We start from the raw sequence: 144,179 nt of genomic DNA on the forward strand, positions 1-144,179 counted from the left end.
AAAACAGCGTAGCGTCATCATCACCTTTTCTGCAGATGGAACAGTTTGACACTTTGTTCGTGTTGGGGAACTGCAATGTTTCCACTCGAGCGAGCTACGTTTCGTTTTAGGTGAGAAGTGGTGAATTCAAGTTTCATCCCCAGTCACAAAACACATCTCAGTCTTTGTCCAAAAACTCATTTCCTTCCGTTTGGTAACGTTGCAGAAATGCAAATGCAATTTCAAAACGCTTTCCTTTATGCTCCTCCATCAATAGACGTGGCACCCATGGAGCACAAACTTTACGAAATTTAAGGTGATCGGCAATAATTTTATGCACATTTCCATGAGAAATATCCAGTTCATTTGAGATTTCGTTTATTGTTATGCATCTGTTTACAAGAATGCACTCATTCATGCGAGCAACGATTTCCGTTGTACGTCCATTCTCAAACATGTTGCACTATTTCGAGATAGCTTGACGTGACATTGCATTTTCACCATACACTTCATGCAACTGCCCATAAATTTCAGTGCTGTTGCACCTTTTTGCCCACAAAATACAAATTACTGCATGCATTTCCAATTTGGACGCTATTTGCAGCTGCTGAGACATGTTTGCGACTGATTATCAGAGAAACTAAACTTGCCTCAGGGAAGCCGCTCTGTCATGTGATAAAGGTACATGTCTGAAGTGTTGCCACACAGTGTCATCCAAATAGTCTTAGACAGAACATATTTACACAGTAGTTCAACTAACTTTCTGACTGACCTATGTATAATCTTTTTTTTTTTTATATATATATATATATTTACTTTGATAGTGATTTCATTTTTTGTTATTTTATACAAATTAAATTAAATACTTAACCTTATTCTATTTTTTTTTGACAAAAATTCAAAAACTGGTTAAAACCGGTTTTTTTGGAAATATTGAATTTGAAAACCTGTTTTTCAAAAAAGTCGGTTTTTGTATAAACCCTAGTAAAATAAGTAGAAAAAGGGAGGAAAATATGCAATTAGTAAGAATAATTAAAATTGTTAAAATTATAAAAAAATTAAAAATTAGCGTTAAATCATACAAGAGGAAAATGAAATCTGGTAATGATATCTATTTTAATAACAAGAAAACTTTACAAATGACATGATCATTTACAAATATATTTCTTTAAAGGAAACTGTAAAAATACAGCTTAAATTTGCTAATTTGTTTTATAAAATATTCATATGATTTCAAATTCATTACTTTGAAACTTCAGACCTGAAAATTACAAGATCATATGATAGGAACATCATTCTGAAGTCAGTAAGTAATTTTAAATGGTCAGATTTTAATAAAGTACAGAATGATCATAATGATAAAAATGCTTTGATATTAAAAAAGTATAACATTATGTGCTCCAAATGTAAAAGCCCACACAACTTTGGTTCATATATACCTATTCCTTAGTCAAATTTTTTATTCTGCTGTATATATCTCTCCTCCATTCCATTAACTAATGCAAAAACTTGAGTTTTTACAAAATGCTGATCAGCTAAGTTAAACTTTTTCACGGTAGAAGCCATTAACAAAAAGAAAGTGTCAATAGGATGAAAATTGGTGTTTTCCTGACTAGTATCATTTTCAAAATTGGACAATGAATTCTCATTTAAAGTTTTACGATTTGGAAATGCATTTGTTTGTATTTCAAGTCTTCTATGTTCATGTCCAGAAAATTTAATTTCTGAACCCACAGCATTTTGACTGCACTCAGTTTTCCTTTCATCTTCACTAATGCTCTCATGCAGTTTCTCAAATAAAATATTCTCTTCAATTAGTGAAGCAAGTTGTGTTTTATCCACTACAGACTGATTATGAAAGGTTATTTTATCATCCTGCCTCAAGCTTAGGAGTCTGGATTCAGAGTCATTATTTTTCATTATTTGCTCACACAATGTTCTGGTATCAGCTAAAATTTTATTTTGCTGCATCTCTATACCAATCTCAGTTTCCCTTTTAGTATTACCAAGACACTCATGAGAACTGTATTGCTCAGTAACACCTTGAGTCAACAGTGATGTAATTGATGCAATTTTAGGTCCATCCGACTCATTTTCATTAATAAAGAGATCTTGGTGAGCACAATTCTGTCTTGAAAACTTGGATATAAGCTCTTCTTTTGACTGAGTAATAACATTTTCCTCTGTTTTTACCTTTTGATACCATTCTTTAAATCGTGGACCTAAAAAGAAATCAAAAGACATTTAATGCAAAAGAAATATAAATTTATTTTTCTCTTTTAAGTTACAACAATAAAAGAACTACATTTTGTTCTTATCTAATTCATTTAATTATTGTAAAAGTTTTACTTTTAGAAATACATTCATATACTGAAGTACATTTTAAATCTTTTTACAGGATTTATTCCTAGACTATTAATCAAAGTTTAATCCTCTATCAGTTCATAACATATCTTGATGTCTACTGGTGACCTTACAATCATCCTACCTATAATGTTATTATTACAATAAGAAATCAAATGTCAAAGAAGCAACTTTTTAGGAGATGACTAAACATGATTATAGGAATTATAGCCTGCGGGAAATACCTACACTTGATCATTCTAACTCTCATATTTTCTAGCCACATGCTATATTTTACAGGTTACTAGCCATTGCTATTTGTTATTGAATGGTATTAAAGCCTTTGAGAGAAATTATCACATTTATTCAGTCATGTTACTTGTCACTTGATATATAAATAAATATACACTACACGACAGTGAAAATGTAACACCATGAATGTATGCTCCAAAGAATATGCAAATTGCAGAATAGAAACAGTGCCCCAAGTTATGCAAAAAACATTCTGCAGAACTGACAATTGTTGTGCTGCTCTGTCACACAATCATTTTTTTGCAATTTTTTTTCTATATTGCAGAAAAAGCATTAGTATGGAGAATTCCAGGATGCTGACAACTGAGGCACTTCCAGCACCTACACACATCTACAGCGCAGTGGCTATGGTGGTACTGTTGAAGTGATTTCAGCAAGCTTTGACTGATGCATTTGCAGGCTTTTTCCATTAACATTTTGTGGCAGGTGCACAACATTCTTGATGCTTCTGTATCGACCAGAGCTATTATTCACCAACTGGCAACTTATGGCTACACGCAAAGCATCCATTAAGAAGGCTGCCACTGAGCCAACTACACAGGTGCTTCTGTTTACAATGGTGGGCCACATAGACTTTGGCATAATGTGTTTTCCAATGAGTCACACTTGTGTGTAAGAAATGAAAGTTACTGTATATGAGTCTGGTAGCAATGTCATGACAGATCCAAAATGGACACAACTGTACAATGCCACTGCATGACAACATGTTGTCATGATTTGGGCTGTTACTGCCTATGATAACAGATCACCACTAATTCATATTATTGGCAGCATGATGAGGCTCAACAATACATGGATAATGTGTCAGGGTTCATAGCCACATTTTAGTTTAAAAAATAAGTACATGTCTAATTGCATTATACACAACTGCAGAACCTTAAAAGAAAAATTAGACTTGTAATTTAAAATATGAGAAATTCAGTATTTATTAAGAGAGAATGAGCATTACTCAACCATGGAAAACAATTACATTCTTTTTTTTTAAATTTTAAATAACAGTTCAATTTACAGAACTAGTTTACAATGAGAGAAAAAAAAAAAAAAAACCTAAGCAGAACTAAATTATACTACAAGATTTAATGATGAAATTTCAGTTCAAAATAGAGAAAATAAATAATAATAATAAGCCATATTTATTATATTCGCTTGGCACCTAAAAATAAATATGATTTATTTTCCACTCATATTAATATTTAAATAATTTAACTTAAATCAAAATTCTGAACATTTTCTAAATATTCATTGTATAACAGTTTTCCCTTAACAGATATTGCAAGCAAAGTAATTTAAGTAAAAAAAAAGGAATTTTTCTGAAAACAGAAGACGGGAAATTGTTTCATGCAGTCATCCTTTAAAAGTAAGAGCTTAACTAACCGGCATACTCGGAAATTGCCGAATACCTGAAAATTCCGGATAGTCGAGCATAACTTGTAAAAGAGGAAGGGGGTAGATTGTAGCCGTTCTTTAGATTTTTCAGCTAAATAATGCTTTTGACATTTCGATATGTACATCATATAAAAAATAGCCCAATGGAACTGAAAAATAATCTGCTTAGCAAGCACAAAAAAACTCTTTTATCTCTGCAAAATATTGCAAACGTTATTGTGCAATATGTGCACCTTAATTCTTCCGCACGTGATATTACGCAATCGGAATCAACAGCTGCTGGTATTCGGAGAATAAATAACTAAATAAAGGAAAACGCCCCTTTGCTTCATTTGGTTTTCACCGTCATGCGCCGATGTGGCATATTTATCATCGAGCAGGACACTTCGCCGTCAGCGCAATATCCCTACCGTACTCATATTGATTAATAAAGAGATTTACCAATCTAGGGTGTTTTTCATTCTAATTTTGAACAGACTGAGTTAAATTTCCGGAATAGAAACATTCTTCTCTTGAGTTGGTAGGCCGTAGAACTTTTAGTCCTATTCAATCCAGGTTGGAAAGTGACAAAAAAAAAAAAAAAAAAAAAAAAGAGTCCGCTGTTTGCTTTGCTGTAAACTGTAACAGTTTCAATATTTGAGATTTTGCAGAAAAAGGGGAGAACCCCTAACTTCCATACTGTATAATGCACTGCCCCCCAATTTTTTTTTGACTATTTGATTACTTTATTTATGGCATTCCAAATATTATTCTTTAGAAAACTAATCTGTGTTAAAACACACTTACCCATTTCTGAAGTTTATCTATACATCAGCAGTTTCTGAAAAAATATTATTATAAATATTCATACATATGCTCATAATATAAGCATACCGATCATAATAAGCGCGAATATGAATTGAACACGCAGAACAAGAATGTAAATTATTAAAATCTTGATAGAAATTAAAACATGTGTAATACTGGATGAGAATGTACTAGAATTTTCTACCGCTTTCGCAATTCTTTGACCAATAGAACGACGTGCACCTGTCTGTACTCACACACACCAAAGGTTATGTTAATGCAGAGAAAGGGGCAAAAAGCTATTTCTGGGAGCATGATTCACCATCTGACGTTCTATAAGGAAGAAAAGTTGTTTATTTAGCTTCAGCTTTGGTATAGGGAAAAAATGTCTGTTCGTATATATATATATATATATAAAAGAGCACTAAAAGCAAAAAATAAAAAAATAAGTACTTTAGAGAAAAAGTAAGCACCTATAAAGGTTTTTATATTTTATTTTCAAATATAAGGATTTATACGCACTTGTAAGGACCGCTACGAACCCTGTGTGTCCCATCCGATAACACTATCCTTCTTTCAGGGGTTTGCGAATGCCATCTACCAGTCGGATAACAACAGACCACACATAACGAGCATCAGTCAATATGCTCTGTTAAGTACCTAGCTGTTTTCCTGTCTACCTGTCTCCTCTCCAGACATCTCACCCATCGAACATGCCAGGGCCATGATTGGACATCGCTTAAGTGTGTTGCCACTGCCACATTCAGAAAATAAAATATGGCAAATGATTAACAGGGAATGGACATCTGCCTCTCAGCTGACAATCTGCATACTCTTTGTGACATGTTGTTGACTGTATCGCTGCTAACAAAGGTATTACAATTTATCCAGTATACTGTATAGTTGCTCTTTTTGTACGTATATCGTGGTGTAATAAACATCACTAATTTTTCATTGTCACATAATGTATATATTACTTTGTTTGCTACCAATACTTTGCTTTCTTACTTTCCTTAATTATCTAATCATCATCCTAATAAATGCAAGGTTATAACAACAATGAGTGAAATAAGTAATTACACAAATATTATAAATAAATACTGTTTAAACATAGTTTTTCTTCATGAGCAGATCCAAAAGCTAAATCATTGAGAGAGTTAAAATCAAAATTGGCAGATTTGGGCATACAGTTTATTGCAGTAACAATGATATGTAATAAATGGGCATAGGACATTCAAATCCTCAAATACCACAAATCTTGAAAACTTGAATTTTTTTTAAAACTTGTTTCTATCATTTAAGCATTTGAATGCTAACTTAAAAAAATAAATGAATTAAATGTTTTAACTTAAACCTATGGAAAGATAAATTTTATTGATATCCAATAGAAGCGTTCATTAAATAAGTCGCCCAGTCGATACAGTGGTTAGTGACCCTGACTGCTGTTATGATGAGCCTGGGTTCGAATCCTGGAGAAGGCATAGTTGTAACTGTTCATCTCTTCATAGGAGACAATGGTGGTCACCTATTTGGTGCTTCCATAATGAAATGACCACCAGTTCCAGCCCTTGTAGTGGTGCAAGGTTAATGGCTATTAAATAAAGTGTCTGATCATTAAATATAGAACATGACAACTGCAATTTCAGTGGTACCTGGATCACCAGTATCAACTTTTAGGGGCTTCCAAGTTCCACATGCTTAAGCATTCTTTTAAAAACTCTCAAAATAAAAAATTTTTTTGGAAAAAATTCATTACAGGTTTAGTATTTATCAATTTTAACTAATGGAAAAAACCCCCTGAACACTTGCTTTGATTAAAAAAATATTTTTATTTAATTATTTATTTTTCAAATTATACCGAAAAACTGAATCAAGATTAAGGAAATTAAAAATCAAGATTAAAAAATCAGAAATTTTAGCTACTTTTATTTACTTATTTTCAATTCATGTTGGAAAAAATAAATCAAGATTAAAGAATTTTAATTGCACACATTGCGAAGTAAATTTCATTTGCAATCTTAATAAATATAGGTATGCACATATATATAATCTACATTCTTTTTGCCTTAAAAGCAGGCTTCAAATTATGTTAAATTGAAAATTTTGTATATGAAGTTTTTATTATGATTATTATATTGAAGCATCTGAAAATTTTTTATGGTTTGGACATAGATTGAAGAGTTTAGAATTTGTCCCCCCCCAATAGAACACATAACTGCTAATTGCTAATTACATAATTCTCCCGTTATCCCCACTAATAAAAAATAAGCGCTTTGCAAGATTCCTGATGGAGTAAAGATTAAAAACCTGGACTGAGTTAATTAACCATGAAAAAGCAAAAGACAGCCACTAAGCTAAAAAAAAAAAAAACTTTATGGAAGATATTCTAAAAGAAAATGGCTTATATCTGTGTTTAGCATTGGGAGGCCAAAAAACTTGTGTTCTTTATTAAAAATAATGAAAATGCGAAGTATCTCATTAATTCAGCCACTGAAAAGAGAGACAGGGGGAAACCAGAAATAGGCTATTAAGAACCTAACAACTTGTTTTATTTTTAGAGGTACAATACTTTTTATTTAATCGCAGAAGTTTTTCATAAAACTCATGCCTCTTCATTTCATGATAAAAATCTGAATAAGAAACTATAAGCAGATAAAGAACTAATCCTTTTTTCTATCGCGGAGGGGGGGATGGGAGGAATCGGAAATACCTAGTGTTATGAGAGAGAGAAAACATCCATCAAAGTTGACTTTTAATTATCAGCCACTAATACATAAATATATATTCCTACATTTACAGTTCTCAGACAGCTCCAATATTCTAATTTCCATTTAAAAGTTATGAACTTTGCAAACAAACTTTGTGAAAAGAATAAATTTGGAGGATGCAGATGGATAAAAGCTGAATTACTGAATTAACTATTTACATATATATAACAGAAAAGAAAAAAATTGTTTATATTAAGTGCATGTTTTATACCCTTAAATCTAGAAAGCATGAGGCCGGGATGTTGTTGAACCATAAAATAAGGAAAGTGGGAAGTTGGAACAGACTATATGAATAAACATTATTCAGCAATATTCAGCCTCTAGAACTGCAAGCTTACTTTACAGTATTTTTGATATCAGAGGAATGGAAAACCTTTACACAAAAATATAATTGTTACTTGAAGGAAATTCCACAATTTACTAGCTTTCCGTTTTCAGTAAAAAAAAATTTCGGAGGCTTTAAATAATTTACAGCTGATGATCCAATACCATATTTACTCAGTGTCTCTAAAAATATTTCTTTCTAGAACGTCCATCTTTTGAAGTATTAGATAATGATTTATATTTATGCTTAGTTCCGCATCTTGTGCCTCTTTAACTTTCTTAGCTGACATTCTGAAAGGCTTATTAGCTTAATACAAAAAACCCTATAGGATGGAAAAACTTAAACACAAGTTCTGAAACAAGAGCACCATTTGTTTGTGGATCTTGTGACACATCCACAAACAAATGGTGGCAGATTCAAAGGGTGTTGGTTCACAGAAGTTGTTGGGCCATAAGGACCAAATTAGATACAACTGGTAATAAGAATGCAATCTTCTACATTATTATCCATAGGTAAAAAATATGTTTTCTTTATTTGAATTAGGTTTAAAAATTTAAAACTTATGATATTTTCAAAGCTACAAGAATTTATCATATATTTTGACTTCACACTGAATTATGAATGATAGCTTATTCTATATTATTAATTAAACAGATTATTATTCTCTACATGACCAAATACACTAAGAATGGAAAATTACCAAGAGTATCAGGAAGTGTTGTGTTTGTTCTCTGTCCAGCTAGCTCTGACAGATGGATATTAAATAATAAAAAGAAAGAAAAATCTGAAAGGTTCTAGATTTAACAGTTGCCCAAAAGTCTACTCTTACACTCACTCCTGCTTTTTTTTTTTTTCCCTCCCATTTTAGCTTTATTAATAGTTTTCTTTGCAATTATACCATAGCTCAACAACAAAATCCAAAAATTTTTAAAAGCTGCTCAGCAGCATATGTTTAGAATTCCCAATGCAGTGTTAAATGCTGGATCATTTTAAAATTTTTTTCAATCTTTTCTCAATCTGACATATCAATACTTAGTTTTCTTAACAAAAAATTTTTCTTGTCTTTTTATTATGAACTTTATTTATTAAATATGAGGTTCTTCGCACTTATGCCACAAAAAGGTTCCAGACAGTCCAGCTTTAACAGTAAATATTTATTTTACCTCCCAATAGTTAAGCAAGGAAGTCAATATGAATTAATGGGATGGATGAATGACAATCCACTAATTTTCCTTTGACAATTTTAATTGTTTTTCTTTTAGTAAATTCTTAAAAAAACCAATATGGCTTATGCAGTTTGCCAACTGTCAAATGAGGAAGAATCATAACATAAATTTCTCCAATCCTTACTAAAAACTTCATTTGGAAAACCACAAAATGAAAATTCTGTTTTGTTACTATTAAGTAACCATAAATTATTGCAATGGTTGGTCAAGTTGTATAGTGGATTGGCTCAGAGAACAGATGTTTTTCTGAAGGTCAGTATATCTTTTTTCTGGTACTTATTTGTTTTATTTACTTCTGGTGTCAAAAGCTCATATTGGTAGCACTGCATTCTATCAAAGAAATGTCAGCTGTCAATCCAATAATTATATGCAATTTTTTTTTTTTTTTTTGTGTGTGTGTGTGTATGTGTGTGAATTTCTGCATTATTCTTTTTGTATTTACTTTGTATGTAATAAAATAGTCATTCTTCACATAAAGTTGCATTAGAATTATGATGGCCATTTCTCTCTAGTTAGATTTTAGGTAAACATTTACATTTGATGCCAAGTGATGCTCTGTAAACCAAAGAAGAAAAAAATCTGCAGCCTTAGATCATGAATGTCTCACTTGACAAACAAACTACCTGAAGCTTTGGATGATGAATAATATAACAATCCACAAACACTCACACTGGCAATACATGATATTCAAAGTTGTTTATGCATAGGTAACCTATGCCCCATCCAGGATTTTTGAAAATATAATTTTAATATTTTCCATTGCTTGGTTTTCACTAACAAAACCTGGCAGCAAGCGACTTACAAGACCATGAATTCAGCTAGAAGAAAATTATGTCCACATGGTGTTGCAGGCAGAGCTGCTGACATTTATTAGATGTTTTGTTATCTATCATGGCAGAGCACAAAAAAAGGAGTGACAGTTCTATATATCCCGTTCTACTGGGCCGATTGACGAAATTCAACTTGCATTCTTCATGTCTCAGAAGCATGACTTAAGGTATTTATTAGATTCATATATAGCATTATTCTAATACAGCCAAAAGTCGTTAATCCGGACTCGTCGGGACTTCGATTCCGGATTATCGATTTTTCCGGATTATAGATCATCAGTTTAAATCTGGTAAGATGGCATGCAGAAATTATAAAATTAAAAATATGAAACCATAATTTATGAAATAAAGAACAATTATGATCTAAAGGGTATCAAAATTTACAAAAAAAAAAAGCTTAATATTTATTTGTTTACTTTATTAAATATTTCTTTCAATGTAAGTTGTTTAAGTTGCTTCGTTTTTTATGGGATAATACATTCTCTTTAATTCTTTAAACAGACATAATTTCTTGTTCAGTTACAAAGTTCCGCTGTTCAAGTCCTATAATTGCTGTGTCAAGAATACCGACTAATTTGTCAATGGAAATTTTTTCGTTTTGAATAACCTCTGTCACTTTCTTCGCTATCGGAAGCGAATTACAATGATGAGGAATTTGATTTAAATCATATCAAAGATGGAGTACATCGAGATGAAATACTACATTTAATAAGGAATTATAAGCCAAATAAAATAAAAACATCTGCCCTGAAGATAAGGATAGTGCTGACAGATCAACTTCCAATTCATAGCGTGGCGCCGCGGCGTTAAAGATAAACAAACGTTAAAATTTAGATAAACAAAGGATATGCCTTTATCCATTTTTTTGTAGCAATTCCACTTTTTGTTTAATGAACTTCGAAACATACTTTCGCTTTGTACATCATTTACATATTAATAAATATATATCAGAAATTCTGTTTGACATAATCGAAAGTTCAAGCTTACTTTTATAAAATTGCTCTAACAGTCTGCAAAAAATAATAAGCCGGATCCAATTCGAAGATTAAGGAACAACGCAATCTGCAACATTAACTGAAATAGATAATTAAATAATTTTAGCTTAGCTTATACCATTCGTTATACATTAAACGCGCATTCGTAAACGTATTTTGCGCACGCGCACAAGCATATTCTCAGCCGTAAAGGCCTTACGCGCATGCTTCAACACGACGCATGCGCAGAAAGTTTGAAGCTTTGAGGTCCGGATTATAGATCATTCTGGATTATGGGTGTCCGAATTAACGACTTTTGACTGTATAGGTATTTTGACACAAAATTGGACTTTTTCTGAAATGACATGCCAATTTTGTTCCATATTTCAATTCTATGATTCAAATTAAACCAAACTGCCAAGTTTTGTAAAAATCGCACAAGTAGTTATCAAAAAATTAGTCCTCAAACTTTTAGCTCCTCATTGTTTATTGAGTTTGGTACATATTTATAAATCTCTCTTTTTTTTTTTATTCAATTTATTTAATTCTTCCTTTTACATTTCAAAATTTAGGTTCATTCCAAATAACATTCACCCATTTTTCATGATTTATTTTTAAAATTTGTATTTTTAAATAATTGTTATAAATTTTTCGAAAAACCTTTTGCATTATAACCATAAAATTTTTACCATCATCTTAAAGTAGATGTATTTCAAAGCATACCTACAAAAAATTCGAATTTTTTACTAAAAATTTCCAAAGATACATGCGTGACTTTATATTTTGGCACATTTTGAAATTTGGCATATTTGTTGAAAGCGATAATAATAATATGAAATGTGGTTTAGGCACTTTGTTAAAATCATTTGAAAGTAAGAACGATGTGACTTTTTCTGGTCACCCACAATGTAAAAAATTAGGAATCATGTTACGTTTTTTCCATTCCTGCACAATGGAAGGGAAAGGAAAATAGGTTGCCATATATTAAGGAGTTCGTCAAGTGAATTATTCTTGACGAAAACTGAAAAAAATATGCAAAAATAAATTTTTGAATTTCTCTGTAAATTTCGCACCAAATTTTACAAAATTTAATATTTGTCCATAATTTGAATCCTAAAATTGAAATATGGAAAAAAATTGGCATTTCATTTCAGAAAAAGTCCGATTTTATGTCAAAATACCTATGTCATAATGATGCTATACATAAATCTAATATATATCCCAAGTCGCGCTTTCGAGACATGAAAAAGTGCAATTTGAATTCCGTCAATCAGCCCAGTAGAACGGGAGATATAGAACTGCCCCCTTTTTTTGTTGAGCAGTGTACATCTGGCCAAAACCATTGCCTAGGAAGTTAACAATGGAGGTATGTAAAAGTTATCAGAGAAAGGGGCTCGTTAACAAGAGACCACCTTACACGGTTAAAATGCCCCAAACTCCAGAGGCCATCTGAGAGGGTGCCACTTCCTCGGTCAAACCAGGGAGACTTCAAATACCTCAAATTCTGGGAAATATAAATCTCAATGCTTAAAAATCACAAGCCAATGCACAAAGTCAGACACTGTCCATCCCCAAGTGTTGACCAAGGGAATTCTATTCCCCTTGGACAACCTGCAATATCAGACAATGTAATGTCCCCACAACCAAGAGGCAGACAAGATAGTACCAGTACGGTCCCTGCCAAGCCTGAACCTACCACCGAATAAACAATGGTTCTAATCCTGTGAAGACTGATTACCTACTCCAGCTGCCTAGACATTGGTCTAGCTAGTACACTGAGATCAAACCCTAGGTCTCCTCCCATAAAATGGTCGGTTCAAGAAATTCAGGCTTAGTCGATCCTCAGGGATGGTTACCAGAAGATGATAAAAAAATGAGGTAAACAAAAAAGAACTGCAAAAACTTCATAGAAGCAACAACAAAAGGTGATTAAGGCTGAAATAAAAAAGCATAAGAAAGAAAAATTATCCTAGTTCTCTGATTTACAAAATTTGTGCAAAATAGGATATGATTCAGTCTTCATGTAACAGTATCACTCTGATAAAGCAGAAACAAGAGCTACAGCATAGGCATTTTCAATGACAATGCATGACAATTACTCTCAGTATAAAACTTTTTTAAATGTACGCAACAAATCACACTGGACAGATTTTGAGAGAAACAGAGGTCCAGTGAGTCTTAAGCAAAGACGAGTGGCATTTACAGACAGAAAAAAAAAAGATGTTTTCGAAAGATTGCTAATTACCTGGTGTTTTTTAATGAAGGGAACTTTGAAGCCAAACACTAACATGTTTTTCACCATTTTCTATTTATACTGCCCACTCTCCTTCATGCAAGTACTATAAAATTAAATTTTTATCTATTTTATCTGTTTAATAATGTGTTTTAACTTTTTCATTTTATATTTAACAATTTTCATGCATGTGTTTGGTTATGATTTTTTACATTAATTCCTATGAGAAAAACTGTATTTGTTTACAAACATTTTAGTTGATGAACGGCCTTCACCTTATTATATTTTACCAGATGCAAGAGCAATAAGTAATAACTTTTTATTAAATAAACAACTGCAAACTAATAATTATCAACAGACTCTTGACAACTGTCGTGTAAACTAATAATTACCAAAAGAAAAGGAAGAAAATTATGTCAAAACAATTTTTAAAGTAAGAACTGCCACATAGTGATATTATCTAGACTCATTTTCAGCCCATGATTGGTTTGTTGTTTTGTTACATAGCGAGCCAAAGACTTCTAAGAAAAGATTTAGCAGAAATAAACTGAATAGCAACTTCACATTCAAAGAGATTCATTACATCAACTATGTGTTTTACAATCACAGACATTCTCTTTATACACTAGTGCTATTCACTAACTTGAAAATTTGCTAAGATGTATAATTGCTATGCAATCAATAGTAGTCTTGGCTTTCCTTGCAATGTAATATTTTATATATTTTAAATGAGAAATATGTGCATTCAGATATAAAAAAAATTATTAGATATGGGAATTTACAAACTCCATGCTATTCATCTATTTTAAAAAGTGAAACACATTAAAAAAATATTATCTTACTTAAGAAATCGAAGGTAAGTTCAGCTGTTGCATGTAAATTCCTGGTAGATATTTTCTTCTTCACTTCACTATTTTCTGAAGACACTGGAAAGAGGAGAGGGAAAAAAAAAGCACATATATTTATAGCCTTTGCATAATGCAAGAAATATTACTTTTAGCCTATTTACAAAAATTGTATAACAAAATGCTAAAAGTAGAGTTTTTTAGAGCCATGCTTTACTTCATATTACAATAATATTTATTTTACAACAGTTTCACTGAATTGAAAATCAAAGATTAAAAGATTAAATATATTTTTCCAAAAGAAAATATTATTTCTCTCTTTCACAAAAACACACAGGATTTCCAAATAAATATTACAAGTGCTAAAGCAATAATAATAATTATAATATATACTTAAAAGCAAAAATGAAAGTCATGTAGTTTTTTATGTTTTTAAAAGGTTAAATACTTATTACATTGATCTTCATATATCATTATTTATAAAATAAGCTGTCTTTACTATGAAAAAAATCTAAAGACTACTACACTATGCAAGCAGTTTGGAAGGGAGTGAAAGAAGTGACAATTTGATGGTGCAAGATTAGACATGTATGGCTAGTGGTAGCAGTGCATCCCATCCAGGCTTCAATAATTCTTTATGAGCAATCAAACTTGTGAGTGGCCTAGCATTTTTATGATGGAACATAGGTCTTTCATGATTAAACACAATTAAATTAAACCCTGAGCATTTCTGGATGATGAAGATTAGGTGAGGTTATTTGACTACAGCAATCTGCCTAAGGAGAGGGATGCTGTTGTGGAGAACAACTAAGCGAAACCAGCTCATGCATTATACATAAGAAATACAGCTCATTTGCCTGAACTTGAACACGGGCCAAATTACTAGCCTTCAGTGGTCTTAGCCACTTGGACAAAGGTGAGGCTTTTGGATGAAGGATTCAACTGTTCAGCTTTGTACAGATTTGAAATTAATTCCTTGGTAGCAGCTCAATAAAACATGACACCTTTACATATTCCAACTTCTTTTGGTAACTGTGAATGCTTAAATGATAAATGTTCAATGCTTCTGCATCCTCTCATGTAATGTAACAATATGGCAAATATTCAAATAATGGCTAGATGTCACTCTGAAGAACACATTCATGCCTCGGTATGCATTGTGGACATTTTGAACATTTTACTATATAAACAAGAGCAGATACCAATGCTCATGTTTCCAATAAAGTTTTTTTTCCCTTGCACTGGATATACCATATTTTTCTTTCACATTTATCTCAAAAACTTATGGGTCATACTGGTACAATTCTTTGGCCATTTTTTTATATATTACAAGCAAACATTCTGGATGTGCAGAGTTTGGATGCTCTTGATGGGCAATCCTGTATAGAATGAAAGGTGTCAGGCCACTTTGGGGGGAGGAGCAAAATCAATATCCCCAAAATCTACCTGATTGCTGAATTCATGCATAAATCGAAGGATGGCCATACCTGAATGTTTTCCCTGCCATAATAAAAACCTTACATAATTTTTTTTGTAAGCAAATATTTAATTTGCTGAAGCATCATTTGCAGCTAAAAAGTATTTTTAACACTGCTTCCAAATTCAGATATGATTTAGATAAACTATATTCAGAAATTAACTTTTAAGGATATATATTTGGAGATGCTTTTGTATTTGGAATTAGTGAAAATAGCATGTTTTTAAAACCAGATATTTTTGAATTGAATTTCTGTAGCATTTATATCAGTTGAATATTCAAGTTACACACTGCTGCCTTTAAAATACCTAAATTCAATCAATTTTTCACCAGTTGGAAATTAAAAATTGAAAGATATTGTGCTTAATCAAAATCGTAAAAAAAAAACAACCTTATATTTAGCGTAGTTATAATGAAACACTCAATCGATTTCGAGGGCAGCTAAAGGTCCCTCCTCATCAGGAGAAAGAAATACATAGAAAGAAGAAAATAGGAATCACAGAAACATGTGGTGCTTATCAGCACTGCACGTGGTTATAACTAGATTTTTAATCAGAGTTGCACTGGCCGCCTACTTTTACTGAGCCAGGCTGTCTGATCAAGTATAAAGAAATATTAGCGAAGTTAAAATAGGGAGCGAGGGGCAAATGCACATTATGCTCAAAATCTGAACTTCAAATAATGGAAAGCAACCACTGAACGGATTTTTATACCCTCTGGTAGTACCAAGTGCGAGGAGGTAACGCCATCTATCGGCAAAAATAATTGAATTAAGACAGTAGAATTTTAAAGGCATTAGGAAGGACTGGATTGGACTTCAAATCATTAACTAAACTTTCTAAATCTTTGTGAATGTGAAAAGCCTCAAGAAAATCCAATTCGCCTATGGAAGAAGCCTTTTGGATGATTTTTGCAGACCCAAAATCAAAATTATGGTTAAAAGTCCAGCTATGATACGCTATTGAAGACTTGTTAATTTCCCCTTTTTTGACATAAGATTCATGTTCCTTGATACGAAACTTCAACGCTCTTTTTGTTTGGCCAATATATCTTAAACCACACTGACATGATATACTATAAATTCCCCAAGAATTCAAGACAGAAACGCAATCTTTTAGAATCGAAGGGTGAATTTTATTAATAGGGGAGAAACCGACTTGAAAATTGAATTTCTGGAGAATCCGTGCAATTTTATAGCTAACAGAAGGATAAAATGGAAGCACGACAAGGTCATTGATATTATTTCTAACAGTGGAATGTCTTCTTTGATGGGAATATGAAAATTTTTTGACGGCTTTATCAATAATCACGGGAGAAAATCCACGGTCAATCGCAACTGCTCTCAAATAATTAAGTTCATTGGTAAGCAAAGATTCAGAGGAACAAACTTTTAGCGCGCGGAAAACATAATAGTAAAAAGAAGCCATTTTTTGCTTAACAGGGTGGCATGACTTGGCATGGGGTGGTAAACAAACTGCAAAGGGTTTACGGTTTCTCCTCTACTTGATAACAATATTCACACTGTAAAAAATTCTGTTGAAGTCATTGATAAACTTAAAAATATTTCCCCACTTCGTTCCATTATGGTTTCATTTGATGTCAAATCATTGTTTACCAATGTTCCGGTCGAAGGAGCACTAAATTGTCTTGAAACTAGGCTTCGGGAATTTCACTTCACACATACTGAAATTAATGAGTTGGTTTCGCTTACTAAAGTTTCTCTAAGTCAAACCCACTTTGTTTTCCAAAATGCATATTTTCGTCAAGTTGAAGGATTGGCTATGGGTAATCCTCTCAGTCCGGTACTTGCTGACATTTATATGCACTATTTTGAGATAAAATTATTTGATAAATTATCTTTTCGTCTTTGGATTCGGTATGTTGACGACACTTTCGCACTTTTTGACGGTTATAAAGAGGATTTATCCGAGATTCTATCTATTATGAATTCAATTGATCCAGCCATCCAATTCACTCTTGAAATTGAATCCAACAATTCCCTCCCCTTCCTCGATATTCTTATAATCCGCAATGAAACCGATTTTAGCACCACTGTGTACCGTAAACCCTTTGCAGTTTGTTTACCACCCCATGCCAAGTCATGCCACCCTGTTAAGCAAAAAATGGCTTCTTTTTACTATTATGTTTTCCGCGCGCTAAAAGTTTGTTCCTCTGAATCTTTGCTTACCAATGAACTTAATTATTTGAGAGCAGTTGCGATTGACCGTGGATTTTCTCCCGTGATTATTGATAAAGCCGTCAAAAAATTTTCATATTCCCATCAAAGAAGACATTCCACTGTTAGAAATAATATCAATGACCTTGTCGTGCTTCCATTTTATCCTTCTGTTAGCTATAAAATTGCACGGATTCTCCAGAAATTCAATTTTCAAGTCGGTTTCTCCCCTATTAATAAAATTCACCCTTCGATTCTAAAAGATTGCGTTTCTGTCTTGAATTCTTGGGGAATTTATAGTATATCATGTCAGTGTGGTTTAAGATATATTGGCCAAACAAAAAGAGCGTTGAAGTTTCGTATCAAGGAACATGAATCTTATGTCAAAAAAGGGGAAATTAACAAGTCTTCAATAGCGTATCATAGCTGGACTTTTAACCATAATTTTGATTTTGGGTCTGCAAAAATCATCCAAAAGGCTTCTTCCATAGGCGAATTGGATTTTCTTGAGGCTTTTCACATTCACAAAGATTTAGAAAGTTTAGTTAATGATTTGAAGTCCAATCCAGTCCTTCCTAATGCCTTTAAAATTCTACTGTCTTAATTCAATTATTTTTGCCGATAGATGGCGTTACCTCCTCGCACTTGGTACTACCAGAGGGTATAAAAATCCGTTCAGTGTTTGCTTTCCATTATTTGAAGTTCAGATTTTGAGCGTAATGTGCATTTGCCCCTCGCTCCCTATTTTAACTTCGCTAATATTTCTTTATACTTGATCAGACAGCCTGGCTCAGTAAAAGTAGGCGGCCAGTGCAACTCTGATTAAAAATCTAGTTATAACCACGTGCAGTGCTGATAAGCACCACGTGTTTCTGTGATTCCTATTTTCTTCTTTCTATGTATTTCTTTCTCCTGATGAGGAGGGACCTTTAGCTGCCCTCGAAATCGATTGAGTGTTTCATTATAACTACGCTAAATATAAGGTTGTTTTTTTACGATTTTGATTGTCACATTAGCGTGTTTCTCTTCTAGTCTATATTGTGCTTAGTTTTTCGTAGTTCCGTTTTCAGTTGAAAGATGAAAATGTCTAACAGTTCTTTAAATTTGACGCTGAAAAAGTAGTGGTCTGAAGAATTGATTTTCTTTCCAATTGATTCCTGACAATCTGATTTATTACCCTTTCTTTATCATTTACATTCAAATTCAGATATATTTATTTCTAAAGGTAAATTTTACATTTTCCTAAAATACTTTCAGAAATATAAAAGAAAGAATATATCCCTTTCTATTAACCATGCAGCTTTATTTATTTTTTTGTCAATAGCAGTATTAAATTCCACGCAGATGATTCACATGATTTTACTTTAATTGACTTGCTTCAAAAATGCTGTAATTTTCACTCCAGTGCGATGATTCATCTGTTGGTGTTATATCTTTTAATAACTGATATTCTTCAGATCTTTGTAGATCTGATTCTTTAACAGCAGCACTTTTCATACTCATAGTATAGACCTATCACCTTCAAATATAGTTTTAAAATGTGCCAAAGTTATGGTGGACATTCAGAAAGGAAAGAAAAATATAGTGTTTCTTATTTTTCAGAAAAAATTTCAAATTGAATATGGCAACTTCATAGCAATCGCTAAATTTTTTCTACACAAAAATATTTACCTTAGTTTAGAATGAAACAAAATGGTTCCCATTGAAAAAGCTTTTTATTGAAATTATGACTCACTTTGAAATACTCATACTGACTTTGAAAACAACACTATTTAACACATTTAATTTATCAATGAATAACAGGCACATATATCCTTATGCCAAAAATTATTTAGTGTGTTGTTCTATAATAGAAAATATCCTTTACTTTAATAAAAAAAAAGCTATGTTTTCATTATAAAATTTTGCAATACTATGCCACCACAATTCATTTATTAATGCCCCAAAATGCATAGCAACTCTTAATTTACACTAATAATCATGTGTAGATCACAACACTTACAGAAACAGAACATGATTTTCATCTTTCATACATTCTTAAATTTATCCAAACATGTTTCCATCGATGCTTTAAATTCTATTAAATGCAATTAACTTAACAGCTTTTACATTTTCCTTTTCTTCACCTCTTATATTAGATCAGCAAATAATCCCTTTCAATATGATTAAGGAAAACTTGCAACATTTATTTTCAAAGTTATTCCATTAGAAAATTTTACACAATTACAAATAATCAGCACTTAAAAAAAAAAAAAAAAAAAAAAAAAAAAACCTGTTGTCCTGTACAAATTATAGACAAATGGTTTGGTTGCATAGACAAAAGTTTTGGATATTGTCCATGATTAACTTGAATATGAAACTGTTCACTTAGAACATCCTCTGTGAAAGCATCCTTCCTACAGCAGGTAACTGCATATAATTATAATAATTAATTAATAAATGAGCCAGTCCTTAATATTCATACATGTTTTATTATTCAAATTAATTTTTATTCCAAGAAAGGATTATATGAGCTCGAGCAGAACTTTATATGTCAGCTAACTCTAATTTAAATATTGTTAATAGATCATAATATTTTTAGAGGTTATTGTTCTCATCATATTCCTACAACATAAGTACAGTTTTAAGGTTAATAAAGTTTAATGGTGCTCCATACCTTATTATCCCAGTTTCATCAGTTACCTCAGGGGGCTTTAATGTGTTAAATTTAGCAACTGTCATGCTTCTGTGATTAATTTGTATTTGCAGCAATCAACTAGTTTCCCTATCTGATCTGATAGTTTTTCGTGTTTCTCTTTATGCATTTTTAAATTTTTCTGAAAATGAATTTCTTAAACAGAACATTTAAGAATAATCTTAGTGCCAATGTAACATAACTGCATTTTATAAAACATATACTTTATATCAGTTTTAGTTATATTAAAATCAGCCACAAAAATTTTCTTAAAAATTCAAAATTTTAAATTTCCAGCTTTATTTTCTTAATGCTATGTAATTAATTTATTGTTTCATTATGAACAGTAGAACAATTCAGAAAACGGAAATCATGTCATACCTTACATGCATTCATTTTCGGCCTTTATAAAGAATGAGGAAGACTAATATGGCAAATTTGCTTAATCCATTCAATAATATGTGTAATTGTTTCAGAAATAACTATGAGTAAAATCAACTGCACAATTCCGACATGGATTAAATATGGACACAAAATAAAACTTCAAGCCATGTATCTCATTCAATGCCACATTTTATATAAAAACATTAACATAAAACACTAATAACATGATATATTTCAGTGTCAATCATTATTTTTTAGACTTCTAATGTCATTCGAGTAGATCGTTATGCTTCAAGCCTGCTACAGGAAACTCTACACAGTTACATTATTATCCATTTTCCATCGAGGTACTTACATGATTTGTGATTGTGAAAGCTTGTTATGGTGGCAACAATTATACTTCAAGTTTAAAAGCATATGAAAAAGGATTACTAAGGTCAGCAACATGGTGCATTCTATAAAATTTTAGTCTGTGAAGCTCAATACATCAGTGTAAAAGCATAAATTAATGTCAATTTGTTAGTTTCAACAATAAATTTTAATGTTAGAAAGCAGTGTACACGGTACCATGAAAACTCAGCACTATTGTTGAGAATAAATTAATGTTATTAATTCTTTTACTGAATGATTTACAGCACAAAATTCTTTGATACTTCTTCACGTATTCCAAAGCTAATAATCATAATTTCTTTATAAAAATGAATTTAAAATTTCTATAGCTAATTTAGCACTCCTTCTAGTTATTCACTTGATGCAAGTGCCTCACTTACCTCACCCTTGTCCTAGCTCTAGAATCTGCTATAATTAAAGAAACAAAGTTTAATATGCAAAATTATTTTATATATCTTGGAATTATATTTGTTAACTTCTAAAACTGACTCAGAAATCATATATCATCCATAACCAAACAAAACATTATTTCTCAAAACTGACAACTTTTGGAAGAAAAGTCCACATATTAAGTAAACAGAGCCAATTATATACGCTGCTGAGCATTTTAAATAAGATATTTAAAAACAAATTTTCTTAATTTTTTAAACTCACATGCAGGCTGAGCAGATTTCTTATCAATTTCTTGTTTTGGAAGATTATCTTCAATTCCTTTTGATGACTTATCATTACCTGTAAAAAGAAGTTAAACAAATGATTCATACATACCATACATTTCTGTGTATAGCCCAGAACTTTTGGAAAACTTTTTCTGAATTTAAATTAAGAAAGTCAGCTTATACAGTACAAAATTTGATCCGGACTCTTCTGGATTTGGGTTTTCCCAGATATCAGTTCATTAGTTTAAACCTAGTATGATGTCACATAGAAATTATAAAATTAAAAATATGAAATCACAATTTATGAAATAATGAAGCACTTATGATCTAAAGGATATCAAAATTCAGGAAAAAAAAAGCTTAATATTTGTTGGTTTACTTTATTAAACATTTCTATCAATGTAAGTTGTCTATGTTACTTCGTTTTTTGTGCTAATACTTTCTCTTTAATTTACAAATTTTCTTAAATTTTTTTAAAATTTAATTTTAAAAAACAAAATTTCTTAATTTTTTAAACTTACATCCAGGCTGAGCAGATTTCTTATCAATTTCTTGTTTTGGAAGATTATCTTCAATTCCTTTTGATGACTTATCATTACCTGTAAAAAGAAGTTAAACAAATGATTCATATGTACCATACTTTTCTGTGTATAGCCCAGAATTTTTGGAAAACTTTTTCTGAAGTTAAACTAAGAAAGTCAGCTTACACAGTACAAAATTTGATCCGGACTCTTCTGGATTTGGGTTTTTCCGGATATCAGATCATTAGTTTAAATAACCGAACAGTCCACCTTTCCGTTTAAACCTAGTATAATATCACGTAGAAATTATAAAATTAAAAATATTAAATCGCAGTTTATGAAATAATGAAGCGCTTATGATCTAAAGGGTATCAAAATTCAGAAAAAAAAAAGCGTAATATTTGTTTACTTTATTAAACATTTCTTTCAATGTAAGTTGTCTATGTTGCTTCGTTTTTTGAGCTAATACTTTCTCTTTAATTCTACAGGCAGACATAATTTCTTGTTCAAGTCCTGTAATTGCTGTGTCGAGAATTCCGACTAACTTGTCAATCAAAATTTTTCTATTTTCAATAACCTCTCTGTCACTTTCTTCACTATCAGTAGCAGTATTTTCTAGATCTAGAAACATACTACAGATTTTGCTGTCCTTTAATTAATTGATAATTGCAGTATTGTCATCGCAAAGAAAAACTTTTGTTATATCATCTTCATTTAATACCACTTCTCCAAATTTCTTTACAAAATCCATTAATTGGAAAATTCCATCTTTGGTTTGCGGTATCCGAAAACCTTTATTCCCGGCTATCATCTTCATCATCCTCATCATGAAATATGGTAGCTGGCCATAAAATTATGCCAAGCATTTTTTAAAGTATCTGGAGACACATCCTTCTAAGACTTGTGATGCTCCAATCACAACTCCAATGCTTGTGATCTTATGCTAAAATATTTCAAAAATTCATGAATAGTTTTGCCATTATTCAAGAAATTTAACATTTGTTTTAAATTGCTACTTTACATTTGCATTTCAGTGTGCACACTATTCCGATATAAATAGGCTAAATGATAGATGTACAATTTGGAGGAAAAAATAATACAGATACATTACCATTCACTAAAACTTTAAGTGAAGTATCAGCCAAACAGTTGTCTACAATCAGGACAATTTTTGTGTCATCAGGTAAACCAACCGAATTCAAATATTGCCGAGGCTCGGGTATGAACTGATTTTCAAACCAATCATTTATTAACGCAAGTGTCATCCATGCTCTTTTATTTTCATGATACACAATGGGAAAATTTTTACTCCTTTAAATGTTCAAAGTCACTTTTTTTCCCATTCACGGGATTCAAACCTTGGACTGAACTACCACTGTTCAACGACTTTACCGCTCAGCTGCAGTTTCATTAGAAGGGGGGGGGGGAAAAAACGTCTTTAGGTGACATTCACATACATCACTGGATAAACTCCTGAATCTTCAAATAATTCGACTGAGGAATCATGGGATTCTCCGTTTATGATACGATATGATGTTCTATAACGTAATTTAAATTTAGACAACCATATAGTCTAAAACCAGTTACTCTTCACTTTAATCTGCAATTATATCGTTTTTGTCTTTCCTGTTAACACATGCTCAATTGATGGTATTTGCTGGTGTACACGTCCAAGTGTTTTCTCTTTGAACACTAAATTCTTTGATGTATCCTGAAAGTACATAGAAAAGCGTCCAACTTTTTTAAACATCTTGGTATCACCAGCCAAATTTCCCTGAAAATTTTTGTTTACTTTTCTCCCTAATTTTCTTCTTTCCTTCCACAGTTATTTTCAGTGTTCACACAAAAAAATTAAGATTTTTCGATTGCTAGACTTCCATAAATTTTGCATTCTTGTCAATTTTTTAAAATATCAATTACATGAATTGCGTTTTAGCTGAAAACAGCTTTTCATTTTTTGGTCATTTTAACTATAAATCAAGTTTAAAGTGAAGTGCAAAGGATAAATATTTTAATTAAAAGATTTTTTGCTAAATGATAAAGAAATAAAACAGTCCAGCAATGTTTATTCTGTACCACCGAGTGACCCGATTCTTATATCGGCTGAAACAATCTAAATCATATTAAAGATCATGTTTTTTTTTATACAATCTACAATGCGAAAGAAAAATTAGCATCTTAAAACATTCTTTCTAAGAGAATTAATATAAAAATTTATATTTATATTTATATTTTTAAAGCTGGGACTTGAACCAAACTGTCAAACTTTTAAAGTTTAATTTACATGGTGGTTATAATTAAAGTTCCACTTTGAAATGGTCATAAAAGGAAAACTACCGGACCAAATGTTATTAAACTTGGGAATCGTGTAAAGGAGGTTATTGCAATTTATTTGCCGCGGGAAAAAAAAGAGTTTAAAAACTCACCACCAGGGGAAAAATGGCGCTGTATGCAATATTGTTAAATGAAATAAGACATGAAAGCATTGGTTTTAAATGAGTTTAATCGTTTCCGAAACGTGTTACAAAGCATGTTTAATATAGCGGCCAGCATTTTTTAAAGCAAGTTAAAACCTGTTACTGCATTCTCAACAGAAGCTCTTAGCATATCAGGAGGAATATTGCGGACATGTCGGTTGTATCACATTTCTCATTTCTGTCAAATTGTTTAGATTATCATCATAAACAGTGCTTTTGAGATAACCCTATAGCCAAAAGTCACAGAGGTTGAGGTCTGGTGGGAAGAGGGGAAGTGTCGGCCTATAAGACGTTCATTCGGGAAATGTTGCCTAAGTAACTGTGCGACACATGTGAGGCGGGGCCCAGCCTTACATAAAAATCGTAGTATCTAAAATGCTCCGTTACTGCAGTTCATGTATCACGAAACATTTTAACATTGACTCTAAGCGAGCTGCAATCACAGTGGTCTAGCTGTCAACTGCTCTTTAGAGAAAAATGGTTCAGTTATGAAACTAACTCATTCCACACCGTTTGGTGTGGAAATAGCTATGCAGAAGAGAATGCAATGAAACTAGGTAGATAACATGAAGGATTGCTTTGGCCCAAATCGATTAAAAGCGTTTTGAATCAGTATCTTCATGTTTTGGGGCCAAATTCAGGCTTCAAAAATTATAAATTAGCAATCTGTAAGAAAACGATCTCCAGATTGTATGCACTTGTGCGAGTGATTTGCGATCTCACATTTTCTAATTGCTAATTCATTGTTTTCACGGACGAATTTCTCCCTTACACGGATGGCGGATTCGACTTTTATTGAATTTAACGCCTTTAAATGGTAATTTGCTTACTTCAAAGTTTCTTAAGGATATACAACATATTAAACCTGTGTAACAAAAGGTTAAGTTAGATTCCGACCCATATTTCATTTCACAATATTGCATACAGCGCCATTTCCCCCCTGGTGATGAGGTTTCGAACTTTTTTTTTCACGGAAAATAAATTCCCATGGCCTCCTTTACACGGTTACCAAGTTTGATAACATTTGATCCAGTAGTTTTCCTTTTATGACTGTTTCAAAGTGGAACTTTAATTATAACCACCCTGTATATTATTAAATTTTAATTTGAAGCTATGCATTATATGTATACCATATGTAAGATTTTTGCTTTTATGGAAAAAATAAAGAATCGAAGCAAATATACTTAGGATAATGGACTAAAACTGAAAAAATTTCCCCTCCCTCCGAAAATAAAACATTGAAACTTCGACCCTGAATTTATTGGATTATCAAAATATTCAATTTGACTTAGCTTCTAAGTCATTCCGACAACAATTCCAAATTACTGAAGCTGAAGTAAAAGGTTTAGTATATATTCACTGTATGTTAATAAAGTAATCAGAGTGTAATAAAAATCAATTATAGAATTTACGCCGATGCAACTTTTTGTCTGAATGCACAACATGTAATGGAAAAGAAGGCTTGTAGAGATTTTTTTTGACATGCTTCTAAAAGTAGATGTCATACTTCTTTTGTCTCTTCAATGTCAAAAAACTTTCCTTTGAGAGGCAACTTTAGTTTTTGGAAAAGAAAAAAAAAAAAAAAAAAAAATCACAAGAAGACAAATTTGAAGAACATGCAGGATGATTGAGTACACATACTTATTTTTGGAACACAAGCGGTTCTTCGATTGGTTATTGAATAATGAAAAGATGCATTGTCATGCAATACAAAACATTTGGAATACATTTCCTGACTGAATAACGTAAGATAAAAAGTCATCTGCTTAATTCACAGCCATTTACAAGTCAACTACTCAGGCAATTGCAGAATCGTTTTGATCCTTAGCTTGTAAGACAAACCTAATATCACTGGATTTAAACACTTCTTTAATCTTCTGAGAACATTCCTTCTTTAGCTCAAATTCCAAGAACATTAAGTGAATACAATTATTGCAAAAGAAATTAAATATTCATTTGCACTACAGCTTGGTACTTTACTAACGAGTTAACAAAACTTAAATTCTGCTTTTTGTGTCTAAGAATACAACAATATTTTAAATATTTACAAATAAATTGAAGCCTCACCAGTTGCCTAGCATTTGAAGATTGTTAAATACTAATTGCTTGTTGCGAAGTCTAACCCAGGCTGCATAGTTGGTTTTCGTAGTTTTCTAGGTTCTCTTTACAAAGGTTCTCTATGAAAGCATCTTAATCAAATAGCTCTCATGTTCTTTCTCTGTTCAAATAACAAACTAACCTAGTTTAAGCGCGATTTCCAAGTGAAGTCACTAGCAAAACCCGAATACTCATTAAAAATCATATAGTTGCCAATCGGGAGTAACATGAAAGATACGGCGCCAATAATTGAATTGCTGTTACAGTACGCTGTTTCTAAACTTAGATGGGCATTCCTTAATTAAATACAATTGATTTGTAACTTCTATTACAGCTGATGGAAAGAATTGAAGTACAAATAAATAATATCATGTGCAATCTTGATTAATATAAAATTAGAAATATTTGCATTAAGACAGAATGTTTTTGGAAATATTTGCAATTACTTTATAAGAAGGATTTATTAATAACTGTAAAAATTACTTATTATATTACTGATGATTAGAATTCAGTTCTTGACAATTACATTCTAAATTAGAATTTTAAGGATATAATGAAAATACACTACGCATAAAAATACATTTTAGGATAAAATACGAGTTGATTTTTTATGTTTAAAAACTTCTTAAATTTATTTAATTCATTTGAAATTTAAGATTAAAAATAGCTGTGGCAATTCACTGTAACAATAATCCATAAACCACATTTAGCGTTATTATCGCTTAAAAAAAAAAAAAAAAAAAAAGAGAGAGAGAGAGAGAGACCAAATTTCAAAATGCGAAAATATGTAAATTTGTGTATATCTTACAAAATTTTGAATAAAAAAGTCTAATTTTTTTGCAGGTATGCTTAGAAATACACCTACTTTAAGATGATGGTAAAAATTTTATAGGTTATTATTTAAAATGTTTTTCAAAAAATTTATAAAAATTATTTAAAAATAGAAATTTAAAAAATAAAACACAAAAAATGGGTAAATTTTATTTGGAATGAATCTAAATTTTGAAATGTGAAAGGAAAAATCAAAAAAGTTTAATAAAAAAAAGAGATATTAATAAATATTTGCCAAATTCAATTAACATTGAGGAGCTAAAATTTTAAAAACTACTCGTACGATTTTTACAAAACTTGGCATTCTGGCATAATTTGAGTTGTTGAATCGAAATATGGGAAAAAATTGGTATGTTATTTCAGAAAAAGTCCAATTTTGTGTCTATACAGAAACGTAGGTATAAAAATACCTATGTTAGAGTAGTGCTATACATAAATCTAATATATATCCTAAATCGTGCTTTCGAGACATGAAAAACATAGTTTGAATTTTGTCAATCAGCCCAGTAGAACGGGAGATACAGCACTGTCCCATTTTTTTTAGCAGTGAACATCATTTATTTCCTCAAATTTTATCACTAAATTTTTGTTATTACAGAAATTAGTTGTAGCTGCTGCATGTATAACCCAATTAAATTTATCTGCGTTACCTCCTTTATCTGTAGTTAACATGTAATTTCCTACTAACATTAAATCTTCATCTTAACTTTATCTTTAATCTGGCCATTTTTATTGTCTATTTTAAACTTCTGATTTTTAATTATGTTTCCTTTACACTGAGCAATTGAGTGTCCATTTTATAACATCTATAAGAAGGTTCAATCTTCATATTCCCCACTTTTTTCTTAGATTTATTTTTACTTTTTCCGGCATTTGTGCTAATAGTATTAAATACGCTTACCTTGCTGTCTTCTAAATCCGCCTGTACCTGGCAAAGTAGACTTTCGTCTCTTACCAGTTCTTCAGCAATTCTTTCCAACGTAAAATTCTTATCCTTCCACCTACAATCAACTGTATAATCCCGGAATATTCCTGGGGTAACCTCCCAATTGCCTGAAATCATTTAAAAAAGATTTGCTAAGTTGTGTCCAGCTTCTTCGCAATCATTTTTATGCTCGTGATGAATAGCCCGATTTCTTAATCCAGTTCTTATCTAATGCTGAGAAATTCATTCAGAAGCTGGATTATTCTTGTTCTTGTTTTTGGTTCAAATTGCTTCTGTGGAACCCCCCTCCCCATGCTTATTTACCACTTGAACATTCTTGTATCAATGTCCTGAACTTAGTTTTAATTCGATAACACAGTGAAAATTCTATTTTCTCTCAAAGTGAAATTCAGCTTGTAACATCCTATTGCACTTTTATCCAAATTCTTCTTCTTTACCTTCTATGAAGCTCCAACCATTTCTGTCAAACAACAGCATCTTGATATCGACATTCCATCAGTCCCAGTTGTCATGGTTCAACAGTTCAAACCCTTCTGGTAGTAATGACATCTTAAGTTATGTGTAAGCAAAACCATTTGAACAAACTTCTACAACAGGTCAGCTTCTTTTCATAGATAACAGCCCTCTTCCCTCACATTTCTTAAATACTAATTTGAAATAGAACCATAACCTGTTGGCAATGGGCTTGTATCAAAAACATAATTTGCCTTGTTTAAATAAAAAAAAAAATACGATATGTACACCACATAATTTCCTTGCACAGAATAAATTATATGCATTTTTTCTTGCATCTCATTTAAACTTATTGGATTGAATTAAATCTACTTCGTCGATAGCGCAAAAACCATAATAGAATAAATGCACATTTTAAAATTCACTATATTTGTTTACCATAGTGACACTCTGGACATAGGTTCACTTAACAGCGTTACTTCTCATTAATTTTATAACTCAGAATGCAAAAAAAAATTATGTCATCTAAAGAATTATCTAATCGTTGCCACAGGTCCTATTCAAATGCTATAATAAATCTAGAACGATGTATAAAAGAAATTAAGCAAACAAATCAAAAAAGAAACAGCTTTTCACAGACGATTCAGTATTTCTCACTCAATTAATTCAGTTCTCACTTCCCAACAAGGCAAAAATACATAAAAACTCGAAATACCTATATAAAAAATTACGAAGTCTGAATATGTTTAATCTGATACACTTATTTCCTCGAATAAATTCCAGAATGGATTAAGCATGGTTTAATTCGCAATAATAAAAAAAGGCGTTATCCTTGTTGTTGCGAAGCTTAGTTTCTCTAAATTGGCAACAAATCCGCTATTTTTCCAAGTCTAAAATGTAAAAAAGCATGTCCACCTTCGCAAAATTCATTAGGCTTTAGCTGCACTTAAACAACTTTTAAATTGTTGATAACTCAAAAAATATTGCATGAAGATTTACTAAAGGTATAAAAACCCTAACCGGAACATAAGAACAACATAATTCAATCATTTTTAAAGCAAAAAATGCACAATTTACAAACATATAAGAGTAAAGAAACTGAGCTCGCTGAGCCAAGTAACACAGTAGATATATATATATATATAACTATATACATATTCTTTTGGTGTGGCTGATTGCAACTAAAATACGAGATGCACATCTACATGTTATAGCAGTCCTACATACAAAATTTGAACATTCTGAAGCTACGTGTTTTTGAGTTATGTGAGGTACGTACGTATAGACACCACGAATAATTTTTTTCAGAATTCATTTTAAATCAGTTTTGTAATTTTTTGGGGAAAAAGAGTCCTTTATTCTGTCCTTATTTGTGGATGTCAAGCAAAAACATCATTAAATTGCATTGCATAGCGGTCAAAATCAATATTTTTGTTGAAATATGATACCCGAAATTTTTCGCCATTACAATACTTTCTTTTTACTTCAAAAGGGGGAAAAATTAAAAAAAAAAAACTAATATTTATTTTATAACTTAAAAATTAAAACAACTAGGCTGCAGCAGTAGCCATTTGCATTAAAACCAAAGAGAAAAGAAAAGCCAGCAAGTCCTCTTGTGTTCTACTATTCCAGCGTATAATTAAACCATAGCCAATCCGCAGATACTATGTCATCAACAACCACGTTAGTTTATTGCCAATTGGCCTCTAAGTAAAAACCAAAAATAGAACATTAAGTCAACGGGATATACCTTTAAACCATATTTTTGCAGCAATTCCACATTTTGTTTAATGGACATCAAAACATGCTTTTGCTTTGTAGATACTGTGGCAGCTTCAGAATCAGAAACTCTTTTCGACAAAATCGAAAGTTCAAACTTTAATTTTCATAAAATTAATAACATTAATAATAACAGCCTGCAAAAAATAATAAACTGGATCAAACCAGAAAGTTAAAGAACAGTGCAATATGCTATATTAACTGAAATTTTTTGGAACCAGTAAAGTATAATTTTTGCCAAGCTTAATAGCGTCCACTAAACATTACTGGCTATGTATCATGAGATTGGCGATGAAACACAAGTTGTTCTGTTACTTTTGTCTTGCTTCTATCTATGCACTGAGACAACTAAACCTGAATTGTAATAGTTATTTATTATACTTATGTTTATTTCTTGCACATGCTTAAGGCTTATCTGAATCCTGAATAAATAAAATCCCACATATATTTAAGGCTTATCGAGGGGCGGCATTAGATAACTTATCACCTGACGCAGTCTCTGCGGGTCCTAAATTCTGCTACCAAGTATCCTTCTAAGTTCTAAATTTTGGATCCCAGTGCCTTCCCTAAATTCTAAAAATTTTGTCATCCCTTAATTTTGTTGCTCAGTGCTTCTCTAAATTCCAAAAAGTTTGTTTTATCTAAATACTACCGATGGTTCTGGGTTTATGTGAATAACAAATCAATTATTTTTAAATAGCACTAAATGTAATCTTTTGGCCTATGATTATCATCAACAAAATCTAGTTCTAGCATATGAGAAGAAATTTTTGTTAAATTTTTCCTCGTCATCATTTCTTAGTGCATTTAAATCCGTAATCATTGCCAAACATAATGTCAACATAAATGTTACTGTACTCTTTGTTATTCAATTATTAGTATAAAAAAATGCTTAAGCATCACTGCATGAGTCATTACTCATGTTGTTATGTGCTGATAAACATGTGGTGCTGAAAGTAAAATACAATCTTTTGGAAAAAAAAAAAAAAAAAATTGAAGCACCAAGAACTACTTTTGCGACTGTGACGAAATTTGTATGCAAAAACACCTTGATCGAACATGCAAATGATCAAACTTTCAAGGCAAATGAACAGGAATTATGATCATAGCATGTATTTCTAGTGCGCGATTTGCAAAGTATAAAACCAGTAACAGAGGCATAAAATTTATCCTTTTTTTGTTGCTGCCATTGTAATTCCGTAAAGAAGCAACTAAAGATTCCATTATGATGATATCTTAGACCTTACAGACAACTAAACAACTTCGAACGTGGTCGCATTGTAGTGTTGCGTGAAGCTGGGTGGTCATACCGAGCAATAGGCAGCCAGACAGGCAGCAATGGTTGCTTCAAGGAAACTGCCGACAAAATGAAGTCTCTGGAAGGCCAAGGGAGCACAAATGCAAGGCAAGATAGGATGATTGTTCGCGAGGATCGAAATGCCCCAACGGTATCATTGTCGACTATTCAATGCACTACAGCCATGTCTATATGTCCTCCGGTACTGTCCACCATCTCAAGGCGCTTGTCTGAGGCACGGTTACACTCACAGAGGCCTTTAAGATGTTTGTCTTTGACCCCATAACATTGGCAGAGTGATCTGGAGTGGTGTCACAGCCGATCATCATGGCATCGTATAGTGTTCAGCGATGAATCCCACTTCACTCTTGAAGCAGACGACCACCTTGTTCATGTCTGAAAAGGACAGGGCCAGAGGTCCCAAACAGCCTTTGTTTTACAGGCATACAGCCATAACCTCTGGTGTGATGGTGTGGGGCACTATTTATTACAACAGCAAGTCATCCTCTGTACATCTTAACAGCTCAACGATATGTTGATACCATCCTACGGCCGGATTCATTATCCTTCATGGCATGTCATCCTGGGGCCATTTTCGAACAAGATAATGCCAGGCCACGTACCGCTCGCATATCTCTGGACTGTCTCCATGTGGTTCATACTCTTTCTTGGCCAGCAAGGTCACCAGATCCTTCACCATTCGAGCATGTTTGGGACATAGTAGGCTGCCAGATTCGGGCACCACAAAATATTGCAGATCTGGAGCAACAACTGATGGATGGCTGGTAGAATGTGTCGTAGGATGACATTAAGAACCTCTACCACTCCTTGCCTCAACGAATTCAAGCATGCATTGCTGCCAGGGACATTTTGACCAACTACTAATTTGAACACTCAATGGGCGATTGTGAGCCGTGAACAGGCATTATGACCTTGATTTTTAAATCATTTTATTATTTGTGTATGAGCTATACACATATTCAATTTCATCAAAAACAACTACTTCCTTCCTGCTGCTTTGATTTTTTTTTTTTTTTTTTTTGCAAAAGTGTGTATAATAAATAATGATTCGCCAGGTTGATGTTAGGGATATAAAATAGTAGTAGGTTAAAATCAATGATGTTTCTATGTTGAATGTTTCGGTTTGATGCATGGCAAGCAGATATGCAGCTATAGAGCCATATTATTGATCACACAAATTTATGCTAAAATGGTTGTTTCTTCATCAGTGAGGCATTTTATTTAGTACTGAAGTGAAATTAAGAATCAAAATTCTCCATATGTTTTATTGTGTGTGGGGAGGGGGGGGATCAAACGCACATGCATACCAAAAAGAAAAGTTCCTAAGGGGAAAAAAATGTTGTTGTTGGCTTTGAGGTTTAGATTTTAGATCATTTTGGATGTCCTGATCTCAGACTTTGTACTGTATATGGATTTGCTTATCTCATACAAATCATAAGACATTTTACTGTTAGCCGGGTGCAAGGGGTAAATTGTCAAACATAGCACTTTTTTATATCTTTGGCATATATTTCTTTTTAAATTACATGTTTTGGATGAATTCTTGTTTTGTGAAAATGAGTTGTTTTATTTTTGGAATTGTTTAATCGTCAAAATGTAAAATCTGATGTTGGTGAAATTTGGGCCTGCCTAATGGAAAGCAAAAATGTACCTACTACCTTTTTAGATTTTGGCATTTCTGCTAATTAGATATGATTTTTCCTCAACTCTCAAAATTTTTTACTTAAGTGAAATACCGTGAAACCTCACTGTTGTTAGAATTATCAGCAAATACGATCATCTGTAGTTTAAAATATGCAATATAAGAATTTCTCTTCCTGTGCAGCATTGAGACAAAAATAAAATGGTACAGAAAGTAAGACTGGCACAGATCACATACAAGAAAACAATGAATAGGGGAAATGAGCTACTTTCAGAAAGTGTTACAAGAGTTAAAAACTACTGTCATTGGCATTTAGCATTTTACTTTACAATGATTTAATTGGAAAACATTCCACCCTTTTTACACGTTCACCCTCATCACAATATGTTTGAATGCGAAAAAGATTCCTTCTTTTTTTGCAGCTGATACACAGATTTTGAATTTTGGGTGAATTTTTGAAGAAAAAATGCACACTCATTTAATACACATATTAGCTTATATTCAGAAATACACAGTAGCCATTTTAATTTTATATCCAAAATTTTAAAAACAAAGAGGATGCCATTCAATAAAATTCTGAAAATGAATAGAAATCCAAGTGTACACTTGAAAAATATATATGATATGATAAAGGTTAGAACTTACAAGATGAAATTTTAGGATAAGCTTGGGATTTCAAATATAGCATGCCTGATGCATAATCACTTTCTTCAAAATGATCGGAGCAAACTTTATACCTGGCATTTAACTCCTGGACAGATTTACTTTTAAGAAATCGCTTATTGGATTCAGTGACCCACTTCTTGCACCTACAAAAAAAAAAAAAAAAAAAAAAAAAAAAAAAAATTAAAGCTGTCTGAGAAAGCTGAAATTTGTGTTCTTAATAATTCCATAAAGTACAAAATAAATATTTTTATATTGTTAAATAGGAGGATGAACACAGTTTAAATGAATCAAATAAATAAATGGAAAGAGTGTTAAATACATTTTACCAATTATTATGCAAGAATCCAGTCTTATATAAAAATGAAGTAGTTGAATAACTGGCTTTTTATCATTTCAAAAGTTAATATTAAATCTACCCTGTGATGGATTTCATTAATTTTAAATAAAGTTCTGCTAATCTCATATGAATATATTTATAGTGAGAATAATAATAAAATCTAATGTTTGAAACTTTTGTTTGCAAAACCTAATTTTTACCTCTAAAACAGACACTATGATAATTATCTTCGAAAATTACAAATTTTAAGAAGTTAACAGAAAATATAATTTTAGCAGCAATATTTCTTATATACTAATTTATATGCATACTTACAAAACAGGATCTTTTGGAAATGCAAAGAATCTTCTAAGAGAAGCATTTGACTGCTTTTTTCCACAAATTACACAGTGACTGGAAATAAGGTATCACAAATAAGAAACATTTCATAAATTTTTTTTCATTAAATACCGACAGTAATAATAAATTGGTAAATGCTAGTAATTAAAATTACTGATGTATGTTCCTAACACAACTTAATTCTCAAGTTGAAAACGATAAAAGTATCCCCCACCTTAAAAAAGAAAAAAAAAAAGAGAGAGAGCTGATTATCCCTCTGAGCGGCACGGGTTTTTGGATTTGTCATGAAGACCTGTATTTATGCAGCATTTATTACCTGAATTTAGATAATTACTTATTTTAGTCTCTATTTGCATAAACTTACATACATTAAGATTACCTTTACATTATTAAAGAAAGTAAGAAAACAAAATATCTTAAGTTATCAGCCAATAATGTATCAAGTGATAAAAATTCTCATGACCAGAGTCATGCTGCTCAAAGGGTTAACCATTTGACGTGTGCCCTGAAACCACCAATTTTCAAATTTTTTTCTCCTCTTCCTTCCAAATTTTTCAGTGAAAATCAATTGATTACTGATCTTTTATCTCTAAATAACACAAAATGACTGCAGAATCATACATGCTTTAGGTCTTAGTACTTCAAATCAGATGCCTTTTAAAATTCATTTTCAATGAGACAAAATAACTTCCTTTTATTAGTATTAACAACTTTAAATTTCAAAAGTTGTTCATCGCACATCATGATTTCTATCATAAACAATAAAAAAATAGCAATAATTAAATTGCATAAATAAAAATGCCCTTTATATGTATGGCATTTGCTTTGTGGTTTCAGGGCGCGACCATTGCACTGCTAGAGCATTGTGCCACAATGCTCTAGAGGCTCAGTGGTTGCACCTTGAAACCACTGCTCTTCACAATGCCATTTGCTTGCTTCTCAAATAGGAATGTTTATTTTTACATGGATATAAATAAGGGGTTTTGAAACCACAGAGTTATTTTATTACTAAACAATACCTGCACCTGCCCAGTAAAAAGTCTTTCTTTTTCAGAGACTTTTCTCTGACCTCAACATGCTTGCTCCCCAAGCTATTATTGTGGTTTTATAAATTATTTCCTGTGGTTTAAATTTAATGTAAATATACTCTGCTATAATTAAAAATAGAAATAGTGTAAAGTTTTATTTAAATTAAAAATATTTTCTGAATATTTTGGGACAAAATACGAATAAAATAAGTATGAATGATCCTTACCAAAGCCAAAAAGACCAAGCATCCCACCCACCCATTAACATAAAAAAACCACAAATTTCATGTGCCAGATGAAAAGAAACTAAATAACGCTGGACATATACCAGTGAAATTTAGATGAAGGCAGTGTCATTTTGTAGCACAAGGAAGAAACCTCATAGAAGAAGATACATGTGCGAAAGGTGCAACGTGGGTCTATGCAAGTACCAAAAAAATAAAACATGCTTTGAACAGTGTCACAAAAAATATTTGTTCTTTTAAATTAAAAAAAACAACACAGAGTCTTTTTTTATCCTTATTTTACTGAGTTTTTTTAATCCATTTAGCCAAACATCCATATTATGTAGGTATTCATATTTTCACTGCTATAGAAAAATTATATAAATGTTTATTTTTTAATTTTTTCTGACGATTTACTTTGTAAAATAATGTAAAAAATTATATATTATGCAATTCCTACATACATTTTTTCAAATTCTTAAATTTCATCATTTATTGGAAATGCACCCGGAGAAAGGTAAGTTTCAAAGTCCTAGACATGCAGTGGTTTCACAGTGCGACCACCACCCACAGAACAATGGGCAAGAGTAGATTTTTTAAAAATTCATATATTATTTGTCCCTAGGATCCTAATATTCAATTTCTAGAGTTTTTAGTTTAAAAAATTATAAAAATAATATCGTGCGCATCAAAGGGTTAAAGGAAAAGATTTAAAACTTAAGGCATTTGCTTCTTGAAATGGATTTGAAACATTTACGGCAGACCACAGAAAGATAAGAAATTCCCGTGTAAATTCCACAACAGGCCGCAGTTATCCAGCTGTAACGAGGTACCAGAAGTGGTAAGTTCTCTTAAAATAAAATTTATTTTTAGGCTGAAAGGAGTGACATTGAGTACTAAACCCTGGGGTACACCTTCTTGTTGTACAAATACACGAGATAGCAATGATCCAATCTCAACTTGGAAAGTACAAGTCTCAGAAAGTTTTGAATGAAGGTAGGTAAATTAAATCGCAGTTCAGCACTATAAAGGTACAGGCCATGAAGAATTCCATGTCACCAAGTTCTATCATACGCCTTTTCCATGTCAAAGAAGATAGAAACCACGTGACTTATTTTCACAAATGCATTGCATACTTGCAAATGCATTGTGGTTTTCACAAATGCATTGTGGTTTCTAAGAACAGGGCATTGTCAAATGAATATCTTCTCTTACAGAAGCCATTTTGGTATGGCGATAGGCAATGGTTTTTCTCCAGATAGTAAGTGAGATGGTGATTTACTATTTTTTCCATGATCCTACAAAGGCAGCTAGGACAATAATTTAAAGGACTTTTTGGGTTCTTGCCGGGGTTTGCAATAGGGATTACAAAAGTACTGCACCAAAGCAGTTGGAAAAGTTTGTTCCTTCCATACCCCTATTATTAGGAGCTAGAAGGACTACTAGAGATTCATACGGCAGATGCTCTATCATCAAATAACTTACACCATCAGGACCAGGACAAGTTCTACTAGTCTGAGATATTAGACTTTTTAATTCTAACATGGTAAGATCTTTACTATAAGATTCTGCATTAGGATGGGAAAAGTCAATATGAGTCCTATCCAAGTGCATCTTTGAAGAGAGAAACACTTTTTATTAAATGCTACTGCCAGATACAGCAGCAAACGTTTCACCTAAAGCATCAGCTATTTCTTCTCTAGTGCTTCCCACCTTTCCATCTTTTTTCTAGAGAAGAAAAGGAATAATCGTTATACAGTCCAGAGGCTTTGTGTTTCCTTTCCAAACCTGTTTGCTAGACATTGAAGATGTAATAGTAAACAGGTTGGCAGCCCATGGTTTTTTCTGACGACTTCTTGAATTCACCTTAGCTTTTTTAAAGGTCAGAAGATTTGCCAGTGTTGGATATCAACGAAAGATACGTGAAGCTTTCTTTTGCTCCTTTGAAGTTCTATGACAATCATAGTTCCACCACGATTTAGGGAACCTTTTTACTGCCACATCAATCTCCACATCATTTATCATTTCTTCAGTCAACACAGCAGAAGATTGCAAAAAGATTCCAATCAGCTTTATTGTAAAGTAAGCATGGTTGTCTTAAGATCACCGACTCTCCTGCAATATTTACAATCACCAGGAAATGGTCACTATTGTAGAGATTCTCCCCTACACTGAAAGAGCAAAGAGGGTACACATTTCTGCACACGGAAATTAAGGACCTTTAAGGACCATTAATGAAAAAAATTAAGGACCTATGAGCAAATGGGAACTGAATAAATTCAATTAAAAATATTATTCTATGCCTGAATTTCACTTTTGTAATATCATCCTAAAAAATAAACAGATTCCTAAATAGAAGTATGCATTATTACTAAACATGAATTAACATAATTATTAACAAGTTTGAGAATAAAATAAACTTCAAGCAGTTTATCAAGTAACATTAAATATTTTACACTTATAACAGGTTGGAAATATTAGAAAGAAGATAAGTGACATTTACATTTTACTAATAGTTAGCTTTATGTTGATTTTTTTTTTTTTTTTGTCTCATTTTGTTACATACTTGATCAGTCTAGAGCAGAGGTTCTCAACCGGTGGTATACAAGAAAAAAATAGGTGGTACACAAAGAAGCAAAGTATTTTTAACTATTTATTTCAAAAATTAAAATCCCAACATCCTCATTGATTTTTTTCTCTAACACTCGTAAATTTATGCGATCTGAGCTTTGTTCAAGATTGGTTGTGGTAGTAGTACTTTGTAGTAGTGGTACTAAAGGTATTCAACTTTTGTTTAGATGCTACACGTATGTCAAAAGGTTTAGAACTGTTGGTCTAAAGGTTTAGTAAATAGCAGGTAGATTTTATGTCAAATGGTATAGGTTAAAATGAGAAGTAAATAAAGTAAGCATAATCAGCATGATTCATAACAAAAGACTGAATATTATTACCGCTGCTGCTTGTCTAGATGGAGACCTGCTGATTAAAGCAAACCTAAAAGGCCTGATCTAGGCACGGTTAGCAAGTGTTCAAAGTTATTCAGGCTCTACACTTTATGCAGTTAGTGTCATAGCTTTGCACAGAATTTCAGGGGTTGTAACTCAGTTAATATACTTTCAGGTTCCAATAAGCCAGTCAAGCACCAGAGGTGATAAGTTGTTTTGTAACATTTTAACTCTCACTATATGCAAAGAATAAGTATTACTTGAATTTCTACATTTTTGTGTTTTATCTTGTGAGTTTATTTTAGTTATAAATAATTAAATTAGGTAAATAGGTAACCTTAGTCATTATGGCCACTATTAAATTTTATTTTTTAACAATATTTGTTAAAAAAACCCTATTAAAATCAAAATCTAATAAAATATCACAATTTAAAATACATGTAATTTATGACATTAATTCTTTAACAATATTAGGATAATTACGCATTAAAAGCTACAAAACATTTATACCATTTATGTTTTCATAGCTACAAAACATAAATATTTTGTAACAACACTCAACAAAATAGTATTTATCCATCATTTTAATTTGAAGCCTTCTCAGACATTTTGGCTAGCTTATACCAATTTCCTTCTCTTTAAGCATTTTTTCTAACAATAATTAGAGATTTGCCTCAATATGCAAATCAATGCTCTCACTAGTTTCTGCGTCCTAACATGTCAACAATGTACCTATGAGGGTTTACTTGATCTGATAAAAGTTAAATAGTCCAAAACCCCCGACAGATGTGAAGCAAATTATCACTATTTCTGAAAGTAACTACAATATCAGACAAAAGTTTAAATAAGCCTCTTATTTAAAAAGAACTTAGAACAAACATAAAGGCATGTTCTGATGCTAACAAAGTCAATCACAGTGATGTAATTAAACAAGAACAGTCAAATTCAAACTAAAAATGTGGACTAGTGGTCAAAGAGTATACAATTTAATTTAATCTGGCTCAGTAACCCTATCATATGAGGAAACAGAAATGGAAAATTATAGTAAAGGCTGATATCATAAACAATTGAGTAATTTACATAATATTAACTGCACATATCTTTGAAGAATAATTTTCTTTATGTATTCAGTTTCTTTCTTCAGCATATTTTCTTTTCATTTTATAATTTTTGGATTGAATTACAGATTGCTGTTTTTCCAAAAAAACACTATATGCATTTAGAATGTACAGAAAAAATGACTAATTTAATTTCTTTAGTAATATGAAATATATATCGTAAAGGCCAGTTACAGAGCTGGTGTGGCAGAATTTTTAAAATTTAGTGACACACCAAACAACAAAATCTAGAAATGGCAAAACTTTTAGAATTTAGAGCAGGCATTGGAAGCAGAATTTAGAAAGGTACTATGCAGTCGAATTTAGGATCCACAGAGATTGCATCAGATGGGAAAATGCCTAGTGCAAGCTCTGCGTATGATGCATTAAGACACATTAGATGGATCTTTTAAATTGTAAGTTTTCAATTTCTTTATTAATAAAAAAATCCCTTTCTATAATGCCTGCCCAAGTGATAAGATTAGAAGCATTTTTGATATTTTCCATGCTTGTGTCTAGTGAAAAGTAGAGAAAATAAAGGGAAGATAAACATGTTAAAAAAAAGATTCTAGTATAAGGAGTAAAACATTCAAATATTATGTCTTCATTGTTCTTCCAGACGTTCTCCAAAACGTAAGAAATTCATCACAAACTTTCTGTAAAATACATCCATTACGCGTTGATACCAAGGAGACATTTTTCATTTTGTCACATATTTCTCAAATCTTCTAGAATCGTGGGTCTATAAATCTTGCCTTCAAATCCTTCTAAATTTTCCAAGCTGCAATGTCAAAAATACTAAGGAAAAATTATCCCAACCAATTCTGTAACAGCAAAAAGCCAGAAGTATTTTGGGAAAAAAAAGGGAGGGGAGAGAAAAAGTGTAAAATTAATTTTATAGAGAAAATTGATGCATATTCTGAGAATTTTGAATACTCTGAGACAATTACACGGGAAAAACGCTTACTACGAAAAAATTAAAAAGACTTTTAATTAATTACATAGCTAACTGTGCTTTTCCTAAAAGCTGTTTCGTAAATTATGCTTTACAGCATTATACCTTATTTGTTTTTCAGATTCAAAATATTGTACAAGTTGCCAAAATGAAACTTTATAATATGACAGCGAAAAATAAAAATGTTTTATTTTAATGTTATTTTTTAAATATAATTCCAATATATTACCATTATTTTAATGAAATTTATCAATGCCATGATGCTTTTAAAAAAATCGACAAAAAATTCTCAGATTTCGGAATTAAAAATTTTCTATAGAAATTGATCTTAAAATCGCCAAATTTAGAACCGTTTAATAAAAGAATTCACATTCCCAAAAGCGAAAATTGTTTAAGAGCTCTTTGTTACAAAAAAAGAATTTCGAAATGCTTGTTTCACTTCTGGCTTAGAAACTCGAGTAAAAATTAGAAACAGAAAAATATTATAACCCATGAACCCATTCAAAAGATAACCATATACGTCAGTGAATTGTCAAAAATATTCCTCCAAAATGCTAATTCACACTCAAAATGGCAGTCGTAAAAACAGACACAAAATTCAGATGATTAAAATTAAGGACCTTCTACTCATTTGGGCCAAAATTACGGACTTTAAAGGACAAAAAATCAATTCCAAAAAATTTAAGGACTTTTAAGTACCGTATGAACCCTGGCAAAATTACAGTAGAAATGGAGAACAAATAGCCAGATCAATTGCATGAAATTTTCTAGTTGATGAAAGTAGGTGCATTCTCCATTATTAAGGAGATAAATAGAATGATTTTCCATTAATTGTTTGATCAGTCGGCCCCTTGAATTAATGTCCCTACTTCCCTACAAGATACTATGTGCATTGAAGTCACCTATAAGCAGAAAAGGTTCTGCGAGCTGCTCTATTATTCTATCCAACTCTTGCTAATCAACATGCTCATTTGAGAGTAAATAAATACTGCACACTGAAATCAAAGAGAGTAAGTTAATCTAAATGGACAAAACTTGAAGTTGTCAATGAGAGTACATTGTATGGGTGATTGTGGGAGACAATAAGACCCACACCACCACAGACACGATTCCCAGATGGGTTGTCCTTTCTTACGGTGGTTATACGTCCATATCTTAGCATATCTGCTTGTTTTTTAACAAGGTTTCTTGAAGTAAAAAGCATGTAGGTTGAGAGACGTTGATTAAATCTTTGATATTATCCAGATTTTGACAGAATCAGGCAATTCCATGAAACAAGTGCACCCATTGTGGATGCTTGTTTTTACGCTTTTTTATTTTTGTGTGTGTGTGGAGGTAGAAGGTGTTTTGGAAGGGATAACCTTTGTTCAACGTCCATTTCATCCGAGTCATCTGGACATCCTGAACTCATGCTTGCAACAGAACTTTCACTAGGGTGTCCTGGATTTTTGCTTACTTTTCTCTTCGATAACATCTCTATGCTTAGCCTGTTCAGCATTATGTTTTCCTTTGGATGCAGTCAATGGCATACTACTTTCAACATCAGGCCATTTTCTCTGAATTTTGATTTCTAGGATCTTCTCTCATTGCTAGTTCTTTTTTCTAAGCAGTTATTGCAGTTTAAGTTGATATTGATTTGAATGATTTTGTTGTGGATGCATAAACTGTATTAGATCTTGGCTGATTAGACAGAACAAGTCTTTTGGTTTCAGCAAATGATATTTTTTTGTGTAACGGCTTGAATTTGTTTTTCTCTCTGCCATTTTGGACATGATCTTGAAAATGCCAGGTGCTGGCGTTAGCAATTTACACACGAGGGGGCAGCAAAGCAGCCTTCACTGTAATGGCCTATGATGGAACATCAAGCACATGTAAGGCTACCATGACAGGAGGTCTTTCCATGTCCAAAGTGCTGACACTGAAAGCAGCACAATGGATTCGGTATATACGGCCTGATCGAGCAATTTAGGTATCCAGCTTTAAATTTTAACCATTCAAAGATTTAAACTAGTTGTTTTTAGGCAGGTTAGAAGACTTGAAGGTAAGTATGAAATGTTAATTGGAATCAGTTGACCTTCTTTATGCATTTTAATCCTACGAGCACCACATACGTTTTGATCTGATTGATGCAGACTTAACTTGCCTAGACAAAATAGCAGATAAAGTTCCCAAACAACATACAGCCAACTATTTGTGTAGCATCAAATACACAGTTATCTTCAACACTAAGCTTAATGATCAAACAAATAGAAAATCTCATTAAGCAAGTTGAACACTTGTCTTGAAAACAGTACAATCAAAATCCAAGACATTAAGATAATTGCAGTTGCTCAAAAAGTAGTCAAAGTTTTGTTACCCACATTTAGATGAGATTCTAGTATTCTCAGAAAATAAAGCACACCACAAACAATACATTTCCAAAATTTTACACAAAATTAACAAATATGGACTTAAATACCTCAAAATGTGTTTTCGAGGTTCCTGATATAGAATTCTTAGGTCCTTGAATAACCAAGAACAGAAGTTAAACTTTAGCTGAAAAAGTAGATGCAATTTTGAACTTCAAAAAAGCAGAAACTATTAAAGACTTCAGAAAGTTTTATGGTTATTAAATTTTTACTGCAGATATCTGCCATGTGCAGCTCATAACCAAGGGCTACTCAGTGATAGAAGGTTCAAAAAGGAACGACAAATGGAAAATTCATTGATCTGTTCAAATATGTGAAGCTTTTGGAAATGTTGAACAGTTAGCAAATGCTACATTATTAACATATCCTTAGCCAAATGCACCTCCAATTCTTCAAGTCAATTCACCTGATTATGCTACTGGTGGATCTCTAAACCAAGCTGCTAACCACAGACACAAACCTCTAGCATTTTTTTCTTTGAAACTCACAACGACTGAGACGAAATATGGTGATTATAATAGAAAATTATTAGCAATCTAAGCAGCTATTTAGAAATTTAGATACATGCTAGAGGAACACAAATTTAGTGTTTACTGATGACAAATGCTCTTCACGCCAAAGTTATCAACTAGATTTTATTTCACAGTTTACAACTCCATACATAAAAGGAACCAGCCCACCAGTGGCCGAGCCAATAAGTTGCTTAACACTGGGAGTTTGGTCCGAGATTTGAATCCTGTGAACAGGCAGGCTGTATGGCCTTTCTTGTGGTTTTCCCCATGTGTAACGTTTATATGAGCCATTTCCCTTAGAAAGTCCTCCACAAAAGCATCCTGCTGTTTAGGCAGATAGCCCACGAATATTTTGCCATAATCAAATAAACCAAACCAAAACCAGAAAAGGAACCAATAATATTGTTCCCGACACATTATCTTGCATTCACAAAATTAAAATTATTACTCCTATTGATTATGAAGTTATTGCTATAGCACAAACAACAAATGATGAGTTAAAAGAAATATTAAATACTAACAATTCTTTACAAATTAAAAAAAAAGTTAAGCTTTCAAATTAACAAACAGGATGATACTATGATATATCTACTGGCATAGCAAGATATACACCCAAGGCATTCTGAAAATTGTGTTTTAATTGCATTTATGTGGGAATCGTCAACGCCCGATGCCGACTTAGCGAAGAACCAGCTGACGTCATCAGCATAGCTCAGCGCGAATCATTCCAGACAGCGAGAGATAGCTTCCAGACGTGGATGTGAGAGGAGATGCGAGCAGACGGCTCGCATGCCTTCGAGAGTTGAAGAAGACAGACGGTCTTCTTTTGATTTTTCACCTTTAGCTGTTATGCCTTTAGATGATCATACTATTTAAAACTAGCTGTGTACTAATGTATTCTATCAACGCCGGAGGAACTCTGTGTGAAAGGACTGTCTGTGCATCATTATACGAATCTGGTGGACTGTTAACTTACTCCTGCATACTGTTAACTTCATATTTACTTAATTTATCTTTATTATTTATATTTCTTATTATTAAATAAAAGCATGTACAATGCCATGATCGTGCTCTCATGCTCTGATTTAAAAGAGAACCCCACAACAAATGGCGACCAACCGTGCTGCCTCGAACTTGAAAGTGTGCGAGTGACGTTATGAACTGTGCATTGAACTAACTGAGTGAACTTTTCTTACAAGTTATTCGATTTATTGGATTACTCGTATAAAGTGTGGATTACCCTTATTGAAGACGATCATCTGTCGGGTGAGTACAAAACTTTCTTTCCAATATGAAGTTAGTAGAAATTCCAGAATTGGAAGCAGCTTTAAAGAACAGTAAAAGTTCTGAAATCAAAAGTTTGCATAAGCTTATTTTTAATACTGATGGAGATCGAAATAACCGGAAAAGATTACGTGAATTTTCTGGCTTTATATTTAAACCAGGTTCTGAAGAATTTAATAAGAAAATAGATACAGTGCAGAATAGTTTTACTTTGAATGAGTTAATTAAAGTTTGCAATGTATTGTGCATAAATTCAGAAGGCTTAAAATCGGAAGTCGTAACCCGAATTGTCTCTTTCCTATGTGATTTATCTGTATTATTTGAAAATATTTTGCATGAAGAAAATAGTGATATTGAAGATGAAACTATTAATAAAATTTCTGAAGTAATTCTTGATGATAATCAAAGAGAAAATCCTGGTTTTAACGAGTCTCAAGTAAATAACAGTATGCAGCTTCCAATTCAAGATCATTTTAAACCTCATCTTAGTTTTTCGGATATTGAAAGTATTGTTAATCCTTTTTCTGGTAATGCATATGAAAATGTTGATAAATGGATTGATGAATTTGAAGATGTTATAAATTCTTTGAAATTGAATCATTCGCATAAATTAGTTTTTGCTAAATGATCATTAAAAGGTAAAGCGAAACTATTTATTCAGAGTGAACCTAAAGTTAATGACTGGTGTAAGTTAAAAAAGCTTTTGAAATCTGAATATGGTAAAGCTTTTAATTCTGCTGAATTGCATGAAATGTTATGTAAATGTAAATTAATGCCTAATGAAGCTTTAGATGAGTATTTTTTGAAAATGAAAGAAATGTGTTCACGAGGTAACATTGAAGATGCTTCATTAATTAAATATGTCATAGATGGTATTCCCGATTCTGTTGTGAGGAAAACTATACTATATGGCTGCAAAACAGTATCTGAATTTAAACAAAGGCTTAAAATTTATGATAGAATGAGATTGGACAATGATAAGTTTAAAAATCCGAAACCGAAAGTAGACACTCAAGTTAAAGATAGAAGTAAGTTTGTGTCATCAAACCAAAATCAATCTAACGTTAATAAGATCAAATGTTTTAATTGCCAGGAATTTGGGCATCGAGCATCGCACTGTGTAAACAAATCGAAGGGTATAAAATGTACTAAATGTAAAAATTTCGCGCATAAATCAAATGACTGTCCAGAGCAGACCCCCGAGAAACAAGCAGCTCTATTACAACGAATTTCGGATAAGGATAGAATTATGAAGACTGTAGAAATAAATAATCATTTAGTTGATAGTTTAGTTGACACTGGTTCAGATGTGACGATATGCAGCATAGAGTTATACAAGCAGATTGGTTCTCCAAATTTAAATTGTAGCGATATTAGATTAAACGGAATTGAATCAAAGCAAACGTACCCCATCGGCTTTTTTATTTCTGATATTTCAATTGATAGTTTTTTACTTCATACAAAAATTTATGTGGTCAAGTCATTATGTAATCAAATTGTATTAGGTTTAGATGTATTAAATCAGTTTAACTTCTCTTTTACCGAGAATGGCCTTCAAATAATTTCTCATCGGAATAAAAGTAATGTAAGCTTGATAATTGCTGAGTCATCTCGAAATGCTAACGTTTGTTGCGTTATGGGAAATTTGAATATTACTGTGTCATTGAAGAATGTTTATGATCTTTCTCAGTTGTCTGGCATTTCCGTTAATGTAAAGAAAACCCCCGAAAGTGGAAGTGGCTTGGCGTTTAATTACCTTTCACATCTGGTGAATGCTATTTCTGTCAACGAGATTGATTTATCGCACATTTCAAATGTCGAACATAAAGAAAGACTGTGTAATTTAATTAATTCCTACCAGCCTCAGAAAAATAGACAATCTTTCAAGATGCAAATAAATTTATGCGATTAAATTCCTGCCTGTCAAAATAGAAGATACATGTCTTTCGCAGAACAAAAAATTGTTGACGATCAAATTAAGGAATGGCTAAAAAAATAATAAAGCCTAGCAACTCTAACTACGCAGCTCCTATTGTTTTGTGTAACAAGTGTGATAATTCTAAAAGATTATGCATCGACTATGGGAAATTAAATAAGAAGATTATTAAAGGCAAATTTCCACTGCCTTTAATTCCGGAAGTACTTGATCATTTAGAACAGTCAAAGGTCTTCACGACACTAGATTTGAAAAATGGCCTTTTCCATGTAGACATAGATGAAAATCGCACCAAATATACCGCATTTGTAACGCATAATGGTATTTACGAATTTCTTAAAGCTCCTTTTGGTTTATGTATTAGTCCAAATGTTTTTCAAAGGTATATTTATTCAGTATTTCGTGACTTGTTAAATGAAGGTGTACTAATTATTTATATGGATGATATAGTCATACCGGCTAATGATGAAGTCGAATGTTTAGACAAATTAGAAAGAGTATTCAAAACTGCTACGGAATATGGATTACAAATAAATTTCAAAAAGTGCCAATTCTTAAAACGTAAAATTGAATTTTTGGGACATGTAATTGAAAACGGAACTATTCGACCATCAACCTTCCAAAACTGTTGCTGTTCGAAACTTTCCACAACCACGTAACTGTAAGCAACTACAAAGCTTTTTAGGACTAACGGGATTTACAAATAAATTTCAAAAAGTGCCAATTCTTAAAACGTAAAGAATTTTTGGGACATGTAATTGAAAACGGAACTATTCGACCATCACCTTCCAAAACTGTTGCTGTTCGAAACTTTCCACAACCACGTAACTGTAAGCAACTACAAAGCTTTTTAGGACTAACGGGATATTTTCGTAAATTCATTCCTCAGTATGCTAAAATAGCTAAACCTCTTAGTGATTTACTTAGAAAAGGTATTGGTTTTAAGTTTGATTCCGAACAAGAGGAAGCTTTTTGCAGATTAAAAGAAATTCTCTCTCAAGCACCTGTTCTACACATATTTAGGCAAGGATATCCATTAGAACTTCATACTGATGCTAGTAGTCAAGGCTTTGGTGCGGTATTATTTCAATTATCTGATGATGATAATTATCACCTAATCCAGTATATGAGTAAGAAGACTTCACCGCAGCAAGAGAAACGCTGTAGTTACGAATTAGAAGCCCTTGCAGTTATAGAAGCTCTGAAGAAGTTTAGGAACTATTTGTTAGGGACTAAATTCAAAATTGTTACTGATTGTAGTGCTTTTCAGAAAACTTTAGATAAGAAAGATTTAACTCCTAAAATTGCAAGATGGGCAATGTTTATTGAAGAATTCGATTACGAAATTGTACATTGTTCAGGAAGCCAATGAAACATGCTGATGGTCTAAGTAGAAACGCTCTAATTTTAACATCATACACATCCGATGTAACTGAGAAGATTCGGTTAGTACAACAATAGAATGAAGATGAACACGTGAAATTGATAAAGAATTTAGTTGAGAAGGGAGAAGAAAATGGATTCTTCGTGAGAAATGATATTTTGTACAAGTTTGAAAATGGTAAAGATCTGCTAGTAGTGCCAGAATCCTTACAGACTGAAATCATACAGAAGGTACACAAAAAAGGTCACTTTGCTGTAGATAAAACTGTGAATGCTGTAGAGCAAGAATTCTATATTCCCAGACTGAAATACAAAGTTGAGAAAGTAATTGCTAACTGTATAGAATGTATACTGTACAACAAGAAGCAAGGAAAAGCTGAAGGATTTCTTCATCCTGTACCGAAAGAAAACGTTCCCTTAAGTACGTATCATATCAACTTTAATGGACCTCTTCCATCGACGAACAAGAGATACCAACACATTCTGACTGTTGTCGATGCTTTTACAAAATTTACTTGGTTCTATCCAGTGAAATCACCAACTACGCAAGAAGTTATTTCAAAATTGAAGCAACAACAGACTGTATTTGAGAATCCAACCAGAATCATTTCAGATCGAGGTATTGCCTTTACACCGAAAGAATTTTCAGCCTACTGTACTGAAGAAGGAATAGAACATGTCAAAATTACTACCGGTATTCCAAAGTGATAATGGACAGATTGAGCGAATTCACAGAATTTTGATTCCTGTTTTGTCAAAATTATCACATGAAGATTCAACGAAATGGTTTAAGTATGTTTCCGATGTCCAGAGAATAATCAATAGCACAACTATGAGAAGTACAAAATATTCACCGTTTGAGCTTCTCTTAGGCACGAAAATGAAGAATAAAGAAGATCTGAGAATTAGTGAGATATTGAATGAAGAATATTTAAAGCAGTTGATATAAGAACGTGATGAAATGAGAGAAGATGCGAAAAACAACATTTTGAAGATACAAGAAGAGAATCGTAAACAATTCAACAAAAGACGTACGAAACCGAAACTGTACAAGATTGGTGACTTGGAAGCCATTCAGAGATTATGTCTATTTCCTTTTCTTTAACTATTCTTCTAAGTTCATTTGCTTTGATAAACAAATCAATGTTCCTGCTGGTCTCAGCTTCATCTGCTAAAGCATCTACTTCTTCATTAATATCTTTAATGTCCCTTTGAAGGAATTTGTTCTTCTGCTTCATATAATCAATTTCTTCCTCAATAATATTTCTTTTCCTCTTTGAATTTTCAGATTTAGTTAAAGATTTTTGTTCTTCTAAATACTGAACTTCTAAATAACGAACTCCACTTCTTGCAGAAGCTGCTGCTGATCTCATTTCTTTACTAATTTCGATATTAAGAACACCTCCAGAAAATTTTATGTAATCAAAATACTGTGCTTTGAAAAATGTATGATGAGTGACTTAAATTTTCAATTTCAATTGCTTTATTTACAGAGAAGCCCCTTTCCACAGAGGCCTGTTCATGTGACATAAGTTTAATTAAAGTAGAATTATTTTAAAAGAGTAAATCCATACTGGTAAGTTATATTTTGAAAGATGTATATATATATATATATATATATATATATACAGTACAAAGTCCGAGATCTGCAGATGCAATATCTGGAATGATCTAAAATCCGGACCTCAAAGCCACCACCAACCAATTTTTTAGGGCTTTTTTGAAGGGAAGGGGTATGCTTTACGCACGCGCATTAGATTTTTTTTTCCTCATCATAAAAAAACATGTCAGAAATCCCGATTCTTAATCTCAGTTTGGCTCTAAATAAAATATCTCATTATTGAAGAAATAATTATTTTAGCATAAATTTGTGTGATTAGTAACTTTTGTGTGATTAGTAACTAACCATAGCTGCGTATCTGCTTGGCATAATCTCAAACCGAAACATTTGTTAATTTTACACCAACTAATATTTTATATCCTTGATGCCGAAATCGCGAATCATTATTTATTGTATTTTGCTTTCATCACCGCATGTTTATCAACGGATGACAACTTGAGTGATGAATCATGCAGCGACGCCAAATAACAGAGTATTATCCGATTACAGATTTAAGTTTAATGCGCTAATATGTTGACAAGGGGAGATTTAGCAGAAATTTCTTTCCTTATGCTAAAAATAGATTTTGTTAATGATACTCATAGGACAAACGATTATATTTAGTGCTATTTGAATTAAGAATAACTGATTTGTTATTCACATAAAGCCAGAACCAGCGCCAGAGCTCGCATGGCCGCACCAGGCGGCAGAATTTAGCGAAGTTAAACAGAAGTTTTTCATTGAGATGACAATACCCAATCATCAATCAATTAACGAAGGGCGAAATCTGTAGTATGGTTCTAAATCCAGAAAATACAGCTACCGATAGTGAAGAAAGTAACAGAGAGGTTACTGAACGAGAAAAAATTTTGATTGACAAGTTATTTGGAATTCTCGACACAGCAATTACAGGACTTGAACAATGGAACTTAATAACTCAACAAGAAATTATATGTCTATAGTATTAGTCTAAAGTATTAGCAGAGAAAACAAATCAAACAACTCACATTGAAAGAAATGTTTAATAAAGTAAACATATAAATATTAAGCTCTTTTCTTTTTAAATTTTGATACCCTTTAAATCATTAATGCTTCATTATTTCATAAATCACGATTTCATATTTTCAATTTTCTAATTTCTACGTGCCATCTTAGTAGATTTAAAATGATCTAATATCCGGAAAAATCTCAAATCTGGGATCGCCGAAGTCCCGACCTATCCAGACCCCGGACTTTGTACTGTATAAATATATATATATATAATACGGAATGTATATTTTCAGTTAAACTTCTACCCAATAACTTTAGTAATTCATGAAAGTTAATTTTGCGTCTAGTTAATTCAGGAAAATTAGTTTCAATTAGTTGTTTTCAGCTTTAAAAATATTAAAAAATTTTTAATTAGTTATTTTCAACTAATAATTGTATCGCCATTAGCAAAAATTATGCATTACTATCAACAACATAGGTTTAAACCAAATACTTAATTGTCTATTGAAGCTTCAAAACGTATTTCCGAACTTCACTTTTTCTCGGCTAGCGTACCGAATTTGCCCTTGGCGACCTAAAATCGAAATGGAGCCAACAGATTTCCCGCGAAATCGATAACAGACCCTGTGCAGAAATAAACTCATAATCCCGATATCCCATACATATTACTATATGTGCAAAAGAGAATAAACTCCGTAGAAGATGATCAAAAATTAATTTATGGCTTAATTGAAACAAACACAGAAATTAAGCTAAGTAAAACCGTGTAAAAACAAATTGAAATGATAAAATGAAACTTAATTTTCATGTGAATTTTCAGCGCTGACTCTCCCATTCTAGAAATTTCAATTTGTTTCAGACAAAGACCACATTTAAGGATTGCCATCCATCAATATCCAGTCTTTGTAGTCAGCTTGATGAAGCCACAGTTTATTGAAAATGCACTTTCCAGGCATCTCGTTCCTATTGGCGTCGGAAGGGTTGTGGCCTTCCAGGTTGGGATTGCTTTAATTTTGGCAAATATTTTCAGAATCCCCCCCCTTTTTTTTTCTCGAGCACCTTCATCATCACTTTCGCCTCTTAAACAACTTCCGGCTTCACGCTTTCGTCACAATCTGCCTAAATTTATGGATAACACCTGTTTCGAAAGATTGGGTGAACAACCAATCAGACACAGATACTTTCGTTCGGGTAGCTATTTTTTTTTTTTTTTTTTTTTATCATTTGCAACGCAAATCTGCCAACAGATTGGTAGCCGTGTAATTTTAATCCCATATTCATGAGAAATCGTAATTCACACTTAGAATGGCAATCATTAGAAATGATAAGAAATGTCAAGTGAGCAAAATTAAGGACCATTTATTCATTTTGGCCAAAATTAAGGACTTTTAAGGACCAAAAATCATTTTTGAAAAAATTAAGGACTTTTAAGGACCGTACGAACCTTTAATTAATAGAAAAGAACGAGATGGAAAGACAAAAAAAGTACTGTGCCCAAACAGCATTATTTCATACAATAAGAATATGGGATATGTCGACTGATTGATCAACTGAAAGGACTATATAAAATAGACCGCAAAAGCAAGAAATGGTGGCACATGATTTTTTTTTTTTTTTTTTTTACTTTTTAGATGCGAGTTTAGTAAACGCATTTATTCTATTTAAGTTTGTTCGCGAACCCGATCATGATGTAAAAACAATGAAAGATTTTCTTCTCTCAGTTATAGAAGGTCTAATGGCACTTGCAGGCAAGAAAGAGCTGAAAAGAAAACTGAAATCTCCAGTTCAAATAAAAACTAAAAACCCGTTCGTACAACCAGAAAAGAGACTAAAAAATGTAAGTCACACGCCAAAGAGAACGAGCAGGAGAAGATGTGCATAGTACAGCACATCGAAAGAAGAACGATGAACATTTTGAATGCGTGAAACATGTGAAGTGCCTCTATGCTGACAAAAGAATGAAATAACATGTTTTTCAAAGTTTCATGAAAAATGACTTTTTTTCATTAATCATATATAAATGTTTTTGAATCAAGTGCCAATTTTAATATTTTATTTAGTATCATATGTATGAGTATCAAATTTTAATCTTAAAATAATATTCAAGAAAATATTTTCTTTTGTTCCTAAAATTTAAAAATATTAAATATATATATGCAAAATTTTACAATTCATGCATATATGCAATAAGTACAAAATGCATTTTAGTGTGTTTATTATGAATATTTTAGAATGCACGCTTTATTTTGTTTATTCATTCCACATATGATTTTTTCCCCTGCTATACACCAATATGCTATAAGACATGTGCTAGTTGCATGGTGGGACAAACGGTATCCCACCTTCCCCCGTAAAAAATAAAAGCGCAGAATTTTTTTCAAGCCTTAAAGGTCCATCTGACTTAAGTAAGTCCATCTGACTTATTCTAAGGCATTTTTTTAAAGATTAAAATATATTTTAAATATGCGTGTCGCAAAGGATTAAACAATTTTCACTGTATACTTAAGCCTTATTCAGGACCGGCACTAGATATCTTATCGCCTGATGCAGTCTCTGTGGGTCCTAAATTCTGTGACACGGTATGAGCCCTGGCGCCGGTTCTGGGTTTATGTGAATAACAAATCAGTTATTCTTAATTCAAATAGCCCTAATTGTAATCTTTGGGTCTATGGGTATCATCAGCAAAATCTATTTTTTGTATATGGAATGACATTTTTGGTAATTTTTTCCTCATCAACATTTTTAGCGCATTTAACCTTAAATCTGTAATTATCGCCAAGCGTAATCTCAACATAAAAGGTCACCATGTTCCTTTATTATTCAATTACTAACATAAAAAAATTTGGGGATCACTACATGAGTCATTACTCAAGTTGGCATGTTCTGATAAACATGTGATGATGAAAGGAACCCATAATATACAATGATTCACCAGGTTGGCATCAGATCAACGATGTATCTATGTGGAATGTTTCGGTTTGAGATGTGTGCCAAAGCAGATATGCAGCAACGCAGCCAAATTACTGATCAAGATAAAATGATTGTTTCTTTAACAGCAAGGTACTTTATTTAGTGTTGAAGTGAAATAAAGAATCGGGACTCTCCAGATGTTTCACATATGCGCTGAGAGGGGAATCAAATGCGCATGCGTAAAGCTTACGAGAAAAACGTTATTGGTGGTTTTGAGGTTCGGATTTTGGATCATTCTATCATATAGTACAATGTCCGTAATCCGGACTCGTCGGGACTTCGGCAATTCTGGATTATAGATCACCAATTTAAATCTGGTAAGATGGCATGCAGAAATTATACAATTAAAAATATGAAACCGTTATTTATGAAATAAAGAGCAAATATGATCTAAAGGGTATCAAAATTAACAAAAAAAAATCTTAATATTTATTTGTTTACTTTATTAAATATTTCTTTGAATGTTAGTTGTTCATGTTGTTTCGTTTTTTGTGCTAATACTTTCTCTTTAATTCTATAAACAGATATAATTTCTTGTTCAGTTACAAAGTTCCTCTGTTCAATTCCTGTAATTGATATGTCGAGGATACCGACTAACTGGCAATTGAAATTTTTTTGTTTTCAATAACCTCTCTGTCACTTTCTTCACTATCGGAAGCGCGCATGGGTAAATGCTTTATGCGCATGCGTAGCGGGCGCACACATTAAACGCACATGCATAAGTTTGTGGTTTTGAGGTCCGGATCATAGATCATTCCCGATAATGGACGCCCGGATTATGGACTTTGTACTGTATACATATATATATATATATTTACTTCAAGTCTCCGTAAAACATTTTTAACAATTTACATTCAAGTTACTTTAAAACAATTTTCGGAATTAAACTTCCTACCTATGGGTTCACTCTTTTTAAATATTTCTACTAAAATTAATATTAGATAATATAATCAATATTTCTTTAGTAAATAAATTATGATATATATATACTATATAGCTATCAAATCCATTCTTCAGATGGACCCATCATCAATATTCAACCTGCAATAGTAACCTGCAATAGAGGCTTTCTACATGAAATGGATCTCTTGCTTTGGTGTTACATCTACTATTGCAACCGATCAAGAATGTCAATTCGAATCTTATTTATTTAAGGCTCTAACAAAACTCTTAGATGTACAATGAATATGCACAACTGCTTATCATCCTCAAAGCAATGGCTGAATTGAGTAATTTTACTATCCTTTAAAATCTGCATTAATGTGTCACAAAACTCAAAAATAAACAGAAATTTTACCAACTTGAGCTGGAAACAGCTCTCACTGAAAGCATCAATTGCATTCCTGCCGAAATTATGTATGAAATTAGAATTAAAAATTGGAGAGAATTTTTGACACATCAAATGCTGAAACTGATCCTGTTGAATACATTGAACAACTTTGAAGGTCCATGCAGCAGCTTAAATGAAAACTAACTGGATCAGATTCAACAAAAGCATTGTCTATTCATGAAGATTTAAAAATGTGTTCACATGTGTTTGCGTGTGTGATACAGTATGACAGACACAACCACAACCTTAGGACACCCTTTTTAAAGTGCTCAAATGTGGTGCAAGTTTTCAAATTATCCATTCACGGAAAATTAGTTTCAGTCTCGATTGAGTGTATGAAATCAATATGTCTAATATGAACATAGATATTTGCTCTCCTGTGAGCCAAACCAAATATTCATGAAGCTCGTTCTGAACGAAATTTCCTTGATTTCTGTGTATCATCATGATGAAAGGGGAGTATACAGCAGAGGACACAGTGGGAAGCTGATGACTGGCAGAGTGAGGAAATTGAAATATGGATTAACTGCAATTGAAACTTATTTAGGGTGGACAGTAATAGGAAAATTACCAAAGTTGTATACACATGAAGATACTGTTTCTGTTTTATCCTTGTTCATTAATGAAAGTGCAGTTGCTGATCTTTGGAAGCTTGAAGCTATTGGTATCACCGATCCTCCAGAAAGCCTTCTAAAACAAGACTTGCAAGCGGCTACTTTGTATAAATTTTGTGAAACCATAAAACAAGATGAAGATGGCAGATATATAGTATCGCTGCTGTGGTTGGAAACACATCCGCCAATTTCTAATTGTCGAGAACTCTCTGAAAAAAGACTTGTGACTACTGTTCGTAAACTTGTTGCTAATGGTCACTTGACTGATTATCAAGAAGTTTTTAAGGACTGGATTCTACAAGGTATAAAAGAAGTTCCATTGCAAGATCAAGTCGGACTATTTACTGCATCATCCAGTAATAAAGCATCTTTCCACTACTAAAATCAGACCAGTATTCGATGCTTCAGCACATGAAAAGAATTTTGTTTCTCTCAATTCTTGCTTAGAAAAGAATTCCAATCTGTTAGAACTGATACCTTCTATACTTTTACGATTTCGATTGAAAAGATATGGAGTAACAGCTGATATACGTCAAGCCTGCAGATTTTTTGATTATAAGCCTGCAGATTATTTTGCAGATAAATCTGAATCCACAAGATAGAAATTATTTGAGATTCTTGTGGTATGAAGATGGCGATCCAAATAATTTAGTGATCTATAAAAATTGCAGAGTACCATTTGGAGTAACTTCAAGCCCTTTTTTATTAGGTGCTACTATAGCATATCACTTGGATAATGTGGAGGAGGAAACTCAAGAAACAGCCAGGATATTGAAAGAATCATTTTACATTGATAATTGCATGACCAATTTCGACAGTTTTGAAGAAGTTGAGAAATTTATGAGTTTGGCAAAACGGACAATGTCAGATGCTAAATTTGAGCTTCAGGACTGGCAGTACAATACACCTGAAGAAAATGATGATCCTGGATTATTCTCAGAAACCGAACTTTCTTTGAAGGCCAGCGAAAATACAAAAAATTGTATTTCTGTATTGGGCTTTGTATGGGATGTAAAGGAAGATACTCTCAGCTGTGATACAAAAAGAATTTCTGCTCAAGAAGTCTCGTTAGTAGCGAAAAGGAAAATTTTATCATTAGCACAAGCGATTTTCGACCTGATTGGATTCTCTTGTCCTTTGACACTACTGCCGAAATTATTATTACAAGAATGTTGCACATTAAAACTCTCGTGGGATCAAGATGTGCCAGAGAAAATTTTGAAGAATTTATGGCATAGTCAAATTCTTGAATTGAAAGATATTAAAATTCCTTGTTGGATTACGAAACGCTCTCAAATTTATGAACCTGATAATTGGAGTCTGCACGTATTCTGTGATGCCAGCAAAATGGCCTATGCTACATGCATATTTATTAGAATAGAAAATAATGAAGGTGTACATTGTCAGTTAGTGCAAGCTAAGTCCAGAATAGCTGCAATGAGAGTGACAAGAATACCTCACTTAGAATTATTAGCTTGCCTAAGTGTAGCTCGAACCAAACTTTCAACGTTTCTTTTTTGGGTCCTGGAAAAGGTCAACGTCCACTTTTTCCACACACACACACACACACAAAAAAAAAAAAAAAAAAAAAAAAAAGTAGCTAAAATCAGAGCTATTAATTAAAAACTTGGGAAAAACAATAATTTTCACTCTCATTTTTTCGAGTGGCAACAGTCTTGCAAGCTGGAGGTGAAAATTTGCTTTATTTCAAAAGTTGTTGCCACTGTTCGCTTTCAAATCCTAGAGTTTGTTAAAAAATTTCTAAGTTTTACGATGAAGTAAAAATAGCATTGGCAAACATTAAATACATTATTCACAATTCCAAAAATTCATGGGAAGCTATTTTGACTATTCTCATCTTTGTACAACTTTAATCAGCTGAAGTATTAATTAAAAACTCTAAAAGCATTAACTTTCGCATTCACTTTTCTGAGCAGCAAAAGTCTCGGGCATTGGAGATAACATGCTTTATTTCGAAAAGTAGTGCTACTGCTCACTTTTAAATTGTAGAGCATGTTAATAGTTTGAAAGTTTTACAAAACCTACACATATAAAGAAGAATGCTCGTTTGTTTGTTCGCATTATTGATTTCTGATCAATTATGATCATTTTTTTTTGCTGCATTTAATCTACTAAAATTGAATATAGGTGAAATACTGGATAGAATTTGACCTTTTATGGCCATTTGATTAAAAAGATGAAAATCATTAAAATCTGCATGCCATTGTTGCTGATATTATCAGAGAGAATTAGATTACTTTCCTATCGAAATGTTTTATGTGGGTTCCATATCGCATCAGACTGAGAAACGTATGACTACAAAATAAAACGTATGATGATGCAAAAAATAAGATTCATATTTTTTGCATCTTTATTAAAAAAGGATTTCAATAGTATCGTTCTCTCTGTTGTTAGATACATTACTCTCAATTTAACTTACCTGGCGTTGGGTACTTCTGCTAGAATAAGAATAAAAAAAAACTGAGTTCACGGAGCCGAGTAACAGCGTGAGTGTATATATATATATTTATATACTTTTTGTGTGACCAATTGCAACCGAAAAGGAAGGTGCATAACTACATGTTATAGCAGTCCTATATACAAAATTTAAATGTTCTGAGGCTACTCGTTTTTGAGCCATGTGAAATACTTTATGTCTTTACTGATAATTTTTCAGCAGCTTAATCAGGGTTCGTAGCCACATTTTACTTAAAAAAAAATAAGCACCTGTAAGCACTTTTCAAGCACATTTTAAGAAAAAAAAAAAAAAAAAGTACCCATCTAATTAATTACATTATACACAACTGCATAACCTTAAAAGAAAAATTAGACTTGTAATTTCAAATATGAGAAATTCAGTATTTATTAAGAAAGAATGAGCATTACTCAACTGTGGAGAATAATTACATTCTTTTTTTTTTTTTTTTTCTATTTTAAATAACAGTTCAATTTACAGAACTAGTTTACACTGAGAGAGAAAAAAAACTATGCAGAACTAAATTATATTACAAGATTTAATGATGACATTTCAGTTCAAAATAGAGAAAATAAATAATAATAAGCCATATTTATTATATTTGCTTAGCACGGAAAAATAAATACGATTTATTTTCCCACTAATATTAATATTTAAATAATTTAACTTAAAATTCTGAACATTTTCTAAATTTTCATTGTATAATTTTCCCTTAACAGATATTGCAAGCAAAGCAATTTAAGTAAAAAAAGGAAATTTCTGAAATCAGAAGACAGGAAATTGCTTCATGCAGTCATCCTTTAACAATAAAAGCTTAATCAAAGAGCATCTATGCTTGAGGGACGTTTGTTGTGGAGTTCTTATGTGAGTGTCCTCAAGCATTCCTAGTCCCTCCCTTGTCCCATAAATTACTTCTCACAAGTTTCGCCACCTGAAATAATTCAAAGCCCCCGCTGCAGATAAAGAATTTCGGACACACAACCCTTCTGAGTAAGACGCCGAAGAAAACACTTTGCCCACATTCCACTGGAAAGAACGTAAGTTAATTAATGCTTTTTCTGGCCTTTTATATCGTCATGTACATTCCGTTTTCTTATTATATACATATTAATTTTCAGTTTTTATTATTTTATTTGTTTTTGCAAAAAATTGCATTATATTTCTTAATTTTCTAATGTTTATTTCAATTACTTTGAATTCTATTTCATAATTCCAGTTAAGATTACCAATGTTTAATTTTTTACAAATAGTTTTGAATTAAAATGCATAAAAACGAGGGTGTCGGGGAACAATTACTCAAGTATTTTATCAATTTTACTACATAAATTGCTTTTCACTCAAAATTGTATTAGTGAAAATGCTTAATAAGAATGAGTTCTTTGGTACTCTACTTCGGTTCTAAATACCTTCACTTCACGGAAATATTTGGCCTAACTTAATTTGCCAGTTTGGCATCACCATTATTACTTGAGTAAAAGACGAAACACATTCGTATTTATTTATTAGTTATTGTTCACTGAACGGGAGTTGGTTTGTTCCCCTTGAAAAGACAACTAATTTCCAATCAATAGCAATAATTACTTCCTTTTAATTTAATTTCTTTTTCCAACTGAAATTTTGTTATTCATGATTTACTTCAAGTCCCTGTAAAACTTTTTTAACAATTTATGTTCAAGTTACTTTAAAACAATTTTCAGAATTAAACTTCCTACCTTTGGATTCTCCTCTTTTTAGATACTTCTACTAAAATTAATATTAGGAGATAATATAATAAATATTTCTTTAGTAAATAAATTATTATTATCTTACTTTGCAGCTATTGTGCAAGTATTAGAATAACTTGTTTTCAAACTAGATGAATTTAAGATTATATATATATATAATATAAGAAAAGCTTATGAACTAGACAAAAAGGACCTGTGAGGTCAATAATTTTGTGCACTGAACTGTAAAATTTGAAAATAAAATTAAAAAGTAATTCCTCAAGCTATAGCCCACGCGTAAAGTGATACTTTGTTCCTATGCAAATAAGTATAAACACATAGTAAATATCCAGTTGCAATATAAAATGTAAAAACATAGAATGAATGAAAAAATAAGAAAGAAAAGCTAAAGATAAATGCTTAACTTGATTGGAAATTAAAAGTAGAAATGTATATAAAGTGTAAGCTATCTCATTACATATTAGAAAAAATACAACAAAATATCATATTAAAAATAATAAGAACCACAACCAGCGATAAATGGAATAATTAGCGTAATTCGAACATCATCATGGACTTTTCAAGGGAAATGCATATTAATATTCGAGCTCTGGTATATTCCGGAATGTGTTTCGTTGAACAGGCATTGAGACTCAGGTAACAAATTATTGATTATTAATTATTTATTAAAAAGTCCCAAAACAAATTAAAATCCAGTCTCAATTTCCCTGTTCCATTTCCCGACGCGTCCGCATGAACTAGAGAAATAGTTTACTAATGCAATAAAAGTAAAAAGGCTGCCTGGTAAGGCAAATTTACAGTAATAAAATAAATAGCGAAATTGCCATTAGTTAAAAAATATACAAACTTTATGGGTGAACCTTCTAGTGTGAAAAGATATAACTTTTAAAAAGGAGAAATAGTAAAAATGTCTTAGGAAGAGAAAAAGGATTAAAATTGGGCCAGTTTGTGACCAAAATTCAGAACTACGAAAAGTTGAACTAAAACATACCTGAATGAAAGACTTCTTTCTGCTATTAAGCTGTTTTATAAAAACGGCTGAATAAGAGTGTGGAAAGTAACGACCGAAAAGAGTGAAGAAGATGAGAATTAAATTAACCAATTGGGCGAGACTAAGCCAAGAGGGAAAGACACATCAGGAAGCAAAGTCCAATGAAACATAACTAACCAGAGTCCAAAATTATAGGGGTGGTGTGCTGAAGGAAGCTTTTTTTAAAAATGGCGCCTGTCCTGTGTGAGGTTCAATTTTTGAAAGGAAGGGAAGGCGAATTAAAAAAAAAAAAAAAAAAAAAGAAAGAAAGAAAGGCTAATTTTACTCTGGGTGAATTTGGCCAGCGACAGTAGTTGAAATTTGAAAAAATACAGTATTTTGTTAGTAAAAGACGTAATTCTTCAAGATCGAGCTGCTTACAATCGAAATGGGACCCATAAAATTTAATAACAGGATAGATTTGGCCAGAAAAAGATATCAATTTACATATAATACAAATTAAGAACAAAGTATTGAAGTGTGGAGAGCCAAATGTGGAGAGAAAAAAAATTTTTTAAGTAGTGAGAGTGATAAGCTATACATTTTTATATTAGATCACTTAAATCAGCTATCAACCATTTACCTTCCTATTCTGGATTTAAGCAAATAATATCATTATCTAATTCAAATAATCTAAAAAATCAGGTTACTGCCAGCTTTTTTTAGGGAATTTTTAATGACTGCATGTGGTCTTAGATTGTCAATTAAGATATTAACAAAGTAGTGAATTTTTTCTTGTAGGTTGTAAAGCACGCTTCTGAACTCTCTACTAGAAAGATCTAATTAATTACATATCGACTAGAGATTAATTAATTAAAGATCGACTAGAGATCACACTACGAGGACTATAATTCATTTTTAATTCATATTTTAAAGAACTGTGAATGGCAACGACTTAACTGAGAATTACGCATGCGTAAAGAGATGAGATTTCTGTGAGACGCCTGTCAGGGAGAGTTTGGGAAGCTCCCCCAGCAAGCTGAGGTGTGGAGACTAAATTTGTCCAGTGATGACCGGATATAACGTCGAAATCTGTTGTAAGTGCACTCTTGCAGGTATTTAGTCGGATGGGCTTTCCAAGGGAGGTTCAAACTGATCAAGGGAAATCTTTTATGAGTCGCTTAACCGTTGAATTTTTGAAGAGGTTTGGTATAAAAATTTCCAGAAGTTCGGTTTACCACCCCCAGAGCAATCCTGTGGAACGGTTCCATAGGTCAATAAAAAGGGTCTTAAAGGTATTATGTATTGAAGCTGCCCCAAATTGGGAAGTACAAGTACCTGCCGCTCTCTTTGCTCTGCGAACGGTAACACATGATAGTACAAGATTTAGTCCAGCTGAATTAGTGTACGGGACCAACCTCAGAACACCTGTTGCATTATTGTATGAGAAATGGTTAGATCCTCAGGAAAAAGAAGATACCGTAATAGAATATGTTTTCAAATTAATCAATAGGTTACAGAAAAGTAGAGAATTAGCTACAGAGAAAATGGAAGAGATGAGAGATAAAAGGAAGAAATGGTATGACAAAAATGCCGTGAAAAGGGAATTCCAGCCAGGAGATTCCGTATTAGTATTAGCAGTGAATCAACCACATAAACTCACTCCTCAATGGAAAGGGCCGGGAAAAATAGAGAAAAGATTATCAGAAACAAACTATGTGGTTAAAAGGGTATATAGATGGGCAGACTAAATTTTCCATTCAAACGGACCATAATCCCCTAGTATGGCTAAAAAATAATGCAGGTAGAAATGGTCGATTATTACGCTGGGCCTTAGCCTTGCAATCTTATAATTTTATGATACATCATAAAAAGGGAAGTGACAACTTAAATGTAGACTGCTTAAGTAGAAACTCTGTACATGCCAGTTAAATAGACTAGTTATTTCTTTTAAGTTGTCTTGTTATTTGATTATGTATATTGTATTTTTTTAAAAAAATTCATACTATATAGTAAATTGTTAGCTTTATTCTTAAAGACAAAAATTTTTGTTTTGGTTTTTCATATGTTGTATGTGTATTTTTAAATGTGTTCTTTTTATGATGGCTTGGTTATGAGAGTGGAGAGCCTTTGTAACAGTGTGGTTTAAAATTAACTGGTAAAATGTTGAACAATCTCTATTGAAACCAGAAACCAGACTGCTTAAGTAGAAACTCTGTACATGCCAGTTAAATAGACTAGTTATTTCTTTTAAGTTGTCTTGTTATTTGATTATGTATATTGTATTTTTTAAAAAAAAATCATACTATATAGTAAATTGTTAGCTTTATTCTTAAAGACAAAAATTTTTGTTTTGGTTTTTCATATGTTGTATGTGTATTTTTAAATGTGTTCTTTTTATGATGGCTTGGTTATGAGAGTGGAGAGCCTTTGTAACAGTGTGGTTTAAAATTAACTGGTAAAATGTTGAACAATCTCTATTGAAACCAGAAACTGTGAAGGTTTTCTTCTCCCGTGTCCGGAGAAACAAAAACTGGAGGAGGAAGGTGTTTGTGTGTAGCGAACGCCAGCCTGAACTTGTATTTTATCCTGTAGTAACTTAAAAAAAGTTTTGTTTCCTCTGTGTCCGAGGAAAACAAAATCTGGAGGCGGAAGGAGTTAGTCTGTAAAGAACGCTCCTGAACTCTCTACTAGAAAGATCTATGATGCTTTCGACTAGAGATCACACTACGAGGACTATAATTCATTTTTAATTCATATTTTAAAGAACTGTGAATGGCAATGACTTAATTGAGAATTACGCATGCATAAAGAGATGAGATTTCTGTGAGATGCCTGTCAGGGAGAGTTTGGGAAGCTCCGCCAGCGAGCTGAGGTGTGGAGACTAAATTTGTCCAGTGATGACGAGTGATATAACGTCTCTGATCGTGTCACCAACTCGGATATGTACTCAAGTTTTCTAAATGTATTAATTAAATGTTGTATCTGTGGTATGTGCTGTAATTAAAGTCATGCATCACCAATACCAGTGTTGATTCCGTTCCCACTGAAGCATCCACGACGTCACAAGGTGTTGTGCATTAATTGTGTTGATTATGACTCTTTTTGAAATATTAGAATTCCAATTAATTTAAGTGTAGGAAAATTGAAATCTCTGCATTTGTCGTAAATTTTGATAAGTTTGTAATCCAAAATATGCAAACCAAGGTACGCTATATCATTTTGAACAGTATTAGTGGCATTTACCTTGAGGCAAATAGGGTAAATACTTGAGTTCTCTATTTTGTTGAAGTTGTTAAATGCAATAACATCATCTATATAACGAAAGATGTGCTGGAAGTATTTGTGATCTTCAATTTTAAGTGAAGTTATAAACTTATATTTTTGGGTAAACAGGAATATTTTGCAAATTGCTGTTGAAAAATTCTCGCCCATTGGCAAACCTTGTACTTGGTTAAAGATGCTGTTATTAAATTTAATATAATTGTTAAAAAGTACACTTTTTAAGAACAGTTGCCAATTCTCAGTAGAAATAATTGTAGTGATCTGAGGAAATAAATAAGGTAGAGTAAGTAAACTATTATAAATTTCTTCAAGAGGTAGAGAAGTGTAAAGGTTTTCAAAATCATAGCATTGGATATGTTGTATTTCCAGCGAGTTTAATGTTAGAATAATTTTATCGTGGTTAGAGATCATCCAATTGTAATACTTCTCTTAAAAATCAAAACTGTTAATTACAACTCGAATGAATTTAAGTTTCTGTGCAAAGAGATAATAAATTTCTTTTAAATAACTTCTGGTACTGTTTGCTATGTACCTGAACTTTACTGGTGTCTTATGAAACTTAGGCAATGCATAGATATTGGCAAATCTATTATTAAATTTGTTGGGACAGATCTTAAGTCTTTTATGAAGTGCTTTAAATTTATTTAAAAGTATTTTAGTGCTGGTAGAGACTTGTGTATAGGTGCAAGTACTTCACAATTCTTGTTGCAGAATGTTATAATAAAGTTTTTTCAGGTGATACTAAAATTATTACTAATATATATATATATATATATATGTGTGTGTGTGTGTGATGTACCAGATTTTGTCCGGAATAAATAGATTGGTGAAGAAATATAGATGTAGTCGTAGCTTAAATTATCAGACGATAAGTTTAAAAAACAGGATCCATTTATTATTGGTCAGGAGAAATAGCAGTTACAAAAATCATATTTCCGGAGTAAATAAAAAAGAATTACTAATAACTTTTTGTATGTTTGTACTGCATTGTTGCATTAAAGAAAAGACCCCGATATTCCTTTGCAAGTCCTTTTATAGCCTCTGGAAAGGTGGAGCTTCCAAGAAATGACGTCAGCCATTTTAGTTCGCTTTAAATATCTCCAGAATATTCTATAACTGTACGTGTAGAAAAGGTGGGAAAAACAACTTGACTACGGGGTTGTGGATTTAATTCCACATACTTTCAAACAAGAGACCGTCGGCATTAAAAATGAAAAGAACATACAGTTAGAATTTTAAGTGTATTGGAATTTTATTGTTACATATATATATATGGGATGGCATCATTCTTTATAATCGGATGACGCAACAAGCTGTGAGAATAAATCTTTTACTTTTCCAATGATAGAAGTCGGATGATTCCGCTATTAAGACGAGGATGCGACTGAAAGATGTTGTTAAGGAATATTCTTTGATATTGCCAAGAGATGGCATTAGGAGTCCATCTATTGGCTTACTTAACCTTTCCCCTTCTGAACACGTGACTTGAAAAAATATTCTTCTTCTTGAAGGTAGAATTTCGATGCACTATGCAATAGAATTCGATTTAGATTTTAGCTGGAACTATTCCGTTCTTGCCTTTTGAGCATTAAATATTCGATTCAGGCATTCTAACCTACATTGTATATATGTAAATATTAAGTTTAATAAAAATTTATGGAAAACCCTCCAGGCCATGCATCTCATTTTTTGGATTATGAGTGATTCGACTTTGATCTAGAACTTTCGTTACATAATGGTGCATTGGCTCCAGAAAAGACTCTGATTAATTTGAAAATTTGTGTTTTTCGCCTTTTGGATTAGCTTTGTAAGCGAAGACTTCTCACGGTAAGTCTCCTTTGATAATTTATTAAAATGAAACAGAAGACACTAATTAAGAATCGAGCACATATTCGTGCTTCTGTAACTCAAATTATTAAAAATGTAGATGAGTATTTAAAAGAAGAAAATCAAGAAGAGTTAGAAAATTGTTTGGAATTGTTAAATAGTAAAGAAACGGAACTACATGATTTAAATGAAAAAATACAAAATTTGATTGAAGATGAATCAAAATTAGATTCAGATATTAACACTTCTATGGAATATAACGATAAAATAATAATAGCAAAGTCTAAAATCAACCGTTATTTAAGGAAATATAATACTCAAAATATCAACACGAATTTAAATAATTCATCTACAGAAGTTGAAACCAAAAGACAGATTGAAGGCAATGTGAAATTGCCCAAACTGTTAATTCACAAATTTTCCGGAGATTATAACGATTGGATGAATTTTTGGAATTCATTCAAGGTCACTATTCATGACAATGTTACACTTTCGAAGACAGAAAAATTTAATTATTTGAGAACTTATTTATGTGGAAATGCAGCATCAGCCATAGAAGGTCTCTCAATCTCAGAGGCTAATTATGACTCTGCTATAGACATTCTTAAAAATAGATTCGGTCAAAGTGACCTTATTATCAATACACACATTTCTAATCTCTTAAATTTAAATCCCGTTCAAAGTTCAAGTGAAGTGGCAAAATTGCGAAAACTTTATGATACTATTAACGTTCAAGTCAGAATCCTTTTAGCATTCGGTGTGAAACCAGAAACATATTCCAACATGTTTATTCCAATTTTGATGAAAATTGTCCCGAACGATATAACTTTAGAATTTCATCGTACAAATTCTGAAAATCCTTCAACCTATGATTTAAACAAATTTCTAGACTTTCTCCGATTAGAAATAGAATCGCGAGAAAAGATTAATTCATTATCCTTTCCATGCAAGTCAAACCCGGAAATGAAAGGTATTAACAGATATCCACCGACGCCGAAACATAAACAGTCACTACACATGAATTTATGGCAGCCGCGTCATCAAATCGAAACTGCATTTTTGGTTTTCAAAACCATGACTCAGAGTCCTGTTTATGCCTTACAGTTAATGAGAAGAGAGATATTTTGAAAAATCAAGCACGTTGTTTTCTTTGCCTGGCCCCTAAACACAAAATCTCACAGTGCCGACAACGCCAAACTAAAGTTTGTAAAATTTGCAAAGGTAAACATTCAGAAGCCATATGTTTTAAATCCAGTTCGATAGTTAAAAATACACCAAGTGATAAAAAGGATAGTATATCAATTTCGAAAAATGATACACAAACTAAGGAACAGAAAGAAGAAATTGTTTCGGCCATTTCACATAATGCAAATAATACAATTCTTTTACAGACTTGCACGATAAAAGTTAAAACAGCTAAGGAAAAGGTGTTTGCCAGACTTCTCTTGGATAGTGGAAGTATGAAAAGTTTTTGTGCTCGCGAGTTAGCGGATAGGTTAAACCTCGAAGTCATAAGAAAAGAAAAACTGACTGTCTACACTTTTGGGAATACTTCTCCCATCCAAAAAAATTATGACGTAGTTAAATTAACTTTAGAACATAGAAGTTCTCCCGATTCTAGAATAGAAGTTGAATTATTAGTAACTGATCATATATCAGGTACAGATATTCCTCCTCCTAAATCAGAAGAAATTAAGCAAAACAGACAATTAAAAAATTTGCTCCTCGCAGATTTTCCCGATTATAAAAAACCCATTGCCATTCTAATTGGTGCAGATTATTATTACAACATAGTAATGGGACACGTTAAATACTTAAGCAAAAATCTTGTTGCAGTGGAAACTATTTTCGGCTGGTGCCTACATGGACGAAAAGGTGATGATGATGTCTCTTTAGCTTTCAATGTAGTTGTAGGGAAAGATTTGATTTCCAAACAAATAACGAAATTTTGGGACTTGGAAAACTCAGGACTTATTGATAAGAGGGAAAACTTCGATTCAACTGAAAATGGAGTCGTCGAATATTTCGAATCAAATATAACATATGAAAATTCTCGCTATAAAGTTAGATTGCCTTGGAAACATGACACATCAAATCTAAATAATAATAGGGAAATCGCAGAACAAAGATTTCATCGACTTAGAAAACGATTTAAAAAAGATCCTAATCTATTTTCCGAATACAGGAACGTATTAAGAAATCAGTTAAAACAAAATATCATCGAACCAGTTTCAGAAATTTCAAATGAAGAGGATGTCGTGTTTTACTTGCCACATAGGGAAGTTATACGCGAGGATCGAGCTACAAGTAAATTACGTATTGTTTATGATGCATCATCGCATGCCCCAGGATCCATTTCTTTAAATGACTGTCTACATGTTGGGCCAAATTTATACCCTGAAATATTCGAAATATTGTTAAGATTTCGGTATAATCTAATAGCCTTCACCGCAGATATAAAACAAGCCTTTTTACAGATTCTCATACATGAAAAAGATCGAGACGCAACCAGGTTTCTGTTTTCCAATTTCCCTAATGATGAAACCATTTCTCCTGACATATATAGGTTCACTAGAGTTTTATTCGGAATAAATAGTAGTCCATTTCTATTAGCCGCTACCATTAAACATCATCTGAAAAAATATAATAAACTTTATCCTACAACGGTTAACTTTTTGAATGAGAACGTATATGTAGATGGTGTGATTGGAAGCCAACCAACGATCAATGAAGCATTAACTACGAGTCTAGAATCGGTCCAAATATTTAAGGAAGCAAGCATGCAGCTTCACAAATGGCATAGTAACTCGAGACAATTACATGAATTGTGGGTAAAAAAGGGTATCGTTCTAGATGAAAATCCTGAAGATTTTAATAAAAATTTTCCATTTAAAGTCTTAGGTATGGCATGGGATAATTCAAAGGACTTACTGTATTTTGATGTTCGGAACTTATTGTCTTTCCCATCTAAACCAATAGAAACAAAACGATTTCTTCTACAAGTGTTGGGTCGGATATTCGATCCGATTGGAATTTTAGGACCTTTCACTGTTAGAATAAAGTGCTTAATACAGAAGATTTGGTTGTCACAAATAGATTGGGATGAACCGTTACCTGAAGATTTGTCCTCTGAATGGAGAAAGTGGTGTGAAGAGCTACCTCAAATGGCTGAATTCTCCATCTCTCGTTACCTTTTCATGCACTCGAACATTAATGTTGAAAATCTCGAACTACATTGCTTTTCAGATGCAAGTGTCAAAGCCTATGGTACAGTCGCATATTTACGTTTCATTAGAAAAATAAGAAAAACTAGCGACATTCAAGGAACTCTCACAGCTGAAGAGTTACAAGAAGCAGAAAATTTCTGGATAAGATCAGAGCAAAAGAAGTTTTTTGCCGAAGAATATGAATCCCTCAAAGAAGGTAATTCGGTTGGAAAAAATTCTCCTTTGTATAATTTTCTTCCTTACATTGATGAAAAGGAAATCATGAGGTTGAGAGGAAGACTGGAATTTTCTGACTTCTCACTAGATAATAAACATCCAATAATCTTACCTAAAAATTCTTGACTAACGATTCTGATTGTATGCAAAGAACATGAGATGATAATGCATGGAGGAATTGCTGCGACTTTAGCTAAAGTCAGATCACGCTTCTGGATTCCTAAAGGACGACAGTTAGTCAAAAAAGCATTAAAAGGTTGTATAATTTGCCAAAAATATTTAGCTAAACCAGCAGACCAGATGACAGCACCCTTACCAAAGGATAGAATCCAAGAATCTCCTCCATTTGCAGTCTGTGGAATTGATTTCGCCGGACCAGTTTACATAAAGAATTCTAAAGACATTCGAAAATCCTATATTGTTTTGTTTGTTTGTGCAGTAACCCGAGCTGTACACTTAGAACTTGTATCAGATATGTCAACAGAATCCTTTTTACTTGCATTTCGCAGATTTTTGAGCAGAAGAGGAAACTGCGTAATCATCTACTCTGACAATGCTAAGACCTTTAACAGGACAAAGAAAGAAGATGAGAATTTTTCAAAAGTTTTAAAAGATGACAAATTCAAGAATTTCATTGCCAAACAAAGAATCCATTGGAAATTTATAATCAAACGAGCCCCATGGTGGGGAGGGTTTTATGAGAGACTTGTTAGATCTGTTAAAGAATGTTTAAGAAAAATCGTAGGAAAAGCATTGTTGACTTTCGAAGAAATGTCTACACTACTTGTTGAAGTGGAGTCAGTTCTTAATTCACAACCTCTAAGTTACATTTACAACGGCAATGACGACCCGCAACCGTTGACTCCAATGCACTTCTTAAACATTGGACAAACTGATTTGAAGTATCCTTTGACCTTTGCTAGAATCATCGGTGGCGAAACGACAAGAGAAACGTTGTTAAAAAGAAAGCGTTATCAAGAATTGCTGTTAAAACAGTTGTGGTGGAAATGGAAGCAACAATATTAATTCGATCTTAGAACTGCCCATTTCTTGAAGAATCCACAACTTCAACCAGAACTAAAGGTAGGAGATGTTGTTTTAGTCGAAGGAGATAATAAAAACAAACTGTTATGGAAACTTGGTAGAATCATAAAAATTATTCCTGGACATGATGGTAAAGTCCGATCATTCGAATTAAAAACTGGTAATGGTATTTTAAAACGTACTGTTCAACATCTATATCCTCTTGAACTTTAGATATTTTGAACTTTTAACAATTTAGTTATGCTTTTTTCCTTTTTGTGTCTATTAATGATTAAATTGAATATTGTTAGTTAAGTTTGTTCAGTTAAGTGGAAAATATTTTAAAATTTAGTTCATTTATTAGTTATAACATTTATTATTTGTTACCTGTATTGGAATTGAAGTATTTGACTAATTAGTATATTTTAATATTTTTATAGAATAGTGATTTATGTACTTGATTGTATGTATAACTGAGTTAGATGAACTCTTGTCAGAGTTCAGGTGGAGAGTGTGTTAAGAAATATTCTTTGATATCGGCAAGAGATGGCGTTAGGAGTCCATCTATTGGCTTACTTAACCTTTCCCCTTCTGAACACGTGACTTGAAAAAATATTCTTCTTCTTGAAGGTAGAATTTCGATGCACTACGCAATAGAATTCGATTTAGATTTTAGCTGGAACTATTCCGTTCTTGCCTTTTGAGCATTAAATATTCGATTCAGGCATTCTAGCCTACATTGTATATATGTAAATATTAAGTTTAATTAAAATTTATGGAAAACCCTCCAGGCCATGCATCTCATTTTTTGGATTATGAGTGATTCGACTTTGATCTAGAACTTTCGTTACAATGTTTACATGTAAAAGACGGTCGATTCTCTTCATCTGTAAATATCATCTATGTAAATTCATCCTTCTACACGTAATCATTTTGTAATTTGTAATAACTATTCATGTTTCCATTAAATATTCAAGTTATTTGTAAATTGGACTAGTTTATTAGCCCCTAGACAGCTACAAAAGAAGTAAGTTTACAGACATCATATTCCTAGACAGTAAGAGCCGATTCTACATATATGCACACATATATAGCATAAAATATAACATACATTGCTGATAATTAAATTTAATAAAATGCATATTATAAATAGATAAAAACAGGAAAAAGAAATTTTCTCACTTCATAAAAAATGTAAAAAATCTAATAATTATACAAACATAATTAATATGAAATTGTTATGTAAATAACTAGTTGATATAAAAATTATACTATTTTATGCATAATAAAAAATAATGTAAAATTATTATATGTTACATGTAAAAATTTGATAATTTTTATATTAATAGAATTCTGTTAATTACAGAAACAAGTATCTCTTGAAGTCAACAGCGGCTGCACCAGTTTATCTACACAGGGAAACATATCACCACCACGTCAGACACAAGTCTAAAATGACTGTGCCTGGAGTTATGCTTATTGATAATGATGGGATATAATGTTGCCACAGACTTATTTGGAGACACCCAGTGAAATTGGGAATAGAAATCGTATATCTAAAAAGCTCTGAAGACTACTGAATCTACTAAATAACATATGCTGCGGATTGAAGCTTCCATTATTATTATTTTAACAAACTTAAGCATGTATTTTCAGTGAAAAAAATCAGAAAATAGGTGAGCTAGATTTAAACTTATAATCTAATGAACCACATAATACTTAACACCTTGGTAAAGATACCAAGCAGTCAAGCTAGCTAGACTTAATGTAAAAGGTGAAAAATCACCAACGACAAAAAATCAAAAATATAATCAAATGCACGCAGACAATAAATTAAGCTTTTCTTGTTTGTCACACTTCTCCAAACATAAGACTACAGATTACTACTCTAGCAGATTTAGTTAATGCTAATAAATGAGGGGGGGATATGTTAATAAATGGGGCAAGAAAATATTTCTTCCTTTATAGCTGGTAATAATAAAGCTCTTGTGTATTAAAGTGAAAAAAAAATTCTATCATTTATAAAGAAAATCCCTTGGAAATTATAATCTAAAATAAATGTATCATCATCAATTAAGTTTGTTAAAATAATTTAAAAAATCCAACAATATGTTGCGCATGTTATTTAGTAAGCACAACACCGATTCAGTAGCCCTCACAGCTTTACGGATGTATGATTTTTATTCGCAATTTCACTGGCTGTCACCAAATAAGTCTCTAGTGACATTGTATCTCATCATTATTAATACGCCTGACTTCTGGCACAGTGACTATAGACTTGTATCTATCTAGTGCTGGTGATATGTTTCCCTGTGGGGTGCAGCGATATAGACAGGCCTTTTAAGTGAGTAAATGTTGGAAACTATGACATTTAGCTAGTTGCATACAACAAACTCTTATTTCCCAATTATTACATTTATCATGTGACCCATTTTTTAAGAATGGAATACACATGACACATCCATCACTTTCACTCTACAAATTCTGCAACCTATAATACAATTATCTTAAACATGATGCCCTACATTGGAACTCCTCCATAAAAATCCATAATGTCCTCTTGTGTAAAAAAGAGATAACTGATTCAGCCTAGGCTTTTTGCCTTCTTTACATAAAAATAAAATAAGGGTACTTTTCCGTTTTGCACGTGCAAAGGATAAAGTCGCCAATAATGGTACAACTGATGCCAAACGGAATACCTTCACTGGTAACCTTTTACGCTTCATTTTCAAAACAAGTCGCAGCCATCTCTTATCAGATTGATTGTTTCTTTCAATACTGGCATACAATTACATAGAATTTTTACCTAGATAGTTAAATTTTTAAGCCCTATGACCATTCGTGGTAATTAAGTCAATTAGGATGCAATCACACCGCTCACTCGAAGACGAAAATATAGAAAAGGCAAAATCAAGGGTTAAATTCATCAATTCTAATGCGAATGCACTAGCGAAGTAAAGCAACGTGATTTTACATAATTTCTGAGAAAGCTATTCGTATGAACTGAAATAATTCTTGCATTTAAACTTGTATTCCAAATTAAGATTTAACTTGAAATTAAAGTAGATATTACTGAGATAATTAGTTTTTTGTACCGCAGTTTACGTGAGATCATTTGGGGTCACGTGATACAAACTGGCAAATCAGGATGTTGAACCATGAAAGCATAGTAAATTTTAAACTAATGTCTTTTTAGAAATTTATTGTCTTTATTTACTGGCTTTTTACAAAATTTTAAACCATATTGAAATATTTATTCCTTCAAAATAAAAAAATTCTTAGAACTAACATTTGTTAACATTTTTTATGTGTATACTGTATGCAGTCGCCAACAAAGTCTGCTTGGCAAGATTTGCACCGGTGAAGTGGAAAAGTACCAAAATAAGCTAAATGAATAAACTGAAAAAAATCTTAATATAAATTTTAAGAGAAAACATACGATAATGTTAATTATAATTCATAACAAAAATTTTCCTTTTTTAAAAGCACAAATTATTCAATTAAAAGTTTAACTTAATCATTTTGTGATGGAAAAAAAGTAGTTGGAAGTATTTCTCATGAAAAAAAAAGCCCTTAGCATAACAGAAGCTGCCATGTCTACTTGGAAAAGGACATTATATACTAACCAGTACTTGATGCTAATACAGTCAAAAGTCAATATAATCCGGACTCGTCGGGTCTTCGCCGATTCCGATTATCGATTTTTCCGGATTATAGATCATCAGTTTAAATCTGGTAAGATGGCCTGCAGAAATTATAAAATTAAAAATATGAAACCGTAATTTATGAAATAAAGAACAATTATGATCTAAAGGGTATCAAAATTCACAAACAAAAAAAAAAAAAAAAAAAAAGCTTAATATTTATTTGTTTACTTTATTAAACATTTCTTTCAATGTAAGTTGTTTAAGTTGCTTCGTTTTATGTGATAATACTTTCTCTTTAATTCTATACAGACATAATTTCTTGTTCAATTACAAAGTTACGCTGTTCAAGTCCTATAATTGCTGTGTCGAGAATACCGACTAATTTGTCAATCGAAATTTTTTCATTTTCAAAACCTCTGTGTCACTTTCTTCACTATCGGAAGCGAATTATAATGAGGAGGAATTTGATTTAAATCATATCAAAGACGGAGTACATCGAGATGAAATACTACATTTAGTAAGGAATTATAAGCCAAATAAAATAAAAACATCTGCCCTGAAGATAAGGTTAGTGCTGACAGATCAACTTCCAATTCATTGCGCGCCGTGGCGTATCCCCCCCCCCACACAGAGCAACATGAAATTGATAAACAGGTTTCGGAATGGTTAGAGAAATGAAGGATATGCCTTTATCCATTTTTTGCAGCACTTCCACTTTTTGTTTAATGGACTTCGAAACATACTTTGGCTTTGTAGATCCTTTACGTATTAGTAAATATATATCGGAAATTCTATTTGACATAATCGAAAGTTCAAGCTTACTTTTATAAAATTGCTCTAACACTCTGCAAAAAATAATAAGCTGGATCCAATTCGAAGATTAAGGAACAATGCAATCTGCAATATTAACTGAATTAGATAATTTTAGCTTAGCTTATACTGTCTGTTATACATTAAACGTGCATGCGTAAACGTATTATGCGCATGCACACACGCATATTCGCAGCCGTAAAGGTCTTACGCGCATGCGTCAATGCGATGCATGTGCAGAAAGTTTGTAGCTTTGAGGTCCGGATTATGGGTGTCCGAATTAACGACTTTTGACTGTACTACCCTATGACAATTCCTATACTGCAATATTCACAGAAGAGTAGAATTGTAAGTGAGCTTCTATGGTTGCTGCAATATTAACAAAGATAGAAAAATTACAGATGCTAGCTGCTGTTGTATGCCAGGTGCTGGCAAAGACTTAAATATCCACAGAAATACTATAATTTGATTTTCAAAACTGCAAACTTATTTAACTTTTTTTAACTTATTTACCAGAATCCATGCCTTTGATCAGTACTTTTCCTTATTTTACTAATACTTTGCTCATTATCAGTAGGTAAATTCAAACTTGGAACAGCAGTCCTTTTTAAGTGGGGTCTTTTTGTTGCAGAATCTGGGGGAGGAAAATGATAAACATTAATGATGATTTACTCCAATGAAGTAATAATTTAGGTATCATTTATTATTATTATACTATACATAATTTAGACAATTTATAAAAACAGCTACAACAGCTTATCAATTAAAACCATAAACTCGGTGTAATCTCTCAGTTCCTAAGAAATAGACTGTATTTTGTTAAATTAACTAATGCTGTTATTAGAAAAATATTTTAATATTAAAAAAAAAAAAAAACCTCCTTTAGTGTCAGTTTTTTCCCCCCTGTTCTTGATAGTTATTTCTTCATATCCTTTGTTTATTCTCATGTTATGAAATATAATTCGGTACTACTCTTATATATGCCCTCAGATGTATGGCATCGTCAAATGCGGTGATATATGCTGGTTTGTGGCACAACTGTGTTGGTTTGGTGGGCATTTTGAAATGGCTTACGTTACAATGAAAGACGTGGTGGCAAAATTTCAATTGCATATTTTGGATTGTGTGCAAGGTAAATTTAGTATTAAAAGGTACAGGTGAATTTTTATTCACAAATGTATGCTGGACTTTGTATGCTCTGTTTCGCAGAAGATGGGAGGAAAGGAGGATAAAGTGGAAATTGATAAGTTTTGCCTATGTTTGAAATTGATATTTCTGCTGTTTAAAGAAGCATTCACAATGGTAAGTGCATTTTATTTTATTGTTGTTCTTATTTTGTAGAATGTTATGTTTATTGTTTTTTGCTATGAATTTCTGTCGTTATTGTTATTTTTTGAATTGTTTGTAATTTATTTGTAGTTATTTTAGTATATTTTGTTGGTTTGTGTGCAATGCTGAGGTTGTGCAATTTGCTAATGTTTTTCTAAGTTAAACACAACACTATGTACATGGTATTGTTTAAAATTTATTGTTGTTATGTTAGTTTATTTGGTAAAAGTATATTTACGGGTATCCCTTGGCGAAATTGGCAATTTTTGGTATTACATGGATACCAAGTTTGTGCAATTCTTTGACTTTTTATTTTGGCTTTAAGTAGCAGTGATTTTAATCATAAAAAATCGCTGCTACACAAAGACAAAAATAACAAGTCAAAGAATTGCACAAACTCATTATCTATGTACACATTGACCTATTTTCACTTAAAAAACATCACATAATTGCACAAACTAAGCATTGTACATTCCCTTGACTTTGTGTATGTACACATCGATATAATTTTACTTAAAAAGTCGAAGGAGCACCCAATTCTAGGTAAAAGCATATTTATGGAACATTCAACTACTCAGGTTACCATATATGAAACAACAATTTGGCAATAAATGAAACAACAGCTTTGAGATAATACAAGGAGTACCCTTCAGTCTACTCTAACAGTTTATTTTAGCGAGGCGTGCATAATTCCCAGATTCCTACGCTGCATAGATTGTGCAATTCTCTGATGTTTTTTAAGTTAAAACAGATCGCTGTGTACATGTATTCTTGTCAAATATTTTTGGTTAGGCACTTTACGTTTTTGCTATCTTAATTCCCCACCCCTGGATTTTTGGCGTAAATTGTGCGTTCAAAACATGGTTTTTGAACGTGTGAAAACCACGCTTTTGCAGACGTTTCAAGCTTAAAGTTTGAAATGTAGACAAAAAATTTAGATAGTAATATGGTGCCATGTAGTTTCTCAATGTTTGGCGAGAAATTTATCACCAAATGAGGGCGTGTGTAAAAGTAGCTTCTATAATTCAATATGAAACAATGTATGTAAACACTAGAATGCGAATGGCCAGACTATATAACTAAACATATTAAAAGATAAAACAAAAATGTTACTGAATCATAATTTAGAATTAATAATACAATCATAATTTAAATTGCAAAAAAGCTCCAGTAACATGTTATTAACAAAAATAAAGTGAATTTTAGAAGAAAAACTGAAAGTAAGTTGTGAATATAGATGCAGGGACCTGCAAACAAAGATGAGTCAAACTGTCTCTGACCACCCAGCTATCTTAATAACAATTCACGATCACAAAGTTAAGGGTGCAAGCTTAAATTTAGGGGTTTTTTTATAACTTAAAAATATAAGGTTCCACAATGAACACTTCCAATCCATGTATTTGATTACATCTATCTGAAATGAGTGTATAAGTGAAGCATTTGAGATGCTACACTTTGCCTATGTTAGACATAGCAAGCTTGCATTTTAAAATTTAAGAAATTCCTTTAACACCCTTTACTACTCTGAACTGCAAATATAGAAGTATAGCTGTAACTCAGTCACAATAATACAAGAATAACTTCAATAACACATCATATTTACAAAACAAACAGCAAGCTGGAAACAATTCATAATTATAGTTTGAGCCCCACATAAGATTAACTCTAGTATTTTAATGAAATGTATTTTACTAATTTTCATTTATTTCTTTACAAACTATTCAATTTTAATATACATTCTTTATTACTTGATTTTTAAAATTTTTCTCAACTGTTTTCTGTAGAACTTGAGCATTTAATTAACTCTGGCAAAAATTCAGCTCTCCTTGTTGCTAATATATATTAAAAGTATTATACAATACAGAAATATCATAAAACTGTGCAATGAAATAAAAATTAAAACAAAAAGCACTGGAACTGGAACCAAATCCAAATAGGTACTCGCATATTACTTATCAACCATGAAACTGACACCAGGCAGCATGATTTAACATTAGTTATGAATAAGTATAACATAACAACACAACATCAGTGCTTTTAATTTAGAAGTCAAACAACAAAGTGAACATTGTTTTGTTCACAGTTTTCAGTGAAAATATAACACTGATTTTTGTTGTTTGAGTTCTAAATTAATATTTGTTCGGCGTGTTATTGTATTTTAATTATCAATGCTTTTGTTTGATGTAATTCTGAATGATTCTTGATAAGCCCCTTGTTTTTATGAAGAAGGATATATAAATTAACTACTATTGCAGTATTATCTCTCTCTCTCTTTTTTTTTTTTTTTTTGTAAAACATGATTAAAGTTTTAGATATGTCATTTGCAGAACAGGAAGCAGTGGATTATTTTCAAGATTATGGCATCCTGTCATAACAAAAATGTTTATTAACAGACATGATATAGTCAGCTGAATATGGCTAACAAAGCAGTTATTATGGATTAAAATAATTACCTGTGGGAAACCAGAGTGTTCTAAACAGAGATTTCAGGTAAATTGCAGATACTAACAAAATAATTAAATCTTTTTTATGAAGCGGAAAAAAAAAAAAAAAAAAAAAAAAAAAGGCAGGTTGAATACTGATTATTTATTAATTAAGAGGCATCAATTACTTTAGAATTCTACAGGAATGTTGGTGCAATTTTGGCTGAGTCTCTACTAACTTTGTGATTTCATTGTAGCCAAGTTTCACATTCAACGGGATAATATGCAAGTACCTACAAATGCTTCAGATATCAAAGAGTAGATATGAGATTTGAGATACTAATCAAGAGTGCTAAAAATGTGAGCTATAATAAGATTTCAAACTTATCAATTTGGAGTTCTTTTAAATTTGAAAATGAAATTTAACTGCTGTAGTACAACCACAGCAGCTCTAGCCATTCTAGCCACTCTTATTTTTAATAATAGTTCAAAATCATGTAAAACAGATAGGTGTTGATGATCAATATATGTTTACTTCATTATACCTACTCCAATATCATATTTGTTCAACCTTGGTTTAGTTTCAATACTTTTACACTCAATATTTTATTATTTTATATTCACATTCTTCTTCTGCACAATCTTATTATTCTATTCAGGATTTTCTCATTATTATGAAGGCTACCTGATTCTTCCTCTGAAAATGTCTGTCAGCTCTCCATGTGTTGTAGCTTTTCCCCATTTGGAAAAAAATTCAAGTTTAAAACTGAATAAATGAGCAGCGTTACTTTGGGTAACATTTTGAACAAACTATGGTTGCTTTTTTGCCTTTTATTTTTTTATTTTACATTCACGTGTTTCTTTTTTAATTCATACCTAGTTCAAAGGAAAAAATTTACATCAACTAACTGAAATTTCTTAAAATATTAAAATAAAATTTAATATAATGTATGAATATTGCTTATAATACAGTTTTAAATATGCGGTAAAGCAAAACATGATCATAGATACCATGCTATTTGATCTCAAGACAAATTTCAGATTGTATTGCATAAATATGAGATAGATTAAAAAGTGGATATTCATTCTTTTAAATGAAATGGAGATTTGGAAGATAAAAAGACATATAACTAACAAAAATATATTAAGTATATTTATATGAAACTCATTCTAAATGCTATCCAAATGGTAAGCGTCTTAAAAATCTAATTTTATGTTGTTATAACTCCTTAACATAACTATGCAATATTAAAAATATACTTTAAAACTGATCTTCATACTTTTAAACATGTTATTTTACAACATTTACGTCAGCAGATTAATACATTCAGTTAAGTTACATAAGCATCTTGTACTTCATAAATCATTTAGACTAATGTTAAAGAGACCCTCTATATACAATACATTTGAAAAACTTGACCTCAAGTTCCCTTTCTGCAGTGTATTCCTCATTAATCTCTGTAGATAATCTTAACTATTTTCTATATTTAATATTCCTTGTAGAACGAATGTGCTTAAAGATTTTAAATAATTTAGCAATAAAAAAAGATCGTCAGTTACTAAAACCATACTTTCAATGCATACAGCTCATAATGAAAACATTTTATTCTTATTATGGTGATATATTCAAAACTTATTATAACTGTTAGTAATTATAATTTCCTCTATTGCGCCTATGAACTTTCATTAATGTTAGTAATTATAATTTTCTTCATGAATTTTCATTAATGTTCATGATATAAAGAAATAACAAATACGCAGAAACATAGGATAAATTAAGGATAACATAATCAAGTTTGCACATTGTTTACTTTGTGAACGACCTGCATTCATGTTACTCTCCGTTTACGTTCAAGTTGACTTATCATTACGACTAATTAAAAATACCTCTATCCAGATAAAATTAAAGAACTTTTTACCAGGTAAAATGTAGTCTGTTTTCTGGAAATGTTTGGAACATACTTTCATGAAGTCAGTAACATTCTTTTTCCGAAGAGCACAAATCCATTTCGCTCTTCGCCTTATCGCATCGTCATCTTGTCTTAAACACCTCGAAGCAGGAAAACGATGGAAACTTAAATGAGGTTCTTTCTGAGCTCGTGAATTACACCCTGGTACACAGCAAAACGTATGATCGTTTCCCCTTTTCATTTTGTCACAATGGGTACAAAATGATGTACCAAAAAAAAGTTACAACGTACTATGATTAAGAGGGAATGTCGGAGAAGACTTCCTATGAGGTTTCACCTTTACGCCACTTGCTGGCGTTTTCTTTTTGGAACCATTAACTGGTAGCATTCTAAACTTTTCCGGAGAAAATTACTGGTACTAAAAACTCTTTCGTCCGATGGGCGAACAAGAATCAATGCGTTTTTTTATAAATTTACAACAGTATTTTCGGAGGTTTGAGTATAGAACCTTCTTTACTAGTTGCAGGAGTTTTTTATTCAAACCTCCTTTGAAATTTATGTATTTTTATTAATTTATGTATGTATTAAATTACATTAATTTAGTATCTCTAATGAACGTTATTAAGCGTGTTATTTTAATTTAGTAGGTATTTTCCAAGAAGAATCCCTCTGTCCTCTGATACAGGTACCATGAATCAAGTTCGATTAGATATGTGATTATGTACTTAAGCCAAAGAATCTCTATAAAGGGCGGTATCACACGGCGGTTTGTTTCGGACAACTTTTCTGCCTGGTTTACTACTGAGCAAAAGGCGCGCGATTTTTTGCTTCCGTTCGCAAAAAGTTGCAGGTTGTTCGTTTTCAACCAATCAGCTATCAGCTTCGAATCCCTCATCATCATCATCATCAACCAAAACAACATTCAAGATGGCGGACTGCAATGGTAGCAAGTGGTGTACAGAAATCGAAGCTGAACTTATTGAAGAAGTGAGGCAAAGGCGATGTTTATGGGATATTACAGATCCCAGTTACACCAAAAAACTTCTGAAGTGGAATGCATATATCACAATCGCCCAGCATCTCGCAGACAAATGGCCTGAATATGGACATATGTTTACGCCTGGTAAGTTTATTATTGCATTTTGTGCTGTTAATTAAATATAAACATTTACTATGTATATATAAATATATCACTTTGCCATGTTTTCTATGTTACGTAAGCATAATCATGTAAAGAAAAGTATGTATTTTACATTCGCGATATCTAAGCAAACACTTGTAAAACACAGGCGGCTTTGTCGCCAAAACGAACGCCTAATTTTCGCTGAATTATGTTTGTAAACATTATCGTGATTCATGGTATTCACCGCGTTAACTTACCAGGTGAATTTAAAAATTTACTTATTGGAATAACGTGTGACGCAATTACTTCCATACCCTGGAAGCACTTCCGCAGAGAACCCGGTAAATGTAAACATCGCCAACATTGGCGATAAAAGTTCAAACCTGGTAACCCAGCGCATTTATCCTATTCGCTTGTTCGAAGTTTGCAACCATTCCTCTTGGGTTTATTTTGTTGAATTATCACTCGTTGTTCGCATTTGCAGATTTATAGAAATATTTTCGTAGATAGATGCCGGTTCTCGGTTCGGGATGAAAGGAAGAAAATACGGCGGGAGGAGTGAATGCTAATTTGTAACACGGCTGTTCACGTTGTGTTCTTAATTATTAACAGCTCTAAGAACCAGCAATTTAAATAACTAAGTAATGCTTTTATTTTTATTATTGGTTATTGTCATCTAAAATTATGAGAATAAATCAATTTTCTGGCGTAAAATTTTAACAAGATAATATATTGTTAATGCTTTTCTAACAATAACCTTTCAAAGGATGGCAAGTGTGACATAAATTGATGATTAAGTTGAAATAAAAAAGATTATTGATTATCTAAGATGACAGAATACTTTGATGCATCACCATGGTCATCAAAATTAGCAAACCACTGCTGGTGTAAGGAATATGTTGTTTTCTGTGTTAACTGGAATTTAAGACAAATTTTTTGTTGATCTTTACATTATGGTAACTTGGTGTTTTTTTGGCGAAAATTTGGCGACCAACTCTCCTACAGCAACCCTCTTTTTTTTTTCCCCGCCGCCATTTTGTCTTCACGAAGTAAAGACATGTTTCTTTTCTTTTTATCTACTGAACACTTCTTCCAACAATCTACTAGCCGAATTACACTTATGCTAGAAATTTTATCTAACAAAACTGCTTAATTGTGACGAATATTCACTGCAAAATTAGGAAAAAGTGCACAATACCATACTTCTTACGCGTTTTTCAAAATAACACATAAACCATGTACACGCTGACTTATTTTTACTTAAAAAAACATCCCAGAATTGCACAAAAATGGCATTGCGCACACTCTTCACTATATCCATGTACACTGCTTTTTTCTCATAAATTAGAAAAATTTCACGAAAATACATGACAATTTTCTCAATCTTTAAACCCGGTAAAAAGAACATGAAATTACCTGATCGCGAAAAAGTATTTACCCTTTCCAAATATGAAGATTTCCACATATAAAATAAATAAAATATCCAAAAACTTTTACCTCTAAATCATCTATTACATTATATATGTCACCAACGAATTCATACCGCAAGCATTACAAATACTTAGTATCAAATATTTAAATTATTTCCATGCACGTTTACTTCAACTTAAACGTATAACCAAATTCCTACGAACATAAAATTCACAAAATAACTATCATTTAATTAAAATATCACTAAACCATGTACACGCCGACTTATTTTTACTTAAAAAAACATCCCAGAATTGCACAAAAATGGCATTGCGCACACTCTTCACTATATCCATGTACACTGCTTTTTTCTCATAAATTAGAAAAATTTCACGAAAATACATGACAATTTTCTCAATCTTTAAACCCGGTAAAAAGAACATGAAATTACCTGATCGCGAAAAAGTATTTACCCTTTCCAAATATGAAGATTTCCACATATAAAATAAATAAAATATCCAAAAACTTTTACCTCTAAATCATCTATTACATTATATATGTCACCAACGAATTCATACCGCAAGCATTACAAATACTTAGTATCAAATATTTAAATTATTTCCATGCACGTTTACTTCAACTTAAACGTATACCAAATTCCTACGAACATAAAATTCACAAAATAACTATCATTTAATTAAAATATCACTAAACCATGTACACGCCGACTTATTTTTACTTAAAAAAACATCCCAGAATTGCACAAAAATGGCATTGCGCACACTCTTCACTATATCTATGTACACTGCTTTTTTCTCATAAATTAGAAAAATTTCACCAAAATACATGACAATTTTCTCAATCTTTAAACCCGGTAAAAAGAACATATATGAAATTACCTGATCACGAAAAAGTATTTACCCTTTCCAAATATGAACATTTCCACATATAAAATAAATAAAATATCCAAAAACGTTTACCTCTAAATCATCTATTACATTATACACGTCACCAACGAATTCATACCGCAACCATTACAAATACTTAGTGTCAGATATTTAAATTATTTCCATGCACGTTTACTTCAACTAAAACGTATACCAAATTCCTACAAACATAAAAATCACAAAATAACTATCATTTAATTAAAATATAATTAAATTCAAAAACACTAGTTAAAATATAAATGAGCACATACATTAAATTAATACATACATAAATATCCATTTCGAATTTACTTTAGTTACGGCCATGGGATCCAAAAATTCACGAACACTGTTTCACACAACACAGAATAAAGCGAAATACAAAATTTCCAGATTTTTTCCCGATTTCCCCCCTTTTCCGATTAAAGAACCGTAATTCGTGCGTTAATATCACATGACATATCCCATGATCTCTCATTTCCCTCACACAAAATAATGCGTAATCGGAACTGAGTACGGCTCACATTATTACCAATGTCCCAGGTAGTAACCTTTATCGCCTCCAAAATGTCGCCAAACTACCAGTTACCATATTGTAAAGATCAACCAAATTTTTTTTGTTTATCACGTTTAACAGGTTAATTTCAGTACATTAATACTAATTTATATTTTTCAAATGAATTTTTATTTCCGTTATAAATGCTTATATATTGTCTTATACTTAATATATTCTTTTCTGTGCTAACTTGAATTTAATACAGTTTTCGTATACCACGCTTAACAAGTTAGTTTTACATTTACATGCTTATTATCTGTGAACTTTTACTACCATATGCTTAATATATTGTTTTGTCTGCTAACTTGAATTTTCATGCACTAAAAATGACGTTGGCTTGGCGAGTAAAAATGCAACGGCACCAACGGGTTCTCTGCGGATGAAAACCTACCTATGCGCATATTTTAGTAAATTGCAATGGATCACCCGAAAAGATGTAGCTAAGAATAAAAATCTTTAAATTTCCGAATATAATTGTACCAGTTAAAACTTAGAAATCTGATTTTTATTTCAGAAACAGATTTTCTGGTAAAATTATTATTTAAAAAGTAAATAAGGAAAGTTAAATTTAAGCAGAGCTGACTAAAAGCTTCAATTGATCAATATCTGAATAATATTTTAGACTATAAAAAGAAATGTATACTGCTTTTTGAGATTTCTAATAAAAAAAAAGATAAATAAATAAATAAATACACACCTATGTGTCCTTTGAAAAATATTCAGTTAAATTTAAAAATATGTTTAAATCTAGTAGAAGGCCCTGTCAGGGATATAAATTTTTGAAAAGAAACAATCTTATACTGCAGTGTTTACTGAAATTTAGAGTGGCTGAGAATATTAATATATAGACATTTTTAATTTATGCATTTCTTTATATAAGCATATTTAAAAATATGTATACAAATCTAATATTTACATATATTTGTACATTATGTAATATATGTACACTGGTGAAATAAATTTAGAGAATTTTCATATTTGATCTAGGATCTCCAGAACTAGTGGACAGCCTGTTTTTCTGCTGACTCGGCCTACACACGTGTGTATGCTTATGTATTTGCCCTACAACACTTGCATTTTTATCCATAAGTGGTTATTCCTTCAGTTCAGTTCTTTTCATGCAATTCGATAAAATATACAAATTCTCTTAATTTATTTCACCAGTGTACATTACATGTATTTCATTATTTGTAAATTTGGTGCATACAACTTCATTTGTGAAATAAGGTATACTCATTTATATATATATATGTATATATATATATATGTATATATATATATATATATTTCCTTTTATGAAAGTAGAATATTCCTGTGAAATGTTTTATAATTTGTTACAGCATCAGCTTTGAATTTTTTTTAAACAAAATATGGATAGTAATTCATATCTTCCATAAATCTATGGCAGTGAATCGGAAGATCAATTTATGTTCATACAAATAAGATTAAAAATATAATCAGGGGTAAAAACCCTGAAAGCTTTCAGATTTTATATTACATTCAAAGGGGTGTTTTGGATAAAAAATTTCCTTAAAGTTTGACAAAATATGAAATAAATTACAACAAAATTCGGGCTTCCAGGGGAAATGGAGGGCTACATTATTCAAAATTTGATGGCTCTAGCTATCGTTGTTTTTTCAGAATGCAAGAAATTTATACATTCATTCATACAGATTCTTCATTATTACTTTTCTTAAATATAAAATAGGGTGATAATATTTGGTGGCGACAGTTTTAAAAGTGATTTTGCATTTTTAGTGATATGATGCAAAATACCGTTTTGAGATTAATAGCCGTTCTGGGCTAATGCACCTTTGGGCAAATGATTTGTCAGAAATTACAAGAAAATGGCAGCTGTGTTAAACATCTATATGCAGGTATACAAGTGTAATATGCATATATACAATTAAATGATATCTACATATGTTACATATGTACGTATGTGATAAGGTGTCCTCATTTTTAGATGCATGTATGAATAAATGCATACTTACATAGACATATGCATTTCTATAAAACATGTATATATGTCATTTTATATTGATGCAATTATATATATGCATATTATATTTACATACCAGATGCACAGCTGCAGTTTCTGTAAAATTATTTTTTTATCATGTTTTTATTTTATTTACCACTAATTATATTTTTTAATTTATTTGTGTTAACATAGATTGATCTTCAGATCCACTCCTTATATTGCCACAGATTATAAACCCCTTTCTACAAAATCTGTTAGAATGAATAATACTACATATAATAAAATTGTTCCATTTTTATAGAGACTGTGATGACAAAATTTCAGAACCTCAGGACATATTTTAGGAAGGAAAGAAAAAAGGCGAAGCTGTTTAAAAGTGGAACAGGATCCACTGGATTTGTTCCAAAGTGGGAACATTATGTACGGCTTCAATTTTTAGACGACTCTTTTGCTGCTGTGGATAATTGTAGCAATATGGATAATTCATCTGAGTGTATTGTAATGGTAATTTTTAAATATATACATTTTTTATATTAAAAATACTATCCATTAAATTAGCAAATTTATATGTGTGCTGTAATATAAAAATCATACAATGTTTCTTTCTCTGTGTTTACGGCTCATGTGAAATTTAAAATTTTGTATCATTTGCCACTCTGGATTCGTATCTTGGCAATCGGGGTGGTTGCATGTTTGTTTTGCCCAAGTGTTCCAGTTTCTCTTTTCGGAAATCTACCTCTAAGCTACTTCTGAGATGTATAGTCCTTGCAGAATCTACCATATTCAATAAAACAAATTTAAAAAAAAACATATAAAAGTAATGAAATGAAATTTGAAAGGTTTCAGTGTTTTAATTACGCCTAAAGGCATGTTTTTTACCATTTCGTGTGTTACCTTTATTTATTAAATATCATGTTCTTCATACTTAAACCATAAATTTCAGTTCAAGAGCAATATCGCAAAATAATTTTAAAATGACCATATTTTTAGAATTTCTGATACACAGTCTCACATCCTGGAGATTAAAATGTGTTTCCTGTACAATGTTGCCATTGCTTGCTTTGGAATTCCTGAGTTTGTTAATCATAAATTTGATAAAAGTTTTACAAAATTAAATCGATAATAGGACAAATTTCAAATTTAGGCTTCCAGATGCCCATATTCATAGGAGGATTACGTTATTGAAAATTTGATGGCCTTAGGTACCATTGTTTTATCACACTGTGAGAAACATATATTTATGCAGATTCTTCATTATTTAATTTCTTTAAATATTATACAGGGCGATAATATTTGGCAACAATTTGAAAAGTGAAACAAAGCTTATATTGAATCAACGCAAAATGCGAAAATGAAATTAGTAGTCATTCTGGGCAAATTGATTTTGGATTGATAAACATGGTTTGAATTTATTTTACTCTGGTATCCTTCAGATCCTTTGCCATAAGAACCTATTAACCTATCTCGAATTTATATAGTCATCTATTTTAATTTAACTATTTTACTATTCCCATAATTTTAAGTCTAAGCACTTTATTCCTTTTATTAAATAACTTTATTCGTAATGTTAGTTGAATCAGATTTATTGTTCATTAATTAATACGTTGACTGCCAACTACGAGATAACTCGTAGATTGCGTTCTTTTGTAAGACGGCAACTACGAATTATCTTGCACTGTGTTTACTTGCCATTTTTGTGAAGCTACAATTAAACTCGGAATATATCAGTGCTAATATTGATAGGTTGCTTCTGGGAAAAGAACAAAAAAATCAATGCTAGCTTGCATAAACAAAAAATTTATTAAAAAATGAACAAAAAATATAATTATAAAAATTTATAACGATTAAATTGATTTGGCTTCTCGGACCGGAATCCGAAAAGTGCCATGGCCATCAACGTGTTAATAGAGTTGATAATATTCATTTTTTAAATATTCTTTTTCTTTCAGAATTTTGTTGAAGAAACTGAAACGTTTTCAGAAGAAAGTGTTCTTCCTCCTACAAGCACAGAAGAAACATGCAATCTATTAGAAACCCCCAAAATGTCTGGAAGTCAATTGGTTGCTCCAGGCACAAGCAAAAAAAGAAAAAAAACCTGAAGATGAACTTTTTACTACAATGACAAAATGTCTAAAAAACATAACAGAAGAGAAAGATGTGAACGACTTGCTTGGAGCGTATGTTGCTGGTCAGCTGAAGACAGTAAAGTGTCCTGCTGATCAGGAACTGTTACAGATGAAAATTCAAAATTTGATTTATGAATTCAAATATCCACAATAAAATTCTGTTAAACATGAATATACTTGTTTATTTATTTCTAATATTTTCTCTTTTTAATTATAAATTTGCAGTGATTTCATGGCACTCATTAATAGATGAACTATAATAAAGTGATTCACTGTTTTTATGTGTGTTTGTATATATTATTAAGAATATACTAGAGGCTTTGAATATACTAGAATAAATTATTAATAATTAGGAACTACTTGAGATATATATGAGTTTTTATTGGAACATGCAGAATAATTTCAAACATGCCTTAGTGCAAGTCACACATGGCTTCTTGCCAGGGAATGGATCCAATACCATTAAAATAATTGCAAAATCTATCTCTGACATCTTTTGCCTCCTGCGAACCATTGCGTGCACTTCCCTGTAATGAAATAAATTTAGAAGTACTTTCGTTCCATGTTCCTTTTCTTATACAATTATTTTCTAAATCCTCAGCATCTAAACTATGTTCAGGAGTGTATAAATTTGTTGTTTCTTTTTTGCTGCGCAACAGGTTGTGCAGACAGCAAGCTGCCAAAAAAAAGTATTGAGCCTTTTGTGGCGATGTCAATATTGTTGTTCCGAAAAGTCGAAATCTGGCAGCTAGAAAGCCAAATGCATTTTCTACAATTTTTCTTGCTCGTGACAGTCTGTAATTAAAAATTCTTTTTTCTTTCGTTAATGATAACCTTTCTCCAGCTGGTATAGATAATCTCATTTGTGTATCTTGTTTAAATATTATTGGTGAAACCAGGCTTAAAATTTCCTCAAATGTTGCAGTATCCTTCCGCAGCCATCTTCGATAGCCTTCAGTGTCCTAAAAATTTAATAATTAACATTATTAAACTTCTAAGCAATGGTTAAGTTAATTACAGTTCATACCTTTAAAAGTCTGTATTTATGACCAAAACATCAAAAGCACAAACAATGAATATGTATTTGCTTATATGTATACAATCATTTAAGTAGATGTAAATTTCCTCGACATAAAACATGCCAAAATATACTAAAATATAAGAAAGTTTGAATTTGAAGCAAATATCTTTAAAATGCAAAACTGATAAATATATTATATACATCATAAAAATCTAAAGAAATTCCAGAAATTTATCCTATGCAGTTGTATTATAACTGCAACAGATTAAAAATTGGAATAATTGTTAGGTAACTTAGTTGAATTTATAACGAAGTTATAGCTGAGATAGGATGAATGTAAAATTTCAAAGAATATGGCACTTTTTGCTAGGCTAACAGTATTATATAAAATTAATTACATGAGTGCAGCCTAGATATGGTGGAATTAATAAAGTGCCAGAGATTACTAAAGGTACTCTATATAAAAGGATTTTGTATAAACATAATATTTATATTACTTGAAGCATGGGGAAAAATATATAAGTTGAAATGTATTTTTAATAGTAAATTCTGTGTTGGAAGTAAAACAGGTACTCTTCTGTTATCGGAACTGGATTCAGGTAATGTATGTATATGTAAGATAAAAATATATGAATCAAAATTATAGATTAAACTATAAACATTAATTCTTCCTCTCTATTCTAAAATCGTAATAACTTCTTTGCATTGCGTCATTTCTAGATCACTCTATGATCAGCGCAGCTCTGATGACGTAATCATTGGGAACTGTCCTTGTAAACCAAAACTTTTCTCTTCGCGTGCTTCCATCTGTCATAAGTACGCACTTCAGCTTTTGCTCTCTGCTGTGCTAAGATGTAATTTCGCTGGCTTGCTTGCTATCTTAACAATATATAAAAATGTAAATCTTCTGTGGAAAGGCACGACTAGAGTGCCAAGTGATTGTGGCCACAAATATCAATTGGAAATAAAAATGGAATTAAAATCACTTCTACTGCCAAGTTTAATTTACGAATTCAACACATTAGCTTACGACGCAATCAGATTACTTCTTCAATATGGATCTAAAATCGCATCGACACTGCTCCGTCTTTTTCCTTTGCTCTTATTATGACAATTAAGCCGGTAAGGATAGTTTCCTGCAGCCTGAAACCTCAATGGAAAATTTAATTCAGCTCTTTAAATCATCGTTTTGTGATAACTCCAAGATAATGTGAAAGAAGTGAATCATCAAATTTGTTTTTTCAGTGTTTAAAAAATAACAGATCATTCTTCTGCTATTGTGTTTTGCAAGTGCTTCAAAAAAACAATCACGCGTAGTGTTTACAGATTGAAAGTAATCTCTCGATAAATTGAGAAGTTCGAATGCCTAGTGAAAAGGAAATCATCAGTGAATTACCGTTTAGGGATTCAGCATTACAGCAGGTTCAAGGTCGATCTGAGTTAGTGTTTGCAAGTATGTGCGACAGAAAATTATTTGCACTTCCGCTTTTTCAACAGCTCAAAAATTATTACATTCGTGTGAATCTAGCTCAGGAACTAAATTATTTAATGTGCTGCGGATTCTATAGTTTTCATTTCAACTTTGGTTAAAATTTCTGCAATTTGTTTTGAGAAAATCTGAAATTCTTGTTCATTAATTTTTCTAATTTTTCATAATTATGTGTGAGCAAATTAAGTAATTAATTTTAAGCTATTTAAATTATTCATAGGGAAGGATATTAAGATAAGTTTTTATGTTTTTGAAATTTTGTTGAGAATTTTGAATACGAATTTTATAATTATTCTAAAAATAAAGATGTTAAAAATAAGTGAAATTAGTACAGATAAGTAATATGAAATTATGGTAAATGCATGTTAAAATTTATGGGTTATTGTGTGTTAAGTATAGTATGCTGAGGGTGTACTGGTTCCTTCAACAGATTACAGGCCTCTGTACAGTTGTTCCTTTTACCCTCTTCATGCAAGATAATGTTGGAGGGCTCTCATTTTATGAGTGTGTGTAAATTTTTATATTATTATTATTATTATATTTTTTATTATGGAATGTATTAGTGCAGTTCGCAAAGGCCAGTTACTTTATGCAAGGAACGGAGGCCTTTTCAAGTAACTGTCTAGGCACCCTAGGCCACCAGTGCATAGAACACACTGGTTAGCTCAAGAGGACAGCCCTATTGAAGGATATGTTTGTTTAGAAGTATTGCGAGGCTTTCAGTTTGGTAAAATCAGGAATTGTAAATGAAAGATGATAACGGTGAAACCATAAATTCTGAAAATCTTAATCCTATTATTTATGATGCTAAATTATAATTTATCAGTATGGAAATAAGTATAATAAATATTTATGTGCATTACATTTTATTATAAGTAATGATTGTGTAAAAGTTTATTTTGTGATATTCTGTAATAACAAGAACCTTCCCTGAAGAATTATGATTATGTGAACTCTCAAACAAAAAGACTTTTGGACCGAAATGCTGGAAAATTCAATAGGACTCTAAAAATTAAAAATTTATTTAAAAAAAAATTGATATTTATAAATTATACTTTACAGGACAAAAATTTTATGATTTATTTATTTTTATTTTTTTTACATTTGCTAGTGCTTTAACTCTTTCTCTTTAAAAAAGTCTTCTCTGTCGCTACGCCTTTTTCTTTTTGAAGGGGGAATATGTAAGATAAAAATATATGAATCAAAATTATAGATTAAACTATAAACATTAATTCTTCCTCTCTATTCTAAAATCGTAATAACTTCTTTACATTGCGTCATTTCTAGATCACTCTATGATCGGCGCAGCTCTGATGACGTAATCATTGGGAACTGTCCTTGTAAACCAAAACTTTTCTTTTCGCGTGCTTCCATCTGTCATAACTACGCACTTCAGCTTTTGCTCTCTGCTGTGCTAAGATGTAATTTCGCTGGCTTGCTTGCTATCTTAACAATATATAAAAATGTAAATCTTCTGTGGAAAGGCACGACTAGAGTGCCAAGTGATTGTGGCCACAAATATCAATTGGAAATAAAAATGGAATTAAAATCGCTTCTACTGCCAAGTTTAATTTACGAATTCAACACATTAGCTTACGACGCAATCAGATTACTTCTTCTTCAATATGGATCTAAAATCGCATCGACACTGCTCCGTCTTTTTCCTTTGCTCTTATTATGACATATATATGCTTGTGTGTATGAATATATGCATTCATTGCCTGCATGTATATAAGTATGTATGTGTGTGTATACATATACATAAATATGCACATACAAAATCTATACACGCGTGCATGCATACATACATTCTGAATCCAGTCCCATTAACAGAAGAGTACTGAATATTTGAACAATTAGTTATTTACACGAGAATCAAATGTAATCAGATATAATAACAAATCTATAAAAATAATTAATATGATTTAACGAGGAATGCCAAATTGCTTTAACACTTTCTTTAGTGTGTCGGAACATTTTCAAGAAGAGGCAGGCAAATCATCACAATTAATTTTAAAAAGGCAATAAATAAAATAATGAAATATTCAGTATAGCTAACTGGAACAGAAAAGCGACACCATATATTACTTACTAATAGTTAAAATCAGCAAACTAAATAAGAATGCAAGTACTCAAGCAGCATAAAATTTTAAAGAATATTTTGAACAGTCAACATTTGAAAAATAAATTTACTCTTCTGTTATTAGAACCAGATTCAGAAATGTATGGATGTATGTGTTCATGTACTCCATATGTATATGTGTGTACACATATATGTGTATACATTTCTGAATCAGATCCTGATAACAGAAGACTACCATAAAACATTCCCTATATGTGTGTACATATGTATGTGTATACATTTCTGAATCAGATCCCGATAACAGAAGACTACCATAAAACATTCCTTAAATTTATGCTTTTAATATATACACATATACTTTGTTATGTAGTTAAATACATATTACAGTGCACATACATACAAATGCTAATACAACTACATAAAAATGAAAGTGAATGAAAATAAAATATTAAAAATTAAAGCATTTAGAAAAAAATCTTGAAATATCTATCTACAATCATTTGCAATGAAAGTCTGTCCTAAAAATTATATGGAAAGTCTTAAGTACGTTTCATGAATTATAAACTATCCACATTTTATTTGTAAAACATTGGATGCATATGTGCACATATTTAAACTTAAAAAAGAAATAACTCTTACCTCTAATGCCAGTTCATGCATTAAATTTTCATAGCAGCCCAGCGTTTTATGTCTCAACAGCCATTGTCTTGCCCATGTTTTTCTTTTAGCCTTTCTTTTTTTCTTGATGAGGAAAGCAGCTGCAAATATATACGCTCCTAAAATGGAACGTTCTTTTGAATTCGACATAGCGTTTGATGGCCGTGTTTACTTCTCTCCCAGAATTGCTTCTGTGTATTGTCACAGAATCACAAGCAGACGATTTAATTAATGTGTCACCAACTACGCTAAAAATAACTAATTTTGGTAACCTTCGTGTTTGTAGTAGAGAACCAGTTTTCCCTTTACATGTTAATCCCAAAGTGATCTACGGTGGTTGGCTGTTGTATATCACGTGACAAAGCAGAAAAATTGTTCAAACAGTTGTCCTTCTGAAACAAACCGCCATGTGATATGGGCCTGGCTGCTATCACACATCAATTTGTTTCGGAAGAACAACTGTTTGGAACAATTTTTCTGCTTTGTCACAACAGCCAATCATCACAGATCGCTTTGGGGTTAACGCAGGGGAAACTGATTCCGCATTACAAATAAGCTGATACCTGATTGGTTGAAAACGAACGACCTGCAATTTTTTTTGGAAAGGAAGTCGCGTGTCTTTCTTTCAATAGTAAACCAGGCAGAAAAATTGTCCGAAACAGTTGTTCGTGTGAAACAAACGCCGTGTGATATGGGCCTTTAATAAAAGACAATCAAATTGGAGCTGCGAAAATTGGCTCTATGCCAGCTGCCCGAATGACACTCACGTGATACACAATTCGCCAAAAAAGTGATCTCTTCCAATGTCGGCGCAAAACTCGCCTTTTTTGGCGGGATCGTTGTATGAAATTCCCTGATTTTTCCAGATTTTGACTAAAACACTTAAATTCCCTGACTTTTTCCGGTTTTCCAGTTAGCTTGGCAACCCTGCGAATGGCAATTCCATATGTCATATGGGAATATATACCATATGATTCTATGATTACGTAGTCAGCTGTGGAACATGTATTGAAAATTATTTTGTTTCTTTGGCATTTTTTATGCATTATTATGATGCATCATATTCCTTAGGATGTGTAATATGCTATTAAAACGAAATTTCAAATAATGTCATGAGTAAAATAATGCACTGCTCTTGATCTAACTTAACTGGCATTGGGTACTTTCACTAGTAAATGAATAAATATACAAGCAGCTTATCTTTAATTTCCCCAAAATTAATCGATTTCTAATAATGTTATTTTTACAGGTTTGGCAAAACATTTTTTCTATAATTTACCGTCCTATGAAAAAAGAATATACATAAATTAGACAATGAAACGAAAGTTTATAATTAAAATAAACTACATTTATTTCCATAAAATTCGGACTCATCAATGTCAGAATTAAATAAACTTGGCAAATGACCATCAAGGTCACTTTTCTCCTTCTGTTCTAAATCACTATCTTTATTTTTATCTTCTTTCTTAAATGATTTCCGATTTATGCCATGCTTTAACGATCCAGAAGGCAACCTCCTTGTATGAAGCTTTTCTCATCTGTAGAGAATTTGTGAAAGAATGGAGTCTGTTTCACATCTATTCCTCCCATTGCTTCCAGTTTTTACTTCTGTTGACTGTGAGATGCAGAAGCTGTAAAATTTTAGTAAAATTATTTCAGATTTTTCTCTGCCAAAACAACGTCCCTTTTTCAATGGTGCAAATAATGACCACTTTAGGGACATTTCCTTTCAAATTGTGTTCTTTGAAAATTATCAAAGAGGTTAAGCTTTCTTCATTCATGGCACAACCCCAAATACAAGTCTTTTCAGTGAAATCTTTTTACCTTCATTTTTATTAACCCTTTGCGACACGCATATTTAAAATATATTTTAATCTTTAAAAAAATGTCTTCGAATAAGTCAGATGGACTTACTTAAGTGCCTTTAAGGCTTGAAAAAAATTCTGCGCTTTTATTTTTTATGGGGGAAGGTGGGATACCGTTTGTCCCACCATGCAACTAGCACATGTCGTATAGCATATTGGTGTATAGCAGGAAAAAAAATCATATGTGGAATGAATAAACAAAATAAAGCGTGAAATTCTAAAATATTCATAATAAACACACTAAAATGTATTTTGTACTTATTGCATATATGCATGACTTGTAAAATTTTGCATATGCACATTTTCCATATATATATTTAATATTTTAAATTTTAGGCACAAAAGAAAATATTTTCTTGAATATTATTTTAAGATTAAAATTTGATACACGTACATATGATACTAAATAAAATATTAATATTGGCACTTGATTCAAAAACATTTATATATGATTAAAATTGAAAAAAAAGTCATTTTTCATGAAACTTCGAAAACCATGTTGTTTCATTCTTTTGTAAACATAGAGGCACTTCACATGTTTCACACATCCAAAATGTTCGTCGTTCTTCTTTCGATGTGCTGCAATATGCACATCTTTCTCTGCTCTTTCTCTTTGGCGTATGACTTACATTTTTTAGTCACTTTTCCTGTTGTACGAACGGGTTTTAGTTTTTATTTGAACTGGGGATTTCAGTTTTCTTTTCAGCTCTTTCTTGCCTGCAAGTGCCATTAGACCTTCTATAACTGAGAGAAGAAAATCTTTCATTGTGTTTACATCATGATCGGGTTCGCTAACAAACTTAAATAGAATAAATGCGTTTACTATACTCGCATCTAAAAAGTAAAAAAAAAAAAAAATCATGTGCCACCATTTCTTGCTTTTGCGGTATATTTCATATAGTCCTTTCAGTTTATCAATCAGTCGATATATCCCATGTTCTTATTGTATGAAATAATGCTGTTTGGGCACAGTACTTTTTTTGGTCTTTCCGTCTCGTTCTTTTCTATTAATTTCTTTAATTTCAGTTGCCTTTTCCAAGCAAGACAGAATAGAAACGGATCTTTTATCCTTCCATTTTATGCAATAAATTGAATCATCGCTAACTGAAAAGTCTATATATTCTCTTGACATATATTTGTGGGTAGATACTTCTGATTCATATTTACTGTGCCACATGCATAGATGGGTCTGTGTCTTTAAAAAGTGAAACAAATTATAACTATTTCCCTTTCTTCTTCAGCAATAACTTTAACCTCAGTTATTCTCTTCTGGATTTCAATTTCATCTGAATGAGAACTGACATCTGAAGCATTTGAGTCGCAATCGGATGGTAATTCAGCAAAAAGATTTAAAGCTTCCTGAGTTGTTAATTTTTTTTTTTTTTCTAGACATTTTAGCACATCAGAGCATACAACGGATGTAAAAGTGAGTGCAATCACGAAAAAGTAGATGCAAAAAAGAAAAGAAAAAATAATCGTGAGTGCTGCCATCTATTGAGCGGAAATTCAAGTGTGTGGTGGGACAAATTTTAACCCACTTATTTCAACTGCAGAATTAATGTTATAAAATATTGAATCCAATTCAGATTTTTGAAAATAAAATACCTTTGAATATTAAAAAGAATCATACATATCATAAATTGCATACCAAAATTTTTAAAATATTGAAAAATGCAAGATACATGGATATCACTCTTGTGATCCTATTTTGAATATTTTTTGCTTATAAACTTAAGCCCTGGTATTGTAGTGACATCTACTGAGAAAAATAATAACTAAAATAGAACATTTTTAAAAGATTAGAAAATTTCTAACTGACAAAATAAATATTAATTAGGTGGGACATATATTGACCCACCATGCCGCAAAGGGTTAATACAGAAAGTGCTTTTGCCTATTGAATGAACAATCAAAAGGAATTCAGAAAACAATCAAAAGTAATGAGCATTTAATACATATTAATTATTTGCACTCTATTCAAGTTTTGTTCTTTAATTTTCTAAGATGTGCACTCCAAAAAAGTTTTTTTTTTTTTTTTTTTTTTTCAAGTGAGTGCAAGGAAAGCTTCTGACCAAATGTTATTTTGGTTTTGATGGATAATTTCTTTCATTTCATGAACCTGAAACACTGATTAAGTCCTCTATAAGGGCCTTCAACATTTTTTTTTTTAATGTTATTTATTATGTGCTCTGCCATTAGGCACTGTATAGAAAGGAGGGTTGCTCTGTGGAAGACTTTTATGAGAATGGCTGTATGGGCATGAAAATGTCCATACAGCCCACCCGTTTTTGCCAGAACACGAAGCCCCAAATCAAGCTACAAATGTTCAGCAGCTTTTACTGCTCGGCTGGTGGTAAGCCAACAAAGCTTTTAATGTCCAGTTGGTGAGAGATTACTTCTGAAGGTCTTGTTGGACTGTCTGAAGGTGAATTCTAGCTATTGGCACTAATAATCCCTTTTTGTCTCTACTCTGTAGCTCATTTTTCTAAATTGTTTTCCAAAACAAGATAGGCTTTAAAGCCAGTCCAATAAGACCTTTTATTCTTGTGTGTTTTCTCTAATTATTTGGACTTAAGCATTGCATGCATCTTTCGTCAACCTGAAATTCCCAAACCGCAGTCCAATTTTCAATTTCTATCGCTTTCTTCACTGACAAAAGCTTAAAAGATGCAGTATGTATAAGTTTTTCTTCAATGCAACAGCCATAATAAAAATAATAATTTTAAAAATTCAACAAACACGATGATAAAGTAAGCAATAAGCAAACCACAAAGCAATGAGACACAGGTAAGAATGAAGACAGAACTTGGTGAAATAAAAGTTCACGTGGCCATTAAAAACGGGGGTTATCAGAAATGTCAGATAAAACTAGAGTTCAGCAGCAAGTGCATGAATTACAGTGTTTTTACACCAAACACTGTACCAAACACTCTACTGTAGTTAGACAAGTTTCACACCAGTTCAAACTTGGTGCACGGCCTTAGTGCAACCCAAGCGCTGTTATCAGGCTAAGATGTATATAAACTAGCAGTTACAAAGTTTAAAGACAGAGGAAAAAATAAAATTCCTTTAAATACGCCACAGATTTAAATTTTTAACTTTCAAAAATATATAAGCCATGGCCTATCTACCAGAAATTATGGTAATATGCCTAACTCCAGCAGCATCGAAATTATTGCATAAATACTATATTCAGGGTTCGTACACATTTCTGCACATGGAAATTAAGTAGTTTTAAGGACCATTAATGGAAAAAAAATTAAGGACCTATGAGCGAATGGGAATTGAATAAATTCAATTTAAAATATTATCTATGCCTAAACTTTGCTTTTGTAATACCATCCTAAAAATAAAATAGATCCAGAAGTAGGATGCATTATTAATAAATGTAACTTAATCAAAATTATTGCAGAAATACTATATTCAGGGTCTGTACACATTTTTGCACACGGAAATTAAGTACTTTTAAGGACCATTAATGGAAAAAAATTAAATACCTATGAGCGAATGGGAACTGAATAAATTCAATTTAAAATATTATCTATGCCTGAACTTTGTTTTTGTAATACCATCCTAAAAATAAAATAGATCCACAAGTATGATACATTATTAATAAATGTAACTTAATTAACATACTTATTAATACGTTTGAGAATAAACTTTATGAAATTTATCAAGTAGCATTAAATATTTTATACAGTCAAAAGTCGTTAATTCGGACACCCATAATTCGGAATGATCTATAATCCGGACCTCAAAACTAAAAACTTTCTGCGCATGCACCGCGTTGACACATGCGCATAGGCGTTTACGCGTGCGCGTAAGACCTTTTACGACTGCGCATATGAGTGTGCACAAGTGCAGAATACGTTTTCGCGTGCGCGTTTTATGTATAATGGACGTATAAGCTAAAATTATCTAATTATCTATTTCAGTTAATGTTGATGATTGCGTTGTTCCTTAATCTTCGAATTGTATCCGGCTTATTATTTTTTGCAGACTGTAAGAGCAATTTTATAAAAGTAAGCTTAAACTTTCGATTATATCAAATAGAATTTCCGATATATATTTGTTAATATGTAAAGGAAAGCGAAAGTATGTTTTGAAATCCGAAATCTGTTTATCAATTTCACGCTGCTCGGCGGGGGGAACGCCGCAGCGGGCGCGTAATGAATTGGAAGTTGATCTGTCAGCACTATCCTTATCTTCAGAGCAGATGTTTTTATTTTATTTGGCTTATAATTCCTTACCAAATTAGTATTTCATCTCGATGTGCTCCGTCTTTGATATGATTTAAAACAAGTTCCTCGTCATTATAATTCGCTTCCGATAGCGAAGAAAGTAACAGAGGTTAGTGAAAACGAAAAATTTTGATTGACAAATTAGTCGGTGTTCTCGACACAGCAATTATAGGACTTGAACAGCGGAACTTTGTAACTGAACAAGAAATTATGTCTGTTTAATAGAATTAAAGAGAAAGTATTATCACATGAAACGAAGCAAAACTTAAACAACTGACATTAAAAGAAATGTTTAATAAAGTAAACAAATAAATATTAAGCTTTTTCTTTTTGCAAATTTTGATACCCTTTAGATCATAATTGTTCTTTATTTCATAAATTACGGTTTCATATTTTTAATTTTAGAATTTCTGCATGCCATCTTACGAGATTTAAACTGATGATCTATAATCCGGAAAAATCGATAATCCGGAATCGCCGAAGTCCCGACGAGTCCGGATTAACGACTTTTGACTGTACTTATAATAACTGGACATATCTGAAATAAGATAAGTGACATTTTATTTAGGATTTACTAACAGTTAGCTTTATGTTTTTTTTCCCACATACTTGCAAGTCTAGAGGTTAAGTAAATAGTAAGTAGATTTTATGTCAAGCAGCATAGGTTAAAATGAGAAGTAAAATAATAATCAGCATGATTCAAAACAAAAGACTGGCTGTTGTCACATCAGAAGAAATCTGAAATTCCTGATATAAGCACGGTTGGCAAGTTTTGAAAGTTAGCTGGACTCTGTCTGATGAGTTAGTGTCGTAGCTTCATATAGAGTTCCAGGGGTTGTAACTCAGTTAATATATTTTAAGGTTCTAATAATCCACTAAAGCACCAGAGATGATAAGTTGTTTTGCATTATTTTAAGTCTCACTAGATGCGAAGAATAAGTTTTACATGAATTTTTACATTTTTGTGTTTTATTTTGTGACTACGGTAAGGGTTAATGAAAGGCAATAACTCGCTTTAATATGTAGATAATTTTTAAGGGTAAGCAGTTAGTTGTAAGTAATTAAATTAGGTATTAGATAACCTTATTAATTGTGGATATACAAGGCCACTATTACAACTCGTTTATTTTTTTAAATATATTTGTTAAAAAAGGCCTTTTTAAAATCACAATCTAATAAAATTTCACAGTTTAAAATACATGTAATTTATGACATTGATTCTTAAACGATACTAGGATAATTACACATTAAAAGCTACAAACCATTTATGTTTTGTAGCAACAACACTCAACAAAATATTTATGCATCTTTTTAATTTTAAGCCTTCCCAGACATTTTGGCTTATTTATTTAGATTTTCTTCTCTTTAAGCATCTTTTCTAACAATTAGAAATTTTTCTCAGTATGCAAAACAGTGTCCTCACTATTTTTTGCGTATTTTATCTACTAACCTGCCAACCTCTCCACAATGTACCTATGAGGGTTTTACTTGAGCTGATAAAAGTTAAATAGTCCAACCCCCCCCCAACAGATGTGAAGCAAATGATCACTATGTTTGAAAGTAACTGCAAAGTCAGACATGTTTAAATAAGTTTTTTATTTAAAAAAAGAACTTAGAACATAAAAGCATGTTCTTATGCTAACAAAGTCAATTACAGCTTGTGGTGATGTAATTAAACAAGAAGAGTCAAATTCAAACTAAAAATATGGACTAGTGGTCAAAGACTATACAATTTAATTTCATCTTAAACTGGCTCTGTAACTCTATCATCATAACAAATTCAAATGTCGGCAGCGGTAATGCAAAGACGAACAATTACAAATTATAAGAGCTGGCAGAAACTAATGCAGGGAACAGGTGGAGGACAGAAACACGCTCTTTACAATCCAAAAACCTCAGTTTAAAAACTGTCTAAGTAATTTGCATTCCGGTGAGAAAATAGAAATGAGAAATCATAGTAAAGGCTGAAATTGTAAACAACTGGTTAATTTACATAATAATAACTGTACATATCTTTGAAGATTAATTTTCTTTCTCTTTATGTATTCAGTTTCTTTCTTCCACATTTCCTTTTCATTTTAGAATTTTTAGATTTAATTAAAAATTTCTGTTATTCTAAAAAAACTAAATGCATTTAGAATGTATAGAAAAAGCTACTAATTTTATTTCTCTAGTAATATGAAATATATACAGTCAAAAGTCGTTAATCCGGACTCGTCGGGACTTTGGCGATTCCGTATTATCGATTTTTCCGGATTATAGATCATCAGTTTAAATCTGGTAAGATGGCATGCAGAAATTACAAAATTAAAAATATGAAACCGTAATTTATGAAATAAAAAACAATTATGATCTAAAGGGTATCAAAATTTACAAAAAAAAAAAAGCTTATATTTACTTGTTTACTTTATCAAACATTCCTTTCAATGTAAGTTGCTTCGTTTCATGTGATAATACTTTCTCTTTAATTCTATTAAACAGACACAATTTCTTGTTTAGTTACAAAGTTCCGCTGTTCAAGTCCTATACTTGCTGTGTTGAGAATACCCACTAAAATGTTTTCGTTTTCAATAACCTGTGGGTCACTTTCTTCACTATCGGAAGCGAATTATAATGACGAGGAACTTGATTTAAATCATATCAAAGACAGAGTACATCGAGATGAAATATACTTAGTAAGGAATTATAAGCCAAATAAAATAAAAACATCTGCCCTGAAGATAAGGATAGTGCTGACAGATCAACTTCCAATCCGCTGCGTGAAATTGATAAACAGATTTCGGATTTCAAAACATACTTTCGCTTTGTAGATACAAATTACATATTAGTAAATATATATCGGAAATTCTATTTGACATAATCGAAAGTTCAAGCTTACTTTTATGAAATTGCTCTAACAGTCCGCAAAAAATAATAAGCCGGATCCAATTTGAAGATTAAGGAACAATGCAATCTGCAACATTAACTGAATTAAATAATTTTTGCTTAGATTATACTGTCCATTACACGCATGCGCAAAAACATATTCGCAGCCGTAAAGGTCTTACGCGCACTCGTAAACGCCTGTGCGCATGCGTGAACGCGACGCATGCGCAGAGAGTTTGTATCTTTGAGGTCCGGATTATGGGTGTCCGAATTAACGACTTTTGACTGTATATGGTAAGGTCCAGTTACAGAGCTGGTGTGGCATAATTTTTAGAATTTAGCGACACACCGAGTAACAAAATCTAGAAATGGCAAAACTTTTAGAATTTAAAACAGGCATTGAAAGCAGAATTTGGGATCCACAGAGATTGAATCAGGTGGGAAAATGCCTAGTGCCAGCCCTGTGTACGATGCATTAAGGCATATTAGATGAAGGTAACAGGTAGTTTGGCGACATTTTGGTAAGGCGATAAAGGTTATTAGCTAGGACTTTAGCAGTGTACATGGATAAAGTCAAGAGTGTGCACAATGCCATTTTTGTGCAATTCTGGGATGTTTTTTTAAGTGAAAATAGGTCGACGTGTACATGGATGATACTGTGTATGTACAGTTCTTAAAAACACGGCAAGCAGTGGGCGATTCTGCACTTTCTCCCAATTTCGCACCTAATCTTCGTCATGATTAAGCATTTTTGTTCCATAAAAGTTCTAGTATAAGCGTAATTCGGCTAGCAGATTGTTGGAAAAAATGTTGGGTTAAAAAAAAAAAAAAGCCTTTACTTCGTGAAAACAAAATGGCGTCCAAAACAAAACTAGCAGGTTGCTGTAGCAGGGTTGGTCGCCAAATTTTCGCCAAGTTACCATAATCCAAAGATTAACCGAACTTTATTAGTATTCTCAGTTGAGCAGGACTGGTAGGTTCATCAACTGGATATTACGGCAGCCTATTTAAATGGAAAACTAAATGAGACAATTTTCATGGAACAGCCACCAGTGAGTCTGCACGAGAAAACACATAGAGATGTTTGCTTGCTAAAGAGAAGCCTTTATGGACTTCATCAGTCTGGGAGAGAGTAGAATATCTGATGAATAAATTTCTGAAATCAGTGAACCTACAAAATCCAGAGCAGATCCTAGCGTTCACTTCAATAAAGAAAATGAGTTAATTGTAGGTGTGTATGTAGATGATCTCCTTGTAATATACAGCAAAGATTTCATCATTCAGGAATTTAAGGACAACGTTGCAGCCACATTTAAAATCAAGGACTTGGGAGAAATGCATCACCTTCATTCAATTAGGATTCATTAATTAGGATAAGTAGAAAGGAAGATGGCTGTGTGACTCTTGACCAAAGTTTCTATGCTTGTGAGATCTTCGAAACAACTAATATAAAAGATGCGAAAGCACTTCCACAGAGAACCTCGTAAATGTAAACATCGCCAACTTTGGCGATAATAGTTCAAACCTGGTAACCCATCAGATTTATCATATTCGCTTGTTTGAAGTTTGCAACCATTCCTCTTGTTTATTTTGTTGAATTATTACTGTCGTTTTTCCCATTTGCAAATTTATATTATTCTTCTCTTATTTATTATTATTTTTTCTGAATTTGTTAACAATGAATAGATAGAAATATTTTCGTAGATAGATGCCAGTTCTCGGTTTGGGACGAAAGGAGGGCCGAAAGCTAATTTGTAACACGGCTGTTCACGTTGTGTTCTTAATTATTAACAGCTCTAAGAACCATGATGTTTCCAACGTCTAAAATAATTTGTTTTCGTAGACCGCAAAAATGTGCATGTGCATTTTAATTAAGTAATAATGTTTTTATTTTTATTATTGGTTATTGTCATCTAAAATTAGAATAAATCAATTTTTATGGCATAAAATTTTAACAAGATAATATATTGTTAATGCTTTACTAACAATAACCTTTCAGAGGATGGCAGGTGTGACATAGATGATTAAATTGAAATAAAAAAATATTATTGATTATCTAAGATCACAGAATAGTTTGATGCATCACCATGGTCATCAAAATTAGCAAACCACTGCTGGTGTAAGGAATATATTGTTTTCTACGTTAATTGGAATTTAAGACAAATTTTTTTCGTATATCACGTTTAACTGGTAAATTTCAGTATATTAATACTAATTTATATTTTTTAAATGAATTTTTATTTCCGTTATAAATGCTTATATATTGTCTTATGCTTAATAATATGGCTAATCTTTGGAATATGGTAACAGGTAGTTTGGCGACATTTTGGTAAGGCGATAAAGGTTACTAGCTAGGACTTAAGCAGTGTACATGGATAAAGTCAAGAGTGTGCGCAATGCCATTTTTGTGCAATTCTGGGATTTCTTTAAAAGTGAAAACAGGTCGACGTGTACATGGATACCGTATATGTGCAATTCTTAAAAATGCGGCAAGCAGTTTGCGATTCTCCACTTTCTCCCAATTTCGCACCTAATCTTTATCATGATTAAGCACTTTTGTTCCATAAAAGTTCTAGCATAAGCGTAATTCAACTAGCAGATTGTTGGAAAAAAATGTTGAGTAAAAAAAGAAAAAAAAAACATGCCTTTACTTCGTGAAAACAAAATGGCGTCCAAACAAAAACTAGCAGGTTACTGTAGCAGGGTTGGTTGCCAAATTTTCACCAAAAAGTTGCCAAGTTACCATAATCCAAAGATTAATCAGTAATATATTTTTTCTGTGCTAATTTGAATTTAATACAAATTTATTTTCCTATATCACATTTAACCAGTTAATTTTACATCTACATGCTTATTATCTGTGAATTTTTACTACCATATGCTTAATATACTGTTTTATCTGCTAACTTGAATTTGCATGCATTAAAAATCACGTTATGGCTCGGCTCTCCTTGTCGATGAACCGCGAGCTTGGCGAGTAAAAATGCAGTGGTGCCAACGGGTTCTCTGCGGATGAAAACCCCAAGATGCATCAACACCATTAGATCCAGGTATGAAATATGCAACAGCCACTAAGGATAACATGTTGAATGCTGAAGGAGCACTGAAATATCGACATGGCGTTGGAGGGCTCTTGTACCTAGCAGAAGGAACAAGTCTGAATTTAGCTTTTGCTACTACTAACATGAACCAATTCAATAATTGCCCAAGTAAGGAACATTGGGTTGGCATACAACACATTCTTCGGTACCTAAAACAGACCATGGAATTAAAGCTGACTTTCCAAAAGACTGGAAAGGATTTAGGAGTGTTCTGCAATTCTGATTGGGCTGGCGATAAGAATGATAGACGATCATTTAGTGGCTATGTGGTATTACTAGCAGGTGGAGCTGTCTTATGAAGCAGTAAGAAACAACAGACGACTGCACTGTCAACAGTTGAAGCTGTGTACTTCTCAATGTGCCACGCAGCCAAGGAAGTACTCTGGTTCCAAAATTTTTTCAAGGAAATTGTGCGAGAACATTTTAAAACTTTCTACAAAACTTATTTGTTGATAATCAGGGTTCCATTTCTTTAGCTAAAACACATGCCACATCAGAGCATAACAAGCATATTGAACTCAGGCATTTTTTCTTGAGAGAAGGTTGAAGAGAAGTTGTTGAACTTTACCTATGAGCCTTCCAGTTCAAATGCAGCAGACACGTTGACAAAGAATGCACAAAAAAAAAAAAGCCCTATTAATCAAAGGTTCAGTGCAGCACTGAGGGAAATTTAATCAGGGGAGAGTTTTGCATATAACTTAATTTAAGATTATATTTCCCATTTGTATATTGCAACATGATTTTTATCTCTTCTTTTTGGCAACGTTTTCAGTTGTTGTCACTGGTTTACTTTACCATGCTTACCATGTAAAATTTACTGTGCTTATAATGGTTTTGTATTTCAATATATGTGAATCTCTGCGTATTTATTTGTCTCCATTCCTAATATAATAAAGTTAGACTTCATTATAATCTGCAGAGTTGTTGCCTCCATCTGCAGCTCTGCTGAAATAACAAAAACTTGACTAATGAATGAATGAAATCTATAATTTTACATATATTTCATCTAATAATAAACTGACAAGCTTTTCAGAATTGCTTAAAATTTTACAACTTTTTTTTTAACTACATTGTTTGTCAACTAGAATCTGCTCGGCCAATTTTCAAAGATAACTTTTTTAAATATGAAGGATGAGGTAATGTATTTATTGTTGTTTAAACTACTGTAACAGTTTGGATTACAATAAAATACATAATATGGTCAGGCAAGGAATTCTGCTTTATTTGAATTAACTGAATTTGTTCATTTGATATTGAAAAATTGAAATTTCTCATAATCTGGATTATTTTCTGTTCTCTACATTTCAACAGTAGTTTAGATATTTTAAGCTGTGATCATCATGACCATCAGATATGGAAAAACCATCTAAATGACTAATCATTGTTTCAAGTTTAGACCACCCATCACATAGTAACCCTTTTCCAAATATCCACTTGAACTTTTCAGCACAAATTTCATTTCATTTTCATTTATTCAAAACACTTCTATACTTAAATCCTCCAGTATTTTTAAAGATAAACACACTTTTGGACAGTTTACAAATTCTCTCTGATCTTTGGAATATGGTAACTGGTAGTTTGGCGACATTTTGGAAGCGATAAAGGTTACTACCTAGGACTTTGGTAATAATGTGAGAAGTACTCAGTTCCGATTACGCATTATTTTGTGTGAGGGAAATGAGAGATCATGAGATATGTCATGTGACATTAATGGGCGAATTACAGTTCTTTAATCGGAAAAGGGGGGAAATCTGGAAAAAATCTGGCAATTTTGTATTTAGCTTTATTCTGTGTTGTGTGAAACAGTGTTGGTTAATTTTCGGATCCCATGGCCCTAACTAAAGTGAATTCGAAATGGGTATTTGGTGGGATTGAAAGGGGTAGTAATAAGTGTTTTTTTAAGGTTGCACGAGATAGAAGTAAAGATGTTTTATTAAGTTATTTATTTTACCTGGTACCTTGCTGTGAACTATAAGTATGATTTTAAAGATCCTGAAACAGGTGCACATACGCTTGCTTTTTATTTAGCAGAGGAAATAAGAAAAGTTTATCGGCCACGTAATCAAGATTCTGAAGAAGATTAGGTAAGTTAGTATTTTTAATTATTTGAGGATATTATTTTTATGCATTGTTCTAAATGTAAGGAGTAAATAAATTAATATGGTATTATTGGAAAATTGTTATAAGCAATGATTTAATTTAAAGTAATTAGGATTGTAATCTAATTTTTATTAATTTAATGTATGTGCTTATTTATACTTTAAGTAGTGTTTTTTAATTTAATTACATTTTAATTTAATGATCGTGATTTTGTGAGTTATATGTTTGTAGTATTTTGGAATATGTTTGAGTAGTATACGTTGAGTATTTTCATGCATTTTGGTGAAATTTTTCTAATTTATGAGAAAAAAGCAGTGTACATGGATATAGTGAAGAGTGTGCGCAATGCCATTTTTGTGCAATTCTGGGATGTTTTTTTAAGTAAAAATAAGTCGGCGTGTACATGGTTTAGTGATATTTTAATTAAATGATAGTTATTTTGTGAATTTTATGTTCGTAGGAATTTGGTATACGTTTAAGTTGAAGTAAACATGCATGGAAATAATTTAAATATTTGATACTAAGTATTTGTAATGCTTGCGGTATGAATTCGTTGGTGACATATATAATGTAATAGATGATTTAGAGGTAAAAGTTTTTGGATATTTTATTTATTTTATATGTGGAAATGTTCATATTTGGAAAGGGTAAATACTTTTTCGCGATCAGGTAATTTCATGTTCTTTTTACCGGGTTTAAAGATTGAGAAAATTGTCATGTATTTTGGTGAAATTTTTCTAATTTATGAGAAAAAAGCAGTGTACATGGATATAGTGAAGAGTGTGCGCAATGCCATTTTTGTGCAATTCTGGGATGTTTTTATAAGTAAAAATAAGTCGACGTGTGCATGGTTTAGTTATATTTTAATTAAATGATAGTTATTTTGTGAATTTTATGTTTGTAGGAATTCGGTATACATTTCAGTTGAAGTAAACGTGTATGGAAATAATTTAAATATTTGACACTAAGTATTTGTAACTATTTTTAATGTTTGCGTATAAATTCGTTGGTGACGTTTATAATATAATAGATAATTTAGAGGTAAAAGCTTTTGGATATTTTATTTATTTTATACGTAGAAATGTTCATCCTTGGAAAGGGTATATACTTTTTCGCGATCAGGTAATTTCATATACAGTCAAAAGTCGTTAATCCGGACTCGTTGGGACTTCGGCGATTCCGGATTATTGATTTTTCCGGATTATACATCATCAGTTTAAATCTGGTAAAATGGCATGCAGAAATTATAAAATTAAAAATATGAAACTGTAATTTACGAAATAAAGAATAATTATGATCTAAAGGGTATCAAAATTTATTAAAAAAAAAAAAAAAAGAGCTTAATATTTATTTGCTTACTTTATTAAAGATTTCTTTCAATGTAAGTTTTTGAAGTTACTTCGTTTTTTATGTGATAATACATTCTCCTTAATTCTATAAACAGACATAATTTCTTGTTCACTTACAAAGTTCCGCTGTTGAAGTCCTATAATTGCTGTGTCGAGAATACCGACTAATTTGTCAATCGAAATTTTTTCGTTTTTAATAACCTCTGTCACTTTCTTCGCTATCGGAAGCGAATTATAATGACGAGGCATTTGATTTAAATCATATCAAAGACGGAGTACATCGAAATGAAATACTACATTTAGTAAGCAATTATAAGCCAAATAAAATAAAAACATCTGCCCTGAAGATAAGGATAGTGCTGACAGATCAACTTCCAATTAATTGCGCGCGTCACGGCGTTAAAGATAAACAAATGTTAAAGTTTAGATAAACAAAGGATATGCCTTTATTCATTTTTTGCAGCAATTCCACTTTTTGTTTAATGGACTCCGAAACATTCTTTCGCTTTGTAGATCTGTTACATATTAGTAAATATAAATCGGAAATTCTATTTGACATAATCGAAAGTTCAAGCTTACTTTTATAAAATTGCTCTAACAGTCTGCAAAAAATAATAAGCCGGATCCAATTCGAAGATTAAGGAACAACGCAATCTGCAACATTAACTCAAATAGATAATTAGAGCTTAGCTTATACCGTCTGTTATACATTAAATGTGCATTCACAAACGCAGCCATAAAGGTCTTATGCGCATGCGTCAATGCGACGCATGTGCAGAAAGTTTGTAGCTTTGAGGTCTGGATTATAGATCATTCCGGATTATGGGTGTCCGAATTAACGACTTTTGACTGTATGTGCTTTTTACCGAGTTTAAAGATTAAGAAAATTTTCCTGCACATTTTTGTAATTTATGAGAAAATAGCAGTGTAGATGAATAAAGTTAAGAGTGTGTGCAATGCCATTTTTGTACAATTCTGGGATTTTTTTTAAGTAAAAATAAGTCGACGTGTAAATGGTTTATGTGTATGTGCTATTCTGAAAAACGCGGAAGGAGTTTGCGATTGTGCACTTTTTCCCAATTTTGCAGTTCATATTTGTCATGATTAAGCAGTTTTGTTACATAAAATTTCGGCTAATCTTTGGAATATGGTAACAGGTAGTTTGGCGACATTTTGGTAAGGCGATAAAGGTTACTAGCTAGGACTTTAGCAGTGTACATGGATAAAGTCAAGAGTGTGCGCAATGCCATTTTTGTGCAATTCTGGGATGTTTTTTTAAGTGAAAATATGTCGACGTGTACATGGATACCGTGTATGTGCAATTCTTAAAAACGCGGCAAGCAGTGGGCGATTCTGCACTTTCTCCCAATTTCACACCTAATCTTCACCATGATTAGGCACTTTTGTTCCATAAAAGTTGTAGCATAAGTGTAATTCGGCTAGCAGATTGTTGGAAAAAAATGTTGAGTTAAAAAAACAAATGCCTTTACTTCGTGAAAACAAAATGGCGTCCAAACAAAAACTAGCATGTTGCTGTAGCAGGGTTGGTCGCCAAAAAATCGAAACGGGTTTTATCCTAGTATCCGGTGCACACGGGATTTGGCTGCTTTTGGCGACTTTATGATGAGCAGTAAAAACGGGACATAAACGATGAGTAGTAAATGGGTCATTCAAAAATATATATAGTTATATATAGTATATATTATGTATTTGGCTCTAGTGTAGAATAGGGTGCCCCTTTGATTAGCGACAATTTTTTGTAAAATTTTGGAGATGAAATCGTATTTCTGGTTACCATGATAGTGTAACTTTGCTTTAGCATCCTGATTTTTTTAAAATAAAAATAGATTGATGCGTACAAGGACAAATTTAAACAGTGTGCAATGCCTAGTTCGTGCAATTCTGGGATTTTTTTTAAGTGAAAACAGATCGATGTGTACATGGACACACAGTTTATGCAATTCTTTGACTTTTTATTTTGGTTTTGTGTAGCGGCCATCTTGAAATTGTGTCTTCCTGACGCCGATCTTGCCGTCAAAAAAGAATCTCCAAAAAACAAGGGGCACCCAATTGTAAACTTTTACCATGTATTTACACACATAGTGTATAGTATATAGACGTTCTTTGGATCATTTTTGGTGTTGGCGATAATTTTCAAAATCGCGCCAAGGCTGCACCGTGTACTAGGATTTTACCTCGAAAAGTTACCATAATCCAAAGATTAACCAAAATTTCTAGCATAAGTGTAATTCGGCTAGTAGATTGTTCTAAAAAGTATTGAGTAAATAAAAAGAAAAGAAACATGTCTTTACTTCGTGAAGACAAAATGGCGGCGAAAAAAAAAAAAAATAGAAGGTTGCTGTTGCAGAGTTGGTCGCCAAGGGCCGGTTATCTGAAAACTGCCGCTAATTTCATTAACTAAAACATCTTACCTTTTGTTTTTCTGAAGTTAGTAATAACATCATTCTTTTCCCGCTGTTCGAATTGTTTATCACCAGCATTAATTTCAGATTCTCTTTCTTCATATGTTTTCCTTTTTGTGGAAAGCTTCTTTGATAGGTAGGAGGATTGGTTTTGGAAAATCGTTGGATAAGCATTTTTTTTTAAAGTTGGAATAGTTCTAGGTACTACTAAAAGCGTTCCATCATCACGAACGGCTTTATCTTCTCGAACGATAAATTCTTCCTCGAAATGCTTAATGCACACATTACTGTATTTCCTAATAACAAAATCTTTTCGATTTATATTTTTTACCCATTTTTCAGAAAGTAAAGGATCCGAAGGAAATTTAAAAGTGGACACATGTTTATTAGTGCCATCGTAATTTGATCGGCATTCTGGTACACTACATTTTCTCGCCATTCTAAAACACACTTTTCTAATAAATTTGAATTCACAATACAGACAAAGCAGACAGACGTCTTGTTTTGCACCTGCTAAGTCTTTCTGCCCTGACGGGCGAAAAATCAAGCTTAGGTGCGAAGGAAAGGTTAGAAGGCGCGCAATGAAATACATTCCGCAAGAGAAGAAGAGGAAACAAGTTGTCACATGGTTTAAGAGCAACAATCTCTGCACGTGCGCAGTTTACGATGGAGTCTATAGCAGATGTATCCCTAAAATTGATTTATTTTTCTAATTTAGAAATTTACAGCTATTGTGAAAAATTAAAAAATACTTTTGGAAGGGATTTTTCTTTTCTTTATGCTAATAAAAAGGGTCTTCTTTGTTCAAGGAAAAACATGTGAATAACATTTGTTTCAAAGTAATGCCAGATATTAAGGTACTTATAGCAAGCTATGTTGAGGCAGAAATGGGAAAAAAAAAATATTATAAAACGTCTGTGCAAATTTCTGCAGAAAATGAGGTAAGATTCTTAAATTTTCTTTTATGCAAAATACCAATTAAGACACAATAAAACGCCGAACAAATACTAACTCAGAAGTCAAACAACAAAAATCAGCGTTATATTTTCAAATTTTCACAGGACTAGTTTCGATGGTTTTACCGAACCACCGTCTCAGCTGCAAAAGCATATCTCGTTCATTTGTGCTTTTGCAGCTGAAGATGATGGTTCGGTAAAACCATCGAAACTAGTCCTGTGAAAATTTGAAAATATAACGCTGATTTTTGTTGTTTGACTTTTGAATTAATACTAACCGATATTCATGTTTTACTTTGATTATATATATCATATAATATAAAAAGATATGTGTATATCTTTTTCTATGATTAGGAATTTTAAGTGTATATCAATAGTTGAAAAATATTCCCAAGACCTTGAATAATGTTTTCCAAACTTTAAAATGTAAACATAATGATGTAAATATTTGTTAACCCATTAACGAACCCGCCCCTCAGAAAGAAATGCTTTGAAAATGGCCGTGTTGTCAGTTAACAAACCCCTCCAAAACAAATCGCTTTCGCTTTCTGAAATCTCTCTAGGATGGCCCAGCCTAGGGCAGTATGTTTGCTTCCTCTTAGCGTGATGGATCAGCCATAAAACTGCCTCCCCGCTATTGAATGGCAAGAAGTACTTGTCGCGTTAGTTTCCTCTCTCCTCTTTCTTTGTACTTGTAGCTTGTAGACTTGTTTCTTTTAATATGTGACGTCCGAATTTTCCGAAATCTTTTTAGAATTTTAGCTTCCAAGCTTGTAAATTTTCAATTATTCGACATGTTTTATTGGGCAGTATTTTAACTCCCCGAGCGTTACGGGTTTTTTCAGGAAACGACGTAAAAATAATCGTGTTTTCTTACCAGGTCTGTCGCATAAACGGCAAGCATTTTTACTCAAACTACTTCAAAAGCGGGCCCCCCTTACCATGTGGATGTAATTAAGCTAATTCTCCCCTCCGTTGAATTTTGAGAGTGAAATTAGTTTTTCTCCCTGTGGTATCATCGTCACGAGACTGGTTGCTAAAATAGTATTTTATCTCCTATTTCGCTACTTTATAATTTGCACACTAACACATATGCTGTATATTACTCGTACCTTAAATCAAGATATGTGTCGAATACAGAAAGTTAGTCATTATACATCAGTAAGAGAAACTACGTAAAATGCTTTAAATTTCCAGTTTCTTTAAGGAATTGCTTCGATAATGGTGAAAAATTAATCTTGCATTTTTTTATCCTTATTTTCTGAAGAAATACTTTTAATATACAAAGGGAATTTGTGAGAATTTTTTTCTCTCGTGTTCCAATTTTTCGAATACAAATTATTCGCAACTTATTTTAGTATTATGTTTATATTTAATTTTCAAATATTATAAGTTTATTCCACTTTAAAGTGTTAGATTTAAATAATTCTTTAGATTGCATCATAAATTTATTAGTAGTTAGTTATTTATGACACCGTTTTGACTTGTGAGAAATAAATAAAGTATTGTAATCGCGAAACATTTCGATTTTCATATTTCAAAGGAAATTTCCGTTTTGAAAAGTTCCATTATGACGTTTACGCGTACGTATGTCGCATAACTTAACATAAAATGTTGAAATTTTATATTTGGAACTTATGACTAGTTTTAGCGCGACGTATGTCCGTACGTATGTATGCATGTATATCGCATAACTCAACAGCAGAATAGATGAAGTGGCTGATGAATGAGATCAGGCAGTTCGGCTTTTATAGAGTAAAATCACTTTGGGGGTAGAAAACAAGTAAATAGCTTGATCAAAGGAGCTTCTTGAGAAAATAAATGTATTTTCGAGTTACAATGCAATTTCCTAGCAATTAGCTATATATGAGTTACAATGCAAGTATTTATATACTACGTGCATTATCGAGATGTTAATAGAAACCAAAAAAAAAATTCTTTGTAGCAAAATTGTTAACGATATTATTTCCCCAATACATTTACGCAGGTGTGTATTCTTTTCATGAATGATGAAAAATAAGTTAACAGTTTTCCGAGCAGATGCTCCAAATTATACATCCTTGAAGATTAAGTAATGAAAACATAAACTCTTATTTCTGGTTCTGTGCTGAAAAAGATATTACCCTTTTCAAAGAAAACACCTAATAGCGGAATCTCCAAGTTGACTTCAACGTAAATATACCTCCAGGGGGTACTGAACTAAAAGCTTACCACCTTTCTACATTTTCTACTTTATATGGGAGACCATTCCTTTGTGCAAGGACAAAAGAGCATCCGCTATCTATAACTCTGATCTTTCTCAGTTCTTTCATTTTGTTAACTATGACGAGAAATGGAGCTGCCGTAAATTCTAAATTTATTGCTTCTTCCAAAGACTCTGATTTCAAGTTGTGTATTTGCCGTCTGTTAGTAATTTAAGCTACCCTGGCTTTAAATTCAGAAACATCCTTTCATCAAAAATTACAGTACATATAAACGCAATATCATTATTTAAATTCAGAAGCGCAATATATATATATACATATATATATATAAATTTAAGCAGTTTATTTCGTGAAAATTTATCACATTTTTCGTAGGAATTATTAAAACTGTTTTGTATGTAAACTATATATATATATATGTAAACACACATACAAATTGTGTATACATATGGTGATGTATGTTTGTGAGCATGTGTGCGCGTGTATGTTGTATTTCCCTATTATATATCAGTATTTTATTGAAAGTAGTTGTAGACGACATTTAATAAAAAAAAACTGAAAAGTATAGTAAATCTCAAAATGATAGTACAATTATGAAACTGAATATTACATGAAATCGAAAATTTATGTGAAGCAACTATGGAATGAAAATAAATTCTAGTTAGGTTTCATAGCATATAAAATAACACTTTAATCTAACCACTTGAGTAAAACGAATGTCAAGAAAATATCCTGAAAATGTATATCGGGGAAAAAAATGTCCGGAAAATGCCTCACGGAAAATATGCACCTGGTTAAAAATATCGCTAAAATAATAAACAATGTATATATTTTTATCAGGTACATATACACATGCACCTTGAAAAATATTTGTAATTTTTATACTTTGTAGAGATATATAGAGGATTCTTTAATATTAAATATATTTTTCATTTATTTATTACAAAATATTCTTTCTTACTAAAAATATGCTTAATGATTACATCGTTTATATATCCTAATTAATTATGAATTTTTTTAGTTTCTTGTTATTTGTCTTTCGTTTCTGAGAATTATTAGAATTCAAGCAATCTGAATTTTACACAAAAATAAATCCTTAGTAACAAGTATAACTTTTGCATTAGAAATTATTCACGATAAATGCAATCTTGCTTTTTCGCCAACAGAATGTTTTGACTTATTTGACTACATCAAAGCATACTAGAGCTGTCTGCCTAAGAGGAGGGTCTCTTCGTGCAGGACTTTTTAAAGGTTAGGTTATTTAATTACGGCAAAGCTTCGAGGGCTATCTGCCTAAGAGGAGGGTCTCTTCGTGCAGGACTTTTTAAAGGTTAGGTTATTTAATTACGGCAAAGCTTCGAGGGCTATCTGCCTAAGGGTAGGGATGGCTTCGTGGAGGACTTCCTAAGGGAAACTGGCTCGTATATATGTTACACATGGTGAAAACCACGAAAACACCCATGCAGCCAGCCCGTTCGCGGGATTCGAACCTCGGACAGAACTACCAGTGTTCAGCGACTTTACCGCTCGGCCGCTGGTGTGCCCCAGGACCTTTTAAAGAAACTGCTCGTATATATGTTATATATGCGGAAAACTATGAAAACGCCCATGCAGCCAGCCCGTTCTCCTAGAATAGAACTTAAGTCAGAACTCGGTATTCTGCGACTATTCAGCGACTTTACCGCTCGGCTGACAGTGACAGAATGTCTGCTACCTATACATTAATCTACTACAGAGGTAGATTTGTTTCCGAGAAAGAGATGCGAAACAGAAAAGAGATGCGAATCATATCCATCTCACTGAGATGAATATGATCATTTTCAATGTGTCATTTGGTAGTGCTTTATTTAAATGGTCAATATGTAAGTTAAGTGGGTGGCCAAAGCAAGTAAATGTTTTAATGATATATCTAGCATCTAGATATGATTCGAAATTTTTTTGAATTGGAAAGGCAACGATCAGTTTGCAAACAAACTTAAAAATAATTGAACATAATATTCATTTTCAAATACTATTCTATCTAATTTTCGAAGTTAAAATTCCCAACAATTCATATAATACTGTCGTGCTAGTATATTTTTAAAGACTTACTGGTTTACCTTGCGTCCTGTGGTGGTGCAAGTAGTAGAGAATATAAGGAATTATCTTTTTTTTTGGTGCCCTTGTAAGGTAAATTGACAGCACGTCTAGATGAATAAGTATGAAGATTCATGATTGTGATTCAAGCCTCATCAGTGGTTAAGATGCACCTCTGAATACTGGCAGTTCGACCTGGTTTGGGTTCGATCACAAGCGAACTGTCCGGCTGCATGGTTGGTTCTTGTGGTTTTCCCCCTGTATAATATGCTAGTTTCCCTCAGAATGTTCTCCACGAAAGCATCCTTCCTCATATTCAGGCAGCCCTCGGAGCTTTGCGTTATTTAAATAACTGAATCGATCATGATTCTGATCCTTCCAAGGACGTTTTGAGTTTACCTGTTTCATGGCTTTACATATTACTATTATTAATTAATTCCTCTCAGGATGTTATCCAAAAATATATTAACAACTCAGATTTTTCGAGAATTTTTTTTTATCCGAATACCCAGTAAAACACCTTTGTTATGCATGAAAACTCTTATTCATCAGTTTTGACTAAGGGATGGTAATTGAAAGAAATATGATTATTTTCTAAAGTTTAAATGTGAACTTTAGTATGGAAGAAGAAAGATACTAGGATGCTGAAAGAATGAAATTTTTATTAATTACATAAGAATAAACTGGCGGTTCTAGCTTCATTAATCGTTCACATTATGCTATTTGTAATCATTCAACTTAGAGTGGATCACTTAGTTTTAAAAAACAAGTGATTTATGCATTTACAATTACCAGACAAGGCATTTTTTAAAGCATAAAGATAATTAAATGTATTTTAAAAATTGAGTTTGTAATCAAGCTTCGCTATCTAGGAATAAGATATAGCTTGCAGTTAAGTTATATTCTTTCTTAAAAAAATATTTCTTTTGTTCACCTATTAAAAATAACAATCAGGAGCGTGTGTTTTTGAAAATATCCCTAAATGCAACATAAATGCAAGGCAGATTTCTTTAGGGAATCCTTTACGAAGACATTTTACCACTTAGGTGGAAAACGTTTTGCTAAATTAAACTCTAAATTTACAAAGGCATTTTATGAGAAAACAGAAGGAGGACTCTACATTGGACTAATAATTAGCAAGTTGCTCATCAGTGAAAAATAATGGCAATCTTGGATAAAATGAAAATCAGAACGATATTATTGCAAATTCTTCAATAAAGCATCTAACATATTGCAAATTAAAAATTTAAAAAAGCGTTCTTTATTTTGTGAGTTTACTTGTGAAACTATCTGAGAAATAACCTCATTTTATCTTGTAATATTGGAAAATGTTTTCAGCTGTCATTATCTATCACAAATTAAATACTTTGAAAGTGGATTCATTTTAAGCTGTTTAAAATATTATTTGTGTTCGTGCTTAGGGTGAAGAAATGTTTGTGTGCTGTGTTCATTCATAAGTATCTGTATTTCGCCAGGATTTTGATTTTGCACTTCCGAGTTTTTATCAAATAACATAAAATTAGCATTTCATGGAAGGAAAAAAAAAAAATTCTTTGTTTGTCTTTAATTTAAACAACAAAGGGATTAGAATTTTTGTTACTTTGCAAAAGTAAAAAGATGGATTTCGAATTTGAAATGTTTTTCTATTTGGTTAGTAAATTAATTAATATAATGTAGTATACTACTTAGTTAACTATGTTTTTATTGGGAACCATTTAAGGACATATTAGAACGGTGGAAATTACTTGTGTTCTTTTTGAAGTTCCTCTATACATTATAAAATCAACCAATTGATCAAAATTTGCATTATACAATAAAATAAGTACTGTAACACAACAACAACGATAAATAGCCTTCTTATATAACTACTAACTAAAAACAACGAACGTGGAGACATTTCTATTATGTAATAAAGTAAGCTTTAAAATATTTTGGAAGAACTGGTCAGAAATTATGTGAAAGAAAGTGAATCCAATTTTCATTTTTAAAAATTTTCTTATATGTGTCATCTTATTTTAAGCCATTTTATCTAGTAATGTTCACTGTCACGCCTATCGAATTAATTTCTACCTTTTCGTTAATAACCAAATACAGTTGATGATGCAGTATTTGTATGCAAGAAAATATCTTCAATTTTACATGCACGTGGTTTCGATTTGAGGAAGTGGAATTCAAATTCTGTAGAATTCTTAACTGAATTTAAGGAACATTGTTCATTGAATTCTGATTTTGAGATATCTCCTAATTCGAGTTCGAAAGTCTTAGGACTTTTTTGGAATTCTACTACTGATACCTTCAGTTTTAAAGCTACACTGCACATCAACGCACCTATAACAAAAAGACGCATATTAGCAGAATCTGCTCGCATTTTCGATCCTTTAGGTCTCTTATCTCCTTGCACTATATTGATTAAAATATTCTATCAAAAACTATGGTTAGTTAAAGGCGACTGGGATTCAGTTGTTCCCCAGCATATCTCAGATGATTAGTTTAAATTTCAAGAGACATTCAGTGAAATCAATAATTGTGAAATTCCGAGATGTGTCATACTTACGACGGACAGTGTTATCCAACTACATGGATTTTCTGATGCATCTTCGCAGGCCTATGCAGCAGCCATTTACTGTCGCCAAAAATGCAATGGTACGGTTAAGGTTAATCTTTTGGTATCAAAGACTAAAGTCGCGCCTATAAAGCAAGTGTCCATTCCTCGATTAGAACTCTGTGCTGCGTATTTGTTGACCAGATTAATGCGATCTCTATTGAACATTTTAAAGAAGTTTGATTTTGAAATTTTTGCGTGGACGGATTCCAAGGTAGTTCTGTCTTGGCTATCAGCTCATCCACGTAAGTGGAAAACTTTTGTGGCAAACAGAACATCTCAAATCATAGAAGTGATACCTATTAAACATTGGAATCATGTTCCCTCTAAACAGAATCCTGCAGACATTGCTTCTCGTGGTATTGAACCTCAACTCCTACCAAATTGTACTTTGTGGTGGAAGGGTCCACCATGGTTGCGTCAGGAAGAGGAAAAATGGCCTGAATATGAATTAAAATCTGAAGATGATGCTGAAGTAAAGGCCGAACAAAGATCTGATCCTATTTTTATTTCTCATATACGTGAATCGAATGATTTATTAGCTAATTTGTTCGAGCATTATTCTTCGCGTTGTAAAATTGTTCGTATTCTGGCTTACTGCCAAAGATTTATTACTAATTGCAAGAAGCATCATGTTACTCAGAACATTTCACGTAGTGGCATTAACTCCAGCTGCCTTATGCCGCTAACATTTCTAGAGATTCGAGTAGCAGAAAATTTCATTATTCGTTGGATTCAGAATCATCATTTCAAAGATGATTTACAATGTATTAAAGAAGAGAAACCTTTACCCAAGAAGAGCCAACTACGTTCTTTGTATCCATTCGTAGATAAAGATGGTCTCTTACGGGTGGGAGGACGTCTTCGAAATTCATCTTTAGCATTTAACATCAAACATCCTGTCATACTTCCTTCTCGACATAAATTTAGCGAATTACTAGTGAAAGAACTTCATATTACTTACCTTCATGCTGGTCCTTCTTTATTATCACACCTCATCAGACAATCTTACTGGATAATTGGAGGAAAGAAATTGATACGCAGTTGTGTCAACCATTGCTTAATATGTCATCGATTTAAAGCTGCTTCAAATCCGCAATTGATGGGTGACTTACTTGAACATCGTGTGACTTTGGAACGACCTTTTTACGCATCTGGTGTGGATTACGCTGGTCCTATTACCATGAAATTTAATAAGGCTCGTGGCTCTAAAACAACGAAAGGCTATATAGCTCTGTTTGCTTGTCGACTAAAGCTGTGGATATAGAAGCAGTCAGTGACCTGACGGCAGACTCGTTTATCGCTGCACTTAGACGTTTCATTTCACGTCGCGGTGCACCACGGCACATTTACAGTGACAACGGTACAAATTTTGTGGGAGCATGCCGAAAACTACAAGAACTAAATCAGATTTGGTCTTCCTTGTATGCAACGAAATCGGTTTCCCGAGAACTAACTAAGTCATCTATTGAATGGCATTTTATACCGCCTGCTTCGCCCCACTTCGGAGGAATATGGAAAGCCGGCATTCGCTCAGCGAAATTTCATCTGAGAAGAGTATTGAGACTCTTTTAACCTACGAAGAGTTGTCAACACTACTTACCCAGATCGAGGCTATTTTGAATTCACGTCCACTTACTTACGTGAACGATACTGATATTGACTGTATTAATGTTTTAACCCCTTCTCATTTCATTACAGGTGATACTTTAACTTCCTTTCCAGAGAGCCATCAGAATTTACGCACAAGGAGTTCTAGGTGGGAACTTGTACAGAATCTACGTCTGGGATTCTGGAAGCGATGGAAAAAGGAATACTTGACTCCGCTTCAGCAGAGATCCAAGTGGCAGTACAACAGACCCAATCTAAAAATCGACACCGTGGTTCTTATCATCGAAGATGGATCTCCACCGCTAGCTTGGCTTATTGGACGGATCATCGATGTCCATCCGGGCAAGGACGGCTTAGCTCGCGTAGCCACTGTCAAAACTAAAACTGGTGTTTTCAAGAGAGGAATTAATAAGCTTTCACCTTTGCCTGTGTATCAGGACTAAACCTGATAGGGTGGGAGTATGTTCACTGCCACGCCTATCGAATTAATTTCTACCTTTTCGTTGCCCTGCGTTGGCAACATGCTTTTGAGATTTGTCGTTCGTAGGATTCGGTCGCTAAAAGCGTAGCTGGCCTGTAACGGTTGTAATTCTTATTTTATGCTTATCTGTACTTCTGAATTATTACTAAATGTTTACGTGTGAATGTTATATTATTAAATGTATTCATTTTGGTTGAAATAGACCGAGAGTGGCTGAATTTATTAAGTATGATCAAAGTCGAAACTGCGTCATCCATGTCGGCGCCATTCTAATACGAGGTACGTAAACAAGTAATAACAAATTGATATTGTTTCAGATTAAAAATAATGAATGCAATATTATCCATATTTCGAAATGGGCTTATTTAGTTATGCTGTTATAACTACTAACAACTGTTGATGAAACATTTCCACAGCAACATAATTTTGATCTGCTATGCAAGTTTATTTATGTATTTATATTTTTAACAAATATTGAATCATCGAATGTAAAAAAAGCATTAATAAAATCTTTAAATGCCTGTCTTTGAATTTGAGTTCGAACACAGCATATTTAAAACAAGAGACTATTACAAGACTTTGCTAGGATCCTTCTAGCCGCGCAAGATGATTTGTTAGAAAAAAACAACTGATTGAAAGCATGTGTTCAATTTATCACATCTGTCATTTATCTGTCGAAGAAAAGGTAGGACATTTGTAGAGTATGTTTCAAAGCTTGTTTTTGCGTTCCGTAAGTACCAGTTCTTCCGAAACGTGAAGAGAATATACTTAGGATGACATTACTGAATGATCTCAAAGGCCATCTGCTATTCTGAACTATTTTATACTTTCTTTAAAAATACAGAAGGTTATTAGTACAGGTTTTTTGCACAACTTGAGTTATTGTTTTCTAATTACTGTCATGTAACATAAATGCAAAAGCATTTAATATTTATTTAGTCTTTCGCATAATATGTCAAAACAAATTTCTCTTAAGTCATCTGTTTATGGCTGAAGTTGCTATGTGTATTTCTTTAATTTATGCTATGGAAGTTAAAAATACAGCGATCAATAAAAAGTATAAAAATTCTGCACATGTGAAAATAAAATTATGGTAAAATGCTTGAACACCATCTCCAAAACAAGAGACTAAATTAAAAAAAAGTCATGTTTGAGCTAAAATACTAATGTCTTGCAAAATCTTTTCTAACATACGTGACAATTTTCTATAGAGGGACAAACTTTTTTTTTACTTCTTACTAAAAAATCATAGATCCTTTCCCAGATTTTACTAATCAGGTCTTGCCGGCCTAAGATGTAATACTTTGATAAAGAAATTCTAAAAAGTTTAGCTTTTTTTATTTCAATAATTCTGAATACTTATAAAAATTCGGACTATTACAAATTTTATTAAAACTCATCCTATGATTCAAAAGGTGCTTCAGACCGCTGACAAAGTTTTTAAATTAAAAAGAAACTGTATTTGATATAGTAATGAAGTTAAAATATCATTGCACCTGCTTAGACAATATTCAATCTAAGAATGCTACTATTTTAGAGAATTCTATGCATTTTAAATAAAAAATAACACAAATAATTATTATATATTCAGATTATACACGACTACTGCGTCATTCGCGAACAACCATGGACCTTATAAGAGATAGACTAACCCAGTAGGTGGGGCACGCGTCACCGACATGGGGGCAAGAAAGAGTAGGGATGATCTGGTTTACCTTAACTCTGAAACCGTATAACATAACTCTTTTTAATTATTAAATGTGATACGTTGTATAGTGATGAGATTATGAAAGCCACAGTTTTTTTCGAATAGGATTTAATATATCTCATTAAAGCACTTTTTACTGCATTTCGCGCATTTTTTTCACGAGTAATTCTTGTACAAATATCTTTACTTCGGTAAAACTCCAAGCACAAAATTTATGAACTTAATTTTGTGTAAAAAAAAAGTAAAATTAAAAAAGATTGATAGTACGTGATGCTTTGAAATAAATAAGGTAAAATTAAACAAGATCTGATAATTTTTTTAAAAATTTAATGAACATTTTCAGGCAGTGATTTTACAAACTATAATAACATTACAAAACAATCATATTTATTTGATTACATGATCATTAAATTATTAACATTAAAGTGGATTAGTTATTTTAATAATTCATAAAATTCGAAGCATAAAATTTTCTGAGCGTAATGAAGGGGGGGGGAGATAAAATAAAATCTAGAAGCACTCAGATTTTATATTACGGCCAAAAGGAACCTTTTTTTTTAACGTTTTATGTATTACTTACATTTATTGAATATCATGTTCTTCGCCCGTAAACCACAAACATTTGAAAACAGCATATCTTTAGAATTTCCGCACTGGAGATAAAACTGTTATTTTCCGTACAGTGCTCGCTCTGAACTCGTTCAGTTTGTTAATCAAAAATTCACTAAAGTTTTACAAAATGTGAAATAGAGTAAGAGAAATTCGGCCGTCCAGAAGCCCATGTTCGGGTGGAGGATTACATTATTCAAAATTTGATGGCTCTAGATACTGTCGTTTTTGTCACAGTGCGAGAAACATACATGTATTCATACAGATTCTTCATTATTTAATTTCTTTACGTATAATATAGGGCGATAATATTTGGTAACAACAATTTGCAAGGAGACACGGACATTTATACTAAAACGGCGCAAAATGCCGCTTCGAAACTAGCAGCCTTTCTAGGCTACCGCCCCTTTGGGCTAATAAATTAAATTAACAGTAAATAAAAAAAATCTTATGCAGAACTAAAAATAAATTTAAAAAATAATCATCATAAAATAGAAGCAAAATTGATTATTACGGTTAAATACAATTTTATATTAGAATTAAATGTATAAAAACTATTAAGGAGTCAAAAGTGTTTTTCCTTATGGTGTATTATGAAATATAATTGACATAAAATTCCTTAATAGAAATTGCGCTATAATATTCATCTATAATTTTTAAAAAGCAGCACAATTCAGAATTTTAAACAAATCTTTAAAAAAATTCGTTTCAAATATTTTAGTATTTTTTATTTCTTTACACCAATAAAAAGCATAAAAATTCCAAGAGAAAATTGCTTGTTTGAAATTTTCTATTAGCTCAGATTTAAAATATTATTTTCTAAAAGAAGTAGTTACAAATTTCCTTATAGCATAGGAAAAGCTAAAAAATATCCAGCCCTGAAAGCATGCAATAGCTTTATAATTATTTGGAACGTTAATTATGCTTGATAAATATGCTAAATTTTTTAAAATCAATCTCAATTTCAAAAATAGAAATATGTAGAAATTCTAATTGGTGAATTTCTACATATTTCTGTTTTTGAAATTGAGATTTCAAAAATTCGCTACAACCAGCTTTTTCTTGACAATTATCTACGCTGCAATAGCCAACCAATGTTAAATTTCTACAAGTCATCCCTACTCCTCCGGATGTGATCAATGTGACAGCCGGCAACGCATCAGACGAGGGAGAAAATCCGTTTGGGTTAGTCTATTTCTTATAAGGTCCATGCCAACAACATACATTCAAAAAACAATAAAAATAAAAAAAATAAAAAATCTGACAGGTTTCAGATTTTAAATTACGTACAAAAGGACATTTCTTTAACGTTTTGTGCGCTACCTTTATTTATTAAATATCATTTTCTTTGCACTTACACCATAAAATTCAGTTCAATAGCAATGTCGATAATTAATTTTAAAATGAGCATATATTTAGAATTTCCGGTACACAATCCTGCGCGCTAGAGATAAAAAGATTTCCACCCCCGTAGAGTGTTGCTATTGCTTGATTTGAAATCGTTGAGTTTGTTACTCAAAAATTCGTTAAAGTTTCACAAAATATGAAACAGATAATAAAACAAATTCCAAATTTCAAATTTGGTCTTCTACATGCCCATATTCGTAGGAGGATTACGTCATTCAAACTTGAATGGCCTTATTTTAAAGCTTTTTTTTATCACAATGCGAGAAATATACATACATTTACGCAGATTTTCATTATTTAATTACTTCAAATGTAATGCGGGACTCTAACATTTGGTGGCAACAGTCTGAAAAGTGATTCGCCGTTTATAGTGATTCAACGCAAAATCGCAAAAACGAAAAAAGTATTAGTATTTAAAACAATAGGCTCTCAAGGACTATTGTTTTAAATACTAATACGCCCCTTTGGACTAATAAATAAAAATATGAAAGGTTCAGATTTTAAACTATGTCCAAAGGAGCATTTTTAACGTTTTGTGTGTTACCTCATTAAATATCATGTTCTACGTACTCAAACCACAAAGTTCAGTTCAACAGCAATATATCAAAATTATTTTAAAATGAGCGTATCTTAGAGTCTCTCGCGCTGGAGATAAAAATAGGATTTTTTTCGTACGGTGTTGACATTACCCGCTCTGAAATCGTTTAGTTTTTTAATCAAAAATTCGTTGAAGTGTTATAAAATATGAAATCGATAATAAAACAAATTTCAAATTCAAATTAGGACTTCCACATGCCCATATTGTATGGAAGTAGTATGAAACGGCCGATTCAGTGGCAGGAGGCGGTGCGCGGTGCATGCCCGCAGGTAGATTGCGGATGAGGCGGTGCAAATTCAGAGGCGGTGCAAGCGGAGACGCAGTAGATAAGGAGTGTGTCAAGATTCTTCATTTAACTGATAAGATGACGTCACACTTTGATAGATTATCTTTCATTGATTTTCCGGAGGTTCTTTGTTAATCCATGTTTAGACTTTATATTTTTCCTTTGTATTCCAGCTATTTTACTAAGTATATGATGGTTATTTTCTAGTTACCTTTAACGACGATTATTTTTGAATTCAATGATTAATTCAGAAGGCCTTAATTTTAGATGTAAATTTTTTAAGACTTTAGTATTTAGACTTTTAGTATTAAATTTATTCTACCCAGGATTCCTTTTAATCAATACTTTTAACTTATCTGTTATATTTTACAAGTGTAATTACTAAAACACGCGTTTTTTATGTGTTATATTACAGTGGTGGCCAAAATTGTGGACACTTTTGGAAATTTTTATGTGTTTGAACTTTGTATGCTTATAGAAAACGTTACGTTTCACAAACTGCAAACTTGTATATATATCATTTTAAAGAGAATTTATTACTGAATTCAATACAAAACACAAAATTCAATTATTTGCAATACAAAAAAAGTTAAACGATAATAGTTATCGATATACATTAGATAGTGATGATTGCAGTGAGTTATCAGTACTTAGTAGGGTACCCTTTATTTTTGATTACAGCTTCACATCGACGTTTCATTGAGCTGACAAGAGTTTTAAGCTCTTCTTTCGTTATTACATGATGCCAGGAAACAATTATAGCCTCAATTAGTTCCCTTTTATTTGATGGGCGCCTCATTCGGACAAGAGTTTTCAAGGATTGAGGTCAGGACTGTTTCCTGGCCATCACAACAATTTAATGCTCTTTGTACGAAACCACTCTTTCAATATTTTGGCCGTGTGGCAAGGAGCAGAATCCTATTGAAAAACAAACGAAGCATTGCTGGGAAAGAGATCTCTGGTGGAAGGTAGAAATTTTGGTTCTAGAATAGTGTCAATGTATTTTCTGGCATTCAGTGTCCCATCGATGACATGAAGGCGACCAATACCATCTGCTGACATGCATGACCAAATCATAACACTAAATGGGTTCTTCACAGTTGCTTGAATGCAGTCAGGATGTAGATCTTCTCCTATTCTACGTCTTACATATTTCCGCCCATCACTACCGAATAACGATATCTTAGTTTCATCACTCCATATAACTGTCATCTGTCCACTGATCATCTGTCCAATTAATATGTTCCTTTGCTCACTGTAGTTTTTTTCCGTTGCTGAAAATTAAGATAAGGCTTTTTTCGTGGAATTCTACCTCTCAGTCCAACATCTGTTAATCATCTCCTGATTGTTCTTGAACTGACAGAAACACCAGCATCATTCAGATCACTTCTGATGGCCGCTGATGACATTTTTCTATCTTGGAGACATAGTCTTTTTATTCTTCTGTCATCAATAGATGTGGTGCATCTTTTTCGGCCTTTTCCTTCTTTGTTTTTTATTGAATTTGTCTCCGGATATCGTAAACAAAACTTTCGGACTCCAGATGTAGTCACTGAACCACCCATCTGTCTTGCAATTTCAGCATAGGAAAGACCACTTTCTCGTAACACAATAATATTACATCTCTTTCGAGGTGTCCAATCTACTCTTTTATTTGATGTCATTGCTTCTTGACTAAATATTAAATTTTTTTACAAAAATTCCTACTTGTAATTGCAGTGTATAAGAAACAGGTCCTCCTTCTACAGAACAAAGCAAAATAATGAATTGTTTCAAGTGTAAACATGATGTCAGCTTCTACTGGCAGTTACTAACATTTGATTCATTCTCAGGACAAGAACAGTGATTCACCAGGACAACTAGACATTACAAACCACTTCATAGCTGTGTTTTTTATTTATATTAAGGGAGATATAACATTTTTTGTATTGCAAATAATTGAATTTTGTGTTTTGTATTGAATTCAGTAATAAATTCTCTTTAAAATGATATAAACAAGTTTGCATTTTGCGAAACGTAACATTTTCTATCAGCATACAAAGTTCAAAACCATAAAAATTTCCAAAAGTGTCCACCACTGTATTTAATGTTAGATGTAATTTTAAACTTTTTTCCTTCTTTTTAACGTTAGCGATCTTCAACATATTCTGTATTTTAACTTATTTCATACTTTTTATAATCATATACTTGACTTGTATTTAATTTTAGATGTAACATTTCTAGCTTGTTTTCTACATTTTTAACCTTCACATTATTTAATATACTTCAATTTTTAACCATTTTATATTTTCACACTATATACATGACTTTTACTTGATTTCTCTCATACATTTTAACCTCCATAATTTCCAATATAGTCCTAATTTTAACATAACTCTTATATTTTCACATCATATCCCTGACTTTTATTTAATTTTAGGTGTAAATTTTAACTTCTTTTCTATATTTTAACGTTTTTAGTTTCCAACATACTCTGAATGGTAACTAATTTTCCATATTTATAGACTATGTACATGACCTTTACTTAATTTATAGCTACTTTCATACGTTTTAACCTTCGTAATTTCAAACATATCCTTAATTTTAGCTTAATTGCTCTATTTTCTGACCATATATATGAATTTTGTTTAATTTTAGATGTAATTTTTAACTTGTTTCATAAATTTTAAACTTCGTAATTTTTAATTTTGAACTTGCTTATTACATTTTTCTACCATATACCTAACTTTTACTTAACTTTAGATATAAATTTTAACTTCTTTTCTACTTTTTAACGTTTTTAGTTTCCAACATATTCTGAATTTTTAACTAATTTGCTAGATTTTCACACTATGTACATGACTTTTACTTCATTTCTCTCATACATTTTAACCTTCGTAATTTTTAAAGTACTCTAATTTTGAACTTGTTTATGGCATCTTCCTACCATATACATGACCTTTAGTTAATTTTAGATGTAATTTTTATACTTTTCTGGCACTGGTTTTCTTTCTAGTTTCCAACATACTCTAAAGTTTAACTCTGCTTTATAATTTTTGATTTTAATTGCGCTTGTGATTTTACTATTTCAGTTTAATTAACACGCTTAAATTTCTTAAAAATAGAGATAGATTTCAATTAAACATTTTATTTTACAACCTTTAACTGTTATTCATATCCAATTCGTCGAATAGCCCTTACTTAGTCCATATTTTAAAGTACTATTTTAATTTGCCTACTGTACAATTTATCATTCTGTAGTAATCTTACCATGACTTACTTTACTTCATTATTAGCTTCATTCGCATTTTCAAACTTTAACATTTCCTGCATATTCTGGCATTTTCTTTTAATTCTTAATACCCTTTATATCTGAATGTATGTTTTTAAGCTCTTCAGTGTTACCAATGTTCAGTTTCGAATCTTGATTCTCATTAAGCTAGTTTGATTGATTCCGAATTTTTAGAATGAAATCTCAACTTTCATCCAAAATTTTAGACCCATACTCATTCTTTCATGTACTCATACAAAATTCTTTCTTATTATTTTGAACGCTCAGTACCTTTTTATTCAGTAATTTGTACTAATTGAATGCATTCTACATCACTTTAAATGTTTCGACTATGCAAATTTTAAATTTATCACTTTTTTCTGCACCATGTACGAGTATTTCTGCCTTCATGAATGATTTTTATGTGAAATTGACGATTATTTAGGTTACATGCACTAAAGAAATTCCTAAGATAAACATTTTCAGTAGCAAATGAGAGATGAATGACCATAGATTTTACCCATTGATTATCATTTCAGCTCTTGAAAGTCTGTTTTATTGGTATACATTTATTTCTAACACATAGTGTTAACACTTTTTTTTTTTGTAACTTAGTCCAGTTCCAACTTAATTTCCCTAGAAAATATCATATATAGTCTATTTTTTTAAATTTTAGACTAAAATGTTCTTTTCGAAAATGTCAGTATGCATTAATTTATTTACCAATTTATTTTCTTATGAATGAAATCTTGTAAAACACAACCACACCTTTACACAACATATATCATTACCAATATACCTATATTTACAGAACGAACCAAAGAAAGAAACAGTAACAGACATTTTACCAAAATCTCCGCTATATTTTCGAATATTTTAACTTTCATCCATCTCGAATACAGAAATTTATTCATAAATACTCATTACATCAATTAAATATTCCTTACTAATACCCATTTAATGAGGAATAACCCGTTTAGAATATAAAATGACATCCAAATAAGTGTTCCATTTTCCTATAATTGTACATCTAAATTTACATTATAGGAACTTTCTGTGTATGTAATTTAATTAATGCTGTTAAATATCACCTTTTTCTGAGAGAAAAACTTCAAAAACTATATAAATCATTTAACTTTTCCTGTAGTATTACCACACTAGAGAATAACTATCTTCTTAATATTAAGAACTAAATATGAAATAAGCATTTTTCACTGTAGAATATTTAAGGTTTTACCCAAATGAGGATATAACCTTTACCGAATTCAAGTTATTTACCCAGAATTCCCAACAAATGTTTAGAAAATGTGCGATAGAAGGCAATTTATTTACCTTATAACGTTGCGCGCCTCTAACTAGCACGCAACCAAGAGGTGACTGTGAAAGCTTGTATAAACCACAGAGTCTTATAAAGGGTTTAAGTCCCTTTTTATTCAACGTACTAAATTACAATTGCGTCCTCTTGACGCTTACAACTGTGCCAACTAGGCAGTCAAATAAAAATAAAAACCTGAAAAGAAAGTAAAGACAATATCCTAACTACGAGGCTCTCTAAAATAACTAACTCACCGCGTTTTACAAATACCGCAGCTAATTCAGCAGACTTGAAGCTCACTGGAACAATTGCAACTACTTCCCGCCAAGCACATAGGCCGCAACGCGGGGTTCTTTAATTCTCGATTTCTACCTCCGCGCCCGCGAAGTAAGAATAACTCTCTCTCCGAACTCGTTTCCTTCTATTTAAATCATACTACTTCCGCTGATAATTTGAATGCTTGCGCGTTCTACTCAAATTTACATATTCTGGCATTGGCAGTTTCAGGGGAAAGTAAGGCTTGACAGGAAAGATAGTTTAAACTTAAAATAAATGTTAGTTAAAATAAATATAAACCCTACATTTGCCGCTGCCAGAATTTGGAAAACTTGGAAGCAGGTCCTACAAACGACCTGTTGTAAGTTTATCTAATTCTGAACTAACTGGCGAAAGCCTCGTTTACACAAAAAAAATCTTATGTAATAATTAAAATTCTGTTAGTCGTTACAAAGCTTTCTTCTTACAGCAACTTTTCCTGGACTTCATCAATCAATCTTGGTCTTTCCTTCCAGCATCTGGAAGGAATAAGTATCAGTATCTTTCTACATACATTATAATTTACACTTTCTTGACACAATAAATTTTTGTTTTTAACGTTTCGTTTTTCTTAGTTATTGCTTACTTCACATTCATTCAATTTTTCAAGCATTAATTTAACTTTACCCTGGCTCTCCACCATGTGTGGTGTCAAACGGGAATATTCGTGTTTTAGTCTTACAACACTTCCCCTAACCACCATGATTTGTTAGAATTCAACAACCAAATAGACACACCTTACTCGACATTCTACAACTCAATGAGCTACTTTAATATTCTTAAAAATTCAAATGTAGGTGGAGAACCCTACAAAACACATTCATTCTAACTTCCCCCTCATTCATCTTTAAACATGCAGGCTTTCGCTCTAAAGCATGACTTTATCTACAATTTACTACTTAAATTTTGACTTCATTGCTTTTAAGCATTCACTTTTAGCATCTACAATTTTATGCTTCTAGACTAAATTCTACTTTTACATAACATGCAAGTATTTACATACATTTACAAAAGTTTAATACATATGCTTTTTACAATTTACCATAAAATGAATAAGAGAAAATAAATTTTTACTTTACTCATTCTTCGCCAAGCTGGCGGCACTGAAACTAAAATTCTTATTAGTACAAGAATACGAAGTTATTTTTATCTCCGGCCAAATTTTGGCTTTAACATAACAGAATTAGTCTTTCGACCAACAGAAAATGCTTGTTTTTAGCTTTTACACTTAAAGAAAATAATACTTTTGCCTTAGCTAAATAAAGTAAAACAAAACTAAGTCTCAACCGAGACATATTGACTTTCGTCAAAACATAGAACTTCGTACTTATGCATAACATTTCGGAACAAAAGAGAAAAAAAAATTTATAGAAGGTTTTAACTTATCTTTGAGTTTTCGATGCTTGAAACTCCGTCATCCGTTTTTGACAAAATTGATCCCAAGTTAGAGGTGTCATGGATGTCAATCTTCTCCTTGTTGATCTCCGCGTGTCGTCCCCGTTGATCTTTCTTTTGCGTCCTCTACATGCTGGCCTCTTGACGGAGTAATCGTCTGGTTGTTGTCCTTTGCGTTTCTGCCTGGGACGGCTGGTCTTGACGTCCTCCGGTCTGGAGTCCTTCTTGAATTTCTTCTGTTCGTCGTATTTTTGTGCCTCCTGTTGGCGTTTCAGTTTCCGGAACGGCGGCTTTGCTGGCACCTGACTCTGTGGCCGTGTGCGCGTTCTCCTTGATGTGTAATTTCTCCTGCCATCTTTTGTAGGTGGTGTTTTCGTCTTTACCACGGTTTCTTTACCCGGTTCATCTGTATTTTTGTTTTTCTTAAACGCCGGAGTTTGAAACTCATTTTTTCTTTTTGATACCGACGTCCGGGTTGTAGAAGTGCTAGGTCTCTCTTCAGTTCTCCGTTTCTTGGGTGGTGGAATAGTTGTTGCAGTCTCTGGCCCTTCTATTTCGTTTAGACTTGAGTCCTGCAAGAAACTTTTAAGGATTTCAAAATCATTTGGATTATAGTATTTTTTCACCTGGTCGGGACTTGCTTTACAGATTTCCCCTCTCTCGTTTTTAAGATATAAGACTACTCCTTTGATTTCCTGAATTACATAGGGGCCTTCAAACTTTGGAGCTAGCTTTGCCATAAAATTGTCTGGGGCACTTGATAAAGAAAATTTCCGTTTCAATACTTTATCCCCAACTTTAAAATCTGCTTCACGGCGTTTTCTATCATAATAAATTTTCTGTCTATTTCTTGCCGTATCCGAAGTTTTAAGCGCCTGATCAATTAGTTTTTGCACGTCCTTTTGTCTAAATTCCTGCTCTCTTTGTTGCACAAAGAATAATTTATCTAAAGGCGTAATTAACTTTCTGCCTAAAAATAATTCTGCTGGAGTTTTTCCCGTAGTATCATGATGTGCCGTTCTTAAAGCATAAGCTAATTCATTTATGTAGCCATCCCAGCGCTTGTGATGTGTGCTAACGTAACTGCGAATTATTTTTACAATGTTTTTATTAACTCTTTCTGCTATGTTAGCCTGTGGTCTATACGGAACCATTTTGATATGGCGTATATCAAGTCCATTGCATATGTTTTCAAATATTTGACTAATGAATTGTTTTCCGTTATCGCTAATGACTTTTATCGGTGCACCGTATTTTAAAATGTATCTGTGTAAGAATGCATCTGCGACTGTTTTGGCTGACGCGCGTTTAAGTGGAACAATTTCTATCCATTTTGAAAAATGATCTACTATTACTAAAAGAAAACGATTTTTATTTAACTCGCTCTGGGGGAAGGGACCAAGGAGATCTATGCCTAAAATTTCATTCGGAAATGTAGCGCGAATGCTATTTAAGTACCCGGCCGGGCTGTAATTAATAGCATTTATTAACTGACATTGATTGCAGGACCTGACATACGCCGTTACTATTTTGTATAATTGCGGGAAATATACCGCCTCGCGTACCCTTTTTAAAGTCTTTCTGACCCCGAGGTGGCCCGCTGTTTTTTTTTCGTGCAACTCCTTCAAAATGCTTAATCGAAGCGAGGCTGGGATGACTGGCTTATACTCAAGATTTTCGTTCGTTGTTTTCGTATAGAATAATAAATTATCTATTATTTCATAGTTTTTTGCTCTATTTCTTATCGCATCGATATCTGTATGTTCAAAGCCTTCGGGGTCTTTCAAATAAGCATAGATATTTCCAAATTCAGGATCAGCTTTCAGTTCAGTAATAACCGTATCTCTAGAATCTAAAATTTTTGAAGTCAACACAGCGCATTTAAGTTCATTACCTTCCTCGTCCAGTTTTATACGAGAAAGTGCGTCAGCTACATTGTTTTCCTTACCCGGTTTATATTTTATTGTGATATTATATTCTTGGAGTTTTAAAGCCCATCTTATTAACCTGGGCGTTAGGTTTTTTCCCGAGTAAAGTCTACCAACCGCCGCATGATCCGAAAAGACTGTTACTGGCGATTTGCCGAAATAAACTCGAAATTTGTGTACAGCCATTAATACGGCTAATGTTTCTCTTTCTGTAGCTGTATAATTCCTTTGTGTTTGATTCAATGTTTTACTAAAAAATGCCAGCGGATGGTTATTTTGCAAAAGAACCGCTCCCACCGCATAGTCTGATGCATGTGCCGCAATTTCCAGGTTTTCGTCCCCCTCAGGGAATTTTAAAACAGGGGCATTAATAAGCGCTTCTTTTAATCTTTCAAAAGCCGTGTTAGCTTCCGCTGTCCACGTAAATTTACTCTTTTTTCTTTTGATTACTAAGAGTGGTTCAACAATATTAGCGAAATCTTTTATGAAAGATCGATAGTAAGAACATAGTCCAAGGAAAGACGAAAGTTTCTTGGCGGTGTTGGGCGGTGGGAAATTCTTAATAGCTTTTATTTTTGAATCTTGCGTTTCTATACCCTTTTGCGAAATTTTATAACCGAGATATTTAAGTTCTTTAGTTGCGAACTTGCATTTTGAGGCGTTAATTGTAAGACCGGCCTCTTTTAATAATTTAAAAACTTGTTCGAGGTCATTAACGTGTTGTTCCAACGTACTACTCGTTATAATTATATCATCTAGATAAATTAAAGTTGATTTTCCTAGGACAGGCTTTAGAACAATGTCCATAGCTCTCTGGAATGTTGATGGGGCCCCACACAACCCAAAAGGCATGCGTAAAAATGCATAAGTGCCCGATTTTGTTATAAACGCGGTTTTATGTATATCTTCGGGTCTCATAGCTATTTGATAGTAGCCAGACGTTAAGTCCAAAGTAGACATATATCTCGTCGATTTGATCTGTGTAATGATCTCGTCTATAACCGGCAAAGGGTAAACTGGGAATTTAGTTATGCTATTTAGTTTTCTATAATCGATAGCAAACCTCCAAGCCCTTTTATCCGAAGGAGGAAACTCGTTCTTTTTCCTACATAGTACGACTGGACTCGCGTATTCACTATTTATGGGCGTTATTATTTTATTCTTTAACATCTCCTGAATATGTTCTTCGATGATTACGTCTTTTTGTTTGTCATAGCGGTAAGGTTTAGTCCTACAAGGTTTTTCGGCATTTAATTGAATCTTGTGAGTCACGATCTGACAGTTTCCCGGTTTTTCTGAAAACAAATGAGAAAAATTACTCACCACTTGCTGTATTGCTTTACTTTCCTGGTCATTCAAATGGCTAAGGTCCAATTCAGGTGTCTCCGCAGGTTCCACCACCCTCTGGTCCATCTCCAGCACCACGGAACTATCTTGAAAATTTAATTTGGCCCTCGCGGCCCTTAAAAAGTCCATACCTAAAATAAGAGAGTGTTGGAGGTGTTTCACCACAAAAATTAATACTTTGAGATTTTCCTCTTTTACCTGTATGTTTAATGATACTTTCCCGATGCAGTGACATGTTTTTCCTTGCGCCGCTATAATTTCCGTATTTCTGGTTTTAAAGAGTCGTATCCTATAAAAATTCTTTTTGAAGAACTTTTCACTCATGAAATTTCCTTCTGCTCCTGTATCGATGAGGCCTTCTACTGGTACATCGCCAACCAGGACTTGTATAATTGGTAGCTGTGAGTTTTTTACGATGACTGTATTTAGATGTCTATTTGAGGGTTTTTCTAAAACTTCCGGGGTCTGGACCCTCCCTTTCACAGGCCCCTCTAGTCGTTTAAAGCTTTCCTTTCAATCTGTGTCTTCTGGGTACGCGGATGCTTATTTTCAAATTTTCTTTTTGGGCCTTGCCCTTCAAGTTTCGATGCGTTAGCTTGATAGTTCTTTCCCCCATATGAGCGATTTCCATTTCTTGTTTCCTCCTTCCTTCTGGTACTTTGAGAATATGTTTCCCCTCTCGCTCTTTCGCGATTCTGCGATTTTGAAAATTCACCGCCAATTCGAAAAGTTCCTGCAATGTGGTTGGGTTTCTAATTTCAAAGTAGTCTTGGACAGCGGGTAACAATCTTGGTAATATTATTTCAATAATCTCCGCATCGGGTTTCTTGCCATACAGCATATCCGTTAGCTTGATTTTTCGTAAAATAAAGTCAGTCAATTGTGCTGTATCCCGTTGATAGAAACTATATAGCTCGGCTTCCAGCCGTGCGCGATCTTTCACTATGGGGAAGGCCTTTACTAACGATTTTTTGAAATTTTCAAATGTATACGTCGGGCTTTCAAATTCACCTAGTAGAAATTTTCCTATATTTTTCCACCATAGCGCGGCCTGTCCTCTTAGTGCTGATGTGACGATGACAACTTTTTGTCTTTCAGGCACGGGGTAGAGCTGAAAGTGGTTTTCTATACCTTCTAAAAATACGGAAACCGAATTTTTTCCGTCGAAATAGACGTTTGGCTTGATTGATGCTCTCAAAGTCTGGACCAGGTATCCAAATCCTTCTAACTGCGTTGTCATTTCTTGGTGTTGTACAGCGGCTTCCATCCAGTTTTCGGCCATTTCAGTTCGATAAGTGTTCGGGCGCCAATATAACGTTGCGCGCCTCTAACTAGCACGCAACCAAGAGGTGACTGTGAAAGCTTGTATAAACCACAGAGTCTTATAAAGGGTTTAAGTCCCTTTTTATTCAACGTACTAAATTACAATTGCGTCCTCTTGACGCTTACAACTGTGCCAACTAGGCAGTCAAATAAAAATAAAAACCTGAAAAGAAAGTAAGGACAATATCCTAACTACGAGGCTCTCTAAAATAACTAACTCACCGCGTTTTACAAATACCGCAGCTAATTCAGCAGACTTGAAGCTCACTGGAACAATTGCAACTACTTCCCGCCAAGCACATAGGCCGCAACGCGGGGTTCTTTAATTCTCGATTTCTACCTCCGCGCCCGCGAAGTAAGAATAACTCTCTCTCCGAACTCGTTTCCTTCTATTTAAATCATACTACTTCCGCTGATAATTTGAATGCTTGCGCGTTCTACTCAAATTTACATATTCTGGCATTGGCAGTTCCAGGGGAAAGTAAGGCTTGACAGGAAAGATAGTTTAAACTTAAAATAAATGTTAGTTAAAATAAATATAAACCCTACAACCTAAAAATGAGTCTTAACAGATTCTTGTCCGCTCCATATTTACTATCAGTGGGAAAACCTGAAGTTCACTTTATCTACCCTTGTCAGTATACACAGAAACGTCATGAATCATTCTGTAGTACAATTAGCACTTTACATACATTTACTACTAAATAGTTTTAATTAACTTTCAATTAGGGTTTTTATTTTAAAAAAAACGATATTTATGCGACATATTATTAAATTACTCCCAAGCGTTGTTGAGGAAAATGCAATTAAGTATCCACATACACATTAAGAAAATCCTACTCATTAGGAACAGTAAAACTTTACCAATACTTAAATGAAATGTAAAATCTAGTAATGCATTGATATAAAACCTGAGTAACAAATCATTTACTGTAAGCAGTATACGGTTAAAAAGAGTTTTCTTATAACTTATCAACTTTAAAAAGTAAGAGTAAGGTAATGAACCAACGTTTTTAGAAATTTTCCTTTATTTTCTAAATCTACCCTTTTGTAGTGACGAGAAAATTCAGTGACACTTCTATTTTATTTTTATGTAAGCATGCGCATTTCTCCTAACAGACGAAAATCCGAAGATCTCACTTTTTTAAAGATTTAGCTTTAGACTTAACTTTCATTGGAAAAGGAAAATAATTTTACTTAAAAAACAGGATATCTTCTACTCAAAGAACTTGAAACAATCACGATCACATTCTATATGTAGCACTCAGTGATTCAGTTTCAAACCAAATTTTGGTATTGTTTAATCATGCAAGCAACAATTTTCATCTTCGAGTTAAATTTTATACGACTGCAACATATTTTTCAATGGCTTCATGCTCACATTGTGTAAAAGACTTATAATTTTGACTATTTTAATTTCTAATATTGAGATATACGTTGATTATTTTCAGAAAATGACATTTCAGAATCATATTTTACCACTGAAACTTTTGAATAACACTTTCTACCATAACGACAACCAGATACTACACTAGTGTTTTACAACAACATGAAAATTTGTTTTTCTAATTCCTCTTCTAGAAATACTAATAAATTCTGCTATAGAAAGAAGATTCAATTCCTATTATAACTCTATATACTATTTGCAAAGAGAAAAGAAATTCTAGATGATAACATATCACCCATATATTTTTAAAAATTTAGAACAATTTCAGTAAGGCAAATTATCTACAGAGTTTTCAAATACGGATATATTTCTGAAAGAAACTGCCTAACATACCACTCATTTACTTCTAAATCAATTCATAAAATATTTGAATTTTCGATAAGGTTTAGTACATCTATACAGTTATTTAATTCATGAAGTACTAAATTTTGAAAATAATAAGAGTAAAAACATCACTATTTCAGAATTTAGGAAGAGATCTTCAATAATGAGACTGACCATACACCGAACTTTATGCAAGATTTTTATCGTTTCATACCAAACATTTCACTATTTCGTAGATTATAAGAGCCCAATGTTTTTCAAAGAATATATATCGTTTCACATTAATTAGAGAGTGCCATATGAATTTAATTGCAGATGCTTACTGAATGACACTAAACATTTAATGGAAAAAATCAAGCATTTTTCATCTTTCATGAAAATTTGTGAATAACAATTATATCTCATAAGAGCTAGAAGACTTAGTACAATGAGACAGTATCAAAAATAGAAAACTATTTTAAAAATCTTAATTCCCATTGATCATTTTAGACATTCTTATGTAAAATTATATTACTTAGTCGAACTTGGAGACCAAGCAGATTTATTACATGATTCGATACATTTCTGATATTTTTTCCGAAAATAGAAGTTTATAATTTTCATACGCAAACTATTACAACGAATTAATGACAATTTAAACCCATATTACTTACCGTTTTTTACTGCACAAAACTACTTTAAGTTCCATATTTGAAGCTTACCATCCATAAATTTCACATAATGCTATAGTTACACAGTGCAAACTAGATGAAAAGCTGCATAATCTATATTACATACAGAACATGGACTACAATACTCAAGGATCTACTTAAAGAATACATTAAACTGTTCAAAATTTTATATAAATCTATGCATATTTCATGTACTATTAAGAACATTTCACGTTTTTAGAAATGTAGAATCACGTTTTCCAAGACGATGGCCATTATATCCAACTTTATGAAAATGAGTCATCGAAGGTAAGATAGGGTAATTTTATTATCTTCAACTGGTAAGCAAGCGATTAGGAAAGTGATAGCCTGTTAAACTAGGATATGTACATATCGTTGTTTAACAAGGCCTCATTTCTCTAATCGGTTGCTTACCAGTTGAAGATAATTAAACTACCCATTTAAAGTGATGTAGAATGCATTCAATTAGTAAAAATTACTGAATTAAAAGGTACTGAGCGTTCAAAATAATAAGAAAGAATTTTGTATGAGTACATGAAAGAATGAATATGGGTCTAAAATTTTGGATGAAAGTTGAGATTTCATTCTAAAAATTCGGAATCAATCAAACTAGCTTAATGAGAATCAAGATTCGAAACTGAACATTGGTAACACTGAAGAGCTTAAAAACATACATTCAGATATAAAGGGTATTAAGAATTAAAAGAAAATGCCAGAATATGCAGGAAATGTTAAAGTTTGAAAATGCGAATGAAGCTAATAATGAAGTAAAGTAAATCATGGTAAGATTACTACAGAATGATAAATTGTACAGTAGGCAAATTAAAATAGTACTTTAAAATATGGACTAAGTAAGGGCTATTCGACGAATTGGATATGAATAACAGTTAAAGGTTGTAAAATAAAATGTTTAATTGAAATCTATCTTTATTTTTAAGAAATTTAAGCGTGTTAATTAAACTGAAATAGTAAAATCACAAGCGCAATTAAAATCAAAAATTATAAAGCAGAGTTAAACTTTAGAGTATGTTGGAAACTAGAAAGAAAACCAGTGCCAGAAAAGTATAAAAATTACATCTAAAATTAACTAAAGTTCATGTATATGGTAGGAAGATGCCATAAACAAGTTCAAAATTAGAGTACTTTAAAAATTACGAAGGTTAAAATGTATGAGAGAAATGAAGTAAAGGTCATGTACATAGTGTGAAAATCTAGCAAATTAGTTAAAAATTCAGAATATGTTGGAAACTAAAAACGTTAAAAAGTAGAAAAGAAGTTAAAATTTATATCTAAAGTTAAGTAAAAGTTAGGTATATGGTAGAAAAATGTAATAAGCAAGTTCAAAATTAAAAATTACGAAGTTTAAAATTTATGAAACAAGTTAAAAATTACATCTAAAATTAAACAAAATTCATATATATGGTCAGAAAATAGAGCAATTAAGCTAAAATTAAGGATATGTTTGAAATTACGAAGGTTAAAACGTATGAAAGTAGCTATAAATTAAGTAAAGGTCATGTACATAGTCTATAAATATGGAAAATTAGTTACCATTCAGAGTATGTTGGAAACTAAAAACGTTAAAATATAGAAAAGAAGTTAAAATTTACACCTAAAATTAAATAAAAGTCAGGGATATGATGTGAAAATATAAGAGTTATGTTAAAATTAGGACTATATTGGAAATTATGGAGGTTAAAATGTATGAGAGAAATCAAGTAAAAGTCATGTATATAGTGTGAAAATATAAAATGGTTAAAAATTGAAGTATATTAAATAGTGTGAAGGTTAAAAATGTACAAAATAAGCTAGAAATGTTACATCTAAAATTAAATACAAGGAGACATCTGCACGGCCGCTTTAAGGCGGTCATAACGCTTTCGAGGTCTTCACCACTGACCGCCTAGAACCGTCAGTAACGCTTTCGAACACTTTTCCAGTGACCGCCTAGAAGCGTCCGTAACGCTTTCGAGGTAGGCCGTCTTGACCGCCTAAACCCGGTCATAACGCTCAGAGGGTTAAGAAAGATCATTATTTATTTTGTTTCACAATTTTTTTTACTATTTACTTATCTATTTTATTTAGTTTTAGTAGGCCAATTTATTTTGGGAAATTAAATTTTAATCCATTTTTTTACCGATGCAGTTTTCTTCACATTATAAGTCCATATATATTTACGATGAGAGTACAATATTTCTCAGGAATTTTTGAAAAATTCGGCGTACATATTTATATTTAGCGTTAAATTTTTCCCACAAGTTATTCGTTAACAGTCAAGCTCCTCCTCGTAAACGCTTATCTTTTCAACATGGAACTGGCAAGCAATAATCCTCCTAACATTTTTCGGGATTTTAAAGCAATTTCTACAATTTTGGCGGTTTTCTAAAAATATTTTGGTAAGTTTAGCTATTATACAGTTGCTAGTAATGTGGAATTTAAAACCAAAAATGAATTCCTTCGTTGATTTGAGACATGGCATTTCGAATTTAAGCGGAAGTTTAAATGAATTTGATACAATCTTACCACAAACTAGAAAGAATTATTTCTCTGTGTTGGATGGATTTTCTCACTTTTCCGTATTTTATAGATTAAATGCATAAAGCAGACACGCACAAAAATCCCTTTTTTTTACGGTTTCAGTTAAATGAATTGTAATATATATATATATATATATATTAACTTTCAAAATATTTTTGCTCGTATATGGATAAATTTAAAATTGTCGGACTTTCACTTACAAATTATAAGACTACATTAGAGTATTTAAGGTAATAATAACTGAAATTATAGTTTTGATATGACATAATATAAGAATAATTGTAATCAATTTAAATAAATTTCTATTCTATTGTAATCTATTTAAATAAATTTCTATTTTCATTTAAAATTTGCCATTATTAGCATCCCCGCAGTTTTATGTAATCAGAGGATTTCCTGAATTCTATTAGGTCGTTAACATAAAATCGCGGACTAATAGAAAAGTGATAATATGGAAAGACTATGTCTTAAGTACCAATAGCCAAGTATTTGTAATTAAATAATTAAATAAAAATAAATATTAAATATCAGCCGCTTTTCTATTTATTTTTAGTCGTATAACAAAAGATAAACAAGAATACTATTATATCTAAAAATTATTTAATAAATTACTTTGCTAATTTTATATGAATGAGGAAACACGGTAAAAATGTTTTAATGATTGAATTCACCGTTAAAAATCAACAAACCCCAAAATTTTTTCCCCAAAACTGCGTAAAATGTTTCGATTAAATATGATTTGAATGAGTTTTCCAATTCTGTTTTGAATGATATAAATTAGGATACAAATATTATTAAATTAGGATTAAAACATTAGGATATAAATTATTATTAGTAATATTTTTTATATTCTTATAATTTAGCAGAATATCGTTTACCATTAAAAATTATATCTAAAGAAATTAAATTTTGAAAAAGAATAAACAATGAAATTAACTGTTCCATTTTGTCCTTTATGCATCTATTTATTTAAAAATGGAATCTGGCTAGGGAATTTACGACTTGTACATGAACTAAAAATTGGTATCTTGACAAAACTTGTCAGAGCATAACAAGCGTATATTCTGTGGAATTAGTGTATTAATCATACTTCTGTATACGTAAATGCAGTTTATAATTACTAGCATAAGTATCATAATGGATTTTATTAAAA

The 144,179-nt window shown here is 32.1% G+C and overlaps 3 protein-coding genes across 5 annotated transcripts; 1 reads left to right on the forward strand and 2 right to left on the reverse strand.

Moving 5' to 3' along the window:
- Positions 1-1,076: 1,076 nt before the first annotated feature.
- On the reverse strand, positions 1,077-113,145 carry LOC118193654 (uncharacterized). 3 transcript variants are annotated; one of them, XM_085820604.1, is made up of 9 exons: positions 112,645-113,145; positions 76,168-76,288; positions 35,150-35,227; positions 34,477-34,640; positions 22,289-22,366; positions 21,763-21,840; positions 14,005-14,088; positions 4,807-4,840; positions 2,088-2,201 (listed from the first exon to the last, which is right to left on the reverse strand). In XM_085820604.1, exons 1-8 carry the CDS (start codon positions 113,072-113,074, stop codon positions 4,824-4,826), a joined length of 1,050 nt encoding a protein of 349 aa, XP_085676730.1. In that variant the 5' UTR covers positions 113,075-113,145; the 3' UTR covers positions 2,088-2,201; positions 4,807-4,823. The 3 variants fall into 3 exon arrangements, with proteins under 3 accessions (XP_085676728.1, XP_085676729.1, XP_085676730.1); XM_085820602.1 differs by lacking the exon at positions 4,807-4,840 and having other exon boundaries at positions 1,077-2,201; positions 112,645-113,138; XM_085820603.1 differs by lacking the exons at positions 4,807-4,840; positions 112,645-113,145 and adding an exon at positions 81,326-82,085 and having other exon boundaries at positions 1,077-2,201.
- On the forward strand, positions 82,183-89,613 carry LOC118205099 (uncharacterized). Its single transcript, XM_035377392.2, has 3 exons — positions 82,183-82,439; positions 87,617-87,819; positions 89,265-89,613. Exons 1-3 carry the CDS (start codon positions 82,244-82,246, stop codon positions 89,412-89,414), a joined length of 549 nt encoding a protein of 182 aa, XP_035233283.2. The 5' UTR covers positions 82,183-82,243; the 3' UTR covers positions 89,415-89,613.
- LOC118205100 (uncharacterized) lies at positions 89,802-95,385 on the reverse strand. Its single transcript, XM_035377393.2, has 2 exons — positions 94,674-95,385; positions 89,802-90,403 (listed from the first exon to the last, which is right to left on the reverse strand). Exons 1-2 carry the CDS (start codon positions 94,839-94,841, stop codon positions 89,855-89,857), a joined length of 717 nt encoding a protein of 238 aa, XP_035233284.2. The 5' UTR covers positions 94,842-95,385; the 3' UTR covers positions 89,802-89,854.
- Positions 113,146-144,179: the final 31,034 nt, after the last annotated feature.

Source organism: Stegodyphus dumicola, chromosome 7 (genome assembly GCF_044657685.1).
Source record: "Stegodyphus dumicola isolate Sdum_Otavi_A_Nest chromosome 7, ASM4465768v1".
Lineage (NCBI taxonomy): Eukaryota > Metazoa > Arthropoda > Arachnida > Araneae > Eresidae > Stegodyphus > Stegodyphus dumicola.

Excerpts from the sequence above, each read along its gene's own strand:
- LOC118193654 (XM_085820602.1), bottom strand. The coding sequence starts at position 113,074 with ATGGCGAGAAAATGTAGTGTACCAGAATGCCGATCAAATTACGATGGC. Across the intron at positions 76,289-112,644 it reads TAACTTCAGAAAAACAAAAG|ATTCTGCAACAAAAAGACCC; the intron begins GTAAGATGTTTT and ends TTCCTCCCCCAG. Across the intron at positions 34,641-35,149 it reads TTTCCAAAAGATCCTGTTTT|GTGCAAGAAGTGGGTCACTG; the intron begins GTAAGTATGCAT and ends TTTTTTTTGTAG.
- LOC118205100 (XM_035377393.2), bottom strand. The coding sequence starts at position 94,841 with ATGTCGAATTCAAAAGAACGTTCCATTTTAGGAGCGTATATATTTGCA. Across the intron at positions 90,404-94,673 it reads TGCATGAACTGGCATTAGAG|GACACTGAAGGCTATCGAAG; the intron begins GTAAGAGTTATT and ends TTAAATTTTTAG.
- LOC118205099 (XM_035377392.2), top strand. The coding sequence starts at position 82,244 with ATGGCGGACTGCAATGGTAGCAAGTGGTGTACAGAAATCGAAGCTGAA. Across the intron at positions 82,440-87,616 it reads TGGACATATGTTTACGCCTG|AGACTGTGATGACAAAATTT; the intron begins GTAAGTTTATTA and ends CCATTTTTATAG. Across the intron at positions 87,820-89,264 it reads CATCTGAGTGTATTGTAATG|AATTTTGTTGAAGAAACTGA; the intron begins GTAATTTTTAAA and ends TTTTTCTTTCAG.